Source organism: Salvelinus fontinalis, chromosome 39 (assembly GCF_029448725.1).
Source record: "Salvelinus fontinalis isolate EN_2023a chromosome 39, ASM2944872v1, whole genome shotgun sequence".
NCBI lineage: Eukaryota > Metazoa > Chordata > Actinopteri > Salmoniformes > Salmonidae > Salvelinus > Salvelinus fontinalis.
This window is the reverse complement of record NC_074703.1, coordinates 16,354,441-16,497,280: the sequence shown is the minus strand read 5'-3', so window position 1 is coordinate 16,497,280 and position 142,840 is coordinate 16,354,441. Positions and strand designations below refer to the sequence as shown.

Here is a 142,840-nt window from a genome sequence, read left to right as displayed (position 1 = left end):
ACGGGTTGATGAATGCTCCATCAGTTTTCCAAGCCTTTATAGACGAGATTTTCAGGGACCTGCACGGGCATGGTGTAGTGGTGTATATTGATGACATTCTGATATACTCCGCTACACGCGCCGAGCATGTGTCCCTGGTGTGCAGGGTGCTTGGTCTACTGCTGGAGCATGACCTGTACGTTAAGGCTGAGAAATGCCTGTCCTTCCAGCAGTCTGTCTCCTTCCTAGGGTACCGCATTTCCACCTCGGGGGTGGAGATGGAGAGTGACCGCATTTCAGCTGTGCGTAATTGGCCGAACTCCCACCACGGTAAAGGAGGTGCAGCGGTTTCTAGGGTTTGCCAATTACTACTGGAGTTTTATCTGGGGATTTGGTCAGGTAACGGCTCCCATTACCTCATTGCTGAAGGAGGGACCGGTACGTTTGCAGTGGTCGGCTGAGGTGTACAGGGCTTTTGGTCACCTGAGTGCTCTGTTTACCTCGGCTCCCGTGCTGGCCCATCCGGATCCCTCTTTGGCGTTCATAGTGGAGGTGGACGCGTCCGAGGCTGGGATAAGAGCCGTGCTCTGTCAGCGCTCGGGTACGCCACCGAAGCTCCGCCCCTGTGCCTTCTTCTCAAGGAAGCTCAGCTCGGCGGAGCGAAACTATGACGTGGGGGACCGGGAGCTGTGGGCTGTCGTCAAGGCTCTGAAGGAATGGAGACATTGGCTTGAGGGGGCTAAACACCCTTTTCTCATCTGGACTGACCACCGCAATCTGGAGTACATCCGGGCAGCGAGGAGACTGAACCCTCGCCAGGCAAGGTGGGCCATGTTTTTCACCCATTTTGTTTTCACCCTTTTGTACAGACCAGGTTCCCAGAACATGAAGGCAGACGCACTGTCCCGGCTGGATGACACAGAGGAGCGGCCCATGGATTCCACCCCCATTCTCCCAGCCTCCTGCCTGGTGGCACCGGTAGTGTGGGAGCTGGACGCGGACATTGAGCAGGCGTTACGTGCAGAGCCCGCTCCCCTCCAGTGTCCCGCTGGGCGTCTTTACGTTCCGTCTGCTGTCCGTGACCGGCTGATCTATTGGGCCCACACGTCACCTTCCTCTGGTCATCCAGGCATCGGTCGGACGGTGCGCTGTCTGAGTTATAAGTACTGGTGGCCCACTTTGGCTAAGGACGTGAGGGTTTATGTTTCCTCTTGCTCAGTGTGCACGCAGTGTAAGGCTCCTAGGCACCTGCCCAGAGGTAAGTTACACCCCTTACCCGTTCCACAAAGGCCATGGTCGCACCTGTCGATTGATTTCCTGACCGATCTCACCCCATCTCAGGGAAACACCACGATCCTGGTTGTTATGGATCGTTTCTCTAAGTCCTGCCGTCTCCTTCCTCTGCCCAGTCTCCCTACGGCCCTACAGACTGCAGAGGCCTTGTTTACGCACGTCTTCCGGCACTACGGGGTGCCTGAGGATATAGTATCTGATCGGGGTCCCCAGTTCACTTCGAGGGTCTGGAGGGCGTTCATGGAACGTCTGTGGGTCTCGATGAGCCTTGCCTCAGGTTTTCACCCCGAGAGTAACGGGCAGGTGGTAAGAGTTAACCAGGATGTGGCTAGGTTTCTGCGGTCTTATTGCCAGGACCGGCCAGGGGAGTGGGCGAGGTTCGTGCCCTGGGCAGAGATGGCCCAGAACTCACTTCGCCACTCCTCCACTAACCTTTCCCCCTTCCAGTGCGTACTGGGGTACCAGCTGGTTCTGGCTCCTTGGCATCAGAGTCAGACCGAAGCTCCTGCGGTGGACGACTGGTTCCGGCGAGCGGAGGAGACATGGGACGCCGCCCATGTTCACCTTCAGCGCGCCGTGCTGCTCCAGAAAGCCAGCGCAGACCGTCACCGCAGTGAGGCCGGGGGACCGGGTCTGGCTCTCGACCCGAAACCTGCCCCTCCGCCTGCCCTGCCGGAAGCTGGGTCCGCGGTTTGTGGTGCCGTTCAAAGTCCTGAGGAGACTGAACGAGGTGTGTTACAGGTTACAGCTCCCCCCGATTACCGTATTAACCCCTCGTTACATGTGTCTCTCCTCAGGCCGGTGGTGGCTCGTCCAGGTAGAGGCAGTCCCAGGTAAAGAAGACAAACCGTACAGACCTGCTCCATGTGAAGCAGATGTAACAATGGGGCCTGTATGTGATGTTCTTCACCAGCCAATCAACACTCACCAGGGATAAGCTGTGGATGTGGAGGGTTGCCCCTGTGACCCAGCATAGAGAATGTACTAACCGTAGTTAAATCGATGGTAAACATTTGTAGGGAGGTGGGACTGTATTACTGTGTTACCTTTGGGCATCATTTGCAGCAGGCTAAAGATGGGACTCCTATAGATGTGGCGCCGTGCCTTGAAGAAGTGAATGGCAGGAGGGAACTGGGCTACGGCCATCTCTTGTTCTTTTAGCTTGTGAAAATGTGTGTTGAGCTGCTGCTCTGCCCCTGTCAACTTTACACGGCCTCCTGTCTGCCTCGGGTCCTCTTGGTGCAACATCGTCTCCCTCTGACTGGGGTCAGGGGTCCCGCCGCATACTGTCACACAGCACATCACAGCTGCCAACTGGAGGGTGATGGTATAGCTCCCTCTAGAGGGCAAAACCACCTTGTCCTGCAGTGTCATTGGAGGTTGGAAGAAGCGGCTGTGGAAATCCTTCTTGAGGAAGCCACTCATTCAACTAAATACTAGATTTAATTCAACAATGAATAAAGACTTTTTCAGATATTGTAATTTAGAACACAAGGTACTACTGTAAACCTATACGCTGATGCTACAAGAGAAAATAGCACCAACAGATAGGGCTGCCGTGCTTCATGCTCTTAGGAAACTTTGCATTATCTAGTTTTTTAAACGTATTATTTCTTACATTATTAGCACAGGAATTTTTGTGTTATTACATAAAGCCGGGAAGAACTTTTGGAAATCAGAGCGGCGGTAACTCACCAGCATTCCGACAAGGAATACAACAGTCACTTAAGAAATGCAGAAAATGTTTTTTTTTTTTATTATCTCATATATACAGTTGAAGCCGGAAGTTTACATACACTTAGTTTGGAATCATTAAAACTCATTTTTCAACCACGACACAAATTTCTTGTTAACAAACTATAGTTTTGGCAAGTCGGTTAGGACATCTACTTTGTGCATGGCACAAGTCATTTTTCCAACAATTGTTTAAAGACAGATTATTTCACTTATAATTCACTGTATCACAATTCCAGTGGGTCAGAAGTTTACATACACTAAATTGACTGTGCCTTTAAACAGCTTGGAAAATTCCAGAAAATTATGTCATGGCTTTAGAAGCTTCTGATAGGCTAATTGACATCATTTGAGTCAATTGGAGGTGTACCTGTGGATGTATTTCAAGGCCTACCTTCAAACTCAGTGCCTCTTTGCCTGATATCATGGGAAAATCAAAAGAAATCAGTCAAGACCTCAGAAACATTTTTTTAGAATTGCAAAATTCTGTCTCCTAGAGATGAATGTACTTTGGTGCGAAAAGTGCAAATCATTCCCAGAACAACAGCAAAGGACCTTGTGAAGATGCTGGAGGAAACAGGCACAAAACTATCTATATCCACAGTAAAATTAGTCCTATATCGACATAACCTGAAAGGCCGCTCAGCAAGGAAAATGTCACTGCTCCAAAACTGCCATAAAAAAGCCAGACTACGGTTTGCAACTGCACATGGGGACAAAGATGAAACAAAAATGGAACTGTTTGGCCCTGTTTGGGGGGGGGGGGGGGGGGGGGCTTAAAAGCCAAAGAACACCATCCCAACTGTGATGCACGGGGGTGGCAGCATCATGTTGTGGGGGTGCTTTGCTGCAGGAGGTTCTGGTAACTTCACAAAATAGATGGCATCATGAGGATTGAAAATTATGTGGATATATACATCTCAAGACATCAGTCAGGAAGTTAAAGCTTGGTCGCAAATAGGTCTTCCAAATGGACAATGACCCCAAGCATACTTCCAAAGTTGTGGCAAAATGGCTTAAGGACAACAAAGTCAAGGTATTGGAGTGGCCATTCCAAAGCCCTGACCTCAATCCCATAGAACATTTGTGGGCAGAACTGAAAAAGCGTGTGCGAGCAAGGAGGTCTACAAACCTGACTCAGTTACACCAGCTCTGTCAGGAGCAATGGGCCAAAATCCACCCAACTTATTTTGGTAAGCTTGTTGAAGGCTACCCGAAACGTTTGACCCAAGTTAAACAATTTAAAGGCAATGCTACCAAATACTAATTGAGTGTATGTAAACTTCTGACCCACTGGGCATGTGATGAATGAAATAAAAGCTGAAATAAATCACTCTCCATTATTGACATTTCACATTCTTAAAATAAAGTGGCGATCCTAACTGACCTAAGACAGGGAATGTTTACTAAGATTAAATGTCAGGAATTGTGAAAAACTGAGTTGAAATGTATCTGACTAAGGCGTATGTAAACTTCCGACTTCAACTGTATACACTGTATTCTATCCTATTCCACTATCTTAATCTATGCTGCTCCAACATTGCTCGTCAAAATATTTATATATTCTTAATTCCAGTCCTTTAATTTAGATTGTGTGTATTGTTAGATGTTACTGCATTGTTGGAGCTAGAAACATAAGCATTTCGCTACACTCGCAATAACATCTGCTAAACACATGTATGTGACAAAGAAAAATTTGATTTCTAAGAACAATGAAACACAGCCCTGAACAGGAATGTTAGATAATCATACAATTTGAATCAAAACAATTGAATGCAACCAACATTTACATTAATAAAATAAAGCATACTTACAAATGAAAAGCAACAAAGCAAAGTATTGTACACTTCCCTTATTCACTTTTTCCTTCTCAAGTGTGTAACCTCTCTCAATAAACTACACCAGTACTATGCTATTTAGTCTGAGTTGACGGGCTCACAATACCATTGTGGTATACCCACTTCTTTAATGGTTGTTGCTAGTCAGCAGAATGCGGACCACAAATGTAGCATGTCATGAGATTCTCTGGAGGGGCCATGGATGATTAAATTTAATAAATAACAAGAGACTATAGTGCAACTCCTTTGTCACCAAAAAATGTGTGGTATTACAGCACGATAGAGAAATTTGTGTAAGTCAAAAAAGAGCCGGCAACTCATACTATCGATTTAATCTTTATAACATTTTCACAATAACCTCTTTTAAATTTAGACCCTTCCTTGTTTCATGATACAACAGCAAAGACATATCAATAACTTAATTGGATTCAACAAGGACATAGTTGGTCTTCAATGTTTTTCCAGCATCACTTCATTTCAATTGTGATACATGGGAGCAAATAGCTATGGGTGAGTCAATGCTCTACGCAATGTTTAATTATATTTTTTCATGAGAGGAAGATGTCATTAGATGAAATAAGGAACCGATACAAGATGCATTGGCTACAATAGAGCCCCACAGTGGAGCTGTCATAATACCCATAAAACCTAGCGGTCAAACAATGAAATGGTTGAAATAATTTCCCCACCATGTTTTCCCCTTATTACCAACAATAAGGCCTGTATTTCGTGTAGGCTTACCATGGGTTGACGTTTTGTTAACCATGTACATTTCTGGGACAAGGTGATTTATCAATATATTCAGCTCTATTTACTCTCAAATCCGAGATTCTTACCTTTGCCTCGATTCGGAAGTCTCGTCCCGATCATCATGGCATTTGTCGGTCTTTATTATAGCCACATTAGAATGTACTTTTTTTTAGGTTAATACATTGATAAAAGTCGCCTTGTCCTAGAGAGATTTACACAGTACTCAAAACGTCACGCCAAGGTAAGCCTACATGAAACACAGCCCTTACTTTGAATGTTTCTAAAATCCCCTATTGGAAAAATGTATGGTGAAAAAACAATTGGAACCATTTCCTTGTTTGACCACTAGGTTTTATAGGAATTATGACTCATAGTGTGGTACTCTATTTCTCTCATGCAGCCTGATCCAATCAGACTGAAATGATTACTGTCCAGCCAATCATAATAAAGATGACTGCGGTGTGTAAACCAAGATCCCCAGGGGGAGCAGCAGAACCATTACCACTGTGCAAAAGTTGCTCCTCCTACTCACATCTGCAATGAAGTTACATTTTTATACTGTCCCAAGATGCACAGAAATACAATAATACATGACAAAACAACAAAACGGTGTCTTTTCCATTTCTAACTGCGTTTTTGGAATTCTTCTCACAGACACAGGAATGGTAACTTTCACACAACAAAAATAAATAACTCCTCTTCAAGACGATGGATGGAGACACTCAGTCCAAAAACTTGCGGTTCTGGTTCTGACCAAAGAGAGCCACTCGAATCTCAGGCATCATCTGAGCAAAAAGACAGACACTGGATTAGTGCCAAGCTGAACCTCATGAAAAACAGGGCCAAACTATATCTGAGAATTTGCAGTACAATCATGTGCAAAACTTCACACAGCATATACATCTAAAGAATCTTGGTAAGCCGATAGCTTTATGCAAGGATATTAACACTGTTGGTTGTTTATATAGGAAAACTGTCAATTAACTAGATGTGCTAGCTGTTCATAGTACCACTATAGTTCCTGTGAGACTGTCCCTGTGCCCTTACCTGCTGAGCCATGAGGTCCAGTCTGCTCTCTAGGGTGTTGGACACCTTGATCTTCCCATCAGCGTTGTAGATTTCAATACCTCCAGAACTGAAGGAGACACACAAACATCTTTGAATTAACTCATGAACCCTTGACTGACACCTTAGAAAGCCCACAGAAGAAGAAAAAAAATGTCAATGACGTGTTAATCAATCAATACTAATTCAAAGTAAAACCTATTTGAAATGAATGGTTTCACATTGAGACAAGGGACTGTCCTCTTACATGTCTGGGGACAGGAAGTTGTCCTGGTCGATGCGAACCTCAATATTGTTCTTCACTGCTGCTTTATAGCTGGGAATGGTCTTCTGGATAGCCGCCTGAATAGGAATACAACTGCATCAACCCGGTATACAAGGAAATACACTTGGAACAACATTGAACTGTTACCAAGTGAAAAGGATCATTCTAACCTGAAGCACCTGCAGGTCCTGTTTACGACAGCGGATGGTCACTTTGGTCTCAAGAAGCTGATAGAAACCCTAATATTAAACAGAGCGACAGACAAATTCAAAACATTTGCTTCAAATAAAGTGAAAAACTCACCGCACAATGCCTTTGACCTAAACAACGTGCAGGCCTATGTAAATGCATACTGACATGTTTGCATGAGTGTAACTGATAGACGCTACTGAATGTAATTGTAACATATGAATGTAGCCCTAGAGTAATAGTTCTTTCTGTTTCTCTCAGCGTTGTGTTCTATTGGTCTTATTTTACATGCATGTCGTTCTCCTTGAGCTGTTCCTGTCAATTTATGTTCTGTATTATGTCATGTTTTATGTTCTGTGTGGACCCTAGGAAGAGTAGTTGCTGCTTTAGCAATAGCTAATGGGAATCCTAATAAAAACACTAAAACTGTGTCAGTGACAAGTATTGCATTATTTCAAAAAAGGCCTCGCCTGCAGAACCAGCCCGTCCATCAGTGCTGGGTACCTGGCTGGGTCCTTGGCTACGTTGGCCAGCCGTTGACGCGCCTCGCTCAACATTTCCTGAGTACACACATTGAGAGGGTTAGCCTATTATTTACATAGAATGCAGTGCTGTAGCAGAACATCATGCCTCTGGCTGTGTTTGAACAAAACAATATTCCAGCCAAGACAAATTAAACTTACTGAAATCATGTCGTCGCGAGCCTTTAATACCTTCAGACGAGCCTGGTTCATCAGGTTAGACATTTGACTACAGAGGAAAAGAGGTAAGTAAACCTGTGGCACAGGACCACATCACAAGTCCAAGCAGGTGTAAGTTATAGCTACTGTAACATATACTGTGCTTGTTACAATGCATGAGCTGTTGAATGTGACTTCAAATTTAGAATATAAAAGACTTAAAAGGAAGTTGTCTGTCAGAGAAATTCCTCTTTAGAGAAAGAAGAGATTGAGGAAGTCTCTGAGGGAGCTGAGAGACCAGCAGCAACACTGCCTGGGCTGTAAAGAGAAAGAGTGACTAACATTTTCTTCTGCTGCTCGATCTGCTTCTCTTTCTTCTCATAATACTCCATGATCTTCAACCTCTGGGTCTGCACCAGACGGCCCTTCTCGATGTTGAACTCCTCTTCTGCCTGTACGGGGAGATACTTGTCACTCAGAGTATGCAATTAGGAGGCCCTGTCTTTATGAGGATACATTCTAAGAAGCATTGAACCAGTAGAACTGTTAAAAGGTACTAAAATGATTGATTTAATTCAGTAAATTCTCATGTCTTAGGGGAGTGATCATGCTTTCTTATTTCAGTTGAACGTGCCTATGCAAATCTTTTGAGTTTGTGTTTGCTGAAAACACACAATGTGTATGTGCTGAACTATGCCAGTCTCTTGTGAATAAGCACTGTACCTTGGCATCAATTTCTTCTGCCTTCTCATTGGCCTCCTGCTCAATGAAGGCCATCATGTGTTTGATCTATATAGGGGGATAGAACAATGTGAATTCGAGATGATTTGACAGTATAAGACTCACCACATTAGGCATGCTTTCCAAGTCATGTTTCATACTGAAGAGAGTCAAGAGGCAGACTTAGAAAGCTTCATTGCTCTGTACATTAATTAACTTCTCTTTTGGTTCCACCATGTAGTGTGGAATGTGTATAACTTACATTTCTGTTTCATCATCATTTTCATCTAAAAAAAAAACATGTTTCTAAACCATAAACTACAGAGGGAAATGTAATTACGAAGTCTCCTAATATATTCTACTTTATATACAGTGCATGAGAAGGGTTGGTGAGACAAGACACCCAGACATAGGATCACTCAAGTTCCTCCGCTGGCCATGGGTTTTACCGTCATGTGACCATATATTGCATCTCTACCTCACAAATACAGCACTGAGTAAATGTATTGTGCAATTATATGTCTAAATTAAATGTATTAACAATTAAACGTCCTAATTATACTAGACATTGTGATTGTATTTTAGTGGAAGTATTTCTGATTTCTTTTCAAGGACAACCTTGGCATGATACAATCACAATTATGCTCCTTACAAATATACAGTTGCAAACATTTATAATTGGAAAGGGAAAAGGCCTTAATAGAGCAGAAGTTGGAAAGACGGGTGAAGGTTAAAAGGCTGTAATTGCAATGTACCTGCTTCTGAACGTCGGCATCGCTGAGCGCCATGGTTGCAGCAGTCTAGTATCTTGTTTCCTTGAATAAAATATAAACAGCGTGATTTAAATACAATAAATGCAACATGGTTTTCAATATTGTAAATCCCTTAGTGCGATGTATCAATCAATTCATCAAATACCAGTGAAATACAGCCAGGAATGTATGGATTAATCGTTGTAGTCGTGACTAAAGACGTCTACACTGGATCAGCTGATTTTCAACGTCACATGATGTTTACTTCCGGTCTCACCCACCAGTAAGATGTGTGATGAGCAGACACTACCGGTACTGTATATCATGCCTGCTACGTTAGGTTAGGGCTATATATGAACAAAAACGAGTGAGTGCAGTGGATACATTTGTAAAATATCTAATAAACAGTGGTGGAAAAAGTATCCAATTGTCATACTTGAGTAAAAGTAAAGATACCTAAATGACTCAAGTAAAAGTGAAAGTCACCCAGTAAAATAATACCTGAGTAGTATCTGGTTTTAAAGTATCAAAACTAAATGTAATTGCTAAAATGTACTTAAGTATCAAAAGTAAAAGTATAACTAATTTCAAATTCCTTATATTAGACGCCACCATTTTCTTTTACACTCCAACACTCAAACATCATTTACAAATTAAGCATTTGTGTTTGTTTAGTGAGTACGCCAGATCAGAGGCAGTAGGGATGACCAAGGATGTTCTCTTGATAAGTGCCTGAATTGACCATTTCCCTGTCCTGCTAAGCACTCAAAACGTAATGAGTACTTTTGGGTCTTAGGGAAAATGTAAACTTTTCCATCTCCTTCCGGGAACCACTCCTCCTCGGGGTAGACTATACTCTCTGTCGGCTCCCGAACGTAAGGCTCTCGAGGATTATCTGTCTGTTTCTCTCGACGCCGGTACCGTGGTGCCTTCTTCCTCTCCCGCCGGAGCGGGGTTTTTTTTTGTTAAGAAGGACGGTACTCTGCGTCCCTGCGTGGATTATTGAGGGCTGAATGACATAACGGTTAAGAATCGTTATCCGCTTCCCCTTATGTCGTCAGCCTTCGAGATTCTGCAGGGAGCCAGGTTCTTTACTAAGTTGGACCTTCGTAACGCTTACCATCTCGTGCGCATCAGAGAGGGGGACGAGTGGAAAACGGCGTTTAACACTCCGTTAGGGCATTTTGAATACCGGGTTCTGCCGTTCGGTCTCGCTAATGCTCCAGCTGTCTTTCAGGCATTAGTTAATGATGTACTGAGAGACATGCTGAACATCTTTGTTTTCGTTTACCTTGACGATATCCTGATTTTTTTCACCGTCACTCGAGATTCATGTTCAGCACGTTCGACGTGTACTCCAGCGCCTTTTAGAGAATTGTCTCTACGTGAAGGCTGAGAAGTGCGCCTTTCATGTCTCCTCTGTCACATTTCTCGGTTCTGTTATTTCCGCTGAAGGCATTCAGATGGATCCCGCTAAGGTCCAGGCTGTCAGCGATTGGCCCGTTCCTAAGTCACATGTCGAGCTGCAGCGCTTTCTCGGTTTCGCTAATTTCTATCGGCGTTTCATTCGTAATTTCGGTCAAGTGGCTGCTCCTCTCACAGCTCTGACTTCTGTCAAGACGTGCTTTAAGTGGTCCGGTTCCGCCCAGGGAGCTTTTGATCTCCTCAAGAAGCGTTTTACATCCGCTCCTATCCTTGTTACTCCTGACGTCACTAAACAATTTATTGTCGAGGTTGACGCTTCAGAGGTGGGCGTGGGAGCCATTCTGTCCCAGCGCTTCCACTCTGACGACAAGGTCCATCCTTGCGCTTATTTTTCTCATCGCCTGTCGCCATCGGAACGCAACTATGATGTGGGTAACCGCGAACTGCTCGCCATCCGCTTAGCCCTAGGCGAATGGCGACAGTGGTTGGAGGGGGCGACCGTCCCTTTTGTCGTTTGGACTGACCATAAGAACCTTGAGCCAAACGACTTAATGCACGTCAAGCTCGTTGGGCGTTGTTTTTCGCTCGTTTCGAGTTCGTGATTTCTTATCGCCCGGGAGATAAGAACACCAAGCCTGATGCCTTATCCCGTCTCTTTGGTTCTTCTGTGGCTTCTACCGACCCCGAGGGGATTCTCCCTGAGGGGCGTGTTGTCGGGTTGACTGTCTGGGGAATTGAGAGACAGGTAAAGCAAGCACTCACTCACACTGCGTCGCCGCGCGCTTGTCCTAGTAACCTTCTGTTCGTTCCTGTCTCTACTCGTCTGGCTGTTCTTCAGTGGGCTCACTCTGCCAAGTTAGCTGGCCACCCCGGCGTTCGGGGTACGCTTGCTTCTATTCGCCAGCGGTTTTGGTGGCCTACTCAGGAGCGTGACACGCGCTGTTTCGTGGCTGCTTGTTCGGACTGCGCGCAGACTAAGTCAGGTAACTCTCCTCCTGCCGGTCGTCTCAGACCGCTTCCCATTCCTTCTCGACCATGGTCTCACATCGCCTTAGACTTTATTACCGGTCTGCCTTCGTCTGCGGGGAAGACTGTGATTCTTACGGTTGTCGATAGGTTCTCTAAGGCGGCACATTTCATTCCCCTCGCTAAGCTTCCTTCCGCTAAGGAGACGGCACAAATCATCATTGAGAATGTGTTCAGAATTCATGGCCTCCCGTTAGACGCCGTTTCAGACAGAGGTCCGCAATTCACGTCACAGTTTTGGAGGGAGTTCTGTCGTTTGATTGGTGCTTCCGTCAGTCTCTCTTCCGGGTTTCATCCCCAGTCTAATGGTCAAGCAGAAAGGGCCAATCAGACGATTGGTCGCATATTACGCAGCCTTTCTTTTCGTAACCCTGCGTCTTGGGCAGAACAGCTCCCCTGGGCAGAATACGCTCACAACTCGCTTCCTTCGTCTGCTACCGGGCTATCTCCGTTTCAGAGTAGTCTTGGGTACCAGCCTCCTCTGTTCTCGTCCCAGCTCGCCGAGTCCAGCGTTCCCTCCGCTCAGGTTTTTGTCCAACGTTGTGAGCGCACCTGGAGGAGGGTCAGGTCTGCACTTTGCCGTTACAGGGCGCAGACTGTGAGAGCCGCCAATAAACGTAGGATTAAGAGTCCTAGGTATTGTCGCGGTCAGAGAGTGTGGCTTTCCACTCGTAACCTTCCCCTTACGACAGCTTCTCGCAAGTTGACTCCGCGGTTCATTGGTCCGTTCCGTGTCTCTCAGGTCGTCAATCCTGTCGCTGTGCGACTGCTTCTTCCGCGACATCTTCGTCGCGTCCACCCTGTCTTCCATGTCTCCTGTGTCAAGCCTTTTCTTCGCACCCCCGTTCGTCTTCCATCCCCCCCCCCCCGTCCTTGTCGAGGGCGCACCTATTTACAGGGTACGGAAGATCATGGACATGCGTTCTCGGGGACGTGGTCACCAGTACTTAGTGGATTGGGAGGGTTACGGTCCTGAGGAGAGGAGTTGGGTTCCATCTCGGGACGTGCTGGACCGTTCGTTGATTGATGATTTCCTCCGTTGCCGCCAGGGTTCCTCCTCGAGTGCGCCAGGAGGCGCTCGGTGAGTGGGGGGGTACTGTCATGTTTTGTCATTGATTATAATGTCTTGTCCCTGTGCTTCCCTTCTATTCGTTTCCCTCTGCTGGTCTTATTTGGTTCTTTCCCTCTTTCTATCCCTCTCTCTCCCCCTCCCTCTCTCCCTCTCTCGCTCTCTCTCTATCGTTCCGTTCCTGCTCCCAGCTGTTCCTCATTCTCCTAACTACCTCATTTACTCTTTCACACCTGTCCCCTATTTTGCCCTCTGATTAGAGTCCCTATTTCTCCCTCTGTTTTCCGCTTCTGTCCTTGTCGGATCCTTGTTTGATGTTTGCTGTTCTGTGTCCTTGTTCCGCCCTGTCGTGTTTTTTGCCTTCTTCAGATGCTGCGTGTTACCTAAGATATATCCAGGAGTATCGTTTTTGTTTAAGACTGGAATAAAGACTCTGTTTCTATTAAGTCGCTTTTGGGTCCTCATTCACCAGCATAACATATACACTGGAGTTGCTTACCAAGATGACATGTAATGTTCCTGAATGGCCTAGTTAAAGTTCTGACTTAAATCAGCTTGAAAAATCTATGGCAAGACTTGAAAATGGCTGTCTAGCAATGATCAACAACCAACTTGACAGAGCATAAAGAATGTTAAAAATAATATTTCGCAAATATTGACAATCCAGGTGTGCAAAGCTCTTAGAGACTTACCCAGAAAGACTCACAGCTGTAATCATTGCCAAAGGCAGACATTTTCAGATGGCAGACAGTCATTCACTGTGCTGTAGAAGGAAAGAATCCAGACTGAGTCAGACCCAGAATGGAAACTGTGCTATTTTTAACATGTATTGACTCAGGGTTATGAATACTTATGTAAATTAGATATTTCTGTATTTAATTTTCAATACATTTGCAAACATTTCTAAAAACATGTTTTTACTTTGTCTTTATGGGGTATTGTGCGTAGATGAGAACCATATATTTAATCCCTTTTGAATTCAGGCTATAACACAACATAATGTGGAATGAGTCAAGGGGTATGAATACTTTCTGAATGCTTGTATTAAATTAAATAAAGCTGTCAAGCATGGACTTCTCACTGAAAATGTTTCTCAAATGTTAATATTTTAAATGATTTGATACATGATTGTAGCTAATACCATAAAAATTAGAAGGAAATCAATTGTGGATAAAGTCAACATCAGTGGAGGCTGGTGAGAGGAGACATAGGAGGATGGGCTAATTGTAATGGCTGGAATGGAATGAAAGGAACGGTATCAAACACATCAAACATATAGAAACCACATGTTTGACTCTGTCCCATTTATTCCATTACATCCATTACAATGAACCCAGCCTCCTGTAGCCCCTCCCACCAACATTTATTTAAAGGATTTTCGTAATAATCCTCAGGAATAAATTAGCACGCTGCAGACTGACTATGTAGTCAATGGTGCAGACCATGGCGCTGCAGACCATGTAGGGCCTTGCCAGTAGATGATGCTAGAGGGTTAGAGTAATTCCATAAAAATAGCACAGTTTCCATTCTTGTTCTGACTCAGTCTGCATTCTTTCCTTCTACAGAACAGTGAATGACTGTCTGCCATCTGGAAGTGTGTCAGACAACTTTGGCCAACTGCCTGTGACAGCACTACCCTCTCTGCCTCCTCTGTACTGTTAATTATTATGTCACTCAGAGGTTTTTCACTGACTTACAACTAGTTAGGTCTACCCAGTGCAAGACAATAGGCATAATAGAAGGCAGAGCTATTTTACCAAGCTGGCACAATGATGAAGTATTCAATCACTTTGCATGCTGCAATTCTATAGCAGCCTCTTACAAATGGAATGTATTTATTTTCCCCTCCATAAAACATGCATGGCCACATTGTAGCCAAATGTTACGTCATAGTCTGGATACTGGACAGGGGATGGAGAAAGAGAGAGAGTTGAAGAGAGAGAGAGAGAGAGAGAGGGAGGGGGCTGCTGTGTCCTGTGGAGCAGCCGGTAGTCCATTGCTAACTACAGCGTGTATGTCACCCTCTTGTCGCTGTGTCCTCAGCCCTGACTTTCTGTCCGAGTGCACATCTCTTACTCTATTTCAACATCTGTCTCTCGCCTACGACTTCCAACACTTTATAGAGAGGAGCCAGGTAAGAAAGACACTTATTTTATTCTGCTCTTAATTAATGGAATGCAAGGCCGCATCACAGGATATCTTGTTGTTGTTTTAGGGCAGGGCTCTCCAACCCTGTTCTTGGAAAGCTACCATCCGGTAGGTTTTTATTCCAACCCTAATCGAGCGCACCTGCCTCTAATAATTCGCTGGTTGATACGATGAATCAAGTTAGTTACAACTTGGGTTGGAGCGAAAAATCTACAGGAAGGTATCTCTCTAGGAACAGGGTTGGTGCCCTGTTTTAGGGGAATTGTGGTGTGTGAGTGTATAGTACTGTAGAAGTATTAGTAGGACATAATAGTACACACAAGTAGTAGTAATATATGTAGTTGAGGGGAGAGGGCCTTGTAAAAGCTTGCTTTGTTAAACCAATATAGAAGGCATCTATATCAGCCATCATGGAGCTCTTTGATGTTATGAAGGACACAACTCCAAGAGCTTTTAACCGTGTGTATCACCTGTCAACATAAACAGGTCTGTTTCTCTGGGTGTTGTTTGGTGGGTGTCATTAGTAACTAATTAAATCAACAGGGACAGGATTATGTCCGAAGTCTTGTGTCCAGCTAACTTGTCATTGACATCAGAAAATACTAGCCTTATGTGCGGCCTTTCCTCGAGTGTGTGTGTCTGTGTCCGTACGTTCCTGTGTATATGTTTGTGTGTGCACATGCGTGTATGTGTCTGTTGTCGTGTGTCTGTTTCTAGAAATCCAATCGGATAAGATCATCAGATGGTTCACGAGGGGCTGAGAATGTGTCGTTTCCTCTGTCTGACATTCAGGCTGACCTTTTATCTCTGGGGCTCTGATATCATGACCATGAGTCTCTGACATCAGTACCATGGGTATCTGATACTATGGGGAAGAGAACAAACCTGGGTTCAAATACTATTTGAAATCATTGCAAATACTTTATCTGGGTTTGATTGAACTTTCCTGGCGCAATGGAACCAATAGAATAGTCGCAAACGTGCAAACCCCGTCCATCTGGCACTCCAGACAGACTTGACCAAACACTAAATGTATCTGAAAGATGTCAAATAGTAATTGAACCCAGGTCTGGAAAGGAGTGGGACTAATTAAACTCTGTGGGGGTTAAAAGCCATTGTCAGGGGGTGGATCATTGGGAAACCTATAATTCAAAGAGTGAATGAGTCTTATTGGACAGATTAAGCAATTAATATGCTTTAGAACAGGTACTGTACAGTAATTTTCCACATAAACACGTTTGTGGATATCTGTCTATAAGCCTGCTCTGTGCCTTGCAGGGAGAGCGTGATCACCATGTCACTGGTTCCCCTTGTGCCAAAATGCCAAGTAACATACACCTAGCAGGCCTCGATGTTAGAGAGAGGGCAGCTTTCTCGGCATGCTTACAGCTTACACTCAGCTTTAGCCAACAGATATTTAATCCACGGTCTCTGCTGATGTGCCTCTCAGAGACAGTCCATCTCAGGACAAGCACACAATGCATTCTGTAACTGTGCAGAGGAACACAAGTTGTACGGCACAAGTGCATGAGCTGTTTGATCATTCAATGTTGATCAAATCAGGAAATATTTATCGTAAACATGGATAAAGGTGACCGATATAAATGTCCTCTGCCACTGTGGTTCTATGCTTTTTCATTATGTAATAAACAGCTCTGACTTGATCTCAGTGTTTTGACTCTGTGCCTGGGATGAGATTACATGCATGCATAATGATTAATCAGGGTCACTCAATGAAGGACAGATGTATTCCATCTCAATATACAAGGAATGAACAATTACATACAGGTGGCATTTAAATGGAAAGGATGGACTGAAAGACAAGGGGACAATGAGAGGGTGAAGAGTGGGTGTTGGGTGAATACAGTGCCTTCGAAAAGTATTCAGACCCCTTGACTTTTTCCACATTTTGTTACGTTACAGACTTTTTCTAAAATGGATTTTAAAAACATTCTACACACAATACCCCATAATGACAAATACCTTATTTACATAAGTATTCAGACCCTTCGATATGAGACTTGAATTTTCAGTTTAGGTGCATCCTATTTCCATTGATCATCCTTGATATGTTTCTACAGCTTGTTTGGAGTCCACCTGTGGTAAATTCAATTGATTGGACATGATTTGGAAATACACACATCTGTCTATATAATGTCCCACGGTTGACAGTGCATGTCAGAGCAAAAACCTAGCAATGAGGTCGAAGGAATTGTCCGTAGAGCTCCGAGACAGGATTGTGTCGAGGCACAGATCTGGGGAAGGGTACCAAAAGAAATCTGCAGCATTGAAGGTCCCCAAAAACACAGTGGCCTCCATCATTCTTAAATGGAAGAATTTTGGAATCACCAAGACTCTAGAGCTAGCCGCCCGGCCAAACTGAGCAATCGGGGGAGAAGGGCCTTGGTCAGGAAGGTGACCAAGAATGTCACGGCCGTCAAAAGGTGGAGACCAAGGTGCAGCATGGTATGCGTACATTCTTCTTAATTATAAGAATGAACACTGAACAAAACTAACAAAATAACAAAACAAACCGTGAAGCTATACAAAATGAGTGCTGAACAGGCAACTACACATAGACAAGAACCCACGAACACAAAAGGGAAAATGGCTACCTAAATATGATCCCCAATCAGAGACAACGATAAACAGCTGCCTCTGATTGGGAACCATATCAGGCCACCATAGACATATAAAATCACCTAGACCTACAACAACCCTTGACATACAAAAACCCTAGACAATACAAAACTAACGTACCCACCCTAGTCACACCCTGACCTAACCAAAATATAAAGAAAACAGAGATAGGTCAGGGCGTGAGAAAGAATCCGATGGTCACTCTGAGAGAGCTCTGGAGTTCCTCTGTGGAGATGGGAGAATCTTCCAGAAGGATAACCATCTCTGCAGCACTCCATCAATCAGGCCTTTATGGTAGAGTGGCCAGACAGAAGTCACTCCTCAGTAAAAGGCACATGACAGCCCACTTGGAGTTTGCCAAAAGGCACCTAAACACTCTCAGACCACGAGAAACAAGATTCTCTGGTCTGATGAAACCAAGATTGAACTCTTTGGCCTGAATGCCAAGGGTCACGTCTGGAGGAAACCTGGTACCGTCCCTACAGTGAAGCATGGTGGTGGCAGAATCATGCTGTGGGGATGTTTTTCAGCAGCAGGGACTGGGAGACTAGTCAGGATCGAGAAAAAGATGAACGGAGCAAAGTACCGCAAGATCCTTGATGAAAACCTGCTCCAGAGTGCTCAGGACCTCAGACTGGGGCGAAGGTTCACCTTCCAACAGGACAAGACCATAAGCACACAGCCAAGACAACGCAGGAGTGGCTTTGGGACAAGTCTCTGAATGTGCTTAAGTGGCCAAGCCAGAGCCTGGACTTGAACCTGATCGAATATCTCTGGAGAGACCTGAAAATAGCTGTGCAGTGACGCTCCCCATCCAACCTGACAGAGCTTGAGAGGATCTGCAGAGAAGAATGGGAGAAACTCCCCAAATACAGGTGTGTCAACCTTGTAGCGTCATACCCAAGAAGACTTGAGGCTGTAATTGCTGCCAAAGATGCTTCAACAAAGTACTGAGTAAAGGGTCTGAATACTTATGTAAATGTGATATTTCAGTTTTATTTTTTTATAAATTAGCAAACATTTCTAAAAATCTGTTTTTGCTTATTATGGAGTATTGTGTGTAGATTGATGAGGGGAAAAAACAATTGAATCCATTTTAGAATAAGATTGTAACATTACAAAATGTGGAAAAAGTCAAGGGGTCTGAATACTTTCTGAAATGCACTGTATTTTTCAACCTCTAACGTTGTGTGCAATTGCAATGCGTTGTGTCCTCTGTTTTACTGTGTGAGACGTTTTCAACTACACAACTGCAGTATTCCATTCGTCCTGGGTTTGTAACATCCCTTCTCCTCTATATCCCCACTCTCGACTACACGTCACGTCATGTGAAATCTCTGGAATAGCTTCCGCTCCTGGCTGAAATGGAAATACATATATAGGGCCTATACATAGTCAGACATGTGAGCGCCAGGCTATACATAGAAAAGAATGCTGCAACACGGAACAGAGGGTGCTACTTTTTCCACACAGAACTTGATCAGTCGACGTCACTGAAGGACATCTTCTAATATATTGGTTAACCTTTTCCAGGGACCCCAGCTATGAGATAGCCTAGTCCCAGATCGGTTTGTGCTCTTGCCAACTCTATTGCTGCCATTTTCAAGCCAAACAATTCCATAAGTAGTTAGCAAGAGAGCAGAAACAGACCCTATGAGATTCTGTGTCATAAAAACACACAATCATTCTAGCAACTATTAAGTAGTTATATAGGTTTTATATTCAACTCACTACAGTTGATTCATTTACTGTTGATTTTAGGAATTTACTTGATGTTTTGAACAGTATTATCCAATATGTTTTCATGTTAATGGTTGGTTGTCTGTTGTGTCTCTCTAGTGGCCGGTTTTCAGTCTGGAGGGCAAGGTCCCAGCAGTGTCCAGAGGGGATGACAGTGGTGAGGTCAGTTCCCTGTCTGGAGAGCAGAAGCCTGATTGGCTGGGCCTTGCCACGCTGCAGCTGAGCCAGGGAGACAGTGGCGGGTCTGGCACCTGGCAGACAGAGAGCAGCCTGGTAGAGTCCTGGTCCACCGTGGGAAACATGATGGACCCCGAGGACACCAAGAGCCTGGACAGCAGCGACGGTGTGGTTCACCTAGCTGAGGAGCGCAGCGAGAACCACTCCTCCATCTCCGACATGGTCCACCTAGAGCGGGAGGAGGAGGAGATGCTGGCAGAGGAGGAGGAGGAGGACGGGAGCCTGGGGGAAGAGGAGGAGCTGCAGGCCAGTGTGATGAGTGTGCTGGGGGGAGAAGGAGAACTGGCTGAGCTCAGGGAAGAGTATCTGGACACCCAGGAATTATTACCTTCATCTGAGGTGTCAGCTGACCAGCAAGAGACTATGGATTTAATGATGTCTGTGGCTGAGGAGCTATTTGTCCAAGAGGAGCCTTCTGAAGTATCCCACGCCACCACCGTCTCTATGCCCATGCCAGTTTGGAAGCTAGAGCCCCCTTCTGCCTCCTCTACTCCTGTCCCCTCAATACCTACGTTAGCTGAGTTACATTCAGAGCTCCAATACTCTATGCAGGAGCAGCTCCACCCTCCCCCGGTCCTAGGACCAGGAGCACCACAGCCACCAGATGAGAGACAAACTAACAGCCAACCAGAGTCCTCGGTCTCGCTCCCCGCTGCCCAGGAGACACAGGAAATCCCACCAGTGACGCAGGAGGTTCCGCCAGAGAAGATAGAGGCTGAGCCTGCTACATCGCTCCCTGCCACTGAGCTACCTGTGCTGATGTGTGGGGGCGCTGCAATGGTGGCTATTGTGGGAGTGTTAGCTTATGGGGCTGTGGCCTACTGCAGAAAGTAGCAAACCCCTAACCTGTGAGCCCCAGCAGCCAAAACCCAGGTCTTTTCAAATCTACTCTAAACTATTCCACCAAGTACATACTGGATTTTACACAATGCGTTTCTTTGCATATATGTAGTATTATGAAGGTGCGGTTGCATTTTTTATCTATTTCCTGTGCTAACTCAGTTCACGGAAGAGCTCAGGAGATTTGGAAGAGCAAGAATTTTGGTTTCTCTGTAAATTCACAGGAAATTACGCTTAAAATATCTTAAAAAACATATCTTTGTTTGTTGTTTATTTTTTGTCCCTGTCAATGCATTATAAAATAAAACCACACGCACATGCACACACACACACACACACACACACACACACACACACACACACACACACACAGACACACACAAACACACACACACTAATTATGACTATAGTTGAGCCACTTCAAGGGCTATTGTATAATTGCTTGTTTTGTGTCACTGTGGGCAAACTCAGTGACTATGTTAGTTTTTGATCAAATGTATTAGTAGATATTAATCTGTATAGTGACTCAGCTGCAAATCAGCAAAGGGCCAAAACTTATGTAGCAGGTGTGGATATCTGGGCTTACAGTAACGACTCTGCACTGCCCCCTGTTGCTCAGTTTGCTGTAATACAGAATAACAGCTGCCATTTGTCTAAACACCATAGAGATGGATTTCCTGTTCAACATGGCAGATCAATAAAGGTCTTCTGCAAGCCCTAGAGAATTGAATGCACTCAGATTATGCTCTGTGCTCCAATATTTTTCTACATTGGCCGGTGTGGGGGAAATAGATTTGATAAGAAAATGTCCCTTTGCCATTTTTATTCATTGTGAAACACACTATGGTTACTCAGCAAACATTCCCAACCTTAATTCTCGCTCTGTTAAAAAATAATAAATGTTAACACTTTCTATGAAGTACATACATATACCGTTTTTTCTTTGAACTGAAGGATTGACTAAATTAGATGTATTATTATAATTTTCTGACATGGTGTGATGTGTCTTTACTACCTCCTAGTGGCCATGTGTGGAACAGTTTTTCCTGTTGTGGATATAATTATAAGTGACTCATATTCACATTTCCATGTCCATGGATTCACTGGCTAAAATTTCAAATGGAAAGAGTAGAAATTAAGTTATTAATTCTGTATTATTTAATTTGAAATTATATATAAAACAATCTCAGAGATATACATCATATTATTTTCTATATAGTACACGTGATTAAATTTTCTCTATGCATATTTGACCACAAGCCAAAGGTTATCTACACTGTTGACATTGACTGTCTCAAATTCATTCCTTCTCCGTTAATAGGAACCAGTGGCATCTACAGTTATAGTGAGAAGAAAATACATTCTTTCAGAACAAAAAATTATACAAAATAACAAAAGAAACTCAACATCCATAATCTAAATATATGCCCCGACCATAACATGATCTCACTGATATAGTATTACAACCCTGTTGCCTCACAAACTTTATTCCACTGATCTAATCTGTGTCAGTGGCTTTAGTACTTCTTGATTTTCATTGAGTGCCAGTAAATAAAGAAGTTGAATAGGTGTCGACCATGTTGCGGTTACACTGCCCTTCCCTCATTGGTGTTGATATAAATAGACTTTTTCAATAGAGCCTGCAGAGAAGGGGAAGAAAAATGCTTCTTTGTTTGAAGAGATAAAGCGCCCTCATGGCTGCTTTATGCTTAAATGTAAACACCTTGGCACAGACACGCACTCATACACACCCACGCACGCACAGACCGCTCTCAGGTAAATATTTCAACCTCATTCTTCCTGCTATGGGTTAATTGTTAGAACTATAGCTGTGATGTTATAATCAAAACATGTACCTGATCACAATCTATACAAATACATTTAGTAAATAGAGGGAGTCAAGAGAGCCTGCATTATTGGTTGCATGGGTGTTGTTTTTGATTTATAGTTTACTTTTGATAGAAGTTTGTCCATGTTAATGTGTACAATGGAAAGAAAACTAGAGGCGGAGAACATTTAGGTTTCTAGCGTTCGCGCAATCCTAGTCACAGAGAGAAAACCCCACACAATACACACGCACACACATGCACCCAAAAACTGGCCAGTTATATAAATGTATGGTCTAGTTCAGTGAGTGTAGACAGCGGTTTTACAGTATATGCCATTGGGTAGGCTAGGGATACGGATAGATATAATCTGTGCATCTTTATTGCATTGTGTCCATAATCTTTTAATCTACCCATCCAGGCAAGATCCCCGCTGTATTCACACTCAGCGAACCTGAAAGGGGAACTTCAGGAGTCAGTCCGTTGATATTTAAAACGTATGTTGGCAGCATCTAAGAAATTAACTTCTCAAAAATCCCTTGTTTATTTGGAGAGGGAGGAGTTGGGATTTGCGGACAAGACAAATACTTATACTTGAATCATTAACGATAGCTTTTATGACTCAGGTCAGAAGTCTGACCCATAATGCATAGATCAGTTCCACAGTTCCAGTCAAGCAACACATATCTATTTATAAAAAGGTGTGATAGCTGTACAACATATGGTTGCCACAGTGACCATATGGTGTGGCCCACATTGATTTACTGAAATATTTAATAATTACGTTAATCGTCTCAAAAAGGTTCAATCAATGTAATCGACTCACAGCAAGTTATAGTTACAGTACTTATGTATTGTATTTTTATTATTTTTATCATCACCTAGTTTGTTTAATGCTTTGAAGTATCAAGGGTGAAAATCAAATCAACAAATGCTGTTAAAAATATATAAACTGTGATATGTACATTAGCAATCCCTAATGGTTCAGAGGGTGCAATCACGTTACACAAGGTTTTAACAGGTGCAGATGATTCCATCATTAGAATTAAGGAAGTATGGTTTTTAATCATATACTTTTCAGTCTCCTGCTGAAAGCAACACTCATTGTTTTAGGCATACATAATTATTTTAGGCATACAGTAATATCCATTATAAGTCAGGATAAATCAGCAACATTGTATCAATTCTAAAACCAACAGATTGCTAATCTACTGAAATACAGATCAACTATTTACCAGACATGATGCAACACGTTTCACTACTTTTGATAGATCAGGAGCCATCCCCAGTGTGTCCATAATAATTTACTATGAAAAAAGGCTAAATGGGCTAAAGGCTATATGGAGCTTATACTCAGGCTTTAGAATGGAAAACTAATAGGGTTTTTATCACTTGATGTCAATGACTGCAGTTCGGTTACAGATACAGTACCTATAGAAAATCTACACCTCCTTAGATTTTCTTCACATTTTATTATGTTACAAAGTGGGATAAAAAATTATTTAATTGTACTTTTTTTGTCAACGATCTACAAATATTCTGTAATGTCAAAGTGGAAGAAAAATGTAATTTCAAAAAAAGATGAATGAAAAATAAAACACTAATATACCTTGATTAGATAAGTATTCACCCCCCTAAGTCAAAGCATGTTAGAACCACCTCTGGCAGTGATTACAGCTGTGACTCTTTCTGGGTAAGTCTCATAAAAGCGTTGCACACCTGGATTGTGCAATATTCCCACATTATTCTTTTCAAAATTCCTCAAGCTTTGTCAAGGTATTGGGGATCATGGCTAGACAGCGATGTTGAAGTCTTGCCATAGGTTTTCAAGCAAATTTAAGTCAAAACATTCACTGTATTCTTGGTAAGCAACTCCAGTGTAGATTTGGTTATTGTCCTGCTGAAAGGTGAATTCCTCTCCCAGTGTCCTTTAGGATTTTGCCTGTGCTTAGCTCCATGCTGTTCATTTTCATCCTGAGAAACATCCCAGTCTTTGCCAATGTCAAGCATACCCATACCATCATGCAACCACCACCATGCTTGAAAATAAGGAGGCAATTACCCAGTGATGTGTTGGATTTTCTACAAACATAAGGTTTTGCATTTAGGCCAAAAGTGTATTCCTTTGCTGTGTTTTTTCCCCTCAGTATTACTTTAGTGCCTTGTTGAACACAGGATGCATATTCTGTATATTTTATTCTTCTTTTCACTCTGTCATTTAAGTAATTATTGTGGAGTCAACTACAACGTTGATCCTGTTGTCTCCCATCACAGCCATTGAACTCTGTAGCTGTTTTAAAAATCATCAATGGCCTCGTGGTGACATCACTAAGCAGTTTCCTTCCTGTCCTGCAGCTCAGTTCAGAAGGACGACTGCCTCTTTGATGTGTCTGGGTGGTTTAATACATCATCCACAGCATTACTATTAACTTGACCATGCTTAAAGATATATTCAATGTCTGATTTGTTATTGTTGCCCATCTACCAAGCACTGACCTTCTTTATTAGGCTTTCGAAAATCTCACTAGTCTTTGTAGTTGAATATGTGCTTGAAATGCAACAACTATATTTTAGTTATTCAATTTTATTAATTTGTAAAAATGTATTTTGCATAGATCAATGACAAAGAATTACAATTAAATCTATTTCAACCCCACTTTGTAGCGCATCATATTGTGAAAAAAAAGTGAAAGGGAGTGTAGACTTTCTATAGGCTCTGTAAGTGTTAGCCATGTCATACAATACACTTAAAACACTGAAGATATAATGGAAATTATATAGACATTTCACCCAGCAGTTCAAGGTTCTCAGATTTCAATTTACAGTAAAGTCTATATTTACTGAAGAGCATTTATGATAAGATAATATGTATGTTAATAAATATCTACCCAGAAATGGTAATTAGAATGCTATTGGAAGATATTCCTGGATAATTGAAGTCATAAGAGAGGTTATTGTTATTCATGTGATCTGATCTAGTCACAGTGTGAAAGAGTGATTGTGGGAGGTGTATCTGATCTGCTCTTCCAAAAAGAGAAGTGTTGCCAACCACGAATTGACGTTGACACATTTAAATCGACCAATCTCTTTATCTGACACTTTGTTTTAGCCGAAAGGTGAATATTGGGGCTAACACCACTATATATACACTTGCACAAGTACATCCATCTCACACAGACAGTGGTCAGACACTGCTTGCCTTGTCTGAAGTTTACACTCAAATATCCAAAATGGTGAGTCATGACGGATTGAAGATCAATTTAGTTTCATTTTGAATACATTCCATGTTGTTTTAGAATAAGGCATTTATTCCTATTCATTCTGTAGCTTAACTTTTCTCCTAATTACGACATTGTAGTTGATTGCATGTTATCGATGTTTTCCTAGAGCTCCCTGGATAATGACATCAACCAGCACTTCCAGGATGCAATTGATGTGATTCAACGACACTCTGACGATCCGTATTGTGATACAGGTAAACTTACACTTCAAAACTCATTCCAGAAAACCAGTTTTAAATCTGAATGCTAACAATCACCATCATTATATTAGGTACGGACATTATTGTTAATATTTTCTTTGTATTGAGCATGTCAGAAAAATTATTCAATACATTTTAGTCTCATTGGTTCTGGCAGTGAAGACTCTATTCAATGACTATATTTTTCTCTCTCTACTTAGAGTATAAGTACTTTGAGCCTCCAACGCGATCGAGCATAATGTGCTGCTACCCCATCACCCACCCTTTTGATGTGCCAGGTCCATATGACTGGAATGAGCAAACGGTGAGTGTACAGAACAAGTGATTGTATTTGACCAATATAGTACTATTGACTGACTTCTCCAAGTTTGCACAACTGTGATGTATGGTTACAGTACATGCATGTGTCGTGTCTCATGTGGATGTGACTCACCTGACCAGTTTTTCTCTCCTCGTCCTGCCAGTCATGGCCTCATGTTGTTCCTTACGACTCACTGGGTCCATCTGTAACCATGGACTACCACCAGTTCTACTCCATCGCACCGCAACCGAGGAACGGCAAAGGTGAGCAGTGTTTGGCCATCAGCGATGAGTGTTGACAATGTCTGTAAGAGATGTCAGAGAGTACAACCACACATGCTGGAATTGAACATGTTTCGCAGATATTTGATTGCCAAGTATCAAATTGACATGGTTACAACTGAATCTCTGCCTGTTTATGATTTTATTATAACTAAAGTCAACCTTTTCATCTCATCAGGTCGCAAGAAGCTGCGTCTTTATGAGTACCTGCATGAGGCTCTGGGCGATCCCAACACAGCTGACTCCATCCAGTGGACGGACCGTGGCAGCGGCACCTTCCACTTCATCTCCAAGAACAAAGAGAAGTTGGCCGAGTGCTGGGGCAAGCGCAAGGGCAACCGCAAGACCATGACCTATCAGAAGATGGCACGGGCGCTGCGCAACTACAGCCGAACGGGCGAGATCGTAAAGGTGCGCCGCAAACTCACCTACCAGTTCAACCCGTCGATCATCCAGAGGCTTGGGGGCATCAGTCACGTCACTCCCCCCGCCGGGCATCCCGGGGCTGGCCACCCTGGGCGGGAGGTGCTCCTCCACCAGCAGCATGCCCCAGCTGAACAGGCTTACTATGGCTCTGCTGCTGCACCTGACTGGCACAGCTGGTATGGACATTACTCCCTCCAGGGAGACTGTGATCTTGCCACAACCTTCACTTCATCCACAGTCACCAAGGCGTGAACTCAGGTAATATCACTGTGGAAAATAACAGAGGTTAAAAGCTGCTTTAGCTAGCTGTCAATTCATACGGCTACTCCTGCATACTTTTGTGGGGGCCAACAACTGGGGCTTGTTATGCAGCCATTGTGTTATGGGTGTCAGGAAACGTAACAGTCACGGTAAAGAAAATTTAAAAATGTTTACTCTCCATTAGTTATGCCATTTAAAATAAAATGTAATGACCATTGATCAGGTATTGTGGATCATTGAATATGTAAATATTGAAAATATATATTTTTTAAATTCCTATGAGAACTGTCAACCAGTTATAAGCATTCGGTGTGGGTACTGTACATGTAAAGGGAAATAACTAAAATGTTGGTTTGAAATATGAACATGTATTACTGCATGTCATTTTGTAAATAATGAATTTAAATCCTTTGTATCTCACACACATTGATGTATTTTAATAAATAATGTTTGTATAATTTGTGTTTGTACTGTGTATACGCTTTCATTTTTGGCAATGAATTCCTCATCACTGCGTCAACACTAACTTCAACATTGACTTCATAACTGTGCTATTCTTGCTTACCTAACAATGGTGAAAATGTCATGAGTTCCAACAAGTGTCCCATCCTTGTTGTGTCCTAGGAAAAAAAGAGGCAAAAAAAGAGAAAATCATGAACTTTGTTGAATGAGCCAAATATGTCTGCTTGTGCAACGGCAATAACAACACTGTCTACCCCTCACTCACAATTCCCCATCAATCCACACTCTGTAAGACATGAACACAAGGTGTATCTCTATCCCATAAGGCAAACCATTGTGATAAGTGCTGTTTTCCTGTCAAGAGAACCCATGGCTGCTCTTATCTTGCCCAGCGGTGAGGATGTGGTCAGTCCTGGGAGACAGTGCTTCTCTGGTGGTGGGCTTTGTGGGGTGGTGGTCATTGTTCCTGTGGGGAAAGTTTATTATGGTAGCCTAGTTGTGGTGAGTAGTGCAGGCCAGGCGATAAGCAAGGCAGCCCCAACTGGCTGTCATGTTGCAGAGGCATAATAAAAGCCTGGGTGTCACACAGTTCCTTCATGCATTTCATCTAACACACAACTCTGTGAAAAACCTGGGATCAGGACCTGTAACTGCAGCAATCTATGTGCATCCGACAACGATGGTAAATATGAGACCGTTATAAGCTTAAGGATAACTGCACAGTGATGTATTTTGACATCACACTTTCAAACTGAACTGTATGTGTGAGTGCTGTGCAATTTGAATCGGTTATATTTGTCAGAATTCTTTCGAAGACAACCAGACAGATCTGGAGGTGATTTTGGACTTTTTGGAGGAACACTACAGACATGGCACTAGAGATGGCGGAGAAAAAGGTTCTTCTCTATTAGTGTTATGAATCACACAAATAAATCGATTATTGTATATTTTTAATGCCACATCTTGTTCTACACTATTGCAGTGGGAGGTGTCTGTGCTTTGCCTACACCAGTGACAATGGAAGGAAACTCTGGTGAAACTTGTTGTGATCACTGGTGCCATGAGGAAAAGGTACGCATTCAATGATATAAGCCTCCCCATGATGCTTAGGTCAGCCTGTCATAGACAGCACTTTGATCTGTGAAAGATACACCGTATATGGCTATAGCTAATTGGGTAATGTTCTGCTTGTCTCAGTCATACAACTCAGTTGGTTAAAAAAAAACTTGTTTTACAGGCTATGCAATCACATGGTGGCTACCCAACAACACTACTGGACCAAAACAACACTACACCGCCTGAGAAAGGGACAGACCACACATTGCCACATACTATGCCAGCAAGACCAGCACCCACACACCACACTGGACCTGGTGAGAGAGGCAACTTCCCTTTTTGTGGTTAGCAGATACTGCCACTGGAGCTCATGCTGCCCTGAGGGACCAATGCCTAAAGAGACCTGCCTTTAACTGTAAAGGACAATGGTACCATACACCGCTTATCTCTGTACGTTTTACATACATATAAAATGAGCTAAATGTTTACAACTTTACCACTGAACACCATCACAGCTGGTCATCTCACAAAGGGAGAATTATTATCAATTATGACGGGATATTGTTAACCGCTCCACTCTATCTTATCATTGTTACTGTGGTTACAGGTAGAAAGGTGCGTCTGTTTCACTTCTTGTTTGAGATGCTGGAAAACCTTGGCATGACCCACTGCATTTCCTGGGTGCCAGCGGCAGCAGACGGAGTGTTCCGCTTCTCTTCCCGGAACAAGGAACAGGTAGCAGCACTCTGGGGGCAGAGGAAAGGCAACAGGAGGCCCATGACCTACCAGAAGATGTCCAGGGCGCTGAGGAACTACGCCCGGTCTGGAGAGATCTTCAAGGTGAAGAAAACTGACCTATCAGTTCAGCAGACCGACCTTGAGTGCCTTACGGAAGTGCCATCAGGGAAAACTGTAAAGGACACATTTCCACATGAAAAACTGTAATCTATTGTAAATATCAAGCATCAATTCGATCATCATCAATTCAATCATCAATCATTTGAAGACTGACTTGATTTAGTCTGTAGATTTTTATCAGTAGCTAGGCCTGCTGTGTGAGATTTTACACAGACAGAGGTATGTGACTGGCATATAGTGTAGGCTTTTGCTATAGGATACTAAACTGACTGTACAAAGCATTAAGGACACCTACTCTATCCATGACAGACTGACCAGCTGAATCCATGTGAAAGCTATGATCCCTTATTGATGTCACTTGTTAAATTCACTTCAATCCGTGTAGATGAAGTGGAGGAGACAGGTTAAAGAAGGATTTTTAAGCCTTGAGACAATTAAGACATGGATTGTGTATGTGTGCCATTCAAGGGGTGAATGGGCAAGACAAAATAACTGCTTTTGAACAGGGTATGCAACTCAATATTAGGAAGGTGTTTCTAATGTTTGGTATACTCAGTGTATATGTAATAAACATTTTAATACTACATGTGTCACACATATGAGCATATAAGTATTATACATACTTATACATTTACATATATCATGCACATATACACTGACTATACAGGAACACCTTCCTCCTAATATTGAGTTGCAGCCTACAAGGTGTTGAAAGCGTTCCACAGGGATGTTGGCCCATGTTGACTCCAATGCTTCCCACAGTTGTGTCAAGTTGGCTGGATGTCCTTTGGGTGGTGGACCATTCTTGATATACATGGGAAACTGTTGAGCGTGAAACACCCAGCAGTGTCGAAGTTCTTAACACAAACCGGTGCGCCTGGCAACTACTATCATACCCTGTTCAAAGTCACTTAAATATTTTGTCTTGCTCATTCACCCTCTGAATGGCACACATACACAATTCTTGTCTCAATTGTCTCAAGGCATAAAAAGTATTCTTTAACCTGTCTCCTCCCCTTCATCTACACTGATTGAAGTGAATTTAACAAGTGACATCAATGAGGGATCAAAGCTTCCACCTGAATTCAACAGGTCAGTCTGTCATGGATAGAGCAGGTGTCCTTAATGTTTTGTACACTCAGTGTAGTATCCTATAGCAAAAGCCAGTCAGAACAGTTGAAGTCGGAAGTTTACATACACCTTAGCCAAATACATTTCAACTCAGTTTTTCACAATTCCTGACATTTAATCAGAGTAAAAATTCCTTGTCTTAGGTCAGTTAGGATCACCACTTTATTTAAAGAATGTAAAATGTCAGAATAATAGTAGAGAGAATGATTTATTTCAGCTTTGATTTCTTTCATCACATTCCCAGTGGGTCAGAAGTTTACATACACTCAATTAGTATTTGGTAGCATTGCCTTTAAATTGTTTAACTTGGGTCAAACGTTTCGGGTAGCCTTCCACAAGCTTCCCACAATAAGTTGGGGGAATTTTGGCCCATTCCTCCGGACAGAGCTGGTGTAACTGAGTCAGGTTTGTAGGTCTCCTTGCTCGCATACGCCTTTTCAGTTCTGCTCACAAATTTTCTATGGGATTGAGGTCAGGGCTTTGTGATGGCCACTGCAATACCTTGACTTTGTTGTCCTTAAGCCATTTTGCCACAACTTTGGAAGTATGCTTGGGGTCATTGTCCATTTGGAAGACCCATTTGTGACCAAGCTTTAACTTCCTGACTGATGTCTTGAGATGTTGCTTTAATATATCCACATAATTTTCTTCTCTCATGATGCCATCTATTTTGTGAAGTGCACCAGTCCCTCCTACAGCAAAGCACCCCCACAACATGATGCTGCCACCCCTGTGCATCACGGTTGGGATGGTGTAATTCGGCATGCAAGCCTCCCCTTCTTCCTCCAAACATAACGATAGTCATTATGGCCAAACAGTTCCATTTTTGTTTCATCAGACCAGAGGACATTTCTCCAAAAAGTACGATTTTTGTCCCCATGTGCAGTTGCAAACCGTAGTCTGGCTTTTTTATGGCGGTTTTGGAGCAGTGGCTTCTTCCTTGCTGAGCAGCCTTTGAGTTATGTCGATATAGGACTCATTTTACTGTGGATATAGATACTTTTGTACCTGTTTCCTCCAGCATCTTCACAAGGTCCTTTGCTGTTGTTCTGGGATTGATTTGCACTTTTTGCACCAAAGTACGTTCATCTCTAGGAGACAGAACGCGTCTCCTTCCTGAGCGGTGTGATGGCTGCGTGGTCCCATGGTGTTTATACTTGCGTACTATTGTTTGTACAGATGAACGTGGTACCTTCAGGCATTTGAAAATTGCTCCCAAGGATGAACCAGACTTGTGGAGGTCTACAATTTATTTTCTGATGTCTTGGCTGATTTCTTTAGATTTGTCCATGATTACAAGCAAAGAGGCACTCAGTTTGAATGTAGGCCTTGAAATACATCCACAGGTACACCTCCAATTGACTCAAATTATGTCAATTAGCCTATCAAAAGCTTCTAAAGCCATGACATCATTTTCTGGCATTTTCCAAGCTGTTTAAAGGCACAGTCAATTTAGTATGTAAACTTCTGACTCATTGGAATTGTGATACAGTGAATTATAAGTGAAATAATCTGTCTGTAAACAATTGTTGGAAAAATGACTTGTCTCATACACAAAGTAGATGTCCTAACCGACTTGCCAAAACTATAGTTGTTAACAAGAAATTTGTGGAGTGGTTGAAAAACGACGTAAGTGTATGTAAACTTCCGACTTCAACTGTACCTGTAAAATCTCACACAGCAGGCCTAGCTTCTGATACAAATCTATAGCCTAAATCAATTAATGCTTTATATACAGTGTATATTTAGGTAATAAGACTCGAGGGGGTGTGGTATATGGCTAATATACCACGGCTAAGTGCTGTTCTTAGGCAAGACGCAACCCTGGATACAGCCCTTAGCCATTGTAAATTGGCCATAAACCAACGTAATTAGAAGAGCAAAAATAAATGTTTTGTCAAAACCTTGGTATAAGGTCTGTTATAAACTGGATGGTTCGAGCCCTGGATGATGATTGGCTGACAGCCGTGGTATATCAGATCGTATACCACGGGTATGACAAAACAAATATTTGAACTGCTCTAACTACGTTGGTAACCAGTTTATAATTGCAATAAGGCACCTCTGGGGTTTGTAGTATATGGCCAATTACCACGGCTAAGGGCTGTATCCAGGCCCACCGTGTTGCGCTGTGCAAAAGAACATGTCTTAGCCGTGAAATACTGGCCAAATCTTAGCCGTGAAATACTGGCCAAATACCACACCCCTGTGCCTTATTGCTTAAATATACCACGGATTTCAGCCAATCAGCATTCAGGGATCGAACCACCCCAGTTTATAATATATATTTTATAATATTTATGTTTCATAATGTTTACTTATGTTTCTTTCTTGTTAAATGTTAATAAAGTCTAATAAATCTCATGAAAAATCATGTAATTGAAACACATACCCAAACCACATGAGTCGTGACCATGTCGGGGGACTAGTTTGGTATTTATGCATTTTCAATTCATGAAATTACATAATCCATTCCGTTTTCAACTAACTGTAATAATGTTTCTCGAGTCAAGTCTCGACATTTGCATGATTGGAACTAAATTCACGCGGGGAAAATCTGTGGCCACCGTGGAGCGCGTGCATAATTATTAATCTCACCTGCCCAGCTGTTGACACCACTGAGGTATAATAACTGTTGACACGATGGAGAGATGCCATGTTTTCACCTGATAAACGTTTCTTTGAAAAAGTATGTAGGCCTATTGCTTATACGTAAAAACCAGTTGAGACAACGCTGCAGAGTGCGAGGTGAGTTCGGGCTACTGCATTTTCTTTCATAGGCCTAGTTTTTTTTGTATTTCGCCTATCGGATAGGATTAAATGCATAAAAATAGAATGGATTAATCATTGTCTTGAATGGAGACCCCCCTTCTATTCATTCTATTTTTTTGCATTTAATCCTATCCGATAGCCAAAAATCCAGATAGATAACCTTTAAAAAAGTTTGCCCTTAAATCAGAGAGACATTTGATCAGAGCATGGGGAGTTCCATCACCATACGGAGGAAGAAGTGAGTCTATTTATAGTCTACTTTCCATCCTACCCTCAACGTTTAAAATGGGCCATTCTCCTCTGGGAACAGAATTATGCGGTAATGAGCATCACTGTAATAGCAGTCTCTTGGCTGAGTGTGATCCTTTGCCTGGTCTGTATGATTGTCATCTCTCCTTTTGTGTGAGGTTAACAATTTGATGTAATCATTGACTAGAGTATGTCTACATACTATTGGTCTGCATGTGTACATGCCTGGGAGCATGTCATGTGTATGTGTTGGTGTTAGTTTCATCATGTGTTTAATGGGTAGAATGGTAAGAGCTGTTATGCCCTTGTGTGACCAGCAAGGGTCAGTGTAGTTCCACTGAGGGGCGCTGTTTACCCCTGGTTGTTCCTATCAGTTCGCAAGGGTGACCTCATGGCTAAATCTCCCCTGTGATGCCAACTCCTGCCCAGACCAAGCAATTCCAAATGGTTTTGTGTGCTCTTTGTAGCAGACCCACATGATACTGCCCTAAGCCTTGCATTTACCACTAGAGCCCACTCTGAGTTATAAATGGGGTACAGAGCTTGTGTGTGTCTGTTACCAAGAAAGGCCACATACTTGTTAGGTGAAGGCAGTCACCTAACACTAGGCCTAAGTAAGGACACTTTTTCTTCATGAAATCTGTCTGGTGTGAATCATTCAAGTCTTTCACGTTATTAGGAGACAATGTGCGTAGTAGGTGTGCAGGACATATGCAGAGATTCGACAAATTAGTTGCAGGGTTTCTTTATGAAGGGATTTACTGTCCCATTTCAATAGGATAGCCTGAAAGGCTGCAGGCAGAGATGTTGTTTCAGATACAGTCAACAGTCTTCTGTGGTCTTTTGTGTTCAATGGACAAGGGCAGCACTGCGCTGATATTGGCCACACCTTGGTATGTTGTTGATACACTGAGTGAATGATAGCACAAGATGCAGTGGAACAGTTTTCAGGAACAAATGAAGTGTTGGGGAAATGGGATCCTGGTGTTGAGTGGTTATGCAGGAGCCTGAGACTGCCCACAATAAGAAGCCCTCATTGTGTGTTTTATAAAAGCACCAAGATGACCTCTCCTTTTAAGTCCCAACAGCTTTAAGCCTTGTTGACTGAATCGTCACAGCCTCTCTAGAGACCACTGCCTGATTTATCACTCACCCGACGTGCTAAAAGTTTAATTAGCCTCCTAGCAACCGCACCAATCTCAAAATTCTCTATCAAACCCTCTTTCCATGTCGAATATGTCAAATGTCAAGGTTCATGACAGCTTTCTAACTATAGGCCATATAACCACCGCCCAGGCAGCTCTCCAGTATGTATTGGCCCCGTAGGCAGGCCTACTTACTTGGACAGCATCCCTCGAGGATTACACAGATCTCTGACACTTGGCATAAAGTCTATATAAGCTTGTCTTCTCAATCTTTTTATGTGCAGCGAACCCACAAAGTCACTCAAATAGCTCTTGGTATAGGCCTAACGAATGTGACTGAATCATCAGGAACTATCAGATTAATCTCATGCCCGAAATGTCTCACTGGCTTTTATGCCCTATTTACCACGGTTCCTAACTGACCAGTCTCCTCCCTCATTGCCTTATTTTGTTCGCTACTGTTTGCATTCCGGAACCCAGACTGATGCGTAGGGTTGCAAAATTCCTAGAACGTTCAATAAATTCCCTGGTTTTCCAGAAATCCTGGTTGAAGGGTTCCAGATGTCCTGCTTATTATCGCCTGTCTCTGGGAATCCTCCAACCTGGATTCTGGGAAAACCAGGGAATTTATTGAAAGTTCCAGGATTTTGGCAACCCTACAGATTTTTTTTTTTGCCCCACACACACAATGTCCACCTCCATTCAGGGTTGATAGCCTGGGCAATGGTGGCATCCAGTTCACGGAACACTAAATAAATCAACAAAATGTTGTATTCCCAATGTGCTGTTTATTTTGATACTGTATAGGCAACGGATGGTCCAAGAGCCTCTGTCTGTCTTCTATATATTACAATAATGAATTAAGCCACAGTTGAAATGTTCTGTCCCAATTCTGTTTTTTGAACTTGCATACATGTATTACTCCTAAAAGTGCATCTATTTCACAAACAGTGTGTTATCTGTACCGGTTTTGACATGATATTTTAGAGTTCCGGGATAGTAGCGTATGTACCCCTATCAGATTACATCACACCTGTACAGCAAGACATTTGATGACACAGCCCTGAGGGGCCAGTGTGAAATTCAAAGTATACTGGCGGCTGGCCAGTTATGTACGTCATAGTGCTAACCTCAGCATCCTTTCATCTGACAATCTTCAGGAAATCATTAGAAACCAATCATTTGGATCCACCACTGTTTGGATGAGGAATTAGAGCCTTTAGAATAAGAACCACACCTCTGCCAGAGTCTCCCCACCCAGCACCACAACGAATCCTTGGGAGAGTAGCCTATAGAGCTGGCATAGAGGCCAGTGAGGACAGTGATGCTGGGGGCAGGATGGAGCTGTACTGTCAGCTAGAGAGAGGAGGGGCCTGCTGCCCTGCTATATAAAGACAGGAAGCCCGACTCCTCTAGATGTGTCACTGTGCCGCCTCTCCCCAATTGAGATTCCCATACTGTCCCACACTGTGCCCTCCTCATCTCTTCCCATCACTCTGGTCTGTGGGTCCCAGAGAATTTCCCTGGTGGTCGCCCATCTTTATCTCTCTCCCTCTGGACTGAGGGCTCCCACGTCCCACCTGGCCTCCCGTACAATCACGCTGATCTGAAGGCACCTACCTACCTGCAGCTTTTCATTCGTTGACGCTTTTCTTGGGACCCGGCTCAAGATGCCAGAGCCCACAAAGAAAGGTAGGAGCGCCCCTGTTCTCATCACTGAGTGTACAGAAAGGATTTCAGCAAACTGTACTGTACAACCTGTCCTGAATCAACGCTTTGTTAGAATTTCAGGCTGCATCTAGGATCCTGCTTGTTTAGTGTATTAACAACGGCTGATAACTGGGACTGATAATTGTAATGCACTTGTTCTTTTACATTCATGTTGTAGTTACTGGTTGATTTTCTCTACTGGCATATACTATGAGGAAAAGTTTCATTAACCCTTAATTCTTTTTTCCTGTGTAAATAAGGGCAACATTGATTTTGCATGGTTTCTTTTGGTGTTTGTTTTATTCGTTTGTTGGCCTTATTGAGTAGCTATTTAGCACTAGACAAAAGTTCTGGTCTAAGTTCTCCAAACCCTACTTTGAGAGTTACCAGGAGTTTGCTCACGGTAATTGAGAAAGTGTCTTTGGCGACAACAGTACTGTATTTCTGCTCGGATGTTTCTACCTCATCTGGGATGGAGGTTTATAAAAATAAAAATAAACTGTTGTTGCTGCTGTTGGCATGATGGACAGTGGTCTCATGGTGATTAGGAGCCCACTGGAGGGAGACGTGATGAGCCCTGGTGGAAGAATGTTGATGATCCCTGGTGTGTGGCGCTGGGCTGAGCTGGACACCAGCGAAGAAGACCCATGAAGGGTGATACAATCTGGATGGACTCTTGGGATCGTGTTGGGATGAAGATGCCTTCCGGATAATGGATACATTCTGTCCTCGATCTTGCTGATGAATCGATGGCAGGGTGGATGACATGTTATTGTGCAGCAGAAGCCAAACAAGATCCCAAACCCATCCCCCATATTCAACTCCATATTCATCTCACTCCTCCTTTCTATGGCAGAGCCCTCAATAGCATATCGCTGCTTGTCTGCATAGACCTAATCACTCTGTGTCCGTCTTGTCTGTAATTCTGCTATGCTAGTACTTCTTTTCCATTAGTTCAGGTCTTTGGGAACTTTGCTCAATAGTAAGATATGCCCATGTACAGGAACAGAACAGTATATTCATCGCTTGGACACCACCACAACGGAGTGAATAAAATGTTTTATTATAAACCGTTTAGCTTCTGGTGGACCGTAGCTTTATCTGCAGCAGTATTCGCACATCAGAAATGGTACACACTCTCTTCTCTCCATACATACATCCAAGCCACTCTGCCTGTGTTTTCTCTCCCCTGCAGGACAATGGGGCTTATAGGCTGGAATGAGAGGGCTTTGCAAGATTGTGTTCATGGAAGTTATTCAATAAATATGGTGGCAATAAATTTGAGGACTAGACCAGTTATGCAGCAACCGGTCCGATCCACCTTTTGGCATCTTTAAACAGTCAGCTGTGAGCACAAAAACATACCATTCACTTTACAGGCCTCAATCAGATTTCAGTACCAGTTTATTGTTTGCCCGTGTTGCTTTGATAGGGCTCTCAATAAATGTCAACATCTCAATGTGGTGTAGCAAAGGCTGGGTGAGCTAGGAGAAGTTTAACATCTACGACATCTCTTTGGGGTGAGGTACCATGAGACTGTTGGACAGCTTAGCTTCCTGTTGTACATGTATAACACACAGCACTACAATAAAGTGGGTTTTATTAGTACAGGAGAGATGCCTGCAGAAAGTGTATCCACCATAATAAACATTCATCATCCCGTCTGAGACAAACACACAGGGGAAGGGGAGGCAGTTGCATTCCAGTCCACCGCAACCGCCTTCCATAAATAGCTGCTCTGTTGCAGAAGACTAGATAAATGACTGTGAAAAAAGTATTGTTGTTATAAATGACTCTGAACAGCTGAATAGGAGGAGGCTGCTGGATGTGGTGTTGGTTTAGACTGCAGACCCAAGTCTTTAAAAAGCAGGATGAGAGATGACGGACTGACTGGCTGGCTGGCTTGCTGAGTGACCCATGGAGCTATTCGGACCTAGATTCCTTGGTCCCTGAAATAGTTCATAATGAGCGGACTTTTAATCCTCTCTCGCTTGCTGTCTCTCGCTCTCTCTATTGCACTCTCACTCCCTCACTTTCTCCCTCACCACCCACCATTGTCACACCATCATTTTAGATGATGATTCACTCAGGCCACTCCCACCCAGAGTCAAAAGACCAGCATCATCCACTACACTGCCTGCTCTCAGCAAAAGTTTTGGGTTTCAGTGGGAAGAAAGCCCACATCCTCACCTCGGTATATTTACAATCGCTCAGCCCCCATCACTCTCCCGGCTCCGTTACCTCAGACAGCATGGTCGTCGCTTTCCGAATTCCACTCCACATAAATCAAGCCTTTAGGTAAACAACACAGGGAGACCCTGTCGGCTGTTAATCTTCAAACCACAGCCCCACATCCACACTGAGGTCATCAGGAGTTCCTTTCTGTGGCCTCTTCACTTCTAGCAGCACTCATTCTCAGCGCTCCTAGGAATCAAGAGTTTGTCATTCTGCAACGAACAGACACTATCCCTTATGTGAACCGCCGGGCCGACTGACACACAATAGTCACAAAGAAGGGGTGTTGATAAAAGGTGCGCATTCAAAAGTTCTCGGGGTCTATATTAAGAAGAGACGGCAGCTTGGCACTCGTTGGGGTCACCATGAGCCCATCTGTCTGCACAGCAGCAGGGGTGACAGCTGAAGATACCTGCAGCGTGGTCAGCTGCACTGGGGAGTTCACTGAGGTGAAACAAAACCTTTCTCTGCGGTCATGATCTCCACGAGGAGACAAAGAATGCCTCCCTGTAGTGTACATTGATGCATGTGTTTGTGAGACCCTATAGGATTCTGATGTGATGAGCCAAAGTCAAGTTTTTGGTGAGCTGTGACAATGTCTAAATTTGAACTGGAGTGTCTGATGGGAATCACGAAAGATTGGCTGGACATTATGGTTCTAATAGTGTATGGACTTTGGATTACAGTATGTACAGTATTGCTGTAATTAGGCACACAGGGATTTAGGAATGAGAGATGGATGGCAGTTACTGTATATTAAAAAGAGAGAGGAAATTGGCAAAGGCAATAGATGTGAAGAGAGAGGGGAGAGGACAGAGAAGTCACAATGGGGCATGGCAGACTGTCTTACAGAGAGAGAAAGAGATGCTTCATATGTCTTCCTAGGACTCTGGGACTTTGGACAGGAATGGCACAGTAATGCACAGTATTCCTCCGGATCATTAACAAAGGACCCGTCGTGCCTGGCACAGGGCAGGGTGGCAAGGCTGGCATCCCTGCGGCATTCACAGGCTGTTGTGCCAGGCCCAGTGCTCATCGCTGAGTGCCACTCTATGTGGAAATGGACAGGCTAGCAACAGAGCTGTGGTAGTACACTGTCATCACCTTCCAAAATCACCCTATCCCTACCTCTTTTTCCTCTCCTTCCCTTAGTCAGTCGGTGGCCATGTCCGAAATCTGGCTTGCCTACTACTTGTTTAAACTGCATACTGTGTACGAATTGTACCACATACTCTTTAGCACGCACTGTTTGGTAAAAGGTATGCAGTATGCCATGGTCGAAATGTACTACTTTTGGTCCGTTCAAGACAACTGGGAATACGGAAACTAAATAAGCTCTGACTGGGAAAAATCGGAACATCGGTGATCTTCAGATCAAAGAAGTCGGAGCTCAAAGTTGATGCCAGATTTTCTGACTTGTAATTCCGAGTTGCACCACTGTTCAAAAATACTTTTCCCAATCATAGCATCATTTCCCAATTTTCCCCCACGTTCCCCGCTGTCTTGAACGCACCGTCAGTTACGTCTTCACATGAACTGGAAAGGATCGTCTGTAGACCCACCAGTGACCTTTCCGTGTTGTTGTTTTGTGCTTACGTTAGCTAAGAAGTTAGCATTTGGAACAATGTATTTGGAGTAAACTTGAGTGTACCGTAGGCCTATGCATGTATTTAATGGAAGAGTCACCTGAAGCTTGAAAGTAATGAGAGATGTAGTAGAGGAATGCAGTGCTGAGGCTCGTAATAAGGACGACTGGCTACTACTCGGGAACTGTGTGTGGTGAGATTTCTGGCACACAGAGCTGCTGAGGCATCACCCAAGTGGGTGCTATACATTGGGAAGGAGAATTCCAGTAGCTACCCGACTCCCAGAACAGCCCACAACAAGATCGTTACCAGACTATCTTCATCAACCATGTCCCTGACCTCCTTCCTCTGATCAAGCCATGAACTTTCCCTCCATCTTTGAAGGATGCATGCACTCAGACTTGGCCTCTATTGGTTGACCTACCTAACTATAGCTAGCTTCTTCTCAATAGGGGGTGCTGTTTGCACTTTGTAATAATTTTGTTCCCAAATTAAACTGCCTCGTACTCAATTCTTGCTCGTACAATATGCATATTATTATTACTATTGGATAGAAAACACTCTCTAGTTTCTAAAACCGTTTGAATTATATCTGTGAGTAAAACAAAACTGGACTTAGAGCAATTTTCCTATGAGGATGTGAGAATGCTGAAATCTGCTGGCTGTTCTGAGATCTGTTTATAAATCTGCCTGTCTTCTATTGGTTGAGATGCACTGCATACGTCTTCCCCTGGGTGTCAGCGAATAGTGAGAATTGAAATGGAGTTGTGATTTTCGGATATTTATTTGTGCTGGGTTTTAGTGATTCGGACACGTCTTTGCCACATGGCTAATGTTTACTGCTAATTCGAACGTTGAAGAGGACAATCTACAACCAAGCAACGATTCTTTTGGACAAAGGACACCTTGCCCAAGATTCTGATGGAAGCTCATCAAATAGTAAGAATTATATATGATGTTAATTCGTTCAGTTGAAAAATGTAGAACTCATATTCTGCCATTAATCTAGGTGCGGTCTCGCTTTAACGCACGCTGTATGTTGTAGTAACGTTAATTTTAAAAATCTAACACAGCGATTGCATTAAGAACTAATGTATCTTTCATTTGCTGTCCAACCTGTATTTTTTTAGTCAAGTTTATGATTAGTTATCGTTTAGATTAGGTGCCTCTCCCAAGATTTCTCCCGACAGATTGTTGGCAGCCTGGCTACTTTTCTCATTGTATAACCAGGATTTGTGCCGCTAAATATGCACATTTTCGAACAAACTCTATATGTATTGTGTAATATGATGTTATAGGACTGTCATCTGATTAAGTTTTGAGAAGGTTAGTCAAAAATGTAATATCTTTTGCTGGTTAATTCGCTATTGCTAACGTGCATGAATCAATGCTGCTGTGTGGTTGGCTATTGTAGTAAGCTAATATAATGCTATATTGTGTTTTCGCTGTAAAACACTTAAAAAATCTGAAATATTGGCTGGATTCACAAGATCTTTGTCTTTCATTTGCTGTACGCTGTGTATTTTTCAGAAATGTTTTATGATGAGTATTTAGGTAATACACGATGGTCTCTGTAGTTATTCTAGTTGCTTTGGTGAGAGTTGTGATGGTGGCTGCAATGGTAAACTATGATTTATACCTGAAATATGCACATTTTTCTAACAAAACATATGCTATACAATAAATATGTTATCAGACTGTCATCTGAAGTTGTTTCTTGGTTAGTGGCTATTTATATCTTTATTTGGTCGAAATTGTGATAGCTACCTATGCAGGAAAAAAATGGTGGAGAAAAAAAAGTTGTGTCTTTTGCTATCGTGGTTAGCTAATAGATTTACATATTGTCTTTTCCCTGTAAAACATTTAAAAAATCAGAAATGATGGCTGGATTCACAAGATGTGTATCTTTCATCTGGTGTCTTGGACTTGTGATTTAATGATATTTAGATGCTAGTATTTACTTGTGACGCTATGCTAGGCTATGCTAGTCAGCTTTTTTACTGATGGGGGTGCTCCCGGATCCGGGTTTGTGAGGAAGTAGAGGCTAGTAGGCTACTCATGATGATGTATTGGTTGACCTAGCCAACTATAGCTAGGCTACTCATGATGATGTATTGGTTGCCGTAGCCAACTATTGCTAGGCTACTCATGGTGATGTATTGGTTGACCTAGCCAACTATAGCTTTGATAGATCCAAATCAGTCAGGTTTCAAGACTAGTCATTCAACTGAGACTGCTCTTCTCTGTGTCACGGAGGCGCTCCGCACTGCTAAAGCTAACTCTCTCTCCTCTGCTCTCATCCTTCTAGACCTATCGGCTGCCTTTGATACTGTGAACCATCAGATCCTCCTCTCCACCCTCTCCGAGCTGGGCATCTCCGGCGCGGCCCACGCTTGGATTGCGTCCTACCTGACAGGTCGCTCCTACCAGGTGGCGTGGCGAGAATCTGTCTCCGCACCACGTGCTCTCACCACTGGTGTCCCCCAGGGCTCTGTTCTAGGCCCTCTCCTATTCTCGCTATACACCAAGTCACTTGGCTCTGTCATATCCTCACATGGTCTCTCCTATCATTGCTATGCAGACGACACACAATTAATCTTCTCCTTTCCCCCCTCTGATAACCAGGTGGTGAATCGCATCTCTGCATGTCTGGCAGACATATCAGTGTGGATGACGGATCACCACCTCAAGCTGAACCTCGGCAAGACGGAGCTGCTCTTCCTCCCGGGGAAGGACTGCCCGTTCCATGATCTCGCCATCACGGTTGACAACTCCATTGTGTCCTCCTCCCAGAGTGCTAAGAACCTTGGCGTGATCCTGGACAACACCCTGTCGTTCTCAACTAACATCAAGGCGGTGACCCGTTCCTGTAGGTTCATGCTCTACAACATTCGCAGAGTACGACCCTGCCTCACGCAGGAAGCGGCGCAGGTCCTAATCCAGGCACTTGTCATCTCCCGTCTGGATTACTGCAACTCGCTGTTGGCTGGGCTCCCTGCCTGTGCCATTAAACCCCTACAACTCATCCAGAACGCCGCAGCCCGTCTGGTGTTCAACTTTCCCAAGTTCTCTCACGTCACCCCGCTCCTCCGCTCTCTCCACTGGCTTCCAGTTGAAGCTCGCATCTGTTACAAGACCATGGTGCTTGCCTACGGAGCTGTGAGGGGAACGGCACCTCCCTACCTTCAGGCTCTGATCAGGCCCTACACCCAAACAAGGGCACTGCGTTCATCCACCTCTGGCCTGCTCGCCTCCCTACCTCTGAGGAAGTACAGTTCCCGCTCAGCCCAGTCAAAACTGTTCGCTGCTCTGGCACCCCAATGGTGGAACAAACTCCCTCACGACGCCAGGTCAGCGGAGTCAATCACCACCTTCCGGAGACACCTGAAACCCCACCTCTTTAAGGAATACCTAGGATAGGATAAAGTAATCCTTCTAACCCCCCCCCCCCCTTAAAAGAGTTAGATGCACTATTGTAAAGTGGTTGTTCCACTGGATATCATAAGGTGAATGCACCAATTTCTGGATAAGAGCGTCTGCTAAATGACTTAAATGTAAATGTAATAGCTAGGCTACTCATGATGATGTATTGGTTGCCGTAGCCAACTATTGCTAGGCTACTCATGATTATGTATTGGTTGCCGTAGCCAACTATTGCTAGGCTACTTATGATGTATTGCTTCTTTGTTTTTTACTTTTGACGCACTTTGAGATTATGAAAGCGCTATTGAAATGTAATCAATTATTATACCAAAGATGGTTTATTTAGTTTAGTAGAGCAAAAACCTCTTAACGAAGGCCGAGAGGCCGACACGTAAGCTTCAATAAAAAAAAGTGCTATTAGCGAGAGCAGTGAGAGCATTGTGCCGGTTTCTTTTTTCTTTCAACTTATCGAATTGTTACCATGCACCTGGAACTTTTAACTCCTGAAAAATATGGAAAAGGATAGCTTTCATCATTTAACATATTACATGTAAAGGCCTGTAAAATGTATTATGCCAATTGCAGTATATTTCTCTGGAATACTTGCACTTTTCTAAAATGTATATCATCACATTTACAGTACATGAATGTGCCAGTGAAGCATAGGAAATAGATGGGAACGTGTTGTTGCGGACACGGCATTCGGGTATTCAGACTCAGCCACTCTAATTTTTCCTTTTGTCAATGACTAAGACTCCACCATTTTAACCATCCTATCTACTTTATGTGTGATGCAAGTACCCCCCCCCCCCCCACACACAAAAAAAGCCTGTGTTTTCTTGTACTGTATGCAGATGTGAGTGGTATAAGTGTGGTTATCAGGCTCAAAATAGAAATCTGTTATTTTTGATGCCAAAGTGTCTGTGGGTTGATATCACTCTTGGTGAAAGTGCTCTTCTTGTAGCCACTATCTGTCACTGTCTGCTGGAGTCTCCATGTCTGTGTTTGCCTGTTACTATGTAATCCATCCTCAGTCTACCAGGCTAATGTGACGATTGGGTGGAATTCCCTTTCCTCCAGTCTGCATATTGACACACGACATCAGAATGGGACTTTGTGAAACTTGCATTAACTTTCAATAGGAAGAGGAAAGAGGAAGAACCACTGTGTTGTGTAAGAGTGGAGATTTTCGATCTAACCTTCTGGTAAGAACCAGACGGGAACACACGTGACTCTGTTTCACTAGCCCATTAATAACACACACGGTAAATGTTTAAACCTGATAGGCTAGGGCGTACCAAGGGATGTATAGAGACTTTGATTTACTGAGGCCGAGCTTTAGGTCCATTAATAGGTTAAGATTGTAGTGTTCAAATAGGTGCCATGACCCGCTATGCAGGTTTGATCAGTCCAGGCAGTGCAGAGTTCAAACAACATGTGTCAATTGGTACCTTTTATAATCAGTTACTACTATATAGTGTCCAGACACAAGGTGCTGTGCACCACAGGGATGATGTGGCCCACTGGGGACAATAGACATAGGCTTATAGCAGTAGCATCCTAGTCATGATACTATACATTAAACTGTGTAGCAGGTATATATCGGACCTTCTCAATACTTTCAGCAAAACGGTCACATGCTACTTTGTGTCCACTTACAGTATCAACATTTTGATAGTTGCTTTGGCGCGCAACAAATTGACTAGATCAAAAATGCCCCCTTTTGAATTGTTCTCTTTTGTCTCTGTTTTGCAGATGAGATGTCCAATGGTGAAAAAGGTCAGTAAAGGGTGATGCCCAACAGTGTTCTTTCACCTCACACAGCACTGGATTTGAGCAGAGAAGTTGGTATGAGAGAATTATTATGGGATACTTTGGTTATGTCAGGCAGGAGAGAATGTATCCCATATTAGGTTGACAGTTTTGGTCTATTGGATGGTGGAAACCATGTTTGTGCAACATGTGAAGGCACATTAAGGTACTACTGAGGCTGCATGTAATGTGACCATTCCACCTTCGACTTCAGTGTGAATGTGGAAACACGGTCGCTGGTTTAAACACTGTAAAAGTGTAAATGTGGAGGGTCTGCATGTCCTTGGCAATATAACTGTTGTAATACTGTGGCTCAGTGGTCAGTGGTGACGACCGAGTGGTCATAATCTACACATTCCCCCTGGCATACCGGCTGATCCAGGCCTGTTGATTCAGCTGACGCTCCTGCCCCCCATGTGACCAGGTCGCTGGCATGTTATTGGCCGCCTGCCGACACCAGGCTTTGACCTTGGGAGCAGCGGCAGAGTCTTGGGCCTGTGGCTTCGTACAGTGGGGGGAATAGCTCTGCTAACAGACAGGTTTAGGCTAAATGTATCCCTGGCCGGGCACTGATTTTGATTTTATGTACTTCTCTGAAAGTATTCAATCGTAGTGCCATAAATATCGCAATTTACATAAAGATGAATTCTGAATAAACCTGTCATACTTCTGTAAGTGAAGGACACATTTGAACCCTGTAATATATTTCATCCATCAACTTTGGGGCAGCAGGTAGCCTAGTGCTTAGAGTGTTGGGCCAGTAACCCAAGGGTTGCTGGATTGAATCCCCGAGCTGACAAGGTAAAAATCTGTCGTTTTGCCCCTGAACAAGGCAGTTAACCCACTGTTTCCCGGTATGCCGTTATTGTAAATAAGAATTTGTTCTTAACTGACTTGCCTAGTTAAATAAAGGTTAAATTTGAAATTAAATAAATTCCCTCATGGTCAAGCACCAAAACAATGAATCTGATTCAGGCAAATGGCTGTAAAAATAAATCTTGAAGGAAAAATGTGTTTATCTACATTCAGAAAATATCCCACTTGATATTGTGCATGCGTATGTACAAACGAATACAGTAGATTTACTGTATGTGTCCCATTCTGTGTGTGACTGAATGGAAAATGGCGAGTGAGGTTGAGCATACAGTGAGTAAGTCTGCCCATTGGTGGGAGAGTGAGTATGTTAAATGCTTGATGTGGAGGCCCATTGGTGTGAGTGAGTATGTTGGAGGCTTTGCGCTATTAAATGCAGCTCTTCCATCCCTGCTATATTTGTCACATACTCAGAGAGTGTTGCCCCAGACAGTAGTGAGGCGCCAATGCCCACACCTGAGATATCCCTCGAGGTCTCACCTCCACCCCCAGGTGGGTAACCATGCACTGGTGTCATGCCCCTCTTTTCTCCCCTTCCAACACACGTGTTTGTTGTTGTGTGTCCACCGTTCTTGTTTTTCTTCTTTCACAATGGGATTTCTCAACTGTTCCTCGACGACACACACGTTCACACGCAAACATAACGCATTTAAGTCAAAATAGTCTACGTGCGATCCAAATAAGTCAACTTCCTGATAAACAGCACATATGATGCACATCATTCCGTAGTTGCACTGTTGCACTGCTGCTACTGTAACACACTCCCGTGCTCGGCGTGGCTGTGATGCTCTGTCCCCAATACTGGCTTGTGCTTTCTCTACCAAGTATGTCACCGTTGTGTGTGTCTGTATGAGGTACTGAAGTATTGTATTGGAATATGGAGTCATCCACAGGAAGTACATTCAGTGTGAATGAGGAAGTATAGGTTTAATTGTTACATTCAGCAGGTAGCCGTCATTAGACTTATAATAGATTCCGATGACATTGTCACGTTCAAATTTCTGGGAACTGTTATGATTGGCTATGTGAAATAATGAAAATCTTTTTTTTAGCTTGTGGTACATTGTAATTAAGTATTGTACAAACTTGTGGAATAAGTAAAACTATACTTCCTTGAAGCCTCCAGGACTAGCTATAGATATGCAATGGCCAGATTGGTAACATCCCTCAATTTTACTTGGTAGTTGCTAACGATAACTTTTTATAATTTCTATCAATTTTGATTGCCTGTCATGCATTCAGACATGACTGTCAATGGAACGTCCCACTCTGGTTGCTGGCTATCTATGCTCTTCCATGTCCAGCCAGCACCTCATATGTGTTTTGAGAGACTGCTAGTGCTTTTGCTCAAGGCTTGCTGCTCCAGCCTGGCACTGTTATCTGCTGTACAGAACAACCGGTAGAGACTGAGGGGAAGGATCCACAGCCCATAGAGGTGCTTAAGCCTGTACAGCCAGAACCAGTAGAGAATGGGTCTAAAGAACCAGAACCAGAGGCGGTTGTGGTCGGGGCTAAAGAGCAAGTCGAGTCTGTGAACTCTGAAGTAAAGGAGGAGGCCCCGTCCCCTTGCTCACCCCCACCGCCTGGTAAGTCAAATTCACTCAGTCTCAAGCCATTCACAGTAAAAGCGCATGCTGTTTACTATAACTGAAGGCCCAGAGTTTTTCCTTATCAGATCATGTGGTTAGGAAAAACTCCTGGCCCTACTCATAAATAGTAACAAGCGCTTCCGTTCAATTGTCCCACTATCAACCATTGATTGAAGCAGTTTGACTCTAGTCTTTAATAGAGTCAGATCCATAGTTCTGGTCTTTGCTAAGGCCCTTTATCTTCTGCCAATAGATCATATGGGCCAAAGTTCCATTCAAATCAGGCAATGGACTGATATAATCTGTATTAATCAGGGTTTTATTTGGATTGAAGTGCTGTTTGTAATGACAGACAGAGACACCTTTTGCCTCTATGACCCAATGCTCCTATGACCCAATGTGATGAATTTCATTGGCATTTACATTACAACAGCCATACATTGGTTCATGCTTTGCTTTCTGCAGATTGTCGACTAGTGCATTTTTATTTACAGTAAGTTCTAATTCTTCTAAGGCGAAAGTGCCCCCAAAGTCGTGTCTGATAGCTTTGTCATGGTCAAACAGCACATATAGGCTACATGTAAATGCAGCATGTCTGCTGTGTGCACAGTTCAGTACGACAACTTTACGGCACATACAGTTGGAGTTAGCAGTTTGTTTGTATTAGAAATTGGTGAGTGGAGGAAATGGACGGTAACTTTAATCTGTGAGAGCCTTGTCCCAATTCAGCAAGCGTGAAGGAGGAAGCAGAGCCAGCTGTTACGGAGGTTACCCAACCGTCAGAGCCTGTTGTTACAGTGATTACCCCACCACCACCATCACCACCCCCACCTCCACAACCAGTTGTTACGGTGCAGGTTACCCCACCCCCACCAGGTCTGGAAGATTGTTTGTCTGTGCAAATGCACGAACACGTGTATGTACATATGCAAGAACGTGTGTGTATATAGGTAGACTACGTTTATGTGCGTATGCACAAACATGTGTTGGTGTGTGTGTGTGTGTTTTCTGTGTCTCTTCTTCTCAGTACAGTTTACAGACTGTTTATCAGGGTCAGGGTCTAGAATTCATAGTGAGGCTATACTGTAGCAACAAGCACAGGGTTGTTGACGGTCGCAGCAGCTGATCTAGATGTATGGAAGGTTATAGCTCTCCGATAGTTGTCACTCATCACTCAGCATTGCTCCAGAGCCTTTTTACCAAAACAAAGGTCCAGTTTCATATGTCGCTTCTGTTTTACTCAATCCTCACCCCCCCTTGAACGCTCTCTCTATAACACCCTTATTTTTAAGAAATAGCACCCCTTGTGTGGACATCCGGTAATACCGTTTACTCTGGTATTCTACAAAAACGGTATGAAAATCTGGATACTGCCCAATGCTACTCTCTATAACGTCTCTGGAGGTGGAGCTGAGCTCAGTTACTCTTTTGATCGACGACAAGCAGAGGGTTTCTCAAGTAACAGGGCTTTTCTTGGATAGTTAGGTCTTTAATCTTTCATAACCCTTGTGGACATTCTTGTGTTCTTCTGGCCGCTGCTTGTCAACTTCAATCTCTCTCTTCCTCTCACAGTGCTTCTTACTTGTGCTTCCAGCTTTCCTAAACCAAGCATGTGGTGTTACGCATAATTCCTTTATCTTACGTTCACGTGTGATCTCTCACATCACCGTCCACTCCCATCTCATAGACACTGGTGTGATCTCTCACAGGACACGCTTCGATCTCACCATCAGCACATTTATGGTCTCGTAAACTTCATCTATCCATTTCAAAGACATGCATATGTGGTGGTGTTGTGTCGTGTCGGTCCCATGTTCTGTCTTGTCTTGCATGCTTTGTCTTGTGGCTTGTCTTGTTGGCCTGCCTTACCAGTGATGGACTTGGAGCTTTTGATAGGTGGGTCTGTGTCAATCACACCTTTATTGCAGATAAAGATGATGACGCTACAACCAACACCCCATCACCACCGCCCCCACCAGGTTGGTAACCATGACAAACCATCCTCATTTCCCCCCCTTTCCCATCTTGTCAAGTCGGTTACCATGGAGACTCCACTATAGGACAGTGCTCCCATCAACACCCCAAAAGTACATTTTGCAGGAGACAGTTACTGTGAGGAAGAGTCTAACTATAGAGAACACTATGAATAGATGGTGGATGGGTCTCTTACCTGTCTTTTAAACACCAGGTTTTTCTCAGACCTTTGGAATATATTCCTGATATGCATTTAATACTTGCACATGGCATTTTGCTGGTTAGAATATTCAGGATCAGCTCCTAAACTATTGCAATATATGTGTGTGCATATCACATACGCATGTTGTTTACATGCATGCCAATTCAAAAATGCCAAAGCATAATTCCTACAATCACACAAACCTTTATTTATTATAATTTTCAAATAAAGGTATAGATGTGAAGATCACATCTGATATGCACACCTTGACTTTTTCTATATTTTGTTGTCTTACCGCCTGAATTTAAAATGCATAAAATTGAGATTTTGTGTCAGTGGCATATGATGTCAAAGTGGAGTTGTTTTTTGAAATGTTTACAAATTACTTAAAAATGAAAAGCTGAAATGTCTTGAGTCAATAAGTATTCAACCCCTTTGTTATGGCAAGCCCAAATGAGTTCAGGAGTAAAAATGTGCTTAACAAGTCACATAATAAGTTGCAGGGAGTCACTCTGTGTGTAATGATAGTGTTTTGCAAGATTTTTGAATGACTACTTCATCTCTGTACTCCACATACAATTATCTGTAAGGTCCCTCAGTCGAGCAGTGAATTTCAAACACAGATTCAACCGCAAAGACCAGGGAGGTTTTCCAATGCCTCGCAAAGAAGGGCACCTATTGGTAGATGGGTAAAAAAAAAAAAAAGCTTTTGAGCATGGTGAAGTTACTAATTACACTTTGGATGTCTATCAATAGTACAACCCGTCACTACAAAGATACAGGCGTCCTTCCTAACACAGTTGCCGGAGAGGAAGGAAACCACTCAGGGATTTCACCATGAGGCCAAAGGTGACTTTAAAGCAGTTACAGAGTTGAATGGCTGTGGTAGGAAAAAACAGAGGATGGATCAACAACATTGTAGTTACTCCACAATACTAACATAAATGACAGAGTGAAAAGAAGGAAGCCTGTACGTAATAAAAAATATTCCAAAACATGCATCCTGTTTGCAGTAAGGGAATACAGTAAAACTGCTAAAAATGTGGCAAATAAATTAACTTAATGTTCTGAATACAAAGCATTATGTTTGGGGAAAATCCAACAGAACACATCACTGAAAACCACTCTTCATATTTTCAAGCATGGTTGTGGCTGCATCATTTTATGTGTATGCTTGTCATCGACAAGGACTAGGGAGTTATTTTAGGATAAAAAGAAACGGAATAGAGCTAAGCACAGGCAAAATCCTAGATGGAAAACCTGGTTCAGTCGGCTTTCCAACAGATACTGGGATACAGATGCACCTTTCAGCAGGACAACAACCTAAAACACAATGACAAACATACACTGGAGTTGCAAGACGGCATTGAATGTTTTAACTTTATCCTTATGAGGTATTGTGTGTAAATGGGTGAAAAAACTATTTAATCCATTTTGAATTCAGGCTGTAAACCAACAAAATGTGGAATAAGTCAAGGGTTGTGAATACTTTCTGAAGGCTTGGAATATACACACATAAGATCCATTCATGCCACTCATGCTCATCATGTATATTATATGTTATGTATATATGATGATATTATACATGTTTTGGTTTGTTCTAGACCTCAACTATGTTGATACCATACCGCTTCTCGTCTTGAATTGTCTTATATGTATTCATATTTAATTCATTGGAAATTGTTGGTAAGAGTAATTGGAAGTTTCATTTCATACTTTTTTCCAATTACAAGGCCATAAGGTCAATTTGTCATACTTTTTTTTGTCAATCATCACAAAGGGTCAATAGCAATATTCTTCACCAGAGTCAAATAAATTGACTAGATAAAAAACACAAATTAATTTCAGTAATAATATGCTTTCTTTCACAGAGGATGCCAATACAGTCAAGAAACTCTCTATTGAGCTGCCTAGTAAGATCTCTCTGTAAATCCTACAACTATAGCTTTTCCAACCTTAAGAGATCAGATTGTCAACGGTGAAACATATTGCATGAACATCATAATTGATTTTTATGAAAAAGGAATGATAAGAATTTAAGGATTTTAAGGGTCTCTTTTTCTGCAATTTTCTGTCTGGCACATGAATGTTATACATATTTTATGTGAACACATTTGGAATTCTGATCGTAATAAAATAATACAGTTTGTATACAACTTTATTTTAAGAAATACAAAGGCATGAAAGAAGATTCAAAACTGATTCTCCTCACTGGTGAAACCTAACAATGTACATAGTTACAGCTTTTGATTGGCAGCTTGCATCATTATGTCAGAATTCGTCAGGGCTCAGCTTGCTTATTACTGTTAGATGTCTTGTATTGCTTGCTGGTCCTGAATGTTTGTGTGTGCTTGCTTCTGTGGATTTTACAGTACTATTTCTTATAATATACTGTAAATTTCTCTGTCTTTGTTCAGATGATAGTGTCCATGTGTCAGCCATGGGGAGAAAAGACTCAGGTAATACTATGTAACAAAAGCCGTAATAACCATCCTATTAGAAGGGACGTTTTCAATAGCAGAGCTCCAGAATAGCAGTATTCTCTCTGGAGCAAGCCCACTCACAAACAGTGTTAGTCTCTTAGCTAGCTCTTTTCATTTTCCCCGCTTAGCTGGCCCAATGGAACCTGGCTTGGCATACTTTAAAAGCTCAGGTTCATTTGGACCATGTTATGCTCCATGAAAAATACTGGCTTCCTAAAACGTCATAGTTCAACTACCACATTCCCCTCCAATGCTTGTAGGAAGCTATGGGGCTTTTGGATGTCAACATTTTTCAAACATGGGAAAATGAATGACATTTCACATAAGTAAGAAGTCAATTCAATGAATTAAGTGACCTAGTTGAGTGTGGGGGAGTGTAGCTGGGTCTTTGCAGTAGGTAGCGAGGGGTGGGCTGAAGGGACTCCCTAAGTAGGTCTGTCTATGTCACGATCGTCTTGAGGATAATGAGTGGACCAAGGCGCAGCGTGTGAAAAATACATCTCTTTTATTAGAGACGAGTGAAACACAAAACGAACACTTATAACCAAACTAAACAACCGTGAAGCTACAAACATAAGTACAAATACAAACGCTATAAACGTTCTACATAGACAATTACCCACAAAACCCAATGCCTATGACTGCCTTAAATATGGCTCTCAATCAGAGACAATGAACCACAGCTGCCTCTAATTGAGAACCAATCTAGGCAGCCATAGACATACAAACACCTAGACAAGACACTGACCCATTTAACATATAAACCCCTAGACAATCCAAAAACACATACATTCTGAAAGAGATTTGCGTCAGTTCAAATCTGGCATCAGGACAAAATGTGATTCATAGTCACCAAATATATTTTAAGTATTTTAATTAAACTCAAAAGATAAATGGTAAATGCAATTTTTGTATATACGGGTTCACTGTATCTCCGAGCAAGGTAGATCAGAGAACTGTGGAATGTACTCAAATAGTAGTTTTTATACTATGACAATTGTATTCTCAACTTGTCCAGTTGGCCTATCATAGTAGAGGTTTAGCATGGTTAATACTCTTGCTCCTCCTTTGTGGGCCCCCGAACTTGTCCAAGCCCCTTGGCGTTTTCCTTCTCCACATCTGGTTGTTGGGTAGAGCAGCTCCATCCTGTGTCCCCCTCGATTCTTCACTCAAACAATTCCTAATATGGTACTGAACAGTCTCTTCACCATCCTGGTTGGCCCAGAGTGATGCACCCCTCCCCTCTCCAGACTGTCCACAGCTTTTATGGCCTGTGGTGGTCAGTCCTTACACACCTACACACACCCCCCTCTGTATTGTGTGTGTAACAAAGCAATATTCATTTTCAACCTATATGCTACCCGGCTATAGTGCATAAACATAAATCCTAACAATTTCCCATGTCACACCCTGACCTAACTAAAATAATAAAGAAAACAAAGAATACTAAGGCCAGGGCGTGACAGTCTATATAGCATCACATGTTGAGCATGGCGACTGCTGACATGAGTCCTAGTCCACTTAGTCTTCTGAGATCTCAAAGAAGACCGGAGCATCTAGAAATTGAAGAATGTTTTAATCGATACACTTTTGCACACGGCAAAGGAGTCTCTTCCGATATGGTATTCATTCAAAACCCGTAACGCTTTTCCCAGTACAGGTATTTGTTCTATGTTCCATGTTCTTATGCTTTCCATGTTGCAAAATGTTATGCTTTCCATGTTGCAGCTGCAATGAACAGCTGAGGAACCGTGTGGATGTATTTCTGTCTGTCTATCTACCTTGGGAAGTATATCACTTTCAGATGAATACAGAAAAGTGTGCTGACGGATTGTTGAAGCCATTGAGTACAGTATACGAGGAGTGTGTTGGTCTGTTGGTGTTGAGTCTTTGTGTGATGGTGTGTGTCCGTCTCTCCTGATCGACCAGTGTGGTCTCTGGGAGAGGGACAGGCTCCAGAGGACCTTGACAAGCCCGTAGACACCCCACCGCTGTCCAGCCTGCTCATAGAAAGACCCCAGGGCGGATCCATCACTGTGGGTGAGTGCCTGCTGAGTGAGCTCTCCTCTCACAGCTGCTGTAGACCAGAGATGATATACTCGTAGAGACATTTTAAAACCATTACATGTATTATATTTGCACTGGTCAAGGTCTTTTAGATTTGGCTGTCTCCCTTGTTAAGATAGCCTCTTCTCTCTGCCTATCTCTCTCACTGCCTCTCTCTCGGCCTCTGCCTCTGCCTCTCTCTCTCTCTGCCTCTCTCTCTCTCTCTCTCTCTCTCTCTCTCTCTCTCTCTCTCTCTGCCTCTCTCTCTCTGCCTCTCTCTCTCTCTGCCTCTCTCTCTCTGCCTCTCTCTCTCTGCCTCTCTCTCTCTGCCTCTCTCTCTCTGCCTCTCTCTCTCTCTCTCTCTGCCTCTCTCTCTCTCTCTCTCTGCCTCTCTCTCTCTGCATCTCTCTCTCTGCCTCTCTCTCTCTGCCTCTCTCTCTCTGCCTCTCTCTCTCTGCCTCTCTCTCTCTGCCTCTCTCTCTCTGCCTCTCTCTCTCTCTCTCTCTGCCTCTCTCTCTCTCTCTCTCTGCCTCTCTCTCTCTGCCTCTCTCTCTCTGCCTCTCTCTCTCTCTCTCTCTCTCTCTCTCTCTCTGCCTCTCTCTCTCTGCCTCTCTCTCTCTGCCTCTCTCTCTCTCTCTCTCTGCCTCTCTCTCTCTCTCTCTCTGCCTCTCTCTCTCTGCCTCTCTCTCTCTGCCTCTCTCTCTCTGCCTCTCTCTCTCTGCCTCTCTCTCTCTGCCTCTGCCTCTGCCTCTCTCTCTCTCTCTGCCTCTCTCTCTCTCTCTGCCTCTGCCTCTCTCTCTCTGCCTCTCTCTCTCTCTGCCTCTCTCTTTCTCGCTCTTGCAATTGTATTTATTCTCTCCAAGAGAAGGGACCTCTGATAACCATGTGTAGGACATCTTTCCACCTCAAAGGCTATTCCCACCATGGACATGCTGTGTTTTACATGTTCACAAGGTGGAGACATCTCCTTTGTTGCCAAGGTGGAGGCCCAAGACCTGCTCCGTAAACCCACCATCAAGTGGTTCAAAGGGAAATGGATGGACCTGGCCAGCAAGACCGGAAAGCACTTACAACTGAAAGAAACCTTTGACCGACGCACCAAGGTAGGCACCCTCCCATGTATAGCTCTATGTACTGTATGTTAACACACACACACACATTGGTCCCCTAGCTGTCCTTCCAATACCTATGTATCGCCCCGCAGATTCACACATTTGAGATGCATATCATCAAGGCCAAAGACAACTATGCTGGAAACTACAGGTGTGAGGTCACCTACAAGGACAAATTTGACAGCTGTTCCTTTGACCTGGAAGTGAAAGGTATGTTGCACTGTTCGAGTCTCAGTCATACAGCAAAGAACACACACTGAAACACGAGCAATAATATACTGTGTTATTGTTTTGCATTATTGTCTTTCAGAACTGGAACAGTCACAGAGTGTTGATATTCGATCAGCCTTCAAAAGAAGGTAATGAGAGCAACACAATCTGACCACGTTATTTCGATTTCTGAAAACAGACTGTTAGTAGACTAGTTTTCAGAGTCTACAACAGAGTGATATTTTACAGTTAGTGGTTAGATTGAGCATTTGACTAATGAGTATCCTTTTTTCTCATAATGATAAATATGACAATAGTAACATTAAACACAAACTTCACTGGTTTCGAGCAAGATTCATTACACATGGCAAATGAACCTGAAAATGTACATTTGAGCATCAGATACGTGGGACATTGTGGCTCGGTAGGAAAACCATGGCTCTTATCACAAACCAACATGAGAGCATAGTGTCTGAAACATAATGACCATGAAATCTGATGTAATTAACCTTTATTAAGGTAATTACCAATCAACGTGTTGAACAGCACAAAGGCCAATGCTTGCATTTGAAACTCCCTCCCAACAATGTGTCAGAAAGCAACGCAAAACATCCCAGCCCCATAGCATTATCCCAACGTAGCTGCTCAGTGATGCTCCTGCAACACAGCAGAAACATTGTGGAAATGTTGTTAAATGCTGGCTGGGATCGCTATCGATACTCCTTACACAAACCAGTTCGTTAGAAGCATTTCATTGGAAATGAATCGAAAGGGTTTTTGTATAAGCCACCAATCATGTGTTAGTCTGGACCTAATGCATTTGATTGAAGTCAGTAGCTGCTGCTTTGCGTTGTTCTTTTAGCATTGTTTATCTAGTTGCCTGTCACTGTTTCTACTCTGATTAAATCTCCATTAATCTCTTCTTGTTAACAACAGCAGTGAAGGACACGAGGATGCAGGGGATCTTGACTTTAGTGGTCTTCTTAAACATAGGTGAGAGTCACTGTCCGTCGTCAAGGGGACAGTCTTATTTTTTATATTTTTTTTACTATGCCCTTGTTTTGGGTGTTTACCTCTTTTCTTTTGCCCCAGCAACCACCATTGAATCTTTTACTCTTCCAAATTGCTTTCTTATTTTGTTACATGTTATATATGTGCATTACAATATAGTATAATATATTAAAGTGTATTAAAAATAATATATTAAATATATTATAGTGCAGTATATTAGTTAGTACATAGGTGAAGTAACATGTACTGTAAGAGTACATCATTTAATTAATATCAGGAGTTACAGTGAATCACTTACAAAGTTACTATCTAGTACACTATCTACTCTCACATATTGATAACTGTATTTTTGAGTTTTTTTTTTCATTTGTAAATACAATCTACATTTTTTCTTGGTTCAAACATCAAGACAACAGCATGTTTTTTCAATGTACTGCCAGTACAATAGACCTAGACAGACCGTGACACTTCACTGAGGTAAAATTACACATTTATTTGGGCTTGTCTCTTCTTCTTCCCTACACATTCAGAAACCAAAGGTTAGTAGAGAGAATAACCTAGGTAATTAAACGATTAGACCTTACTGCGGGGTAAGTACTGTAATCCTGTAGCGTCCCCAGCATGGAATGTATCTCTAGGATCTGGAACAAGCAAGAGTGTTGGCCTACTGTAGTACGGTAACACTTCATTTACAGCCGACATTCTCAAATGCTCCATTAACAATCAGTAAGGATGGAAATGAACTTTGCGTCATAACATCTCTCTGCTGTTTGGGATGACCACTTTTTTGATCAACAGTAGAATTCAATAATACTGTGTTTGAGGCAAAAGGACTCCCATTTCGGATCATTAATGATCTGCTAGTGGACCATTTATAAATGATGCTGTGAAATAGTGTTATCGCTACATTGTCATTTTATTTCAACTTAGAAATACAAGGCACATATCACAATGTTTATTTCAGTCTACAGATTAATTGCCTGAAAATAAACAAGAAGAGAGATGCATAAGAATGAAATAATAATTCCATGCTTTTTTACCTCCAAAGCTTTCCGACATTTGGGAAAATGTCCATGAAAGAACGGACTGATTGAATGATCTTTATTTCGCTGCCTAATGGATCTACTCACGCCCAGGGCAACATGCTTATTAACCTGGATCTCACAGATCGAACATCCTCTATGGACGCCTAGCCTTCCATCTCTAACACGGTCAGAGCGTCTCTGAAGTGGTGATGAGTGAACATACTGAGACACAAGGCAAAGGGATGGGCAATGTGAATAGAAAGAGAAGGAATGTAGACTTTATCAGCAGCACATCTTGGAGTAAGATCTCCCTATATTCCTGCATGCAGCACCTAGATCAGTAGTTTTTTCCCAAATTGTTTCATTCTGTTGAGGTGTCATGTTTACCCCCCCTCCCCAAGGAACAAAAGTAGCCTAATAGCATTTATCCATTTATGACATTTTTTGTTATTCATTAATACAGCACTGGTTAAAATGTAGTTTCTCCTGCAAAATCTCACCCTAAAGGCAAGTAACAATGCCCAGACTAAAAGAACTCGACCCTGGTCAAAACCCCTACATGAAACATATTCAACTCCCTTGTAATAATCTGATCCCTCTACTTGCCTCAGCAGTAAAACCCTTCCTATAGGATATAATACATATAATAGACTAGCCACCCCCTCTCCCCCGTAACACCTCATCCTCTCCCCCTGTAACGCCTCATCCAGAGAGGATGTCAGAGGACAGGTACAGGGCTTCAGACCACGCCCATCCCTTTGTGTGACATGTTCTGAGGAACTCTAGGGAGAGACAGAAGTGAGGGAGAGAACGTGTGCCTGATATAAGGAGGGAGAGAGAGAGAGAGAAGAAGAGAGATGACTATAGAAACACAGCAGATCAGTAGAACAACGGAGGGAAAACACTCTTAAACTAATTTAGTAGGAAGTCCCTATCTATAGTAGATACAACAGAGAGTAGTCTTCAGTGCATTCACTGCCACTTTTTTAGTACCCTCTCCAGAACCTCCTTCCCCACCCATAGGGAGCAGTTCCTCAGGACACGTCGCAATAGCCCAGAGCGTGGCCCCAGCCCTCACACCCTCCCCTCGTGTCCTGCCCCAGGGAGCCCAAGCAGGATGAGACGCCCGAAGTGGACGTGTGGGAGATCCTGAAGTTGGCCAGGCCAGACCAGTATGAGAAGATCGCCTTTGAGTACGGCATAACAGACCTGCGGGGTCTGCTCAAGAGGCTGAAGAAGACCAAGAAAGAGGAGAAGAAGAGTGAAGGTGCTGAATTGAGTGATTGTCCATGCGACTGTGTATCACTGTTAGGATTATGCTGCACTATGGATTTAGATTGTTTAGCTCATAATCAGCTAATCTGTGATTATTCAGGGGAAACGTTTCACACGTTTCACTGGTTTTCTATAGGATGCATAACCATTGTCATGGGATATTATCTTTTTTGTAAAGCTTTTGCCAAGAAGTTGGATCCAGCGTACCAGGTGGACAAAGGAGGGAAGATCCGCTTAGTGGTGGATCTTGCAGACCCCACAGTAGAGCTGAAATGGTACAAGAACGGCCAGGAGATCCGTCCAACTCCAAAGTACGTCAAGCTTTTTCTTCTTTCTTCATGTGTTAGTATTCTATATCTTTTTCTCTTTCGTCTTTTCACAAATGAAAGGCATTTTTGGGAGTTCCTCATAAAATGTGTTTCATTCGTGGTTTGATCCTCATTGCCGGTCCCCTGGTACTTGTAGTTTTTATCTGTTCCTTGTCACATCTCTCAGAATTGAAAAGCAATGGTTCACATGCTAGTGTTTCTGATGGTCTCGCGGTGTAAACAAGCAAGTAAGGACGCATACACCCACACGTGCGCATGAAAACACACATTGTTTTACACCAATAATTGCTTTCACATAATGACACACATACAGCCCTGTGTGACCCTGTTATGAACAGGGGTTTTCCTCTACTGCCTCAGCCCTTGTCAAGCAGGGACAAGTCTGACCCTACATGCCCTTCACACCCATACAGAGCTCCCATTGTGCCCAGACACACACAGCTACAGGACCAGCCCAGATCTCTGCACTGTAAACCATTGTCAGCTGATGCCCAGTGAACAAATAACGTTCTCTCAACACTAATGTGGTGTTGATAAGATGCCACATGCATCTCACCAACACATCAGGAACGTTATTTGTTTTCTGGGCAGTGCGTGGCACTGAGCTACATTTGAGTGGAAATGCACTGTTTGATGTTTTGAATAATGGTCCTTTGCTATTAACTACGGGTCCTTCTCTGTACAGGGAAATGGCGGTACCTTCTCCACAGGTCTTTAACACTTGGCTTTGTAACAATCAATGGATGATCTATTGTTTTGATAGATGTGTACCCCACCAATGTTAGTGTACCATAAATATAATTTTGCGTAGTTTAAGTGTATTGATCTTACCACATTGTTTTATCAACCTATCAATAATGGGAATATATAACGAAAAGTGACTTGTGTTATTTTCTAAGCTCTCTCTGGAAATCATTTGTATAATTAAGTGATAATGCCCAAGAAGCCAGTGTTTCGAGGATATATTGTCACGGGTGTTGTGCAAACTGGCTTTGAGGGCATTGTCATTTTTATACAACGGATTACCAACATATTCAAATAATGATTGAAATATTTTCATTTTCAACGTTATTTTGATGAATTTATTCATAATATTTCATCCTTCCACTAGATATAGTCCCAACACAAATCTAGGGTTGCTACCCAAGCCGGCTGGTCGTTTGTTCTATTGGTTTGGTTGCCAGAGACTCGACCCAGTTGTTCAGTCTTTTTGCTCTGTATCTATGGATGTGACCCAGTTGTTCGTTCTAAATGTTCCAATGCCATACTGGCTGACAATGCTCTTATCCCTTGCTTGCTAGCTAGCCAACTACGGCTAACTTACAGTCACGTCAAACAGTGCAGCCAGAATAACAACAGTAGCTGCATTTGCATTTGTTTAAGCTGTTTTCTAGTGACATTTATTCGGACACAACACTGAGCTAATGAGGCGCAATAGAAAATGTGCTCTCTCGTCAGGACACTGTTGTTCAGAGACTGCAAACTAGCTGCACTTCGTTGACATTTTTTTGTATATATCCATAAAAATGATGCCAGCTGATTTCATGATTTCGCCTGGCTAAGGAACACTGCCTGCCTGTCTCTCGTCACGACTCCCGACACGTTCATTACTATGTAACAGCTGGAGATCGTTTCAATATTCAAATTCAATGTTGCAAATGTCAGAGAGACAGACAGCAAGGTTTATACAAATCTCTGCTGTTAAAAACTAAATGTTAGTCTGAAATAAATGTGAGATAATGTCCAGATGCTTTTTATAGTGGAGATCAAGTTTATAAAGTCAGATGGAACAGAGTAAATAGGCATTATAACATCATATATTTAGCCATTGGTAATTTGTGGAACAGACACAGGCTGGAATTAGACCCACCCGTTGTATAACTACTGTTAATACACATACTTTTGAAAGTTAATCTCATCACTCAATCTAACATCTGTATTACTCGATGTTACAAGACCTCTATGTACCCTCAAGTGTGGCAAGTGTGTACTTGGGTCAATCTCAGGCTACTCTCAGTAGAGGTTGTTCAAAGCCAAGCCAAGTTAAAGCCATCTGGGAGGTTATTGCAGTTTTCTGTTCCCTGGTCTTCAGTGTATTTCCCAGGATTCCCTGTTATGAAGATCTCTCTCTCATTTTGTTGTAACACAATTGGCTGTTACAGTCCCCTCCTCTATCCTTCTGTCCTATCTGTCTGTTTGTCATGCCATGGTGCTCATCCTTTTTCTTTGCTATAACCACTTCCTCCTCTGGCTCCATTCCGGGCTCCACTGCTGACCTTAAGTCAAAGGAAGTAAGTCCACCCGTCCTACATCCCTGACCTCTGGTGTGACCCCAACCCTCTGTCTACTCTATTCCTCTGGGTGTGCACTGACAACCCACGCTGATGCATGTTGGGATGTGTTTGTTTGTGAATGGGGCGGGTCTCTGCATATGAATTTGGCTGTATATCTTCACATTACTATGACTTCAATGACAAAGGTTTTTGATTAATAAACTAGCACCACATTTTATTCTTAAAATAATCTAATATAAAATAATAAAATAATACATCTATTTCTGCTTTTGGAAGACACAAGTAAGCAAAGGCAACTGTCTGTAGCTCAGTGGATGATATGAAGTCTTGGAATAATTGCCATTCACAAGCATATATGGTATAATATAACTTTCTCTCCAAGCACATATAGTCACAGTATGTGGATATCCCGTGATTTGATTGATTGATGCACTTGCTGCATAGGTTTATCTTTGAGCAAAAAGGCACACAGCGGATCATGGTCATCAACAACTGTGGCCTGAATGATGACGCGGCCTATTCCGTAGCCGCGGGAGAAGAGAAGTGTACCACCGAGCTCTTTGTCAAAGGTACCCCTCTCCATTCCATCATCCTTCTCTCTTAATTTTAATGTCTCTTTGAGGAATTCATGGGACCAGAATGTGGTCTCTCCACAATTTCACACTCCACTGTTTCTAATTATATTGATGCCTTTTATGATTTGTATCTTACCTTTCTGCAGAGTTACCAGTGAAGATTACTAAAGAGATTGAGGCTGTGAAAACAACAGTGAATGAGAGAATTGAGTTGGAGTGTGAAGTGTCTGAAGAAGGAGCTCAAGTAAAATGGTAGGGCCATGTCCAACTTAGTGTGTGTGTATGTGTTTTTTTTCCCTTGTGTCCCTGTGTGTGTGTGTGTGTGTGTTTTCCCTTGTGTCCGTGTGTGTGTGTTTTTTCCCCTGTGTGTGTGTGTGTGTGTGTGTGTGTGTTTTCCCCTTGTGGCCCTGTGTGTGTGTGTGTGTGTGTGTGTGTACCTCTGAGCCTCTAACCTTTCATCTTCCCCCTCAGGTGTAAGAACGGTGTGGAGGTCCCGACCGGTCCCCGGTCACGCTACCGTGTCAAGTCTGAGGGGCTGAAACACTGGCTAATCATTGACGATGCCTCAAAGGAGGACAGCGGAACCTTCTCCCTCATGGCCTCTGGGGGAACCTCTGAAGCCAAAGTCCAGGTTGAATGTGTGTATTTCACTTCCCTCTCCTTTCCTCACACTTTCTCTCTTACTGAGTAACTGTAGATCAACTAAATTGATGACTATTTTGAATTTTTTCTATCTTATTTCTTTCCATTCTTCCCTTCATCAGTGAAGCCACTGAAGATTATTCAGGATTTGCAGGACATGACAGTGCTTTTGGGCCAGCCACTGAAGATGCACTGTGAGATCTTCCCTGGGAATGTTGCAGGTCGTTGGTACAGGAACGGACAGCTGATCCAGTCCAACGACCGCATCAACATCCTGCAAAGAGCCAAGTACGTCACTTCCCTCCCACTCTCCCATCTCCTCAGCCCCATATCTGTGTTCATGGGGGTTTCATACCTGGTCAAGTCACAGAGGCAAAAATTCTGGGCACAAATCAGGATTCACCATTAGGCCCATGTAACCTGAGCAAGAAAAACTCTGGGCCTTAGCCCTTCCCTCTGTCCTCTTCATATTGGTTAAGCTGTCTTCTCACTTGTTTTCTTGTTTTGACAGGAACCACCGATTAGAAATTGTGAACAGTACCATTCACGATGCCGGGGATTATACCTTTGTGCCAGAGGGATACTCTCAGAGCCTCTGTGCCAAAGTTCATATCGTTGGTACAGTCATTTTAATGATACAAAACCATCCGTGGGTTGATAGGAATATTATAGAGCACTTACTTGTTTTCTTCCTTGTCCCGTTCCTACAGATCCTCCCAGGGTGCACCTGGATAGCTTGAACTTCCCTGACAACACGGTGACCATTGTGGCAGGAAATAAACTCCGCGTGGAGATCCCCATCAGTGGAGAACCAGCACCCAGAGTGGTGTGGATGAAGGGAGAGAGGGTGAGTGCTGACCTGGGTCAAAATAGGCTTCATTGTGCTTAATTGTTGTCGGAAGTACAGTATACATACTGAATGTATGGGTACAGTACAATATACTATTTGCCATCGTAGGTAATCCTTGACTCGGGCCAACGTATGCGAGCTGAAACCTTCTCGGACCACACCAGCCTCACCATCGACATCGCAGAGAAGGAAGACACAGGAAACTACAAGATAGTCCTGCAGAACGAGGCTGGTGAAGCAGGGGCTAGCATCAAAGTCAAGGTGGTGGATATCCCAGACCCTCCTGAAGTTCCCCTAGTCACGGAGGTGGGAGGAGACTGGTGCTCTATGACATGGGAACCCCCGATCTATGACGGAGGCTCACCCATCTTAGGTAGGTGTGTGTGGGTGGTTTTATGCTAACAAGTTGGATATTCTGGTGTGTGTGTGTGATATAGAACTATGCTTTTCTCCAAAGGCTACTTCATCGAAAGGAAGAAGAAGCAGAGTTCCAGATGGATGAGGCTGAACTTTGACCTGAACAAAGAGACCACATTTGAGCCTAAAAAGATGATTGAGGGTGTTCCGTACGAGGTGCGCGTCTTTGCTGTGAATGCCATCGGCGTGTCCAAACCCAGCGACCCATCCAAAGCCTTTGTGCCTCTGGGTGAGCTCTGAGTATGCGATGTTTGCTTGGCAATGTAATCTTTGTGACAAAGCCAGTGAGGTGACACTTACAGTACAAAGGCGTTATCCTCTAATGTAAGCCGATACAGTTTCTCCTGTGGTTATATCATATCACAATAATGGGAAAAAAATGAAAGAGCCGGTGCTGTGATACTGTGTGATAGTGCAGGCCGTTGCGTGGGCTGCCCTTCCCCTTTGCAGCTGTTTCTCTGATACCCCACTATTCCAAGCATTCCGCATTCTGACTGTGACCTCCATTGGACGTGGCCGGGGCTTTAGGAGATATTAAATATGTCTTTATAATGGCTGCCAAATCATCTAGGGCTTATAGGTTTAGGAGATCAGCCTCCCACAGGGTTCAATATGAGTTAAACGTGAGACAGAATATAAGAATAGACGTTAAGAGCCGCCCCTAATGAGATCTGGTGAACAGAATGATGGCATACCAGCGCCAACTAGAGGGGTGTCCCACACACATGGGCATGGAGGTGTTTCTTACATTGTATGCGTTATACTGTTCTTATGGCAATTGTAGATCCACTTTTGACAAGGCATGAAACATACTATACATGCAAGGAAATGTTAGTGTGAAGTCCAATCGTTGTAACACTCTCACACTGATTGCTCTCAGCTGTGACCAGCGAGCCCACCATGCTGGTGGTGGATGATGTCACAGACACCACGGTGACCATGAAGTGGCGTCCCCCAGACACCATCGGAGCTGCAGGCTTAGACGGCTACCTGGTGGAGTATTGCATCGAAGGAAGTAAGAAGCATTCGATTGACATGCCTCCATGATGAATAGACTTTGTCTTTTATAACTAGAACCCACTTGACTTTTCATGATCAGGAGAAACTCCTGGCCTGTTAATAAGTATTACCCGCTGTGTTAAGTCTATGGACGTGTTCTCCACAGCTGATGACTGGAGAGTAACCAATAAGGAGCTGACAGAGAAGACTAAGTACACCATCACTGGCCTCCCTCCAGAGGCTAAGATCCTGGTAAGGGTAAGGGCCATCAATGCTGCCGGCGCCAGCACTCCCAGAACACTTCAGCACTCTATCCTGGTCAAAGAGGTCATCGGTGAGTTCTAGCCACTCTCCACTTCTCTTTTTTATGTCTGTATGTATTATTTATTAGCAAGGCTTAAGCAACAGGGCTAGGAACATGACATTTGATACACAAGTCCAAAGCACAAGTGTTCATCAAATATTTACAGTGCCTTCGGAAAGTATACTGACCCCTTGACGTTTTCCACATTTTGTTACGTTACAGCCTTATTCTAAAATGGATTTAAAATTAAAATAAATCAGCAATCTATACAGATTACCCCATAATGACAAAGCGAAAATAGGTTGTTAGAAAAATGTGTGAATGTATTAATATTAAAAAAAACAAAAATACCTTATTTGCATAAGTATTCAGACCCTTTGCTATGAGACTCGAATTGAGCTCAGGTGCATCCGGTTTCCATTGATCAAGTTCTACAACGTGATTGGAGTCCACCTGTGGTAAATTCAATTGATTGGACATGATTTGGAAAGGCACACACCTGCCTATATAAGGTCCCACAGTTGACACTGCATGTCAGAGCAAAAGTCAAGCCATGAGGTCAAATGAATTGTCCGTAGAGCTCCGAGACAGGATTGTGTCAAGGCACAGATCTGGGGAAGGGTACCAAAACATTTCTGCAGCATGGAAGGTCCCCAAGAACACAGTGGCCTCCATCATTCTTAAATGGAAGAGCTTTTCCTAGAGCTGGCCGACCGGCCAAACTGAGCAATCGGGGGAGAAGGGCCTTGGTCAGGGAGGTTACCAGGAACCCGATGGTCACTCTGACAGAGCTCTAGAGTTCCTCTGTGGAGATGGGAGAACCTTCCAGAAGGACAACCATCTCTGCAGCACTCCACAAATCAGGACTTTATGGTAAAGTGTCCAGACGGAAGCCACTACTCAGTGAAAAGCACATAACAGCCCGCTCGGAGTTTGCCAAAAGGTACCTAAAGACTCTCAGGCCATGAGAAACAAGATTCTCTGGTCTGATGAAACCAAGATGGAACTCTTTGGCCTGAATGCCAAGCGTCACATCTCGAGGAAACCTGGCACCATCCCTACGGTGAAGCATGGTGGCAGCAGCATCATGCTGTGGGGATGTTTTTCAGCAGCAGGCTGGGAGACCAGTCAGGATCGAGGGAAAGATGAATGGAGCAAAGTACAGAGAGATCCTTGATGAAAACCTGCTCCAGAGCGCTCAGGACCTCAGACTGGGGCGAAATTTCACCTTCCAACAGGACAACAACCTGAAAATAGCTGTGCAGCAAAGTTTCCCATCCAAACTGACAGAGCTTGAGATGATTTGCAGAGAAGAATGGGCGAAACTCCCCAAATACAGATGTTCCAAGCTTGTAGTGTCATTCTGAAGAAGACTCAATGCTGTAATCGCTGCAAAAGATGCTTCAACAAAGTACTGAGTAAAGGGTCTGAATACTTATGTAAATGTGATGTTTCAGTTTTAATTTTTTTTATAAATTATCCCAAAATTCTAAAATCCGTTTTTTCTTTGTCATTATGGGGTATTGTGTGTAGATTAATGAGGATTATTTTATTTTTTAAATACATTTTAGAATAAGGCTGTAACGTAACAAAATATGGAAAGTCAATGGGTCTGAAGGCACAGTATATAAAAATTAAAAATACGTAAGTATTAAATTGTTTTTTACGGAAATCACATTACATCCACTTATCTGACCTGTCCTGTCCTCTTCCCAGAACCACCTAAGATCCGCATCCCCCGTCACTTGAAGCAGACATACACTCGTAAAGTCGGAGAAGCCGTCAATCTCGTTATTCCATTCATGGTAAGGCAATAACAGAAAATGGCTCAACTACCTTCAGTGAAAGCCCTTTAGTAAATCATATTTAGTTAGATTCATGCTCCTATGCAATATGTGACATGTAGGGCAAACCCAGGCCAAAGGTAAGCTGGCTGAAGGAGGGCCAGACGGTGGACCCCACACAGGTCACTATCCGCAACACAGACTGTGACAGCATCATCTTCATCCGCAAAGCAGAGAGGAAGCACTCTGGGAAGTACGATATGAAGGTGGAGGTGGAGAACCACGTGGACACGGCCATCGTAGACATCCAGATAGTAGGTGGGTCAAGTGACACTGACAGGAAGGATATCCTGATCTCACAGTTAAAGTTGTTTAGGCATAGATCCATTAAGTATTTGTATCGGTCATTTTTACAGATTGAATCAAACAGGAAGTAGAAGAAAAACCTACTATAAGAGGGAAAGATCTTATAGTAAAGAGTTGATCGAGTTGAATGATTTTAGCTTTGTTCTGCCCTTTATTCCCTACCAAATCTTTCACAGCAGCTAATGTCTAGCACATGCAAATAAGACCCATACTGATGTTAATGGATTAATCTTTCCACTCAGACCTCCCAGGGCCTCCACAGTGTGTGAAGATAGATGAGGTCTGGGGGGGAAACGTGGCTCTGGACTGGACCCCTCCAAAGGACAATGGCAATGCCGCCATTACAGGCTACACCATCCAGAAAGCAGACAAGAAGACCATGGTATGAGTCTGCTGAATGCATCACTTGGTACTGTACTATATGGAATCAGTATGAGGGAGAGATTTTTACAGGAAAAGTACCTCTGTATGTACTATGCATATTGAATTCAAGTGTATGTGCTACTCAATGTGATCCCCAGCATGTTTAAACTAATCTGCTCTCTGTGGGACAGGAGTGGTACACGTGTATTGAGCACTACCACCGCACCTGCATCACCATCACCGAGCTGGTGGTGGGGAACGAGTACTTCTTCAGAATTTACTCTGAGAACATGGTGGGTCTGAGCGAGGGTGCCACCCAGACCAAGGACAGTGCCCTCATCGTTAAAGAAGGTATGTGTGAGCTCCTCTGTGTGTGGGGAGATACCATATGGAGAGCAATGAAAAATATGTCCAGTATGTCATCCCCCTCTACTTTCTAATATTATGGACCAACTCATTCAAAAAGCAGATGGACATGAACCACAGTCACTTCTTTTTTCGTTTTCTTCTTTGTCTTTTGTCACAAGGTAATGATACAATAGCGATAAAATATAAATTTTTACAGAATTGGACCAGTGGCTTTTATTCAGAGATGGCTTATACACTACATTGTACTGCTAATGTGGATGTTGCTGTCTCTGACCGCAGATGATGAATTAAAATACTCTCTCTCCTTCAATCATGATCACAAGGGAAATTCCCCCATGATACAGCTCAGCGCCTGTATCATGTACAACCCCATTCTTCCTCCCTTCCTTCCTCTGCAGGCATGCAACTGAAGAACCCCGAGTACATCGACCACGACTTCAACGAGCCTCCCAAGTTCACCCAGCCCCTCATCAACACCTTCGCCATCGCTGGCTACAACGCCACCCTCAACTGCAGCGTCCGCGCCAACCCACGGGTAGGTGTAGCCCGGGTCCCAGATCTGTTTGTGCTGTCTTGCCAACTCCATTTCAGCAATTGGCAAGACGACACAAACAGATCTGGGACTCAGGCTAGGGTAGGTGTGTAGGACTGTACTTAGACAGTGCCTACACCAACCCTCTGGGAATGTTCTGTCCAACTAAACTCCTGGACATGGTTGTGGTATCATTACTGCTGATGTTCAGTCCTGCCTATTAATTAGTAATTGATTTAGACATGGGAAACCAAGTATGTCTTCTCTATTGACTCTGTCCAATCAATGGCATGAATTGATGAATTAGGAGTCAAACCTAAAGACTGTGCAGCCCTGAAGCCCTGAGGCTGGGACATCCAATGCCCTGGCCTAGTGGGTCATCTTAGGCCTTTAGTCAACCTGTTTCCCATACCCCTCCAGCCTGTTTCCCATACCCGTCCAGCCTGTTTCCCATACCCGTCCAGGATGGACCAGGTCCAAATGGTCCTGGCCCACAGCTGTATGCTGAAAGCTTTACACCTGCAGCCTGTTATTTCTGACTGCCTCTCAATCACAGCAGCCTTTACACCTGACAGCTATCCTCTCTCTAATAACACATCTCTAGTCAGCTGCCTGAAGTTTTTTGTTGAGAGGTTTAAAAAAATGTATTAAATGAACAGACCATGGGCACTATGTAAACATAAGGGTTTATCTGATTAATGCACTCTTGGTTATAAGATATGACTGTTCATAACCTAATCAGAACAGTGTATCTCTAACTTGAACAATATATTGGCACTCTCACTGAGAAAATAGTACAAATCCAGACCAGTAAAACATTGCAATGTATTGAATGCTTCTGAAATAATGTACTACAACATATTGAGTTGACAAATGTTTTAATGATACAGTGGCGATGCCTTTTATACTACTTGATAAACATTATGGGGAGTAACTTGCGAAACATCCTTTACTCAGAGTATTGATATTTTAGAGGCTTCTCTAAAAAACGGGCTAACCTTCTCTGTTTTTGACTTCAGCCCAAAGTGATTTGGATGAAGAATAAGATGGCCATCATTGACGATCCGCGCTACCGCATGTTTAGCAACCAGGGGGTCTGCACCCTGGAGATCCGGAAACCCAGCCCCTACGACGGGGGCATGTACTCCTGCAAGGCCATTAATGACCTGGGTGATGCACTAGTGGAGTGTAAGCTGGAGGTTAAAGGTCAGTTTGGGCTGTAGGGGTACCTGGTAACCTGCGGTGTATGTTATCCACACGTGTCTAGACTCTTTGGTGACGTAGATCAGTACATAGTTTGTTTCAGTGACTACACCACCAAAGGCCCGTCCGTATCAGCTGTGGTCCTGTAAGTATCCGTCGTACATATATCGTAGATGATATATGCTTATATTGTCATATACAATATCCAGGGGGTTGTCATTACATCAGCCCTGCTACTCCAATGAGGAACAACGTATTACATCACGTGGCTGAACTCAATCTATGCATTTCCTTCTCATTTTAGACCATTTTAAACATGTTCATCTAGTCACAGGTGCTCATACAAGACTTCAGTAATGTCACTTGTGTTCATCCGAATCCTGTTCATCCGACTACCACTGTTGAATGTACTACCACAACTTCAAAGTCACATCGTCAAATGTAGCATGCTTCACCAATAAAGCATGGTCCAGGTCTTCTTAAGGCGTCATCACACATCAACACCTCATAACTCAAACACACGCAAATACGTAGTGTTCTAGATGTAGTTCCCTTGTTAGATGAATACTATCTTGTGGCTCCATGTTTTAATGTTTCCCCTCAACAGATGATGATGTTCCTTCAATTATGTGTTTAACTCCTCATATAAAATGAGTTCAATAACTGACCAGTATTCCCTGGAGAACACATAACTCCCCCATGTAAACATTTGGATAACCCCTCTTCTCTTCTCTCCCCCCAGTCCCCACTCAGGAATAGTGAATGTATGTTCTCATCCAAGGTAAGCTTTCATATGGTTTTGGCATATGAAGCTTATGTCATTCATTCTGCAGCTGTCAAATGCCAATAATACAGCTTTTCTCAGCAGTACTAGGTAGTCTATTTAAGTTCACACCCACCCGTCTGAAAGAGTACCAAGGGAAGGAATGTAAGAGTTCAGGGCTTGCCTGCTTTAGTCAAAATGGATGTGTGATATGTACAGTAACATAATAGATTGTGTATGTGGCTCTAGACACTTTATGGGCAGTGTTCATTGGAGCCAGTTACTTTCCAGAAACACTCTAGGGTTGCTGTCTAGGGTGGCTGTCTAAAGTCAAGCGTACCCCTAACATTTCAGAAGTCTATTTTAACGGTTAGTGTGACGTGCCTGCTTGTATGACCTGTGTTTCCCTGTGCCTGTTCCTCATCTAACATATGCCACACACAAAAGGTAAGTAACCTTCAAAGTAGTGCAAATGGTCTGATCTTGACATCAGAGTAAATACCAACATCTGCAGAGCATGGCTCTTTGTTAAAGATTAAAGGTTGACATTATGCTTACATTATTTTCCAAAAGTCGTTACTCCAGGATCCTGTATATACGTGTTATATTTACTGGGGTGATAAGATACAATTCATCCATAGATCACTTTCTGCTGATTTAATACATAGATGATATATCTATAGTAGGCCTATATTTGACACAATAGGGTTATTATCATTTGTGTCAATGCCCCATCTATTATGTACTAGAGAAGGCAAAATCCAGTAAATGTTCCTGAGCTTCTTGGCGCATTTTGGGCCTACTTAGTGAATGGTCATGTCATGGCTCCTATACCTCTGCCACTGTAAGCCTAGGCAGATATAGATTTACTCACAGACTCAAAAGTGACGTATTGCACCTGTCCTTTACTGACACTGTCTCTGTTTTCTCTCCTCTCACTGCTGTCCACTTTGGTATCTCTTCTTTTTTGTACTGTATGGTGTCTCTTCTGTTTCTTTGTTGCAGACTCACCCTCTTTTCGCTGTTTCAGTGTCTGTTTCAATGTTGCACAGCCCATATTTGGACTCTTACGATCTTCTCTCTGTTAAAGATTGATAGTCTTCGCTCTCTCTTTCACTTTCTCTCTATAGCTCCTAACAACAAACTGAGTGTCTCTCCTTTCTCCCCCAGGGGGCTTTACCTTCTCTGAGCTCATGCAGCGGGGAGTGCCTTTACACCTGATTGATAAGTACATGAGCGAGACCAAGGCCGTGGAGCAGCCAGAGAAGTAGTCGGACTGAGCAACCTCTGATATGCCTAGGCTGCCCGGAAACCTGTCGTCACACCACTAGTGATCTGCCTCTCACCAGCAGTCGAGGGAGGGGCTGGAGGGGAAGGGAGGGATGTACTGAACTTTGGCATGGCATGCTGTGTGCGGGTATGGAGCTAGTTACCATAGAAGAAGCCAATTCATCACCAGCTTTGAGTCATCTCCTAGTATTCAGAAGGCTCTGTTTAAGCTCAGTTGCATGTTGGCAGTGTTTTGGCTGTAGCTTTTTATTTTAGATGAGTAGTGCGGGAAATGTACAGTAGGATGAACTGTAATTTCCATTTATCTGGACATGTTTTGTCTCTGTTGGGATTGGGATTGGGAACTGTGTTTGGGGGAGGGAGCTAATGTTGAAATGTATAAACAATATGGCTGTTATGCAATGTCTTGTGATTAAAGATTGAACTTCAAAAGATACAAATATTAAAACATTTCTGATCTGGTGATTTGCAATGAGAATTGACAGTATTTCATCAGTCCCTTTCTGATTTCATTTTCTGTTCTTGGAGTATGAAAAGTATAGTTGTCTGACTACATTGATGATGGCGCCGACAGAGATGGTCGCCTCGCTTCGCGTTCTAACAAGCATTTCGCTACACTCGCTTTAACATCTGCTAACCATGTGTATGTTACCAATAACATTTGATTTGGGCTTTCAAACAGACAGTTATCCAACCTTTTGTTTAAGCCTTACACTGCATGACACTGTGCTTTCTGTGCCCATACTGTACTTCAGGCTTGAGTATATTCGTAGCTGTCAGGCTATCTGCGCATGCTTTCATCTTCAATTGTTTGTTTATGACTCCTGGAATAAAATAAAAACATGTAACATAGCATCCTTTATGTGTAAATAAAACATTTAAATAAATGTTTTTCAGTACATAATAGGAACAAATTACAGTATTAAGATGCGTAAAGAACACGCCATATTAACTAGAAATGTTGGACTCTTATGATCTTTTTCTGTTAAAGATTGATAGTCTTCGCTCTCTCTTTCACTTTCTCTCTATAGCTCCTAACAACAAATTGAGTCTCTCCTTTCTCCCCCAGGGGGCTTTGCCTTCTCTGAGCTCATGCAGCGTGAAATTACAGTATTAAAATGCTTAAAGAACACGCCAAATTAACTTCAGAGTGCACTCAGAAATGTTGCAACTACAGAATAAAATTGTACAATGTTACGTTCAATGGAGCTATGAAGCTGCAGTAACCTACTGCAGTTGTAGTTCACTGCTCCTAGCGGTCAAATGACTACATTTCATTTGAAATTCCCGGCCTCATTCCCTTCCGGAGACTTGCTTCCTGCTGAAACGCAATTCTCAATCACAAACGGAAAAAATATCGACATTCATGGTTCCGCTCTGGAAAAATGACTATTCACACGTAACTGCCAAATGAGCAAGTATTTTCTGGGCGATCGCGAGAAGACATCAGTGCCTGAAACCGACAGGAACGTCAAGACTATCGCTGGGTGATTGGCTACTTTTCGTAGCGCCGAAGCTGAAAACAATGCCACATTTCTTGTGGCCGGAGCCGCTGTCAGCCGCACAACTCAAGCGGCTGGAGGAGCACAAATATAGCGCTTCGGGTCGATCCCTTTTCGAACCTCCTTGTCAGATATATTGGAATTGGCTGGTCCAACAAATTCCAACTTGGGTAGCGCCTAATACTCTGACTATAATTGGACTGGTAATAAATATAGTCACAACTGTAGTGTTGGTGTTTTACTGCCCAACGGCAACAGAGGAGGTAAGTGCTTTGCGACCTTGGGGGGGAAACTTTCGAGTAGCCATGTAGCAACACCCCATGACAGCATTGTAACTCTCTGAGATCATGTGTAACATTGTTGCAACTCGAATCCATTTACAGCACTATTGTTACTTTACAACTGCTCAAAACATCAGAATAGTTGGTGGACAATGTGCACAGTCAACTATCTAATGTTTTGTTCCTCGAAAGTTTGTCTAATAGCCTATTGTTGTTGACTTAATGCATTTGCTTGATTAAAATGCAAAATAAGAGTTAGTGTCAAAGTTGCCACCATGTTTGCTCATCCACTCACAAATCAAGCGAATAGTAATTTTAATGTAACTGGGAGAAAGTCTGGCTGAATGTTTGTTCAAGGAAAACTAAAGTAATTAACTTTACCTATTGCAAGTTTGAACTTTGATTGGATCATGTAAAATAAGCAAATCGATAACAATAGGTATACAACTTCAACCATAGTCAGCAAACCAATAACAGGGCGAATACGTAGGGTTTAACAATGTCACGTGTTCATACTATGACCTGTCATCCACTTAGGTCGATTCTCTGACGAAAGAGAGAGGGTGTGTGTGAACCTACCCTTTGCCTGTTTGGCTTCTTTTCTGTCCTTTGTATAGTGTGCGTTCAGGCGTGTGTCTGTCAGGTATTCAGAGACTAGTTACAATATGTGTATTAGTTCTATACCTTTGTCCACCTATCCCACAGTACAGATTGGAATCTCACCACTGACACAAAGTCCAGATTCCATCAAGCTCCAGGCAGGGTTGTGCAGCAGACAATTCAACAAGGGCATTTTATATGCAGCATAAGTTGTCAATGCAGCCATGGACTTACATGTAACCTGTCTCCATTTGCATTCTGTATATACAGTACAGCTTTGAATAACTAAATGAGCTGGACATGAGCTGCAGCATACACCACTGTCACTGGCCAACTGAAAATATGTCAAGGGTGATCCTGTACACCTATACTCAATACCGAACTTGCCTGAGAGCCATGTAACTAAGATGACTACCTGTATACAGAAAGGGCTTTTTGGGGGGGCAGGGGTTACTGAAGAGCAGTTTGTTGTTGTTGGCAGAGGAAGGGACTGGAGAACAGCAGGATATCTAGAAAGAGAAAAAAGAACTACTGTCAAAATAGTTGTGGTGGACAAACCAATGGGACAAACACACAGGCCAAAACAGTAGTGTTGTGTTGAGAGAACACAGGCAAGTACAGTGCAGAGAGAAGAGTACAGTACAGCACAGGACATTGCAACCGCTTGAGCCCGGGCCCACCTACTGGAAAGACAGACCCATCGAATCAGATTGGGCAACAAAAAGAGCTAAGTTCTCTTTGCCCCATGGTAACATTTTGTAGAATGTCAGAAAGTTAGCCGTTTTCCTAAATAAATAAAAATAAAGTTGTATTTATTTAAAGAAAAAAATTGTCCCACCCAAATGTCTTGAGGCCCACCCACCAACAAATGTCTGGCTCCACTACTCGTACATTGTTGTATCGAGATGATAAACACTGATTGTTGGCTCACCCCTAATGTCCAGATGGCTGGGGATACTTCAAGTCCCAGTGGTAGGAACTCACCCAGTCAGGTCATCTACTTACCTTTACCATACTTTCACTTTTTTTTTCTTACACACTCACACGTGTGTGTCTGTGTGTGGTGGGGGTTGGGAGGGTCATTCAAATGAATAAGTTATTGAAATATTTCTTTATTGAGGTATCAGGGAAAGCTGTGTGCAAAGAGAGCATCGCTGTCTTGAAAGACTACAACTTGTCCCGACACTTCCAGACGAAGCATGCAGAGAAATATAGGAATATGTCTTCTGAGCAGAGGGCACTGTCCCACAAAATTGCTAAATATAGCAAGCCATTCACTGAGGGCAAATGTTTTAAAGAATGTTTCATTGACTCTGGAGCAATACTTTCCCCCGACAAGAAAGAGCTGTTTGAAAATGTTTCCCTGTCAAGACGAACAGTGACACAGCTAGGGTTGCACATTTTGGGGAATATTCAGAGGTGGAAACTTTCTATGGGAATTAACGGGAATATATGGGAATTATTGGAAATATATGCAAATTAATATTAATACCATTTAAATGTAATGTTTATTGCATTGGATATATTTAGCATACCATATGGAGACATAAACATTTTATCTTATCATAAGTAGACATAATTGCAAATGATTAAATCCTTCCAATATAAATATAAATAATTTACTTACAAATGTAACTTTAATTGAGTTGACTCTTCACATGCGATGATTTCACTGAACAACAAAAGGGAATATTAAATGATTCCCAATGATCCATCGCATCTCCCAAAAATGTTTTCAACACATCTGTAAAATGATAGTCTAGAAACGAAAGCTTTGGTTGTCATCCTCTCAGGCTTCCATGTCTTCTCCATGGACCTCCTCAATGTCCACCTCTTGAACATCAGACTCTGAGGCCTCATCTTCACTTTCCAACCTTGTTGAGGGTGGCTCGTCAGGCTCAAAAAGCCTCAAATTTGCCCGGATGGCCACCAATTTTTCAACCCTTGTATTGGTCAGTCTGTTGCATGCTTTGGTGTGTGTGTGTGTGTGTTCCCAAACAAGGACCACTTGTGCTCTGAGGCAGCTGATGTTGGTGGGATTTGGAGGATGATGGAGGCAACAGGGGAAAGAGCCTCAGATCCACAAAGTCCCTTCCACCAGGTGGCTGATGCAATATGGCAGTCGTGCCAACATATCTCATCTCCATTCCAAAGCCCTTCCTTGGAAGTGTACTTCGCCAGACTGCCAAGAACCTTGCCCTCATTCAGGCCAAGGTGGCGAGATACGGTAGTGATGACACCATAGGCCTTGTTGATCTATGCACCAGACAGGATGCTCTTGCCAGCATACTTTGGGTCCAACATGCACGCTGCGGATGTCTTCACGCTTTTTGATGTATTTCAGAACTGCAGTTTCCTCTGCTTGGAGCAACAGTGAAGTGGGCAGGGCAGTACGGATGTTTTCTCTTACATCTGCAAGTAGACTCTGAACATCAGACAGGATGGCATTGTCTCCCTCAATCCGTGCAATGGCTACTGCTATAGGTTTCAGGAGTTTCAGGCTGCTTGCCACTATCTCCTGAAATACATCATCCATGAGGATCCTCTTGATGGGGCTGTCCATATCGTCAGACTGTGATATGGCCATTTCTTGGAGACTCCTTCCCCTCTAGGAGACTGTCAAACATGATGACAACATCACCCCAACGGGTGTTGCTAGGCAGCTCCAATGTGGTGCTCTTATTCTTCTCACTTTGCTTGGTGAGGTAGATTGCTGCTATAACTTGATGACCCTTCACATACCTAACCATTTCCTTGGCTCCCTTGTAGTGTATCCATTTTCAGTGCCATGATGTCCTTGAGGAGCAGATTCAATGCATGAGCAGCACAGCCAATGGGTGTAATGTGAGGATAGGACTCCTCCACTTTAGACCAAGCAGCCTTCATGTTTGCAGCATTGTCTGTCACCAGTGCAAATACCTTCTGTGGTCCAAGGTCATTGATGACTGCCTTCAGCTCATCTGCAATGTAGATACCGGTGTGTCTGTTGTCCCTTGTGTCTGTGCTCTTCTAGAATACTGATTGAGGGGTGGAGATGATGTAGTTAATTATTCCTTGCCCACGAACATTTGACCACCCATCAGAGATGATTGCAAAACAATCTGCTTTCTCTATGATTTGCTTGACCTTCACTTGAACTCTGAACTCTGCATCCAGCAAATGAGTAGATAAAACATGTCTGGTTGAAGAGGTGTATGCTGGGCGAAGAACATTCAGAAATCTCTTCCAATACACATTGCCTGTGAGCATCAGAGGTGAACCAGTTGCATACACAGCTCGAGCAAGACATTCATCAGCATTTCTGACTACGTTCCTCCATTGAGTCAAAAGTTATGATTCCAGGAGGACCATTAGCTGTTGCTATCGATAAGATGTCTGATTCATCATTTTCACCTCGAATAGAGGTAGAGGGACTTTTGTCAGAGGTTGCTTGTGAGCGCTGAGGGAACTTTATGCACTTGGCCAGATGCTTCTGTATCTTTGTTGCATTCTTCACGTATGATTTGGCACAGTATTTGCAAATGTACACAGCTTTTCCTTCTATATTAGCTGCAGTGAAAGATAGTTCCCGTGGCATTTTCCTGTAAAGATTAGAATTTTTTTTTTTTTTATCCAAATACAATTCCATGTACAGATAAATAGTTAAGCAGTTAGATTAAACAACTCCTTTGTAAGATAAATGTTTTAAAATGAAACATGTATGGAAACAGGTGAATTAACACTTCTTAGTTAGCAGGCTCAAGCAAGCTAAAACCCACATGGTAGCAAAAACTAACTAGCAGAAATTGTTAGCAATGATTTAAACACACTTTGATGTAGGCTACTATTTACTAGTTAACAAAAAATCATGTATGTCATATAAAATATATTCACCCCACCTAGTATTGTAATCAAAACTTACCAGAAAGCATGTTGTCCTTGGCTCAGACAGTGTAGTAGTGTGGGCTCAAAGCATCTCATTAGTGTGTAAGATCTTGAGAATCAGCTGTTCATGTGATGGAAGAGTGCACTGTGCATGTAGAGGGTTGCAATTCCATTGAATTGGGGATAGTTTAACCAAAATATGCCACAAGACCTAAAATTGCCTAATGTGTATCCCACAAAAAAGGTTCACTGTTATAAGCTAACTTTGTTTTAAATTAATTTAATTAAAATACCCCAAATTCAAACCCTTTGCAACCCTAGACATAGTGTGTTGAGAATATGGAACAACAGTTGAAAGACAAGGTAAAGGATTTCACCTATTTCTCCTTGGCCCTGGATAAGAGCATTGATGAACGCGACACGGCGCAGTTGTTGATATTCTTACCAGGCATAACCCCAGACTTTGAAATTAGAGGAGCTTGCTTCAGCGCTGTCAATGAAGAGCACAACCACAGGGAAAGATTTATTGGAGGAGGTTAATAAGTGTGTGGCAAAGCTGGGACTAAGTTTTGAAAAGGTATCCAGTGTCACCACTGATGGGTGCTCAAACGTGACAATAAAAAATGTTGGCCTTTTGGAAAGGATACAAGATCAAGTAGCTGAGCTGAACCCAGATCAGAAAATGATTTTCCTGCATTGCGAATATTCATCAGGAGGTGTTCTGAAAATGAGCCATGTTGTGGATACAGTCACTAAAGTGGTAAACTTCATAAGAGCAAAATCTTTAAACCACATGCAGTTTGTCTCCCTGTTGGAAGAGACAGTCGGGTCATGCAGATCTCCACTACCACACAAACGTGAGATGGCTGAGTTTTGGGAAGGTGCTTAAAAGGGTGTGGGACCTGAAGTAGAGATTGAGTTTTTGCAATTGAAAGGAAAATATTATGTGGATTTCCCTCAACTGCAAGATAAAGAATGGTTGGCTGACTTTGCCTTCACCGTGGACATCATGGCCCTCATGAATGAACTGAATTCCAAACTACAAGGGAATGGCCTTTTTGCACATCAGATCTACAGCCTTGTCAAAGCCTTTAAGGGAAAATTACTCCTCCTGACCCACCAAGTAGAAGCCAACAATCTCACCCACTTTCCCACACTACTAGTCTGTTCCCTATCAGATGACCAGCGGGAGAAGTATACATCACTGCTGCATGCTTTGAACGGTGAGTTTTCAAAGTGTTGGAAAATGACATGCTGTTGGTTTCCTCACCTTCAATGTGGATAACGCTCCCACTGACCTGCAACTTGAGCTTATCAATCTTCAGTCTGATGCAGTGATTGGAGAAATATTCAAAACGATGTCACTGACGAGGTTCTATGCATCTTTGATGAACAACACTTTCCAAAGGTTAGGAGTCATGCTGAGAATATGTTTGTACTGTTTGGGTCAACCTATGTATGTGAACAGACATTTTCAGTGATGAAATATAACAAGTCAAGGCACAGATCATCTCTTACTGACTCTCACCTCTCAGCAATCCTGCACATGGCGACGTCAGAAACTATACCTGACTTCACTGCTCTAGTCAATGCCCATCAGACTTCACTCCTCAGACTGAGTAGTTTTTAAATGTAATTTTGAGCTCGCTCTCTTGTGTTTTTGTGCATACCTGTTAACAAGAGTTCTGTCCGTGGTGCTGAATGCACAGTGTACTTCTCCCTCCATGTAGTTCATTGCATGGTTAATAATGAAAATACCTACCGAAATGAGAACATGGATGTGGTTTATTTCTGTGCATGTTAAAAAAAAAGTAAAATAAGTGGCACATGTGATTTACAGTAGATATATTTGTCAAAATAATTGCCCAGGCCTGCATTATGCTGTTTTGCCTTTCAAATGATTTTCTAGAAAACAGCTGTAGTAAGCATACGTTTTAGAAAATGTTAGAACATGTCTGTTAGAGAAAGCAAACCCGTGTTGAAGGAAACTTGTCAAACACAAGCAACTCTCTGTTTTGCAAGAAGTGACTCAAAATAAGATAAACAACTTTCCCCAATGTGTGTCGTGGCTTTCTTCAATCTTCACTGATTTGATTTGGAAATACACCCTGCATCTCATGTAAACAAGTCTGTTTGTCTTATGACTGGGAGTAAACAAAGAACCGAGACCTTTCACTTCAACGGGGGATGGTGGAGGAAAAGTTTGTCCTAGTTGAAATAGAAACCAGGTCATTCCATCGTCTTGTTTAATCAACCCCTCTCGCTCTCCCTCCTTCCCTCCCTCTGTCTCCCTACCTCTTTCCAGGCTCCAGCATGGGCCTTCATCCTGAGTGCGTTGGGCCTGTTCATCTATCAGTCGCTGGATGCCATCGATGGGAAGCAGGCCCGGAGGACAAACAGCAGCTCTGCGCTGGGGGAGCTCTTTGACCACGGCTGTGATGCTGTCTCCACAGGTGCGGGCCAAATAATATTTTTGTTGCCTGTTTGAATTTGTGGTGCTTTACAGTACCTGACCAAGTGTGTTTCAAGCCGTGGGGCTCCCCTGTACTTTTGTCTAGAGTCTGGACTAGATCAAATTTAGTGTTTAGCTTCATAGCAACCAGTGTATCATATTGAATGACAACAAACATTGTTCTATGCATCAGAAGTACAGTGCCTTGCAAAAGTATTCATCCCCCTTTTTTATTGCATTTTGACCTGTAATTTAAATGGATATTTATTTGTATTTCAGGTAATGGACATACACAAAATATTCCAAATTGATGATGTGAAATGGAAAAAATAACTTGTTTAAAAAAAAAAAAATGCAGATGAAAAGTGGTGCGTGCATATGTATTCACCCCCTTTGCTATGAAGCCCCTAAATAAGATCTGGTGCAAACACTTACCTTCAGAAGTAACATAATTACTTAACACTCGACAAATGTATTGTTAACAAACTATAGTTTTGGCAAGTTGGTTAGGATATCTACTTTGTGCATGACACAAGTAATTTTTCCAACAGTTGTTTACAGATAAATTATTTCACTTAGAATTCACTGTATCACAATTCCAGTGGGTCAGAAGTTTACATACACTAAGTTGACTGAGCCTTTAAACAGCTTGGAAAATGGCATTGCTTTAGAAGCCTCTGATAGGTAATTTACATAATTTGAGTCAATTGGAGTTGTACCTGTGAATGTATTTCAAGGCCTAACTTCAAACTCAGTGCCTCGTTGCTTGTCATCATGGGAAAATCAAAAGAAATCAGCCAAGGCCTCAGGAAACAAATTGTAGACCTACACAAGTCTGGTTCATCCTTGGGAGGGATTTCCAAACGCCTGAAGGTACCACGTTCATCTGTACAAACAATAGTACGCAAGTATAAACACCATGGGACCACGCAGCCAGCATACCACTCAGGAAGGAGTTCTGTTTCCTAGAGATGAACGTACTTTGGTGCGAAAAGTGCAAATCAATCCCAGAACAACAGCAAAACACCTTGTGAAGATGCTGGAGGAAACACGTACAGAAGTATCTATATCCACAGTAAAACGGGTCCTATATGGACATAACCTGAAAGGCCGTACAGCAATGAACCGCCAGAACTCTGGACCATTGTTATACTAACTTCCGCGACGCATATAAGGCCCTCCCCCGCCCTCCTTTCGGAAAAGCTGACCACAACTCCATTTTGTTGATTCCAGCCTACAAACAGAAATGAAAACTACAAGCTCCCGCGCTCAGGTCTGTTCAACGCTGGTCCGACCAATCTGAATCCACGCTTCAAGACTGCTTCGATCACGCGGATTGGAATATGTTCCGCACGGCGTCCAACAACAACATTGAAGAATATGCTGATTCGGTGAGCGAGTTCATTAGGAAGTGCATTGACGATGTCGTACCCAGAGCAACGATTAAAACATTCCCAAACCAGAAACCGTGGATTAACGGCAGCATTCGCGTGAAACTGAAAGCGCGAACCACTGCTTTTAACCAGGGCAAGGTGACCGGAAACATGACCGAATACACACAGTGTAGCTATTCTCTCCGCAAGGCTATCAAACAGGCTAAGTCCCTGTACAGAGACAAAATTGAATCGCAATTCAACAGCTCAGACACAAGGGGTATGTGGCAGGGTCTACAGTCTATCACGGATTACAAAAAGAAAACCAGTCGCGGACCAGGATGTCTTGCTCCCAGACAGGCTAAATACCTTTTTTGCCCGCTTTGAGGATAATACAGTGCCACTGACACGGCCCACTACCAAAACCTGCGGGCTCTCCTTCACTGCAGCCGAGGTGAGTAAAACATTTAAACGTGTTAACCCTCGCAAGGCTGCAGGCCCAGACGGCATTCCCAGCCGCGTCCTCAGAGCATGCGCAGACCAGCTGGCTGGTGTGTTTACGGACATATTCAATCAATCCTTAGCCCAGTCTGCTGTTCCCACATGCTTCAAGAGGGCCGCCATTGTTCCTGTTCCCAAGAAAGCTAAGGTAACTGAGCTAAACGACTACCGCCCCGTAGCACTCACTTCCGTCATCATGAAGTGCTTTGAGAGACTAGTCAAGGACCATATCACCTCCACCCTACCGGACACCCTAGACCCACTCCAATTTGCTTACCGACCCAATCGGTCCACAGACGACGCAATCGCAACCACACTGCACACTGCCCTAACCCATCTGGACAAGAGGAATACCTATGTGAGAATGCTGTTCATCGACTACAGCTCAGCATTTAACACCATAGTACCCTCCAAACTCGTCATCAAGCTCGAGACCCTGGGCCTTGACCCCGCCCTGTGCAACTGGGTCCTGGACTTCCTGACGGGCCGCCCCCAGGTGGTGAGGGTAGGTAACAACATCTCCACCCCGCTGATCCTCAACACTGGGGCCCCACAAGGGTGCGTTCTGAGCCCTCTCCTGTACTCCCTGTTCACCCACGACTGCGTGGCCATGCACGCCTCCAACTCAATCATCAAGTTTGCGGACGACACTACAGTGGTAGGCTTGATTACCAACAACGACGAGACGGCCTACAGGGAGGAGGTGAGGGCCCTCGGAGTGTGGTGTCAGGAAAATAACCTCACACTCAACGTCAACAAAACAAAGGAGATGATTGTGGACTTCAGGAAACAGCAGAGGGAGCACCCCCCTATCCACATCGACGGGTCAGTAGTGGAGAAGGTGGAAAGTTTTAAGTTCCTCGGTGTACACATCACGGACAAACTGAATTGGTCCACCCACACAGACAGCGTTGTGAAGAAGGCGCAGCAGCGCCTCTTCAACCTCAGGAGGCTGAAGAAATTCGGCTTGTCACCAAAAGCACTCACAAACTTCTACAGATGCACAATCGAGAGCATCCTGTCGGGCTGTATCACCGCCTGGTACGGCAACTGCTCCGCACACAACCGTAAGGCTCTCCAGAGGGTAGTGAGGTCGGCAGAACGCATCACCCGGGGCATACTACCTGCCCTCCAGGACACCTACACCACCCGATGTCACAGGAAGGCCATAAAGATCATCAAGGACAACAACCACCCGAGCCACTGCCTGTTCACCCCGCTATCATCCAGAAGGCGAGGTCAGTACAGGTGCATCCAAGCAGGGACCGAGAGACTGAAAAACAGCTTCTATCTCAAGGCCATCAGACTGTTAAACAGCCACCACTAACATTTAGCGGCCGCTGCCAACAAACTGACTCAGCTCCAGCCACCTTAAAAATGGGAATTGATGGAAATTATGTAAAAATGTACCACCAGCCACTTTAAACAATGCCACCTAATATAATGTTTACATACCCTACATTACACATCTCTTATGTATATACTGTACTCTATATCATCTACTGCATCTTGCCATCTTATGTAATACATGGACCACTAGCCACTTTAAACTATGCCACTTTATGTTTACATACCCTACAGTACTCATCTCATAGGTATATACCGTACTCTATACCATCTACTGCACCTTGCCTATGCCGTCTGTACCAACACTCATTCATTTATCTTTATGTACATATTCTTTATCCCTTTACACTTGCGTGTATAAGGTAGTAGTTGCGGAATTGTTAGGTTAGATTACTTGTTGTTATTACTGCATTGTCGGAACTAGAAGCACAAGCATTTCGCTACACTCGCATTAACATCTGCTAACCATGTGTATGTGACTAATAAAATTTGATTTGATTTAAAAAAAAGCCAGACTACGGTTTGCAACTGCACATGGGGACAAAGATTGTACTTTTTGGGGAAATGTCCTCTGGTCTGATGAATCAAAATATAACTGTTTGGCCATAATGACCATTGTTATGTTTGGAGGAAAAAGGGGGGAGGTTTGCAAGCTGAAGAACACCATCCCAACCGTGAAGCATGGGGGTGGCAGCATCATATTGTGGGGGTGCTTTTCTGCAGGAGGGACTGGTGCACTTCGCAAAATAGATGGCATCATGAGGGAGGAAATTTATGTGGATATATTGAAGCAACATCTCAAAGCATCAGTCTTGAAGTTAAAGCTTGGTTGTAAAAGGGTCTTCCAAATGGACAATGACCCCAAGCATACTTCCAAAGTTGTGGCAAAATGGCTTAAGGACAACAAAGTCAAGGTATTGCAGTGGCCATCACAAAGCCCTGACCTCAATCCCATAGAAAATTTGTGAGCAGAACTGAAAAGGCGTATGCGAGCAAGGAGACCTACAAACCTGACTCAGTTACACCAGCTCTGTCAGGAGGAATGGGCCAAAATTCACCCATCTTATTGTGGGAAGCTTGTGGAGGCTACCCGAAACGTTTGACCCAAGTTAAACAATTTAAAGGCAATGCTACTAAATACTAATTGAGTGTATGTAAACTTCTGACCCACTGGGAATGTGATGAAAGAAATAAAATATTAAATAAATCATTCTCTCTACTGTTATTCTGATATTTCACTTTCTTAAAATAAAGTGGTGATCCTAAGACAGGGAATTTTTACTCGGATTAAAAGTCAGGAATTGTGAAACTGAGTTGAAATGTATTTGGTTAAGATGTATGTAAACTTCTGACTTCAACTGTATACACCTGTTCTGAAAGACCCCAGATTCTGCAAAACCAGTAAGCAAGGGGCACCACCAAGCAAGCGGCACCATGAAGACCTAGGAGCTCCAAACAGGTCAGGGACAAAGTTGTGGAGAAGTACAGATCAGAGTTGTAATAAAAAAATATCTGAAACTTTGAACATCCCACGGAGCACCATTTAAATCCATTATTTATTTATTTTTAAATAGAAAGAATATGGCACCACAACAAACCTGCCAAGAGAGGGCCGCCCACCAAAACTCACAGACCAGGCAATGAGGGCATTAATCAGAGGGGCAACAAAGAGACCAAAGATAACCCTAAAGGCGCTGCAAAGCTCCACAGCGGAGATTGGAGTATCTGTCCATAGGACCACTTTAAGCGATGTTTTCATCGGCAGGGACTGGGAAACAGATCAGAATTGAAGGAATGATGGATGGCGCTAAATACAGGGAAATTCTTGAGGGTAACCTGTTTCAGTCTTCCAGAGATTTGAGACTGGAACGGAGATTCACCTTCCAGGAGGACAATGACCCAAAGAATATTGCTAAAGCAACACTCAAGGGGTTTAAGGAGAAACATTTAAATGTCTTGGAATGGCCTAGTCAAAGCCCAGACCTCAATTCAATTGAGAATCTGTGGTATGACTTAAAGATTACTGTACACCTGCAGAACCCATCCAACTTGAAGGTGCTGGAGCAGTTTTGCCTTGAAGAATGGGCAAAAAATCCCAGTGGCTAGATGTGCCAAGGTTATAGAGACATACCCCAAGAGACTTGCAGCTGTAATTGCTGCAAAAGGTGGCTCTACAAAGAATTGACTTTGAGGGGGTGAATAGTTATGCATGCTCAAGTTTTTAGGTTTTTTTTTGTTTGTTTTTTTTGTCATATTTCTGGTTTGTTTCACAAAAATGTATTTGCATCTTCAAAGTAGGCATGTGGTGTCAATCGAATGATACAAACCCCTCAAATCTATTTTAATTTCAGGTTGTAAGGCAACAAAATAGGAAAAATGCCAAGGGGGTGTATACTTTCGCAAGCCACTGTATGACACATTGTTGCTCATTTAGTTCTCTGTCTCTCTCTCTCCTCTCTCTCCAGTGTTTGTTTCTGTGGGAACATGTATATCCTGTGGGATAGGAAGCTACCCTGATTGGATGTTCTTCTGTGGCTTTGTGGGGATGTTCATGTTCTTCTGTGCACACTGGCAAACCTATGTTTCCGGAACACTGCGCTTTGGCCTGTAAGTAGGAATGATGCCCAATTATATTATTTGTTTAGCTGTTGCTGGGCAGATAATGACTTTTTTGTTTTTGACATGGTACTTAAGTCTAGTCCATCGTGCTTCATAAAATATACAGTCTTGTTCTGAACTATGAGTTCCTCTCCACCCAGGGTTGATGTGACAGAGGTCCAGATTGCCATCGTTGTCATGTATGTGATGTCAGCTTTTGGTGGAGTGGCCCTTTGGGACTACAGGGTATGGCTTCAATACATTTTTCTATCCATGCACACAAACCTAACACACTCCCATACCCACTCATACACTCTCTCTCTTTCCTTTTCTGTCAACTAAGCCGTAGGATTTGGAGACTTGGACATTTTACCCCAACATTTGGCACTATAAGGCAACATAACCAATCCTTAACATGTACTGTATAACCACTCAACCAACCCCACAACAATCTGACTACTAGTTATTAAATAGTCCTTTTGTTTCACTTTCACTCTGTGCAGCCTGTGGAGGCTTAACGACTAAAGTCACAATCAGAAGTAAGAAGGTAATTATGGGTAGCTAATCCACCGTGGCGTAGACATGATCACATGATCTGGCTAGCAAACAGCTGATGTCACCACGCAATATTATTGGCTTCTCCTCCCATCTTGGCCTCAGCAGCATGCCCCGCCCACCCACAGCTTACTGGTGTTAACAACGCTAGCTGCTGTGACAGAAGTTGATAAGTTCTGTTAACTGAAACTCTTGGTTGTTTTACCCTCTTGTAGTTGCCCGTCCTTGGGGTGAAGCTGTACGCCTTCCCCATCTTGGGCATCATTGGGGGAGCCGTGTTCTCCTGCTATAACTACTTCCACGTCATCCTCAATGGGGGCGTCGGCAAGAACGGCTCCACCGTGGCTGTAAGTATTATTATGTAATGACGTGTTTAGCTAAATATTTGGGTTGATCAGTGTTTTTTATTACACCGACGTGGTAGTAAAATGTTGCATGTACAGTACTTCAGAAAGTATTCATACCCCTTGACTTATTCCACATTTTGTGTTACAATGAATTTAAAAAAAAATATGTATTCAATTTTTTTTGCTAATGTATTGAAAATGAAATGCAGAAATATCTAATTTACATAAGTATTCACGCCCCTGAGTCAATACTTTGTAGAAGCACCTTTGGCAGCGATTACAGCTGCGAGTCTCTTAAAAGAGCTTTCCTCACCTGGATTGTGCAACATTTGTGCATTTTTTTTATTATTTTCAAAATTCTTCAAGCTCTACCAAATTGGTTTTTCATTGCTAGACAACCATTTTCAGGTGTTGCTATAGATTTTCATGTAGATATAAGTCAAAACTGTACCTCGGCCACTCAGGAACATTAACGGTCTTCTTGGTAAGCACCTCCAGTGTATTCTGTTCTTCTGAAATAGACTACATTTTCTTCATATCAAGTTTCTTTAGACCTGTCTAAAATAAATAATGGATTTATTGTGAAGGTGTAGGCTATATTACATGGATTTATTAGAATATTTCAAATGTAGATGTTCCCAAGGTCTGCATTAGTGGCTTGTTTGGAAGCCAGGAGATGCTAAATGTGTTTGTTAATTAACAGTCAATTACCGTGAGACCTGCAGTTATTTGCTTGACAATCACCGGCTGCTGAGATTTCATAGCGACTAAATGTGGAAAAATACAAGCGGTGTCAATTTTTTCTGAGTGCTTTTAAGTTATGTACCCAGTAGGTCCCTCAGGTCCTCTGGTACTGGCCTTTTAACTATCCCAAAGCCTAGGACCAAGAGGCATGGAGAGGCAGCCTTTAGTTATTATGCCCTCAGCCTCTGGAATAGCCTGCCAGAGAACCTGAGGGGGGCTGAAACTGTGGACATATTTAAGAGGTCTTAAAACATATTTTTAGCTTTGCTTTTCCTTATCGTGCTTTTTAGTTGTTCAGTTTCTGTTTGTTATGTGGTAAATATTTAAGCTTTAATTTTCGTTGTTTTTTTCTGTAAAACACATTGCATTGCATTCCATGTCTGAAATGTGCTGTATAAATAAAGCTGGATTTCATGTGAAGGCACTGTACATTTTAGGACAATACACAATTTTTTAAACTTATATTCTAGGTTAACAATTCAAAGTTATTCACTATTTTGCTGTGTGTTCCTTAGGACACCAGTGTGCTGGCACCAGGTATGCACATCGGCCTCATCCTCACACTGGCCTTCATCATCTTCAAGAAGTCATCCAACCAACTTTTTGTGCTGCACCCCTGCCTCTACATCCTGACTTTCGGCATGGTCGTCGCCAAGATCGCCAACAAGCTAGTTGTGAGCGCTCCATTTAATATTATAGTCTCCACTTTCTTACTTTGCTGTCATCTCTCAATCTATTAATATCTCTAGTCTACTGCCTGAAGGGAAATTCATAAAAAAATATATATTTCTGTCTTTCTGGAGTGTCTTATCAAGCAAGCAATGAATACTTTTCCTCTCATAAATGGGACCTCCATATGTAACAGTGAAAGCCATACCAGTATTTACCTTAGCTCATTCATTAGTTCTGCTTCTCCTCTAATATCTGTATGTTCCTTTTGTGTTCCTCTGTCCTTGTGTCAGGTGGCCCACATGACCAAGAGTGAGCTTTATCTCCCAGACACGGCGTTCATTGGGCCTGGTCTCCTCTTCCTCAACCAGTACTTCAACAGCTTCATCGACGAACACATAGTCCTCTGGATCGCAATGGTGAGTTCTCACGTCTTCACTATTTCGTAGTTCTGTCATCAAACTGTTTTCGTACAGGTCTGGTGTCATTTTCAACCCACTTCAGTTGATGTCTTCCACATAGATAGGACCAGAAGTTTCCCCTAACCACAAACTACCAAGGAACAACTTCCCTATGTGCATCAAGTCCATTTCTCATGCCGGTCCTTGTATTTCCTCCCCAGGTCCTGTCGTTGATTGACTTGACGCGCTACTGCACAGGCGTGTGCATCCAGATCGCCTCTCACCTGCGCATTCACGTGTTCAGCATCACGGCGCAAGCTGCCCTCAAACGCAACTGACGTTTTGCCCGGCGGAAGGAGGCGGGGGAGGACGCCACCCCGCTCTTGAAAGCAGACGATGATGAAGAGGTCCCCTCCACCCCAAACCTCAGCAGCCTTGACACAGTGACCACCTCTGACTAAAGGTTGCCTGTAATAACACTAGAGTAATGAGAGGAATGACGTAACCACCCCTGATTAGATCCATCGCCAAGGGAAACACACACTGGTCTGTATCTCACTGGATGAGTGCAGAGTAGCTGGCATGGAAATAAATTGGTTGGTTTTTCTTTGTCTCCATATAGGAAGTAATCACTACCTGAGGTAATCTGAGATTCAGATTTGATAAATATCATCAGACAGGTTTTAACATCCAAATCGCAACATTTTCTATTATTTTCAGCTCATTTAATTTAGACTAAATCATACACTATGGGTAAAAGCTACAATACATTTTTTGGCAAAGATCAAATGTTTCTCAGTGATCAGAAAAAGGAGTTGCTTTGTGTTTTTCCCCCTTGAATTTCATTTCTCTCAATTATTGTTTTAACTTACAATTGATACATATTCCTATCTAATTGAACTACATTCAATGCTGTAAAGTTAGAGGCTACATCTGTTTTTACTTAACAGCCTCTTGTTAAACAATGTGATATCATTGTTCAAATTGATATTGTAGCTCTTAATCATTCATTAGTCATGTTTATTTAATGAATGAGACCCAATCTGACATGAAATTAACTCGATCAGGGCTAGGAAATACAAAATAAATCAACCTTTCAACCTCGGAAAACTTCCAAAATGAAGTTTGTAAAGTAGAATGAGACATTCCTAATGAGGTATGGTACGCTAATTGTCAAGGACTCCAGGTGAAGGGGCAAGGGTCTGGGTTAACACTGAAAACAGTGACATTTCTTCTACAATAGCTTCCATCTGACTGTGAATCCCCCTCCAGTCTACAGTGTATCCAGCACCACTTTTACTCACTTACCCTCTGTATCCTCAACTCTACTCCAGTTGAAGTCCTTGTAGTCATGTTGATGTGTTAACACCAGAGTCCCGTCTGCTTTCAACGTTCTTCTCCGTAAAGGGCTAATTCTTTGATTGTACAGAATTCTGTTTGGCGCCTTAAATGTTTTTGAATCCTTTGTTTTAATTTAAAAAATGTGAAGCAGTTTAGGATCAAGTACTAAATGTTTGTCTTTTCTGCATCACTATGAAACCAGTATTTATGGTTGAGGTATCAGACAATATACGTAACACTGAGAACGTTGTACTGGAACTTATTTTACTGTTTACTATAATTCTGTACTGGAAGCCATCTTTTTCCATCACATTTAGAATATGTATTTGGTACATTGTGATTTATTGTTGAACGGTATGATTCTGAACTGTTTCATAGCTGAATGCATTGTTTGGTCATTGCTCGACAACTTGAGGATAGACAGACAAAGGGATGCAACGGTGCGGATGTTAATGTAACAAAGATAAGTAAATCAAGAACCCCTACTCTAGGAATATGCCCACTGTACCATAGAGAAAATGTCCCTAAAAAGGACATTTTGACTTGCAGATATTTCTGGGTAGAATTCCAATGAGAGCCTTCAGATTACGTGACATTTCAATAACTTTGTCTGGAAATAACAGCCAACCTTAAGTTAGCCACCTGTTTTTGTTCAATCAGGGTTTGAACTCCAGGTGAACTTAAACTATGCATTGAAAAGGCCACATGCTCAATTTTAACATGGTATTGCACTATTCAATACAAGTAAAACATCTTTATACTGAAGTTCAAAATGATTGTAATAAAGAAATATTTTCCATTCAAGAAATTCAGTTTCATGATTTAAAGCATAACCAAGCGATTCAGGTTTATTTGATTTTGGGATGAGCTAAAGTACATTTACATTTACATTTAGGTCATTTAACAGACGCTCTTATCCAGAGCGACTTACAAATTGGAAAGTTCATACATATTCATCCTGGTCCCCCCGTGGGGAATGAACCCACAACCCTGGCGTTGCAAGCGCCATGCTCTACCAACTGAGCCACACGACCGTGATGAGTAAACTAAAATTGTGAATTTGACAATCCCAAGAGACTCACTTCAAATGTACATTAGCTCAATATCCATGCATACCACCCATTGTTGTAATTCAACCTGGTCTCAGAGCATTTTGTGTTATTCTGTACATAAATCCGTGGCACGCCATTTAGTACATGTTACAAATTCCAATTTGTTGTGTGGCTAACACGAACATTTGCAAAGTATTTAAAAATGAGTTAGACAACTTTAGCAACATAAACACGCAACCTTTGGGTTACTAATGTTCGCATTATATGCCCACCCAACTAATGTTTTCCTTAGTTACCTTGCTACATATCCTAATTTGAGTGTCCCAGATTTATCTTACTATGTTACGTCTAGTCTGAGACCAGGCTGTGTAATCTGGCACACTGCATACCACAGTTCAGCAATAGTAAGGCAGCAAAACATGGTTCTGCTGCTGCTGGCAATCATTCACATTTTATCATAATTAACATCAATGCACCGCGAAGGCTCAACAGAGAGACCATAGAATCAGAAAAGAATTGAGGGTCAGTAGTAGAACACTTGTGGAGCTTAATTAACAGTCCGTGGCATTCATTAGGAACGCATTCACAGAACAATACAATCAGATGTTACAGAGCATGCTGCAGAGATCTGAATTTCAGACACTAGCAGAGCTTTACGTACAGTTTCCCACAGGGACACATTCTGTGCGGATGGCTGATCGCTGTGTGGTCTCCTGTGTGAAACATTCATGATTTTTTTAAAACAACCTGCGTGGCATTTTTCCCCCATGCCTTTGAAAGAAATCACTTGTGACATGTAAATACCAAATCCAACCAAGACATTTAAAAAGGCAAGCAGGGACAATGGGTGAACAAGGTCATACAGTCTGATACTTCAGGTAACACTCTTTAAAATAAGGCACTTGTGTTGAATGTAGACAGTGACATGGTGAAACAGGTCAAATGGCATAATTCCTGTTATTCTGATCAACCCCTTCCCAATCCCTTTTTTCCTTCTGTGGAATATAGGTTAAATTAAAAGTGTCCAACCTAACCTCGAACGCTTCGGAAGGTTACAGCGCTCATGGTTAAGGTGCTGTAAACCCACACCAGAGATGGTGTCTCCAGTCAATCGCTTCCAGATCATGCTTTTAACAGTACATCAATCACACTGACTGGACTAAAGCAGTTTAGCACATAGTTGGCTCAGTCAGTGTCCTTCTCCACAGCCTGGTGTGTGGGCGATAAGTCCCTCCGGCGCCCCTGGTGGAAGGGAAGAGAAGTTTCTGGCTTTACAGGCTTTGTCCGCTGGCACAGCATCACTCCAGCATCTCCCAGCCAGGTGATGCCTGTCAATCATCTTACCCACCACACATGATTGACGTTGTTTACAAGAGTCCCCCTCTCCTTGAGCCATGCTGACGCAATCCCAGGTGAGGACGTTTCGAGATTTAGGGATAGCCCCTCGCTCTCCACCTACCCCTGCATGGCCCTCACTTTGAACTCAAGGAGAGAGGTGGAGGGAGGATGCAGAGAGGAGGATAAGGACGTTTTCCCTCGTTCTTCACACGCGCTCTGGGTTGACATCGTTGCTGACCCTGCGTCTGGGAAACAGCTTGCGCTTCAGTAGAATCAGCTGAGGGAAGAAGAAAATACCACAAAAGAACTGTCACAAAAACACACAGGCAAGAGTGAAAAAGGAGGAAGTGACTTTACTCTGTCAGCGTGTGGCTAGCTCTGAGCGGAAGCCTTTTGCTGTATTTTTCTTGACTTTGAACAGATCAGAGCAACAGCAAAGCACCTGATGCCTATGAAAAGAAAGGAGGAGCGGAGCCTTAGGCCTGAGGAGAGGGATGATTCTTAGGACAAAGACAAGACGGCGCCATCAGATTCCTCCATGTCCCAATAGCCCAGTGCACAGTGTGGATTGCCCATTCCTCCACAGTCGCTCTGGCGATTAACCTTTATTAGGAGAAACTTTACCCCGACCCCCTCAGATCTGACAGGTGCCATGATCAACAAAGAAACCATGTAACCACCATCCACTGCTCCCGGTCCAAGAGGGACAGGTTTCAGTCTCATTTCAGTGACGCCATTTCAGTCATTCCAAAGCTCCACCGATAGTGAGGGATACGTGAACCTGTAGAGCTCTCTCTATGGAGCCCTGGGGCTAACTAAGTGCTAAGTCGCACATCATCAAGCTACAAGTGTGCCGTTTATATTAGCGAGGCGGAAATATACACGACAGTGTAAAGTCCTACTGACCTGCTCGGCAAAGAAGGAGACGACAGTAAAGATCACCAGAGTCACCAATACACAGTGGGTCCAGAACTTCAGCTTGTCCCGATATACTCGCCTGTAAGACAGAGACAGTAAGACAGCAAAAATAAACAAACTATTTTTGGGCCATCAATGAATTCATGACAACGCAGATAACTCTCTGAAAGTCATCACTCTCATATTCTGATCCCAGTCTCCAACATGACATTTAATGGACAGGGTGAAATGTTTTTGGGAAGTATCAATGAATACAAAACAGAAACTCAACAAGTCACTACTATCATATTCAGAGTCCAGTCTCAATTATGAAATATTTTAGGCTTGGGTGACAGGGTTAAAGGTCATGATGAAATGCCTGTGGTTCTAGGGGAGAGGACAACAGGGTAAAGGGGTGACAATGTGACCAGACACCAGGGGACCTCTGCTACCACCCACCTGTCACTTCACTAACACCCATGTGACTCTTGGAATGTCGTGTGTGTGGATCATACGAGTCTAATTTTAAAGGCTGGGTATCTGGATAGATTCCTCCAGCTCAGGCCTGGCGCTATAAGAACAGGATCCCACTCAAACACCCTGGGATTCCCAGCGATCATTCATGGCAGTGCTGAACACTCGGAGGTGCTGACAGATAGGATCCTTCATTCTTCTCTTGGAGAAATGGGGAGAGACCTCTGTCTCACATAGCCCTGATACATTATCTTACTGTATCTGTCCATCTATCATTTAGGACAGATACTACAATTGACAAAGTATCTGTACAGGCATCTTGTATTGTGTGCACATTGTGCTTCTGCACTGCCACAAATTAATGGTATAATGAAAAAAATGATGTACTAAATGCAGATCACAAATTCAACTGATACACTCCAATATATCATACCATTCCCCTCTAGTATAAACCACCACAGTCCTACCATTCCCCTCTAATATAAACCACCACAGTCCTACCCTTCCCCTCTAGTATAAACCACCACAGTCCTACCCTTCCCCTCTAGTATAAACCACCACAGTCCTACCATTCCCCTCTCTAGTATAAACCACCCCAGTCCTACCATTCCCCTCTAGTATAAACCACCACAGTCCTACCATTCCCCTCTCTAGTATAAACCACCCCAGTCCTACCATTCCCCCCTCTAGTATAAACCACCACAGTCCTACCATTCCCCTCTAGTATAAACCACCACAGTCCTACCATTCCCCTCTCTAGTATAAACCACCCCAGTCCTACCATTCCCCCCTCTAGTATAAACCACCACAGTCCTACCATTCCCCTCTCTAGTATAAACCACCCCAGTCCTACCATTCCCCTCTCTAGTATAAACCACCGCAGTCCTACCATTCCCCTCTCTAGTATAAACCACCCCAGTCCTACCATTTCCCTCTCTAGTATAAACCACCCCAGTCCTACCATTTCCCTCTCTAGTATAAACCACCCCAGTCCTACCATTCCCCTCTCTAGTATAAACCACCCCAGTCCTACCATTCCCCTCTCTAGTATAAACCACCGCAGTCCTACCATTCCCCTCTCTAGTATAAACCACCGCAGTCCTACCATTTCCCTCTCTAGTATAAACCACCCCAGTCCTACCATTTCCCTCTCTAGTATAATCCACCCCAGTCCTACCATTTCCCTCTCTAGTATAAACCACCCCAGTCCTACCATTTCCCTCTCTAGTATAAACCACCCCAGTCCTACCATTCCCCTCTCTAGTATAAACCACCGCAGTCCTACCATTCCCCTCTCTAGTATAAACCACCCCAGTCCTACCATTCCCCTCTCTAGTATAAACCACCCCAGTCCTACCATTCCACTCTCTAGTATAAACCACCCCAGTCCTACCATTCCCCTCTCTAGTATAAACCACCCCAGTCCTACCATTCCACTCTCTAGTATAAACCACCCCAGTCCTACCATTCCCCTCTCTAGTATAAACCACCACAGTCCTACCATTCCCCCCTCTAGTATAAACCACCACAGTCCTACCATTCCCCCCTCTAGTATAAACCACCACAGTCCTACCCTTCCCCTCTAGTATAAACCACCACAGTCCTACCCTTCCCCTCTAGTATAAACCACCACAGTCCTACCCTTCCCCTCTAGTATAAACCACCACAGTCCTACCCTTCCCCTCTAGTATAAACCACCACAGTCCTACCATTCCCCTCTAGTATAAACCACCACAGTCCTACCCTTCCCCTCTAGTATAAACCACCCCAGTCCTACCATTCCCCTCTCTAGTATAAACCACCACAGTCCTACCCTTCCCCTCTCTAGTATAAACCACCACAGTCCTACCATTCCCCTCTAGTATAAACCACCACAGTCCTACCATTCTCCTCTAGTATAAACCACCACAGTCCTACCCTTCCCCTCTAGTATAAACCACCCCAGTCCTACCATTCCCCTCTAGTATAAACCACCACAGTCCTACCATTCTCCTCTAGTATAAACCACCACAGTCCTACCCTTCCCCTCTAGTATAAACCACCACAGTCCTACCATTCTCCTCTAGTATAAACCACCACAGTCCTACCCTTCCCCTCTAGTATAAACCACCCCAGTCCTACCATTCCTGGAGCTCTCCCATGTGGAGGAAGCGGTTGCGGTATTCTCTGGGCAACTCGAACTGGGAGGTCAGGGGAAACATGGACTCATAGAAGTCCCTCAGTACCGCCTTAACAGTCCCTGCGTCCTTATGGCTGTGGTCAATGTTGTCGTTTAGACATATGAACTTCCTGTGAGGAAACACAGTGATGTGGTCAAATCATAAATCAACATCATGGTCAAATGGTCATATGAAGAGGTAGTATAACAATAAAACCGGAATAAGTAGTACATATTAATTAGGCAGGCACTAGGCTGGACACCTACAGAAAGCACAGAGAAAATGATAATTATTTGGGGGGTACTTATCTTTGTCCTGTTACACACAGGTGTGTAATGGAAAGGTGTCTTCATATCCCAACTCCCAGAGACACCGGCAGGGAGTGGGGTCACAGCTAGGGTCACTAAGTACCTTGCTCAAGGTCACAACGACACATCTTTTACCTTGTCCGCTCCAGTATTTGAACCAGTGACCTTTCGGTTACTGGCCCAACGCTCTAACCTCACCTGGGGCTCTTCCTGATGTCATCCAGCTGGCCCACCACATGGGACACGTTGGTCCGCACCATCTTAAAGGCTATCTCCTCCTCGCCCATTATCTCAAACCTGTCAAAGGAGAGGTTTCCATGTTTACTATGATCTTAAAATAGGATCAGGATATTCAGAGAAAATGTAGGATGGGTGATATATATATAGATTAAGGACAGTGTATGATGGTAGAGAACAGGACTTTTATCTATTTATTGTATTTTTATAGACCCAAATTCCCCCTCTTCAAAGGACAAAAATAAACGTTTTACAGCATTTTATTTTGTTCTTACACATTTGACATACATGGATTTTTTTTATAACAGGACTTACTTGTACTTGTTCTGGTCTTTGAAGGCCTTGTGGATGCGCTCTGTGACGGCTTTACAGTGGACCACCAGACCTTTAGTGACGGGAGGCTGTGGATTCAAATACACAAATCAGTCTCTGCACCTCAAGTCTACCACAGCTTATAAATGTTGTTGGAACACAGGACAGAGGCCGTGTAGAGTAGTCACCATGCTGGCTTCGTAGTATGCCTCCTGTGTAGGGCTAACAATATGTAGCTGGGTCAGGTTGGTGGGCAGCGTCTTAGAACAGTTGATCAGCAGCTGCTCCAGACCTGTCAGATCCTGCAACACGCCACACGCTAACACATTAACCTCACGGTACCACTGGTTTGAGATCAGCTTTTAAAAACAGGAGTAACCAGGGTCGGTATTCATAAAGTGTCTCAGAGTAGACGTGCCGATCTATGATCCCTTTGGCCTTAGATGATAGACAACATGGAGACACGGGGACCTGATCTTCTACACCCAGACTTCTCTACTGACCTGTAGGTTGAGGGGGAGCTCATGGATGCGAGTGGCCAGCGTTCGGATCTCGCGGTCAGACAGAACGCCGGAGTGGTCCGTGTCGATCTCGTCGAACACCTGCGAGACGTTGAGCGGCTGCAGGGCCGACATCAGGAAGTAGAAGTAGGAGAATGAAAACTGCATGTCCTCCGGGTGACGCACGCGGTGGGACGACGTCAGGTCAAACGCCTGTGGGAATCTGAAAGATGGAGACATTCACATATCAGTTTGTTCCGGTTGTTAGACAAGCACTCACAACAGCTACTTCGGTCTTCTATATTACTAAACCAGTATTTCCCATATGACGACATTTCCTGCTACTCACATGTCCTGGAGCTCCTGCATGATGAGCCTGTCGATCATGTGGGGCATGTGGGCGGGGACCTTGCGGGAGGTGAAGCCAAATTGGCCGTTGAGCAGCTTGTTGACGTAGCGGAGGGAGTCGGCGAAGGTGTCCTGCAGCCTCCGGCCAGCGGCGGCGCTGTCTGCCTGGTACGCCAGCTCTCCCTCCAGACGCTCCTCCTCCTATAGGACCCATAGAAAGAGCCAGAAAGCAACAAGAGGATACACAATTAACATTCTGATCAAATTCAGATAACATTTAGATTCCCATTTACATTTGGAACACTAAACGTTTACCAAACAGTTTCTGAGTAAAGTGTTTGCGATTCAATCCAATGCATGGTTGTTCTCGATTCTATGTTCTTCATCTCAAGAGCCAGGATTCTTCCTGACTGACCTTGTGACATTATTACAACCCAACCCCAGCTCACCTCCAGCAGGTCCTGGAAGTACTTCCGTCTCTCCCAGGGCAGGAAGCCTCTATCTGAGGAGGTGTAGTGCTGCAGCTTCCTGCCCAAAGGAACCCCCCGGGCTCCCTTCTCATTCCCTGCCCGCTGCTGCTGTGATTGGTCCTCTGATCCCTTGGCTTTGGACATGCTGCCCACCAAGGTGCTCAGCAGCTTGGAGGACAGTGGAGGTTTCTCTGTGGGGGTGGTGTCCTGGGCTTTAGCGGCTTTCGGAAACTCACCATCCACTAGAACTGGGATGGGGGTTGCTGGAGTCTTTTGTGCTTTCTGTTTCCCTTTCTCACCAACAATGCTCGACTTGGGCACCTCCTCTGGTGCCTCGGTTCCCTCTGGCTCTTTGGTCTTTTCCGCTCTGTTTCTTTCTGGACTGTGTTGTGCTACTGGGTTAGCCTCGACTAGCTGTGGTGCGTCTGCCTCTCTCCTCACCACATGTCCTATTGGGTCTTTAAAAGGCTTGTCCTGGGGTTTGATCTGGTCAGCTGGTGTTAACCTGGGGTCCTGATTGGCCAGAGCCTTGTACGGCCCCAGCAGTATAGCCTTGGTGAGGTTATAACCCTTCATAGTGATGTCACCCACCAGGAGCTTTCCTTGCAGCCTCTGAAGCTCACTCTGCAAGGCCGCCGGTAGCAGGGACACGTTCAGCGCAGGCACCTCCACGATCACCTCATTTTCCCCAGGTGGCCTCTTCAGGACTCGGGGACCTTGTTTCTCCAGAGGGACATCCTCAAAAGGGACCTCTGGCTCTGCGGTGGTGGGCTTGGCCTCTTTTGATCCATCTTTGTGGAGTGGGTCGGACACGGACACGTTGGGCTGGGGGAGCTGGCGGGTGTCCACAGCCACGCTGAAGGTCAGCGAGGACTCCTTGTCGTCATCCCCTCGGACAGTGAGGTTGTAGTGGACCAGCGAGGCATTGTGGCCCGAGTGGAGGAGCAGGTGGACCGTCTTCCACTTGTTGGCCACCGAAGTATGGCGCACGGCCGGGTTGTCGCTGACCTGGGCCTCGGTCACCCGGCGAGCCACGCCTGCAAAGCTGAAGTATGGTCTGGTCTCACCCACCGGCAGGGTGTACAGGGTCCTGTTCTTCAGCAGGGTGACGCTGTAGAGCTGGTTAAAGTGATCTACAACACACACAATGCATAATTATCACTGCTCTTCCACCTCACTGGATGAGCTAATGTGACCAGACCAGGAAAAACACTTGGCCAACATTCTGCACATTTTCTCATCAATGAAACATTCGATCTCAGAGTCTTCTCTTCACAAAAGTAGAATCTGTTACGAACAAATTGCAGTAAGTTTTGGAGACTTGACACTGTGCAAAAGTTTCAAAAATAATTACGTTGTTTAAAAGGAGCTCAAGGGCGAATGTAGTTATTGTACATGCGTACTTCACAGAGTAGGCGTTCCCTCGTGGAAAATATGTAAATACATGTTAAAAGTCGCAAATAGGATCTGGCTAGCTCGTGCTTGGCACTTCCCACCTCTTTGCTTGTTCTGCCCACTGTGGTCATTTGCTCCCATTGTAAACAGCACATCAGATATCTTGGGTTAGTTATCAATATCTTAGCTATAAATAAAGCTTTTCCAGGTCAGGTAATTAAGAAAAACTCCTGGCCCTACTTCAGATCACACTCACCTTGTCCACAGTCGCCCACGTCGAAGCCACAGGAGAGCACGTTGCAGGCCTGGTCGCAGAACTTGTCTGCCAGCCAGGAGTTGGCACAGCCTTGGTTACAGCTGGACACGCCCCCGATGCCACCTAGACCTCCTGCAAACTGCCAGGGCTGATTACCCACTCCACCCACACCGGTCCCAAACCGGCTGCCCCCAGCTCCTGTGTGGTGAGATGGAGAAGAGGAAGAATATCAAGCTCAGTGAACGACGTGTTGTGACGGAGGAGAGAAGGGAAGAAGGAGATGAGGCAGACTGGTACAGGGAGGGATAAGAAGTGATTGTCACCCAGGCAGTCGCCACCATCCCAGTCACAGGCGGAGTTGTTGCAGGCCTTGTCACAGTAGCCATCTTTGATCCAGGAGCCTGGACAACCTTCAGCACAGTTAGGGACCGGCCAGGTGAGGTACACCTGTAGGGAGAGAGGACAAGTGAGGTACAGTAGGGATGTTAAGACAATATTACAATATACAAAATAACAGAACTATTCCTCAAAACATAACCCAATCTCATGCTAGCGAGATCCAGTTGAAGTCGTAAGTTTACATACACTAAGGTTGGAGTCATTAAAACTCATTTTTCAACCACTCCACACATTTCTTGTTAAACTATAGTTTTGGCAAGTCGGTTAGGACATTTACTTTGTGCATGACAAGTCATTTTTTCAACAATTGTTTACAGACAGATTATTTCACTTAGAATTCACTGTATCACAATTCCAGTGGGTCAGAAGTTTACATACACTAAATTGACTGTGCCTTTAAACAGCTTGGAAAATTCCAGAAAATTATGTCATGGCTTTAGAAGCTTCTGATAGGCTAATTGACATCATTTCAATCAATTAGAGGTGTACCTTTGGAGACGCCTTCTGTCTCTTAGAGACAAACGTACTTTGGTGCGAAAAGTGCAAATCAATCCCAGAACAACAGCAAAGGACCTTGTGAAGATGCTGGATGCTTTTGTTACATCTGGTCTGATGTAACAAAAATGAAACTGTTTGGCCATAATGACCATCGTTATGTTTGGAGGAAAAAGGGGGAGGCTTACAAGCCGAAGAACACCATCCCAACTGTGAAGCACAGGGGTGTCAGCATCATGTTGTGGGGGTGCTTTGCTACAGGAGGGACAGGTGCACTTCACAAAATAGATGACATCATGAGGTAGGAAAATTATGTGGATATATTGAAGCAACATCTCAAGACATCAGTCAGGAAGTTAAAGCTTGGTCGCAAATGGGTCTTCCAAATGGACAATGACCAAGCATACTTCCAAAGTTGTGGCAAAATGGCTTAAGGACAACAAAGTCAAGGTATTAGAATGGCCATCCCAAAGCCCCGACCTCAATCCTTTAGAAAATTTGTGGGCAGAACTGAAAAAGCGTGTGCGAGCAAGGAGGCACACAAACTTGACTCAGTTACACCAGCTCTGCCAGGAGGAATGGGCCAAAATTCACCCAACCTATTGTGGGAAGCTTGTGGAAGGCTACCCGAAACGTTTGACCCAAGTTAAACAATTTAAAGGCAATGCTACCAAGTACTAATTGAGTGTATGTAAACTTCTGACCCACTGGGAATGTGATGAAAGAAATAAAAGCTGAAACAAATCATTCTCTATTATTATTCTGACATTTCACATTCTTAAAATAAAGTGGTGATCCTAACTGACCTAAGACAGGGAATTTTTACTAGCATTAAATGTCAGGAATTGTGAAAAACTGATTATAAATGTATTTGGCTAAGGTGTAAACTTCCGACTTCAACTGTTCGTCATATTCATATGTAATGATAAAGAGTCTACATTAGCACAAACTTGAGCTAGTGAGCTAAATTCAAGACCATGAATCTAGTAACACTTGAATTTAAGTCTAGACTCGGACCTTCTGTCCTTTGGAGTGACTGAAGAAGTCGTCAGGCCACACGTCCTTCCCGAACATGACGTCGTCGTTGAGGTAGATGAACTTCTGAGACAGGCCTGGGATTCGGTGGATGTGGGTCTCAATGGCAGGGGAACTGAACGTGGGCAGGTGGGTGTGGTTCTGGAAGACATCCTACACAGGAGAGACAATCATATGGCAACTTGGATTTTCTTTCCTAACTAAAGGCCCAGAATTCTTCTTGGTCCGGTCACAACATCCCTTATTTTCTGTTATTGTCAACAATCATGTGAGAGTAGTACTGTAGGTCTCAGGTGTACCTGGTGTGTTACCACGGTGATGCGGGGGTTGTCCAGGTTCAGCCAGGAGGGGATCTGCCCATTGGTCACGATGAAGATGTGCCGCACCCAGGGGGCGTGTCTCTCTACCGAGCGCAGCGAATAACGCAGCTCCTCGTTGTCCTCGAAGCGACTGGCCGAGACGTCCTCGTCCTGCTTGGACTAGTGGGGTCAGAGAGCAGAGCAGAGGGGTCTGAGACATGCTTTCGCCGTGCTCTGAAGAGACCAATCCAAAATGTTTGCACTACATGTCATTGTATTTTATCCTCACGGTCGAAAACAATGGAAGTTCTCCGTCCAGCAGTTTAGTTCCACTCAGTGATACCTACTACACCATGAATGGACAGTGGAACTGCATTAGGAGCGCTAACTTTCGTCTCTTTACCTAGACATACACTGTTGATCTTCCCTGATAGATAGTGAGTGACGGGACAGAGGCAGAGCGAGGTCCTACCTGTGTGATGGCAGTCAGGTCCCAGAAAAGATAAGCAGCGCTGATGGTCAGCTCTTTCCCATCCAGGGTCAGGTTCTTTTTGGCCTGCTGGGTCAGGTCAGTAAAGTCCTGAGGGCTGTTCAGATGGAGCAGGGCGATACTGGCCTCCGTATACAGCTGGAACTATGGGAGAGAGAGAGAAACACAAACATGGCAGTGTGGCACCAGAGACAGCAGATGCTACTCAGCACAGCCATGAGAAAACAACTCAAATATCACAGCCTTTACTTGTAGCCAAGGACACAACCTCCACAACAAAACAGATATATTTTTATGAACCACTTTAGCTGTAGTGGCCATGTCAAAGGTTATATGGCGCTGGGCCTAAAATCCATTATTGTGACTTTGGTTACCGCTCCTGTTCCAGGGAAGAATTCCGTGTGACAGAGACGACAGACAGAGCCCCCACATGACGGGTGCATACACAGACTACTAGGCTGAACATGAGCTGGGTTCAAAGCAATTTGATTTGGATGACCTATAACCTCTGACCCGTGGCCAGTTTAAAGGATGGACCACATCAAAGCAGAGGACTCGTCACCACCAACCACGACTACTGTACCTTTCAAGAGAGAATACCCCACATTCATGTCACTGGGGATATGGGAATGAGAGTGAGTGAGTGAGTGAGTGAGTGAGGCAGGGTTCGAAGGAAGGAAAGAGTGGGGCGGGCTCTTGGGAAATTCTGTGATGTAATTTCTGTGTGGGGGAGCTGGTATTGATCTCAGGGTTGGAATGGAAGGCATGGCTCGGTATCCTTGCATGGGTCATCTCAGTCGTTGTGTGCGTCTCATCTCAGTCGTTGCCTCTCATAACCATCTGTCCCTACTCCCTCATCTCCTTAGTCCCTCGCCTTCCAGACAACCCACAAACCACTGAGCCAGAACCCAAACACCTTACTCTCGCATGTCTCCCTCTCACCCTTCACATGTTTTTCTCTGCTCCCGTTGTTATATAAATCCCGAAGATGAGGCAGGGACAGCCAACTGGAGATCCCACTTCCATTGTTATTAGCCCCTTTAATAGGAGCTGATAACACACAGCTCCATGTGCCTGTACAAGTGCACGCACACACCTCCATGTCACGGTAACACAAAGACAATAGTAAACATGGCTTTATATAGCTTTACTAGGAGAGGCATTGGCAGTAACGTCGACATTCTCGTCCACATCTGCCTGTCAGCAGCCCGTCCAGAAGACGCAGGCGTTTAGTTGAAGTATTTAAGGTCACGTCATACCCGTTATCATGAGCCAATGTCAATAGTGACCAGAGGATCCAAACATCAGCTGTTCTTCCTACTTCTGACATTTTAAACTATTAGTCAGTTGACACAAAGATGTGTATACATACAAACCACAAATACAGTAAAACCTTGAAGCAAAAAACTGAAGCCTAAATATACCTAACCTGGGTAGCCCAAACCAAATCTTACGTGTATCACGAGAGTCTAACGTACATCACAGCCCAGTAAATATTTTAGCACAACTAAAATGAGTCAGAGCAAAATGTCACAGTAGTGTTGAGCGAAAGGGAGGCTTCATAACGTCATCCGATCGTTGATCCATCATCCCCCCACGTCTCAAACTTTACAGCAGGGATCATCAACTAGATTCAGCTGATTTTGTTCTAGAGGATGGCTGGCGGCCCGGAACAGAGTTACAAATCATTTGTAGACTGCAAGTTGATCGCAAGAAGCCCAAACAGATGTAATATTTGACTAAATCATCATTATACACCTTTCTTACGTTTGTATACGATCACGTGTCTCTATTAAGAGTAGGACTGCTTGGGAACAGGTTTCCCCAAATTAAAATCACAAGTAGTTAATTTCCTGGTGTTATAACAGTATTTTCTGTCCAACAACAAATTCAAAAAAATATATTCTATTTTGCGGGCCGCCAGTTGGGAAACGCTGGTCTACAGTATAACCAGGGGTCATTCCAGTCATATGATGAAGGCAAGTGAGGTGAACGGGGAAATGATGCGTCTTGGTGGAAACTATGGATTCCCCGTAGTCTGGCTCATCCAGCGATAATGCTGCAGCTTCTGGCACACATCTTCAATATCAGCATGGGTTTGAATCCAGCTACTTCCCTTTGATACAATCTCTCCCCACGGTCATTATCTCGCACTATCTGTTCAATACATTACATTTACATTACATTTAAGTCATTTAGCAGACGCTCTTATCCAGAGCGACTTACAAATTGGAAAGGTCATACATATTCCTCCTGGTCCCCCCGTGGGAATTGAACCCTGGTCCCCCCGTGGGAAATGAACCCACAACCCTGGCGTTGCAAGCGCCATGCTCTACCAACTGAGCCACACGGGACCGGGGTTACAAATCTGAAATACCCCAAAATGATATACATAAACACCAAAATAGTACTACTGTGTGACTATCATGGCTTTAAATGTAGTTATACTTTACTGCTTCTATTAATTTACTATTTTAGTCTATTATCTACATACACACTAGCTGCACATTCTAACCTCGAGAACATAAACAATAGGCTATCCTATACAAGTTAGCTATACATTAATAACAACATGCCAGTTAGAGGAACCCCCCGTGTGTTCCTCTCTCTCCACTCCCCTCCGTGTCTCTAAACCCCCTCCGTGTCTCCCTCTCTGCATTCTCTCCGTCTCGCTCCCTCCCCATCCGTGTCTCTGCATTCTCTCGCCCTCTGTGTCTCTCTCCCCCCCTCCGCGTCTCTGCATTCTCTCAGTCTCTCTCCCTCTGCGTCTCTCTCCCCCCCTCCGCGTCTCTGCATTCTCTCATTCTCTCTCCCTCTGCGTCTCTCTCCCCCCCTCCGCGTCTCTGCATTCTCTCAGTCCCCCCCCCCCCTCCGCGTCTCTGCATTCTCTCCGTCTCTCTCTCTCCCCCCATCCGTGTCTCTATTCTCTCAGTCTCTCGCCCTCTGTGTCTCTCCCCCTCCTCCGCATTATCTCCGTCTCTCTCACTCCCCCTCCGTGTCTCTCGCTCTCCCTCCGCGTGTCTCTGCATTATCTCCGTCTCTCTCACTCCCCCTCCGTGTCTCTCGCTCTCCCTCCGCGTGTCTCTGCATTATCTCCGTCTCTCTCCCTCCCCCTCCGTGTCTCTGCATTCTGTCTCTCGCCCTCTCCCCCTCCGTGTCTCTGCATTCTCTCCGTCTCTCTCCCTCTGCGTCCCTCTCCCCCATCTGTGTCTCTGTATTCTCTCAGTCTCTCTCCCTCTGCGTCTCTCTCCCCCATCCGTGTCTCTGTATTCTCTCGCCCTCTGTGTCTCACTCCCCCTCCGTGTCTCTAAATTCTTTCAGTCTCTCTCCCTCTGCGTCTCTCTCCCCCATCCATGTCTCTGTATTCTCTCGCCCTCTGTCTCTCACTCCCCCTCCGCATCCCTGCATTCTTTCCATCTCTCTCCCTCCCCCGACGTGTCTCTGCATTCTCTCTCCCCCTCTCCGTGTCTCTGCATTCTCTCTCCCCTTCTCTGTGTCTCTGCATTCTCTCTCTCCTCCCCCCCTCCGTGTCTCTACATTCTCCCCCCCCCCCCCCCCGTGTCTCTTTCGATTCTCTCCCCTCCTCCCCGTCTCTGCATTCTCCCTCTCCCGACGTGTCTCTCTGGATTCTCTCCCCCCCTCCGTGTCTCTTTCGATTCTCTCCCCTCCTCCCCGTCTCTCTGGATTCTCTCCCCCCCTCCGTGTCTCTCTCGATTCTCTCCCCCCCTCCCCGTCTCTCTGGATTCTCTCCCCCCCTCCCAGTCTCCCTCTCCCCGTCTCTCTGCTCCCCCCACTCCCACCATCTCTCCCCCTCCGCCGTCTCTCTCCCTCAGCCCCCCCCCTCCCGCCGTCTCTATCCCCCCCCCTCCCGCCGTCTGTCTCTCTCTCTCTCTCTCTCCTCCGTGTCTCCTCATTCTCTCCCCTCCCCCTCCGTGTCTCTGCATTCTCTCCCTCTCCGTGTCTCTGCATTCTCTCTCTCTCTCTCTCCATTCTCCCTCTCTCCCCCTCTCTCTGCATTCTCCCTCTCCCCGTCTCTCTGCTCCCCCACCCCACCCCGCCGTCTCTCTCCACCCCTCCCGCCAGTCGTCTCTCTCCACCCCTCCCGCCAGTCGTCTCTCTCCACCCCTCCCGCCGTCTCTCTACATTCTCCCAGTCTCTCTGCTCCCCCACCCCGCCGTCTCCCCCCCCCCCCCCCGCCGTCTCTCTCCATCTCCCCCCTCCAGTCGTCTCTCTGCATCTCCCCTCTCCCCGTCTCTCTGCATCTCCCCTCTCCCCGTCTCTCTGCATTCTCCCTCTCCCCGTCTCTCTGCATTCTCCCTCTCCCCGTCTCTCTGCATTCTCCCTCTCCCCGTCTCTCTGCATTCTCCCTCTCCCCGTCTCTCTGCATTCTCCCTCTCCCCGTCTCTCTGCATTCTCCCTCTCCCCGTCTCTCTGCATTCTCCCTCTCCCCGTCTCTCTGCATTCTCCCTCTCCCCGTCTCTCTGCATTCTCCCTCTCCCCGTCTCTCTGCATTCTCCCTCTCCCCGTCTCTCTGCATTCTCCCTCACCCCGTCTCTCTGCATTCTCCCTCACCCCGTCTCTCTGCATTCTCCCTCACCCCGTCTCTCTGCATTCTCCCTCACCCCGTCTCTCTGCATTCTCCCTCACCCCGTCTCTCTGCATCCTCCCTCACCCCGTCTCTCTGCATCCTCCCTCACCCCGTCTCTCTGCATCCTCCCTCACCCCGTCTCTCTGCATCCTCCCTCACCCCGTCTCTCTGCATCCTCCCTCACCCCGTCTCTCTGCATTCTCCCTCACCCCGTCTCTCTGCATTCTCCCTCACCCCGTCTCTCTGCATTCTCCCTCACCCCGTCTCTCTGCATTCTCCCTCACCCCGTCTCTCTGCATTCTCCCTCACCCCGTCTCTCTGCATTCTCCCTCACCCCGTCTCTCTGCATTCTCCCTCACCCCGTCTCTCTGCATTCTCCCTCACCCCGTCTCTCTGCATTCTCCCTCACCCCGTCTCTCTGCATTCTCCCTCACCCCGTCTCTCTGCATTCTCCCTCACCCCGTCTCTCTGCATTCTCCCTCACCCCGTCTCTCTGCATTCTCCCTCACCCCGTCTCTCTGCATTCTCCCTCACCCCGTCTCTCTGCATTCTCCCTCACCCCGTCTCTCTGCATCCTCCCTCACCCCGTCTCTCTGCATTCTCCCTCACCCCGTCTCTCTGCATTCTCCCTCACCCCGTCTCTCTGCATTCTCCCTCACCCCGTCTCTCTGCATTCTCCCTCACCCCGTCTCTCTGCATTCTCCCTCACCCCGTCTCTCTGCATTCTCCCTCACCCCGTCTCTCTGCATTCTCCCTCACCCCGTCTCTCTGCATTCTCCCTCACCCCGTCTCTCTGCATTCTCCCTCACCCCGTCTCTCTGCATTCTCCCTCACCCCGTCTCTCTGCATTCTCCCTCACCCCGTCTCTCTGCATTCTCCCTCACCCCGTCTCTCTGCATTCTCCCTCACCCCGTCTCTCTGCATTCTCCCTCACCCCGTCTCTCTGCATTCTCCCTCACCCCGTCTCTCTGCATTCTCCCTCACCCCGTCTCTCTGCATTCTCCCTCACCCCGTCTCTCTGCATTCTCCCTCACCCCGTCTCTCTGCATTCTCCCTCACCCCGTCTCTCTGCATTCTCCCTCACCCCGTCTCTCTGCATTCTCCCTCACCCCGTCTCTCTGCATTCTCCCTCACCCCGTCTCTCTGCATTCTCCCTCACCCCGTCTCTCTGCATTCTCCCTCACCCCGTCTCTCTGCATTCTCCCTCACCCCGTCTCTCTGCATTCTCCCTCACCCCGTCTCTCTGCATTCTCCCTCACCCCGTCTCTCTGCATTCTCCCTCACCCCGTCTCTCTGCATTCTCCCTCACCCCGTCTCTCTGCATTCTCCCTCACCCCGTCTCTCTGCATTCTCCCTCACCCCGTCTCTCTGCATTCTCCCTCACCCCGTCTCTCTGCATTCTCCCTCACCCCGTCTCTCTGCATTCTCCCTCACCCCGTCTCTCTGCATTCTCCCTCACCCCGTCTCTCTGCATTCTCCCTCACCCCGTCTCTCTGCATTCTCCCTCACCCCGTCTCTCTGCATTCTCCCCCACCCCACCCCGCCGTCTCTCTCCCCCCCTCCCGCCGTCTCTCTCCCCCCCTCCCGCCGTCTCTCCCCCCCTCCCGCCGTCTCTCCATCCCTCCCGCCGTCTCTCTCCATCCCTCCCGCCGTCTCTCCATCCCTCCCGCCGTCTCTCTCCATCCCTCCCGCCGTCTCTCTCCATCCCTCCCGCCGTCTCTCTCCATCCCTCCCGCCGTCTCTCTCCCCCCCTCCCGCCGCCTCTCTCCCCCCCTCCCGCCGCCTCTCTCCCCCCCTCCCGCCGTCTCTCTCCCCCCCTCCCGCCGTCTCTCTCCCCCCCTCCCGCCGTCTCTCTCCCCCCCTCCCGCCGTCTCTCCGGCCATCTCCCTCTCCCTCCGTCTCTCCCTCTCGTCTCGCTCACCCTCTCTCTTCCCCACCTCCCCGTCTCACGCCCCAGGAGTTTTTAAAGCCTTGAGACAATTGAGACATTGTATAACCAAGACAAAATATTGAAGTTCCATTGAACATGGTATGGTAGTAGGTGCCAGGCACACCGGTTTGAGTGTGTCAAGAACTGCAACGCTGCTGCGTGTTTCCCGCTCAACAGTTTCCCGTTTGTATCAGCAATAGTCCTCCACCCAAAGGACATCCAGCCAACTTGAGTCCATGTCGAGTCCATGCCATGCCTAATAGGCTGTTCTGAGGGCAAAGGGAGGTGCAACTCAATATTTGGAAGGTGTTCCTAATGTTTTGTACACTCCGTGTAGCTTTGTAATAGCCTGTATCAATGCCTGCGGTGAGACAGAACTACAGTACAGTTATTTATTTTTTTACAGTACAGTAAACTATCACTGGATTATTTTCTTTGATTATCTCAGAGTAATCTGGCTTGTTACTGGCATTCGCCCTCCCGAAATATTTCAGTTCTGATTAGAGAAAATGATTAGATAGACAACCCGTGGCCAAACTAAACCAGGGCTCTTTACTACCATAATAACTTAAAATAGATGGAGACCTATTCTGCTTAAGTGTTATTACTTATTTAATTCGGTATAATTATATTGTTTAAGGTCTGTGGTTATGGCAGACAGACAGTGTCCATGTTCAGTTTGAACACAATAGATTCTGTTTTGATCCTGTCTGATATACAAACGGTTGGAGCACGGCAATGACTAGCCCATCTTTCACGTCATGATTCTGAGGTACAACAAGGGTGACATCTTGTGGCTATATGAATATAGTTACATATTATATTCATTTGTCCTGGAATTGTATATTATTTTTTCCTAAAATCTGTGTTTCTCATTAAATGTAAATAAAATACGTTATGGCATATCTGTGCCTGGTTAAGAAAACAAAGAACGTGTTCATATGATAAAATGGCATACTTCATTATGTCAAACACTGCCCTCTAGTGAAATAACAGATAACTCTCCCTGTCTAAAATAAATACTCTATTTGATTTAGTATTGTGTTTTCCTGCTAGATTATGCCATTTGTTTTCCTTTTTCCATCCAGGTTAGTCTTACCTGTTTGATCTTGCCAGTGACAACAGATGGCAGTTTGACTCTGAGCTGCTCTGTCTCCTTGAAGGATGCTGGGAAGCCACTGAGGTAGGCCAGGCTCTGCATGCGGACCAGACCTGGTGCTTCCTTATCTGTGGTCTACAGGAGGAACAACAGCACAATAGCTTATTGTTACCACATGACATTTGCTTATTCAGTCTTAAGTAAGGACCAGTGTATCCAAGTGGGGTAAATGCTCAATCATCAGAAAGATCTTAGAAGTGTTGATTGCGTCTGGTGCAATAGAACTTCTAATAGCAGACTACAGAGTCAGGTAACTCACCAGGTAACATCTAGAGACAGAGCGCTTCAGAGCCTCACGGGGTGCGTCTGTGTAGGCCTTGTCCGCTATGGGAAGGAGGGGGGGGGGGGGGGGGGGGGGGGGGGGAGACAGAGAGACCGTGAGAGATTTTGCTGTGATGACATGATTGGTGTTCCCGTACTGAGTGGGTAGCAGAACTGTGAACTGAAATAGCATGTGTGTCGAGTGCCAGTTAGGAGTGTTAGTTACCATCAGCCTGGGAGTGAAAGACGACCACAGACACTGTGGTGGAGGGGTGGAGGGGCTTGGCCACTTGCAACAGCAGCTTGGCGGTGGAGAAGGAGGGCGAGAGCGATGGCAGCTCCTTCAGAGTGACGTTGGCTGGCAGAGCCGGGTCCAGGGCTAGCATGGGCGCAATAATACAATGGGACAGCAGACATTCTGGTTTCACGCTGCAAACAGAAACACAGACATATAAGGAGAAAGAGAGAGATAAAATGGTCACAAAACATCAAGATGGTGTCCACAACTCCAATCCAACATCACTACTTCTATCAAACCACTATGGCTTGTGAAAACCCCCGCTCTGTCTTGCTGCAGTTTGCACCCTTTGCACAAGGCTTCCTTTGTGCTGTGGTTGCATCTCACGCCTTAATGTCTGTGGTCACAAGCCAACTGTTGTTGCAGATTGGTCAACTACACTGAGACCCTCTCTCCCAAACACTCAGTTGAGCGAGAAACAGGAAATGATGTCAAAACCCTTGATCTAAGACAACCGTAGTTTGTGTCTCAATAAGATGGTGCATCATCAACTCCCTGCCCTTAGAGTTTGGAAGCATCCATATTGAGCTAGATATGTAAAGAACCTGTGTGAAAACCACAGTAAATCTACAGTAATGTACAGGTGTTTCTATCTTATCACTCACCGGTCCTTCGGCAATTCAGTCGGATCACTTGCATTCTTCCCCAGCCGTTCCCTATGGTGAGAAACAGTCCAGAAAGTCAATGGACTGATCCGTTAATGGATGGAATGTGTTGTTGGGGGGGAATGTTCTAGTATTGTGATTGACAATCTACCTTTGAGCTAACAGAATCTCCCACTGGCAATATTAGTTAACTACTTATTTGCTGTCCCCTAGTCTTCACAACAGGATGAATGGGAATGATTCAATCACAGTAATCATGTAATGTGGTTAAGTACCCGCTTCCTTTACGTACTAATGACCGCCTCTCAGAACATTCAGCCGACCACAGTAACCCTCTCTCCGTCCAAAACCAAAACAAATATGTTCAGTTTGCATTCACGTAATACTATTTGTGTAGCCTAATGTGTGTGACGTGTAACCGAAGTCTCGGTGACCCATGTGCAGTACCGCAGTGTTCTCTGCTCTTCCTTCAGCTGCTCTCTCACACCACGTAGCTGCTTCATCAGGTCGGTGTCCGTGCCATTCACCCAGGTGTACACCACATCTATGGGCATGGGCTGGCACAGCCTACAGCGGCACAACACCATAGAGAAGATACACATCCATTTAAAATTAGTAGACATACAAAAGCACCATTTAGAATAGTGAATTGAGACAGTGAAACAGTGGTTATCCCTGTAGTGGATAGCACATGGGCAGGGAGGGTTTCTCACCGAGTCTGGAATGATTTCCCAGCTACATTGTCTCTATACGAGTCAAACAGTACATGGTACTGATCCCTACTCCACTCTACCACCACCTACACACAGAGAGAGAGAGGGATAAGTTGCTGCATCATTGCTTTTGACAAGGGTTAGCTTGTTAGCTAACTAAGCTACTTACTTCTCCAAACTGGAAGGCAGAGACGATCATGAGGACTATCCCTCCAAAGCAGAGGTACAGTCCATAGCGGTGGGACAGACAGGTGTAGGTCTGTCTCTGCAAGAGTTTCAGTACTGAATTGATTATCACCATGGTTCTCCTTTGCAATCCATATCGCTTCAGTCATTCACCGAAGACGCGGGAGCATATCGGAGTTAATATAAAATAAACACTACAAAACGACGTCTTCTTTGTCACATGACAACTAGCAAAAACTGTCAAAACGATTGACCAACCATTGCACTTCCTTTATGGTGATGTCGACTTGTCTCAAATGTTCCGGGTGCTGCTTTAAAAAACAACTCAGTACCGCCCTCTGTTGACTAGGAGGAGTTGTGCTCTACATTTAGCGTCGTGTGTCCTATACATAGAAATACACGGAATATACCAAACATTAGGAACACCTTCCTAATATTGAGTTTCGTACCCTTTTGCCCTCAGAACAACCTCAATTCATCAGGGCATGGACTCTTTTATTTATTGTTATTTATTTTACCAGGTAAGTTAAGAACACATTCTCATTTACAGCAGCAACCTGGGGTATATTAACAGGGGAGAGGAGGGGGGATGAATGAGCCAATTGAAAGCTGAGATGATTAGGTGGCCATGATGGTATGATGGCTAGAGAGGAGAATTTAGCGACCACAGAGAGCCAGGACACCTGTTTAACGTCCCACCCGAAAGACGGCACCCTACACAGGGCAATGTCCCCAATCACTGCCATGGGTCATTGTAATATTTTTTTAGACAAAGGAAAGAGTGCATCCTACTGGCCCTCCAACACCACTTCAAGCAGCATCTGGTCTCCCATTCAGGACCAACCCTGCTTAGCTTCAGAGGCAAGCCAGCTGTGGGATGCAGGATGGTATGCTGCTGACTCTATGTCAACAACACAAAGGAGCTGATCGTGGACTTCAGGAGACAGCAGAAGGAGCATGACCCCATCCACATCGATAGGACCGCATTGGAGAAGGTGAAAAGCTTCAAGTTCCCCTGCGCACACATCACTGACAATCTGCACCGCCCGCAACTGCAGGGCTCTCCAGAGGGTGGTGCGGTCAGCCCAACGCATCACCGGGAGCACACTGCCTGCCCTTCAGGACATCTACAGCACCCAGGTTCACAGCAAGGCCAAGAAGATCATTAAGGACCTCAGCCACCCGGGCCACGGCCTGTTCACCCCGCTATCATCCAGCGAGTTCAGTACAGGTGCATCAAAGCTGGGACCGAGAGAATGAAAAACAGCTTCTATCTCAAGGCCATCAGACTGTTAAATAGCCATCACAAGCCGGCCTCCACTCAATACCCTGACCTGAACTTAGTCACTGTTACTAGCCGGCTACCACCCAGTTACTCAACCCTGCACCTTAGAGGTTGCTGCCCTATGTACATAGACATTGAACACTGGTCATTTTAATAATGGAATACTGTTCACTTTAATAATGTTTACATACTGTTCTACCCATTTCATATGTACTGTATATACTGTATTCTAGTCAAGGCCATCCTATTAAACTAGTGCTGTACAGATACTATTCTATCCACATATTCTTCAGATATACTACATATTCTCTCCACATACTGTCCATAATGTCTATACTCCGGACTCCGACATTGCTCGTCCTAATATTTCAAAATGTCTTAATTCCATTATTTTACTTGTAGATTTGTGTGTATTGTTGTGTATAGTTAGATATTAGTGCACTGTTGGCGCAAGGAACACAAGCATTTTGCTACACCCATAATAACATCTGCTAAATATGTATATGTGACCAATACAATTTGATTTGATTTGACAAGGTGATGAAAGCATTCTGCAGGAATGTTGGCACATTTTGACTCCATTGCTTCCCACAGTTGTGTCAAGTTGGCTGGATGTCCTTTGGGTGGTGGACCATTCTTGATACACACGGGAAACTGTTGAGCGTGAAACACCCAGCAGCGTTGCAGTTCTTGACTCAAAGTGGTGCGCCTGGCACCTACTACCATCTCCCGTTTAAAGGCACAATCTTTTGTCTTGCCCATTCACCCTCTGAATGACACCCAAACACAATTAAATCCTCAATCGTCTAAATGCTAAAACATCCATCTTTAACCTGTCTCCTCCCCATCATCTACACTGATTGAAGTGGATTTAACAACTGACATCAATAAGGGATCAAGGCTTTCACCTGGATTCACCTGGTCAGTCTATGTCATGGAAACAGGTGTCCTTAATGTTTTGTATACTCAGTGTAGAATGGATGCATCCCTCTGCAGGCCTACCCACTCAGATTAGAATGAATAATAAACAATAATAAACAATGAAGTTAGAAAGAAAGATTAATTTAGAAAGAAAGAAATACATTTTGGTTCAGAACAGGATGCGTAGACATTTTATGTAAAGCTTTGCGTCTGAGTTTCTGTTACATGCGGAAATGATCGGTCGAGGTACCGAAGTCAGCCCACACTCAACATGACTGAAATTCAATACTGTCTAGACCACGTGACTGCAAAATAACAGTTTACGGTATAGTTTTCAGTAAGAGATGTCACTTTTTAGGTGGCCGATTAGCCAAATTATAATCCTACTTCAAATCTCAACTCTGAGGAATATTGACAGAGGGATTTTACCTGTCAGTATTCTGCATCGTATTTATTCTTTGTTAATTGCACCAAGGACGGTCTGTCTGCGTGGTAACTTTTCCTTATTGCTGACAAAATGCTTTGGTTCATGGAGGGAATATGCTTTTTACCATTTTTTTTGGTAATCTGGTCATCTAGCACGTTTATTGTTTCCTACCTAATTGCATTGTTCGAGCATGATGTGGATGTTATCTTCCCGTATATAAGGTAAGATTATGATTATTTATCAGCAGCCTGAGCATTTTTATTTTCCACGAACTTGCCGTTCTTCATTAAACCGTGATAATAGCATTTAATTCTTATTGTTTAAATCAGTGTGGGTATTGGAAATAATCTTTCTTTATCTCCACTCATCGAAACCGGCGATATTAACGGAAATCATATCGCATTCTTGCAACAAAAATAAATCAGTTTCGTTTTCCCCACCACGCTGTACTTGGCTGGTACCCAGTTCCCAGCTGTGTCGTCTACAGTGTAGGGGCCTGTGAACTACTTAATGTCCGGTGTGTGTCCTCACATAACATTTAAACAGCTTGTTTATTGAGCAGATAGATATTTAACACATATGCAAACTCAACATTAATAGGCATAGATAATTAATAAGGGTTTAAGTAATTAGCGCTCTATTCAAACAATTAAAGCCCTCTATTGAGTAATATGTTCCGTAGATGTACCTTAATTATTTGTTTGTCATCAACTGGTATGGTTTTACATTTGAAATGCAATTATCTATTTGGTTAATAGATTATGCCAATGGTATGATTTTGCTTTGATTACATTTTTTGATTTCATGAAATAACAAATTGTATCACTTTCTGTTCTGTTATTATTTAATGTGTATAATGATTTTTAATATAATGTATTCTTAAAATTAAATCCAGATGATTTAAAATTTCTTCCAGACATGGCATTAATACACACATTAACCCTGAACTATTCTTTCTTTAGTGACACTGGGGCTAAACCCCCAGAGAGCTGTATCTTTGGCTTGATGACGGTCATCACTGCATTTGCAAGTGAGCACAGAAAGACACTAAAACCATGAAAGAGCTTTTTGTCTTAGTGTAAAGGGATAGTTCACACAAATTATATATTTGGTTTCCTTACCCTGTAAGCAGCCTATGAACCATATATGACAGCAATCCATGCTTTGGTTTAGTTTCCCTGGCAATGTTTCTACATGCTAATGTCATGGGACGATGTTAGCATTTTTTCATGCATCATGTTCAAATCCTCTATGTGACTTTGTTGAGCTTCACACTTCATTTTAGAAACTTTTGGATGATTTGGACAAAAAAAATACTGATATTGGTCCCATGATTTAAATGGTATTTGTGCTACAAATGCTAAAACGTTAGCATGTGGAAACCGTGCTAGGGAAACTAAACCAAAGCATAATTTGCTGTCATACCTTCTCCATAGACTGCTTACAGGGTTATTTTGTTATTTTGTAATTTGGGTGAACAATCCCTGTGAGAAACTCCATGGGGTTTTCCGGGTCAGAGACAATGCCAAGAGCTTTATTCACACTTCCCATTTTTTAGAGAATGAAAGCAGAAATGCATGGTTAGACAGGGCTGGGATAAATGATATGATATTGCATTTGACTGAGTATTACATTTCACTTCACTATATTTGTCTTTCTTTTTTACCTCTGTTTTAAGGTGCAAATAAATAAATATTGCAGCAGGTTTCACATAGGCCTACAATAGTCTACTGTGAGCGAATACTGTCTAAATGTGAAAAGTGCTAATAAAAACATTCACTCCATGTGCCATACCAAATCCTCTACAGGTATGGCCACCATGTATGCCAGATACAAGTATGTGGAGAAGCTCAATGAGAAGGCAGGTGGTGTGCCCCTAGTGCTGAACCAGGCTGCTTTATGGATTGGAACGCTTTCTTGTTTGGGGATGTGTTTTGTCGCTACTTTCCAGGTAGGTTGCCACGAAGGCACAAGCGTCAGTTCAACAACTAGTTTTGATTCACATTTGGCTGAGTTGTCAATTAACGTCAATTCAACAAAGAATGTCACGGCACAGACGTCAATTCAATTAGCCTATTAAACGTTGATTCAACCAGTGTGTGCCCAGTAGGATGTAATTGGATTTAAGATAAAAGTTGGGTGAAATCCAATCAGTTTTCCTTGTTTATTCAATATCATCACGTTGAATCTCTTTGTTAAAATGATATGGAAACAACATTGATTCAACCAGTTTTTTGCCCAGTGGGTTGTCACCCCTTTAGTGTGAAGATGGAGGGGTTTTGTACCATTAAGTGACATTGTGATATTCCATACATGATCTCTCTGGCGTGTTCTTTTTCCCCAGGAGACAACGATTACGGCAGTTCATGATGCAGGTGCATTACTCTTCTTCGTTTCTGGTGTGTTGTACACCATCCTCCAGTCCATTATATCCTATAAGGCCTTCCCCTATGGGTGTTCCATGGCCTTGTGCCATGTGCGCACAGGAATTGCAACTATCGCCTTCCTGGCAGTTTTCCCCAGTATCCTTGAAAACAATAGTAACCCCTGGTGTCTAAATGATTTTAATCATGAATGATCATTGTTTTATAAAAGAAAATATCTCCTTCATTTACCATCCAGCTGTTGTCTGTGCTGTCTTTGTGACACAAACCACACTGCATAGAAAAACAGAAGACGAGGTACAGTATGAGCACATGTTTACCAAGAACACCACTCACGTAACAACCAAGATGGACGATATTCTGGATCCATATAGGCTTGATAGGCCAGAGAAGCTATACGTGTCAATATCAGTCTCTATCCGACTCTCCCTGTCATTACAGGACAATGTGTTCCATCTGGTGAGTGCTGTGAGTGAGTGGATCGTGGCCTTCAGCTTCATCTTCTTCTTCTTCACCTACATCCACGACTTTAAAGTGAGTTTTCAGTCACTGCTCTGTCATTGTGGTGGGAATGATTCTCCTTTTCTTCTCCTTTATTTGAGTTATTTCTCTTTGTCTTGTTTCTTACAGAAGTTTACTCTGCAGCTGAGAACACAGTTTGTGGACTATTCCTGATGAAGCATTTATTTGAACCTTTTAATCTGAATATTTACAAAATCAAGTGTATTTTTTCTACTTTTATAAAGCAAATGTATATGAGATTATCTGAATGGTATGATGTATTTCTTCATACGGTATCCATTGCAACATAACCCCAGTCTTAACGGTTAACCACAAAACAAACATATCCTGTGACCAGCAATTAGAGAAGTTGTTGGGTTAATGAAAGAGTTAACACATTGTTCATCATCTGGTGGGACAAAGGTCAGTATTGCGCAAACAAGATCAAGTTAATATAGAAACTTAATTCCACCCATCACCAGTAAATGGATAGAGGCTGTATGTACTCTTACCTACTCCAAGGTTAATCGTTTGATACTACTATATAAATATTTTTCTAGTTTTTTTGGCTCAAGAAAAACTCTTGTTTCTCAGGGTATTGAGGAGGCATATCTATGGTATACCATTGTAATAAAGTAACTCAAAATACATACAGGGCTATGTGTGACGTATTTCTGTTCCAAACACAAAACCCAAACAGTGTTTGAATAAAATGACGGCCACATATCTTTAAGCAAAATGTGTTATTTATTTTTCAGGCTAAACTGCATAAACACTACAGGCCATACTTGTGAACATTAGAAAAAGTTTAAGTTCAAGGTTAAGTTTAAGCATCAGCCAATTAAAATCCCTGACATAGTGGCAAGTGATCAAAGGCTACATATTAGCTGTTCCCATTACATACAGTAAGTTTGCACATTTTGCACTATGCTGACCTCACCAGGTGGCTGTGATAATTACCTGTAGGACATTCCCTATCAGCCAATTCAAATCGTTGATGTAGTTGGACGTGTTCCAACACTTGTTCATGGAAGCGTACTTAACTGTAGTACAACAGCGCTTACTGATAATCAAAGAAACTACATCACGAGTGTTTGACTGACTGGTCAAATTGCTCTCTGTGTAGATTTCTGGCATGGGTTCAAATCTCACTCGAGTTTTTGTCCACAGTTGAAATGTAGCTTTACATTTACTGTGTTAGTGTGTTGAAAACGGACGTAGCCTACAGCTTGAAAAGAAAGATTATTAATTAATTTAATAAGGAGATACCTCTTTCTTCAGCCTTGCAGACAAACATACTGCTATGGCCTAATGATCATATTACATAAGCTATATTACATGGACTATATTACGTGGACTATATTACATGGACGTGTACACATATGTAGGCCTACAATATTTTATATGTATTTTTATAATCATCTACTTTGTCACATATGCGTTATTTGATTGGAGGAGGGAGAACATAACAAAGTGTACAGTATGATTGTAGTTTGCACTCTCGTTATCATCCTACAGACGGCAGTATTGCAGTTATTTTAAATAAGTTTATCATGAGTCCAGACTTGAGCCCACGCTACAGTCTTAAATTAATGTAGGAAGACACTTGACTGTATCAGTATCAGATTGTGAATTATTTATATTTGAAAAAGTCATCTAACTCTCTGGTTAGCATTTTATGTCCTATAGGAACTCAATAATATAGCTATAGCCTACATTCATTCACATCAGATAGTGTTCTCCTTATGCTATATAACCTATTAATGCATATGTAACTTTGTATGGTATACTTCAATCCGACAATGTTTGCGGTAGGCTATTTGTGAAAACTAGGATTTCAATGTAAAAATGCAGACCGACACATAGGCTACTGGCACTGCTACATACATAATCATCACTAATTTAGTATAGGCCAGTGGAGTGAATTTCACTGGGGACGGGGGGACGGGGGGGGGCATGTCTCCCCCACATTCTGAAATTGCATTTTTGTCCCTCACAGTTTTGTAATTGGAATGTGATACAAAATGAGGCAACGGTGTGCTTTAGGACCATGCGGACGCCTCCGTGCGGGCGGCTAAGGTGTTTGGAGTGTTTATCCAACTGGATAAGAAACAATATATAATTATGTCCCCCTCCACTTCTAAAACCAAAGTTGCACCCCTGGTATAGGCTATATTAGATACATATGTAGCAGTGGAGGCTCCTCAGAGGAGGACATTTGAAAAATGTATAATTTTTAGATAAAACTATACTAAATATAATCACGTCACCAAATCATTAAATAAAACACTATTTTGCAAAGAAGGTCTACAGTATCCTCAACAGCACTCTGTAGGGTAGCACCATGGTGTAACCAGAGGACAGCTATCTTCCGTCCTCCTCTGGGTATATTGACTTCAATACAAAACCTAGGGGGTTCATGGTTCTCCCTCCATTCCATAGACTTACACATGAATTATGACAACTTCCGGGGGACGTCCTCCAACCTATCAGAGCTCTTGCAGCATGAACTGACATGTTGTCCACCCAATCAAAGGATCACATAATAAATCTAGTACTGAAAGCATAAGCTACAGCTAGCTAGCACTGCAATGCATAAAATGTAGTGAGTACTTGACTCAAAGAGAGAGAAAGACAATAGTTGAACAGATTTTAACAAATTAATTTCTTCCAAAATGAAGGAGAAGCAAGAGAGAAATAGAGAAAGCGATTTCATACTTTTTTTTCAGTTTAAGTTCCCCTTACTTAGCTGGCAAATGCAGCTAGATAGTTTAACCTACTGAAACACCCTGCTCAAACAGCTAGCTGGCTATAACACTGGAACTCTTCCAAGTCAAGTTAAGCTTTTGGTTTTCACAAATTTATTGACACCAGGGCCCGCCGGTGTAACTGCTTACTGACTGTACAATGTAACGTTACTGCATGATTGTAGCGGGTTTACTAAGGCATTAGTTATATTAGCTATGCTTACTATGGCGTTACTTAAACTAATATGACAATGATGTAGGCTGTGTGTCACGGTTTGGCTTGGAAAGTTATTTTGCCCGGTCACATACAGCTGATGTGTTGTGCATTGAAGTCCACAAGCGAAGGGAAGAGGTGAGAGGAGGAGCGCGCATAGATGCCAGAAGGAATACAACGTGGCTGCTATGAAAATTAACTGTGTTTATGCGTGATCAGGGGTGTGATCATTCCACCGATTCTGTTGAAAAACGTTTCTTAAACGGAAACAAATGGAACAAAACAGGGATTAACATAACTGAATTTGTCCAATAGAAACTCTCGTTCGCAACTATTGGACTAATGATTACACCTTATATCAGCTAGATGCAGGCAAGAGTGTGCAAGGCAGTATTGAATGTTACTGTATGTCCATGTGTCATCTACGTTGTAAACTGCCATTCATAGGCTAGGTTGTAGCAACCTCATGATGGGTATAGGGAAATTTTGAGTATCATGAAGTAGCCTGACCGCCACTGATCTGTAGGTCTACACTTGCAACGTTTTATATGCATTATGATCATCCACTTTGTCACATATTCGTGGACCAGCAGTGAGGGGGGTCGAACCTGCGGTTAATCAACTGCTTTAGCAGTGGTTGCCACCAGGAGAGTAATAATGGTTACGGTACATGACAGCTATTTGACAAGTCCATAAGACTCTTCAACTCTTTTTTTTTTTTATTACGATGTACGATAAACTTAAATGTTGTATAGACCTCTATCTACCTAAATAAACGAAACACTTGAGTAAATGACGAATACAATGTAGGTGCTTCCACACAGGTGTGGTTCCTGAGTTAATTAAAGGTGCAATGCAATAATTTCTGGGTAACAATGAAGTACCTTGCTATGGTAGTCAAAAATAAATAAATAAATAGCTTCTTATAAAAGAGCAATTTCTTAATTTCTCTTTGCTAGGACTGTCTGGGAGTGGTTTATGTGGGGAGGGAAAACTGAAAATGTGTTAAACATGTGCTCTTTATGACAGAATGTTAAAATGAGGTAAAATCAAAGTTTTTTTTCGGCCAAGCTACACTTCACAAAAGGCACCCAGTTGGTGGAACAGCCCAAATAGTGATGACCCTCAGCCTCACCACTCAGATTAGACAAACCTATGAAATGAATAAAGCAAAATTAATTTAGAATAGAAAGAAAGAACGTGTTTTGGTTCAGGCGTTGGTGCTAAGGCTTTTCCCCCCCCTTTTTCTCCCCAATTTCGTGGTATCCAATTGATATCTACAGTCTTGTCTCATTGCTGCAACTCCCATACGGACTCGGGAGAGGTGAAGGTCGAGAGCTGTGCGTCCTCCGAAACACAACTCAACCAAGCCGCACTGCTTCTTGATAAAATGCCCACTTAACCCGGAAACCAGCCACACCAACATGTCGGAGGAAACACCATGCACTTGGCGACTGTGTCAGCGTGCACTGCACCCGGCCCGCCACAGGAGTCGCTAGTGCGCAATGGGACAAGGACATCCCTGCCGGCCAAACCCTCCCCTAATCCGGACAACAGTGGGCCACCCCATGGGCATATGCCGGTGTTTTGTGTGTGTTATGGAATTAATGGCTGTGTCTGTGTATTTGTGTGTGTGTGTGTACTCTTAGAAAAAAAAGTGCTATCTAGAAACTAAAAGGGTTCTTCGGCTGTCCCCATAGCAGAATCCTTGGTTCCAGGTAGAACCTTTTTGGTTCTAGGTAGAACTCTTTGGATTCCATATAGAACCCTTTCCACAAAGGGTTCTACATGGAACCCAAAAGGGTTTTACCTTGAACCAACAAGTTTTCTACCTGGAATGAAAAATGGTTCTCCTATGGGGACAGCTGAAGAACCATGATGGAACCCTTTTTTCTAAGAGTGTGTGTATGGCCATGGTATGTACGGCTATGTGTGTCTTATTTTCTGCCACGTGGTAATTACATGAAGAGGTCCCGCCCAACCCATATAGGCCCAACTGCTGCCTACACACACACTCAACATGACTGAAATTCCATCTTGTCTAGACCATGTGACTGCAAGATTACAGTTTAGTTTAGCCTACAGAAAGAGAAGTCACTTTTAGGTGGCCCATAAATGACATTCCTCCTTCAAATCTCAACTCTGAGGAATACTGGCATGAGGGATTTTACCTGTCAGTTTTCTGCATCTTATTTTTTCTTCCTAAATTGCACTCAAGGTCGGTCTTAGCCCAAAGGCCAGCAGATGGCAACCTTGAGTCGTTTCATCTTACCCATTTTACCTTAGTCTTATTTAATATGAAACAACTCAATATCGCCATCTGCCAGCCTTTGGGCTAGATCAGTCTGTCTGCGTGGTAACTTTTCCATATTGTTAACAAGATGTTTCGGTTCATGGAGGGAATATGCTTTTTTACCAACTTTTGTTGTCATATGGTTCTCCAGTACTTTCATTGTTTCCTATCTAATTGCATTGTTCAAGCATGATGTGGATGTTATCTTCCCTTATATGATTATTAACAGTTGCCTAATAGTTTGTATTTTATTTAAATCAGTGTGGGTAATGGAAATTATGTTTCTATATTTGCACTCACCAAAAGCTGCAATTATTAACATAAATCTTACGCATTGTAGGGACGAAAATACATCCGTTTCGTTTTCCCCAGTTGAGCGCTGTATATTGTTGCATAATGTTTCTTTAAATAGGCTACTGACATCATACAACATTCAAAAGGGTTTTCGATTTTATGACCAAATTTGTAAGGACCGACGCCGGAGATGAGAAGCAGGTATGGGGGACTGGAGCAGGCGTGACAAAATTACATGGTTTTGCCCATCCATTAAATAACATACATCTATGTACTTTCACTGAAAAAAAGTAGGATTATATAACATGTAACTTTGTATTCAGATGTCGTAAAAGTCAAAGTTTGTCTCTCATGATGTTGTCAAATAGTAGTAATTTACCAACTAGCCTACTGCTAGCCCGGAGAGGTTGCAGGGATCCACTAAAGTGGTCTACCCCATGGTGTTAGAGGTGGGCTAGATTCGAATCTCATTCAGGGCTAGATCCTTTCTTATCTTTGAGCTACTCCACTGATGGTCCTCGAGTGAAATAGCTTAATGTGACGAGGTAGATGATTATAAAATATTGTGCAATTGAGTACATTGAACAAAGATATAAACTCAACGTGTAACAATTTCAATGATTTTACTGAGTCACAGTTCATATAAGGAAATCATTCAATGGAAATAAATTCATTAGGCCCTAATCTATGGATTTGACATGACTGGGCAGGGGCAAAGCCATGGGTGGACCTGGGAGGGCATAGGCCCACCCACTGGGGAGTCAGGCCCAGCCAATCAGAATAGTTTTTCCCCACATAAGGGCCTTATTAGAGACAGAAATACTCCTCAGTTTCATCAGATGTCCGTGTGGCTGGTCTCAGATGATCCCACAGGTGAAGAAGCCGGATGTGGAGGGCTGGTGTGGTTACTCGTGGTCTGCGGTTGTGAGGCCAAATGCTCTAAAACTGTGTTAGAGGCTGCTTATGGTAGAGAAATTAACATTCAATTATCTGGCAACAGATCTGGTGGACATTCCTGCAGTCAGCATGCCAATTGCACGCTCCCTCAAAACTTGAGACATCTGTGTCATTGTGTTGTGTGACAAAACTGCACATTTTAGAATTACCTTTTATTGTCCCCAGCACAAGGTGCACCTGTGTAATGACCATGCTGTTTAATCAGCTTCTTGATATGCCACACCTGTCAGGTGGATGGATTATCTTGGCAAAGGACAAAGTGCTCACTAACAGGGATGTAAACAAATTTGTGCCAAAAATTTGAGAGAAATAAGCTGTTCGTGTGTATGGAAAATTACAGGGATCTTTCATTTCAGCTCATGAAACATGGGACCGACACTTTACATGTTGCGTTTATATTTTTGTTCAGTATAGTTTTGCCTATATTCATTGTAGTGACTAATATGTCTGTATAGAGCTCGCCAGTTTGTAGTCCTAAAAACCGCAAATTAATTACCTCTGTTTCGTTCAGCGAAAATGAATGGGGAAAGAATAGGGTTCTGGGATAAACGCCCCAAAATAAACAAATAAATGTTCTATGAGATAATATCAGTCAGTTAACATAACATTTTAGATAAATGCCTAGCAATTCACAAAAGTGGTGTTAGTTGAAGAAAATGATCTCATAGAATAAAATATATCCTTTTACCACAGACCTTATTTCCTGTGTTTATCCAAAAACCCTAGAAAACCATGATTCATTTTCACATAGACTTTGTCCAACGAACCATGGTGGAGTTAGTGCTTACAAAAAGACACCATTACTATTGCTCTATATTAGGCCTATGTCAGGACCCGGTGTGAGAAAGTCACTAATAATCAGCAGACCCCAGAAGATGAGGCAGACACAGCAGTACTAGAGACGGTGGTTTAATCAAAGGAAAGATCTTCCGGCAAAAATATAAATCCACAACGTCCAAAACAAAAGCCAAGAGACAAAAATAGATATCTTCCAAAATACAAAGAAAATCCACAAAGTGGTAAGAACAGCAAGGGAAAAAAACAAACCTCAAAAGACTAATCCAAAATAAACAAGAACAATACCAGAGAACCTCTAGAAACTCCAACAAGAGAAAAAGTTAACAGCAGGGCTGGGTGCTAACGTACAAACACTGAGCAAAGAACTGAGGAACACACAGGGTTTAAATACTAACAAGGGAACGACATACAGGTGCAAACAATAAGAGAGCAAGGAAAAAACAAAAGGTACAAAAAAGGTGCAATGGGGACATCTAGTGATAAAAACCAGAACAGTCCTGGCCAAAACCTGACAGCCTATCCTAATAGTCTGTGTTTAGGTCTGACTAACTCCAAGAAGCTCCTTTCATATTATTAATTTACTACATGTTGCCTTCTCTTCGATTTACAACAAAACCACAAAATCACAAAATAAATATTTGAAGTGTATGCTACACTAAAGTAGCTAAAAAGTAGTAAGTGGTTGAAAAGTAGCTAAAGTTGTTAGCGCAACAGCAAAGACTGTTGCGTTATACGCCTGACCCTACTTTCAGTATTGCCTTAAGTAACCATCTGTGGGGCCTCCCGGGTGGCGCAGTGGTCTAGGGCACTGCATCGCAGTGCTAACTCCTCCACCAGAGTCTCTGGGTTCGCGCCCAGGCTCTGTCGCAGCCGGCCGCGACCGGGAGGTCCGTGGGGCGACGCAGCGTCGTCCGGGGTAGGGAGTGTTTGGCCGGTAGGGATATCCTTGTCTCATCTCGCTCCAGCGACTCCTGTGGCGGGCCGGGCGCAGTGCGCGCCAACCAAGGGGGCCAGGTACACGGTGTTTCCTCCGACACATTGGTGCGGCTGGCTTCCGGGTTGGAGGCGCGCTGTGTTAAGAAGCAGTACGGCTGGTTGGGTTGTGCTTCGGAGGACGCATGGCTTTCGACCTTCGTCTCTCCCGAGCCCGTACGGGAGTTGTAGCGATGAGACAAGGTAGTAATTACTAGCGATTGGATACCACGAAAATGGGATAAAAAAATAAAAAAATAAAACAACAAATAAAAAAAAAAGTAACCACGAAACCTATCATATCATACTAAAAGGAGTGTCTCAGAGTCTAGGAAATGCTCTGAGACCAGGTTGAAAATGGTGTTGATATAAGCTAGCCCAGTTTATAACATGACAATGAAAATATCTCTATTGTTGACCTGAATGTCTATAAAGGCTAGGCCTAGCATGGGAAGATAGCATGTGTTACAAAATTGACAGGAAAGCAAGATCAGATTAAGGGCTTTAGTCAATCAGGTCCGCTTTAGCCGACATCCACATTTAGGCTGTTTTGGTGGTGTCGGAGGTAGAAGTGCATTAGAGCTGTCAAATCCACAAGTGGCTACCAGCATTATACCTACAGTGCCATTGGCTGCACAGAGTCACGTTAACAGAAATCCCATGCAGTCTTGTTTTGGCTACAAATTCGAACACTGGAATGTGAGATGTAATTTACACCTATATTAAGATAATGGAAATCCTCATTATTTAGTTGAATGTTTATACAATTTAAGCCTAATTATTTCTATATAGCCTACACTTTCTCGCTCTAAACTTTTAATGCCAGTTTACATCGCAACATATTTCATTAAGCAATAGGTCATCCTCACAGTCTGCAACAAAATGTCAAATCCACCTCAGTGGATTCCTGGAATAGCGGCGCCCTCTACTGGACACTTGGTGAACCTAGCCAGACTAGTCAATTACACTTGTTACAAGGTAGGCTAGACAATGATTATAGAAAATGCATATAAAACGTTTCAGTGATTACCTACACTACCAGTCAAAAGTTTGGACACACCTACTCATTCAAGGGTTTGTCTTTATTTTTTACTATTTTCTACATTGTAGAATAATAGTGAAGACATCAGAACTATGAAATAACACATATGGAATCATGTAGTAACCAAAAAAGTATTAAACTAATCAAAATATATATTTTATATTTGAAATTCTTCAAAGTAGCCACCCTTTGCCTTGATGACAGCTTTGCACACTCTTGGCATTCCCTCAACCAGCTTCATGAGGTATTACCTGGAATGCATTTCAATTAACATGTGTGCCTTGTGGAATTTATCTCCTTCTTAATGCGTTTGAGCCAATCAATTGTATTGTGACAAGGTAGGGGTGGTATACAGAAGATGGCCCTATTTGGTAAAAGACCAAGTCCATATTATGCTCAAATAAGCAAAGAGAAATGACAGTGCATCACTACTTTAAGACATGAAGGTCAGTCTATCCGGATAATTTCAAGAACATTGAAAGTTTCTTCAAGTGCAGTCGCAAAAAACATCAAGCGCTATGATGAAACTGGCTCTCATGAGGACTGCCACAGGAAGGAAGACCCACAGTTACCTCTGCTGCAGAGGATAAGTTCATTAGAGTTAACTGCACCTCAGATTGCAGCCCAAATACTTGCTTCACAGAGTTCAAGTAACAGACACATCTCAACATCAACTGTTCAGAGGAGACTGCATGAATCTGGTCTTCATGGTCAAATTTCTGCAAAGAAACCACTACTAAAGGACACCAATAAGAGGAAGAGACTTGCTTGGGCCAAGAAACACGAGCAATGGACATTAAACCGGTAGAAATCTGTCCTTTGGCCTAATGAGTCCAAATTTGAGATTTTTGGTTCCAACCGCCATGTCTTTGTGAGACACTGTCTGTGATTTATTTAGAATTCTGGGCACACTTAACCAGCATGACTACCACAGCATTATGCAGCGATACACTATCATTTACGTGTTTTGTTTTGTCTTGTCCCATCCCGTGTAACTATCGTTTTTTTCCCCCTCGTTTTTTACATGTATATTTTAATCTCACTTTCCATCTACGGACTGAATATACTCTCCTGCAACCCGCCGCACCCAATGTGGTACGGATCGGTAGGAATCTCCGGATTCCTACCGCAAGCTCTGAACCTTTACACCGGATCAACGCAGCTAGCTAGCTGCAATCCGAGTGGCTACTCCTGACTAACATCTCTGTCCTGAAGTAAGAACAAGTTAGCCTTGAGCTAGTCTCGAGCTAGGCCCATCTCCCGGCTAGACGAAGAGGTCCACCAGCCAATTCTTGGGATACAATACCTCTTTTGCCAATTGGCCTGGACCGTTTACTGCCGACACGGAGCTCCGCGGATCCATCGCGACTGGTCTGCCGACGTAATCGTCCGAGGTGGTTTCAACAGGCTCGTCCATTGCGACGTCGCCGGAGGCCCATCTGCTATCCCCGGCCCGCTAGCTGTCTGAATCGCAGTGTCTCCAGCTCGCCTAGCGTAGTAACGACTGCTGAATCGGCTCTCTGACTCATCTATTGCTACTCATTGGACCCTAAGATCACTCGGCTACACATGCCTCTCCCTAATGTCAATATGCTTTGTCTACTGCTGTTTTGGTTAGTGATTATTGTCTTATTTCACGTGCATGTGTCAGCATATGGTCTCACAAGGGGTCTGAGGATCTCATCTCGGTACCTAATGGCAGTCAGGCTACCTCTGGCGAGCGCATGGAGGGCTGTGCGGCCCCACAAAGAAATGCCACCCCACACCATAACTGACCCACCGCCAAACCGGTCATGCTGGAGGATGTTGCAGGCAGCAGAACGTTCTCCACGGCGTCTCCAGAGTCTGTCACGTCTGTCACACTGCCAGAGCCCTGCAAAATGACCTCCAGCAGGCCTGTAAGCACAACCCCCACCTGTGGACGTCGGGCCCTCATTCCACCCTCATGGAGTCTGTTTCTGACCGTTTGAGCAGACACATGCACATTTGTGGCCTGATGGAGGTCATTTTGCAGGGCTCTGGCAGTGCACCTCCTGGCACAAAGGCGGAGGTAGCGGTCCTGCTGCTGGGTTGTTGCCCTCCTACGGCCTCCTCCACGTCTCCTGATGTACTGGCCTGTCTCCTGGTAGCGCCTCCATGCTCTGGACACTACGCTGACAGACACAGCAAACCTTTTTGCCACAGCTCGCATTGATGTGCCATCCTGGATGAACTGCACTACCTGAGCCACTTGTGTGGGTTGTAGACTTCGTCTCATGCTACCACTAGAGTGAGAGCACCGCCAGCATTCAAAAGTGACCAAAACATCAGCCAGGAAGCATATGTACTGGGAAGTTGTCTGTGGTCACCACCTGCAGAATCACTCCTTTTTTGGGGGTGTCTTGCTAATTGCCTATAATTTCCACCTTTTGTCTATTCCATTTGCACAACAGCATGTGAAATGTATTGTCAATCAGTGTTGCTTCCTAATTGTACAGTTTGATTTCACAGAAGTGTGATTGACTTGGAGTTACATCGTGTTGTTTAAGTGTTCCCTTTATTTTTTTGAGCAGTGTACATTTAATGAAACAAAACCTGAAGATGTTAACATCATTCAGCTACTGCAGCTGCCTACCTAACATCAACAGACAGCACCAGTAGCGTAACAATTAAAAATAGACACCAAAAGTAAAGTTCCTGGCGATCATAGCGATCTGACTCCCCCCTTCTGTCTGAACTTGGAATATTCCTGTTCGCGGGCTTTGGCCACTGACCCTAAACCTGGTTGTTCTGTTCTGCGTTGTTGTCACGATCGTCTTTGGGTGAGAGAGAGGACCAAGGCGCAGCGTGTGCAAAAGACATCTTCTTTTATTATAGAAGAGAGAAAAAACAAGAAACGAACAACTATACACAAACTAACAAAATAACAAACTGACGACCGTGAAGCTATACATATAAATAGTGCTGACACAAACACTACACATAGACATAGACAATTACCCACAACAGCTAAAGCCTATGGCTGCCTTAAATATGGCTCCCAATCAGAGACAACAATAACCAGCTGTCTCTAATTGAGAACCAATTCAGGCAACCATAGACTTTCCTAGACACCTACACTGAACACTAAACCATCTACTCTACTTAACCCCCTAAACCATACAACACCCTAGACAATACAAAAACCACACAAAGACAACCCACCCCAACTCACGCCCTGACCAACTAAATAAATAAAAGAAAAAGGAACAATAGGTCAGGAACGTGACAGTTGTGTACTATTCTAATAATTTGAAGTTTGATGGAATAACCATTTTAACTCTACTACACTCGTCTACATTTGCACACACTGTACATAGATTTTTTATTTCGTGTTATTGACTGTACGTTTGTTTATGTGTAACTCTGTGTTGTTGTTTTTGTCGCACTGCTTTGCTTTATCTTGGCCAGGTTGCAGTTGTAAAGGAGAACTTCTTCTCAACTGGCCTACCTGGTTAAATAAAGGTGAAATTTAAAAATGTTTTAAAAAAAATCAACAGGACAATGACCCCAAACACACCTCTAGGCTGTAAAAGGGCTATTTCCCTGAGAAGGAGAGTGATGGAGTGCTGCATCAGATGACCTGGCCTCCACAATCACCCGACCTCAACCCAATTGAGATGGTTTGGTATTTGGACTGCAGAGTGAAGGAAAAGCAGCCAACAAGTGCTCAGCATATGTGGGAACTCTGTCAAGACTGTTGGGAAATCATTCCTCATGAAGCTGGTTGAGAGAATGCCAAGAGTGTTCAAAGCTGTCATCAAGGCAAAGGGTGGCTACTTTGAAGAATCTAAAATATATTTAGATTTGTTTAACACTTTTTTGGTTACTACATGATTCCATATGTGGTATTGCATAGTTTTAATGTCTTCACTTGTCACGGCTGTTGAAGGATGAGGACCAAGGTGCAGCGTGGTGAGCGTACATTTGACTTAATTTAAGAATGACGCCGACAAAAAACAATGAACCATACAAAAACAAACCATGAAGCTAAAGGCTATAGTGCCAACAAACAAAGACAACTTCCCACAAAGAACGGTGGGGGAAAAAGATACCTAAGTATGGTTCCCAATCAGAGAGAACGATAGATAGCTGTCCCTGATTGAGAACCATACCCGGCCAAAACATAGAAATAGAAAATCATAGAAACACAAAACATAGAATGCCGACCCCAACTCACGCCCTGACCAAACCTAAATAGAGACATAAAAAGGATCTCTAAGGTCAATGCGTGACATCACTACTATTCTACAATGTAGAAAATAGTAAAAAATAAAGTGAGTAGGTGTGTCCAAACTTTTGACTGGCACTGTCCATGTAGCCTCATATAGTATTAGGCCCAACAGTGTGTTTGTGAAGAAGGCTGAAAAAAGTTGTAGCCCTAGCTCCTTTTGAAATTCATTCTTACTCTTAATTTTTAAGGTGATGACTGCACTTTACTTCTCAACACCATACCACAATGAATGTAAGTACACATGTCAAAGGAAAATGATGACCTCATGGGGGATTGGAATACATCACTAGTGGTTAGAAGTAACAGTGTTGGTTATGTTTCCAACTGCCTCTAAAGAAATATGTATTTAATGTTCAAGCACTCTTACTGGGTGGTTCAATTCCGATGACAATAAGGCGTGTTGTTATTGGCCCCACTTGCAGATAGGGGCGATCACGAACGTCACGTCTCCCCAGTATAAAAATTTGACGCAAGGCTAGGTCACGTTCTGAATACTGTATTCTATTTTTATATTGTACAATGTGTACAAGTTTGCTGCACATTCCTGATTTATACATTTGTGGATATTTGGTACCTGTTAGGGATTGAGGGGCTTTCTGGGATGTGCTTTGGTATATGATTGCTGTGTATAAGTTGCACCCCTTCTGAAAAAACCTACACTCGATCCCTCCGATGTCAACAACTACAGACCAGTATCCCTTCTTTCTTTTCTCTCCAAAACTCTTGAACGTGCCGTCCTTGGCCAGCTCTCCTGCTATCTCTCTCAGAATGACCTTCTTGATCCAAATCAGTCAGGTTTCAAGACTAGTCACTCAACTGAGACTGCTCTTCTCTGTATCACGGAGGCGCTCCGCACTGCTAAAGCTAACTCTCTCTCCTCTGCTCTCATCCTTCTAGACCTATCGGCTGCCTTCGATACTGTGAACCATCAGGTCCTCCTCTCCACCCTCTCCGAGTTGGGCATCTCCGGCGCGGCCCACGCTTGGATTGCGTCCTACCTGACAGGTCGCTCCTACCAGGTGGCGTGGCGAGAATCTGTCTCCTCACCACGCGCTCTCACCACTGGTGTCCCCCAGGGCTCTGTTCTAGGCCCTCTCCTATTCTCGCTATACACCAAGTCACTTGGCTCTGTCATAACCTCACATGGTCTCTCCTATCATTGCTATGCAGACGACACACAATTAATCTTCTCCTTTCCCCCTTCTGATGACCAGGTGGCGAATCGCATCTCTGCATGTCTGGCAGACATATCAGTGTGGATGACGGATCACCACCTCAAGCTGAACCTCGGCAAGACGGAGCTGCTCTTCCTCCCGGGGAAGGACTGTCCGTTCCATGATCTCGCCATCACGGTTGACAACTCCATTGTGTCCTCCTCCCAGAGCGCTAAGAACCTTGGCGTGATCCTGGACAACACCCTGTCGTTCTCCACCAACATCAAGGCGGTGGCCCGTTCCTGTAGGTTCATGCTCTACAACATCCGCAGAGTACGACCCTGCCTCACACAGGAAGCGGCGCAGGTCCTAATCCAGGCACTTGTCATCTCCCGTCTGGATTACTGCAACTCGCTGCTGGCTGGGCTCCCTGCCTGTGCCATTAAACCCCTACAACTCATCCAGAACGCCGCAGCCCGTCTGGTGTTCAACCTTCCCAAGTTCTCTCACGTCACCCCGCTCCTCCGCTCTCTCCACTGGCTTCCAGTTGAAGCTCGCATCCGCTACAAGACCATGGTGCTTGCCTACGGAGCTGTGAGGGGAACGGCACCTCAGTACCTTCAGGCTCTGATCAGGCCCTACACCCAAACAAGGGCACTGCGTTCATCCACCTCTGGCCTGCTCGCCTCCCTACCACTGAGGAAGTACAGTTCCCGCTCAGCCCAGTCAAAACTGTTCGCTGCTCTGGCACCCCAATGGTGGAACAAACTCCCTCACGACGCCAGGACAGCGGAGTCAATCACCACCTTCCGGAGACACCTGAAACCCCACCTCTTCAAGGAATACCTAGGATAAAGCAATCCTTCTGCCCCCCCCCCCCCTTAAAAGATCTGATGCACTATTGTAAAGTGGCTGTTCCACTGGATGTCATAAGGTGAATGCACCAATTTGTAAGTCGCTCTGGATAAGAGCGTCTGCTAAATGACTTAAATGTAAATGTAAGTGTGTTAGCTAGCATGCACCGATGTAATGGTCACATAAATTCACTGCTAAGTGGTTTACATGCTACAGATTTTACCATCGACAGCCATCAACATCATTAAGCCCTGCACAACTAACGTGCTATTTCCTATTTAATCACATATAATTAGTAACGTTCAATTGGGACCACTGGATGGGGAGATTTCTTTGAATTTAACACAACGCAAGGAGAGTATGATTAATCTCTGTTACACAAGTGCTAGGCATTTTATCATTGTGAGCTAATTGTCCAGACACATTTTTAATGTGGTGCAGTTAATTTGAGTATCAAAATGTGCTGGTGGACTTCTGGTAAGGATGTTTTAGTGAAAAAGTGTTGTAGCCGTCCAACATCGTGGACAATTTTAATTGGGCGAGACTGAATTTGTTATCGGATATAATTATCTGCCCAGCTGGCTGTCATCAGCATCGACCGAAGTGAAGACAGTTTCAAATTGGATATTCAACGAATATTCACGCTTTCAAACCTCAATAGCTTTCAAACCACTTGAGTCACAGACTCCAAATAAGTGTCATTATGTTGGAAAATGTCGTAACACCTTATATATAATATCAAATATCAATACAGTATGACGAATTAGCCATCCATTGTGTTGTATGATAAATTGTCTTACATACCATCACTGTTGTCAAAAGATTATAAACATGTTAAATAAAGTTACTAACCCAGTCAGTCTTTGGGTCACATCCAGGTTCTATATCAGTGGCACACATGAAGCAGTTGTTGGCTTTGTTGAACTCTGAAATCATAGGCATGAACTGAACATACGGCTGTCCCACACAACTAGATAAAAATAAAGAATTTACATTAACTTTGAATTAAATATCATTACATACCAGACATTTTTAGTATATCCTCAGCCATTTCTTTTTGCAGTTGCTCCATGTGTTATTGTCAAGGTTCTATATCAATTTGGGAGGGGATGTTGGGGAAGTTCTGTGCAACTTCCTTGGCCATCTACACCCCAATTCTTTTTGACCTAATTGTCACATAACAGCTAACCATTCATTATTGAAAATATAACTATCAAGCCTGCATTACAAAGACCCCACAGCTGAAGGTGTCCTGCTGCATGGTGTGAGTTATTTCCCCTCCTTTCCACTTTATATCCACCTAGTCGTCTTTTCCATGGCAGGATCTTCTCATTTTGAAGTATTCTCTTTATGTAAACACAATGGAATTCTGATGAGTTATCGGCAAATTAATACACAGGCCAAAACTGTATGCTGATTTCCTTATCACTATAATCTGGTAGAGGTAATTTCCTTTATGCCCCATTCTACACACAGCCTAAATTATAGGCACTGAACCATTTACATGAGAATAATAAAAGTAGCATATAGGATCCAACCCTATCACAGAGTGAATAAATGTAGTGTTTGTAGACTTTAAGAAAAAAATATTAAGTGACAGTTTCATCAGTACGTGCTTAAAGAAAGTCATATCACAAAGATCACAGATGACAGTGCCCATCAAGTCTATGACAATAGAGAATTAATTGTAAGCACCAAAGTGTGTTTGTCAAAATAATATCTGAAAATGTCAGTGGTTGAACATAATACTTCTATTTGCAATAGCAATTTATGATATATGCAGTTGAGGAATATTCCATGTATCAACACTACTTGTAGGACGGACATAAAACATTCCCACATACAGTAAACACATACAGTTGAAGTCGGAGGTTTACATACAGCTTAGCCAAATACATTTAAACTCAGTTTTTTACAATTCCTGACATTTAATCCTAGTAAAAATCAGTCAGTTAGGATCACCACTTTATTTTAAGAATGTGAAATGTCAGAATAATAGTAGAGAGAATTATTTATTTAAGCTTTAATTGCTTTCATCACATTCCCAGTGGGTCAGAAGTTTACATACACTCAATTAGTATTTGGTAGCATTGCCTTTAAACTGTTTAACTTGGGTCAAACGTTTCAGGTAGCCTTCCACAAGCTTCCCACAATAAGTTGGGTGAATTTTGGCCCATTCCTCCTGACAGAGCTGGCGTAACCGAGTCAGGTTTGTAGGTCTCCTCTCTCGCTCACGCTTTTTCAGTTCTGCCCACATATTTTCTATAGGATTGAGGTCAGGGCTTTGTGATGGCCACTCCAATACCTTGACTTTGTTGTCCTTAAGCCATTTTGCCACAACTTTGGAAGTATGCTTGGGGTCATTGTCCATTTGGAAGACCCGTTTGCAGGGGTGGAAAGAGTACTGTAAAATCCTACTCAAGTAGTAGTACTGTTACTTTAATGAAATTGTAATCAAGTAGAAGTAAAAGTACTGGTGTAAAAAACTACTAAAGTAAAAGTAAAAAGTACCACATTTAAAAAGTACTCAGAGTAAAAGTTAATTCTAAATAATTTGCTATTTAAATTTTGATAGTTATTATTATTCTCCTTTTACAAGAATGGAAGTTCATGTGAAAAGGGTGTGGCAAATGTTCCAGAAATTAACCAACAAGATAAGATCCAGCACAGCTGATTTTAATATTAAATCTTCAACTTCACATACACAAATATTCAAAGGAATGTTCAAAAGGCCAATTTTTTTGTGGAACTACCTATCGAACACTTAACTCACTTCACTTCTCTCTGAATTTGCCATTCAGTTTCAGTATGAGCTGATTTTCTAAGTTAATGTCACGGATCCCTCCGGAACTTTCATCACGCACACCTGTCCCCTATTCCCACTGATAAGTATTTGTATATATGTGCCCTTTGATATCCATGGTCTTGTCGAACTATTGTTCCCATGTCCGATGGTGGTGTTTATTTTTTTATTTTACCTTTATTTAACTAGGCAAGTCAGTTAAGAACAAATTCTTATTTTCAATGACGGCCTAGGGACAGTGGGTTAACTGCCTGTGTGTTAGTGCAGCTGTTATGCAGCGTGCTATATATATTGTGCATTGCAGGTATCGTCCCGTGTCGGTCAACGAGGTTTACCCTCGCTCTTTTTGTTTGGGTACAGCCCAGTGCTTTTGTATATGTGTTTGTTTTGGGTGTATTAAAAACCCCTATTGTGTATTCCTGCGCCTGTCTCCAAAATCCTTTATACCAGCGTGACAGTTAATTGAGTCTATCCTGGCTCGCTTTGCAGTGAAGAGTAGTCCAGCACAGATAAAAAGACGCTCACAGGCGACAGATGCAGCTAGGCCTGTGTTGAGTTTGAGGGACATCTTCTTTATGTACAGAAACAAATGAAGTAAATCCATTTTGTCCGATGGACTAGTAAGATACCCATCCAGCTCCCCTGAACCTTCTAATCCTCTTCATCAGATGAATGCTGCCTTAGATGCTCAGTCTCGTTCTGTGTGATTGTGTCAAGATGATTCTTCAGGTACGCCATACCTGTACATTGGAAACAATTACATTCACGTATTCAGTGTTTCAGCAAACTCTGTTATATGTGGCTGGCAACACAATCATATTATTGACATTGCAATAGCTCTAACACAGACTTGCGCACTTGTTATTCTCAGATACTGAGATTGATTTGAGTTGTTCAAATACATTCAGACCTAACAAATTCTCTAATGTTGAGGTGAGTCCATGTCTGGCTGTACCCAAACATAGTTATATGCAAAGGTTGCTGTCCAGCACCTGTAATGCAACTTAAGTAATGAAAAAAATAAAAACAAACAATTAAAGAAAAGACTCAAAGACCAAAAGATATCATCATATGGACAATGAGGTTAAAACCTTTTGGAGTAAAGAAATCATACCGGCTATGATGACATCAGCTTTGTCAGTCCAAAACATCTTGAACTTTGGCAGAAGCAATAAGCTGTGGCTACTCCATCATTTCTCCAAAGCGCTTTTGGAGACCGTTCTGAATGGCTCTGATAAGTGGTAGGCACATTTGGAAAGATGCTTCCAACCTTTGAAGTTTTGTTTTTAGTAAGAAGATCACTAGCAGCAGCCACCCCATATGCGTTTTGGTCTCAGACTCTAGACGACTGTAGATGAAAATGAACAAACTAAAGGGTGTGAAATGTGTAGGTCCACTGAGTGGACATTCTGAACCTTGTGTGAAGTCATTAGGTCACATGACCAAGCTTTTAAAGTTTGAAAAATGACTGTACAATATTGTGAGATGAAAATGGACAAACTAAAGGGTGTGCAATATAGAAGGGTAGTCAGGGGACATTCTGAACCTTCTTTGAGTCCAGTAGGTGACATGACCAAGGAGCTATTGAAATTAGAATGTTTGAAAAATGCATGTAAAAATGTGTGAGATGAAAATGGATAAACTAAAGGGTGTGGAATGTGTAGGCCCACCCAGTGGACATTCTAAACCTTGTTTGAAGTCAGTAGGTCATATGACCAAATTCAAAAATGTAAATAAATCATTTAAAATAGTGCGAGATGTAAATCGACCAAAAAGTGTGTGCAATGTATGTCTATGCCATCAGGTTAGCTACAACCAGTTTTGAAAGTTTTAGGAGTAATGGTTAAAGAGCTATTGAAATTTGAAAAATGTGATTTGTCACTATGTTGACAGTCCATAACTGCTGTTGGTGGACGTAAGGAAAACTACAGGCGAATATCCAACCTGAAACTGTCTTTACCTCGGTTCAGCATCGTGGCTAACTTGGCCAGGTTGGCCTATGAGAAAAGCTTGTAGCTAGCCATTTTATACCAATGTTTTTAAAACCATAGTCTCTAAGCAAAAGTTCACAAGTATGGCCCCCATGGGTTTTACAAGGTTTGAGACTGCGCCACAAGCTTTAGTTACACTTCCCATGTTGAGAAAATGAAAGCAGAAATGCATGGTTAGACAGGCTGGGAGGTCACATCCTGTGACCAGCAATTAGAGAAATTGTTGGGTTAATGAAAGTGTTAACACATTGTTCATCATCTGGTGGGACAAAGGTCAGTATTGTGCAAGAAAATCACAAAATCAAGTGGATATAGAAAATGAATTTGAATGAAAATTAACCACCAGTTTATAGGTCTACACACAAATTCTACAAATGTTAAATTAATAAAATGTAATAACTAAAATATAGTGGTGTCACGTTCTGACCTTTATTTCCTTTGTTTTGTCTTTATTTAGCATGGTCAGGGCTTGAGTTGGGGTGGGCAGTCTATGTTTGTATTTCTATGTTTTCCTATTTCTGTGTTTGGCCTGATATGGTTCTCAATCAGAGGCAGGTGTTTTGTGTTGTCTCTGATTGGGAACCATATTTAGGTAGCCTGTTTTGTGTTGGGTTTTGTGGGTGGTTGTCTTCAGTCTTCGTTTGTCTGCACCAGACAGAACGGTTTTTCACATTTGTTGTTTTTGTATTTTGAGTGTTCCCTTTTATTAAACAAGATGAACAATTACCACGCTGCACATTGGTCCTCCGATCGTTCTAACTTCTCCTCCTCAGACGAGGAGGGAGACGAACGCCGTTACAAAAGTATTCACCCCTTTTGTTTAGGCAATACTACATTAGTTCAGGAGTAAAATGCTGCATGACAAATGACATAAGTTACATGGACTCCTCTATGTGAAATAATAGGGGTTGACATGATTTTTGAATGACTACCCCTTCCTCTGTCCCCCATACATACATCTGTAATGTCCCTCAATCAAGTATTGCATTTCAAGCACAGATTTAACTACAAAGACCAGGGAGCTTTTCAAAAGCTTTATAGGGAAACACAAAGATTGGTGAATTGGGTAACAATAACAAATCAGACATTGAATATCTCTTTAAGCATAGTCATGTTAATAATAATAATAATGCTGTGGATGATGTAGCATACTAAACCACCCAGACACAACAAAGATATAGTTATCTTTCTGAACTGAGCTGCAGGACAGAAAGGAAGCTGCTCAGGGATGTCACCATGAAGCCATTGGTGATTCGCCACCATGGCCTTTTTTAAATATTTTTATTTATATATATATTTTATTTGCCTTCACCTCCTTTATCTCACCTCACTTGCTCACATTGTATATAGACTTATTTTTCACTGTATTATTGACTGTATGTTTGTTTTACTCCATGTGTAACTATGTATTGTGTGTCGAACTGCTTTGCTTTATCTTGGCCAGGTCGCAATTGTAAATGAGAACGTGTTCTCAATTTGCCTACCTGGTTAAATAAAGGTGAAATATTATTATTTATTTTTATTTTTTTTTAAACCGCTACAGTTCATTGGCTCTGAAGGGAGAAAACGGGATGGATCAACAACATTGTAGTGACTCCACAATAAATACCTAAACGACAGAGGGAAAAGAAGAACATAAATATACAGAATATGCATCCTGTATGCAACAAGGCACTAAAGTAATACTGCAAAAAAATATATACACTTTTAGGCCTTAATGCAAAGCCTTATCAGAAATGTCCAACATGTTAACTGGTTGTAGTTACACACGTCGAAATGTCACAGTTGCTAGTTCCGACTAGGAGGTGAACATGGCATAAGCAAAGGCAGAAATCCTACAGAAAAAACCTGCTTCAGTCTTTACACCAGACACTGGGCAAGGAATTCACCTTTCAGCAGGACAATAACCTACAACACAAGGCCAAATCTACACGAGTTGCTTACCAGGAAGACAGTGAATGTTCCGGAGTGGCCAAATTACGGGTTTGACTTTAATCTGCTTGAAAATCTATGGCAAGATTTAAACTGCTGTCTAGTCATGATCCTCAACACCTTGACAGAGCTTGAAGAATTTTGAAAAGAACGGGCAAAAATGTCACAATGCAGGTTTGCAAAGCTCTTTAGAGACTTACCCAATAAGACACAGCTGTAATCGCTACCAAATGTATATCTAACATGTATTGACTCGGGAGGTGAATAGTTATCGAATTAAGATATATTATGAGTGTTTTAATTTTCATTAATTACGTTTATTTTTTGAAAAATGTCTTCCACTTTAACATTACAGAGTATTTTGTGTAGATCAATGAGAGAGAAAAAACTAACAATTCAATTAATTTCAATCCCACTTTGTAACGCAACAAAATGTGGAAAAAATCCAAGCGGGGTGAATATTTATGATACCCACTCTGGTATGCACGGCTGAGTGTTATTTTCTGTCACATGCGGAAATGATCGGAAGAGAAACCCAAACACAACCTACACACACACTCAACACGACTGAAATACAATACTACCTAGACCACGTGACTTCAAAATTACGGTTTACAGAAAGCCTATGATATTCCTTCTTCAAATCTCAACTCTTGAGCATTATTGGCAGATGGATTTTACTTGTCAGTATTCTGCATCGAATACGTCTTTATAAATTGCACTCAAGATCGGTCTGTCTGTGTTGTAACTTGTCCTTATTGTTGACAATATGTTTTGGTTCATGGACATGAAGGGAATATGCGTTTTACCAGTTTTCTTGGTCATCTGGTCATCCAGCACGTTTATTGTTTCCTACGTAATTGCATTGTTCGAGCATGATGTGGGTTTTATTTTACCCTATATAAGGTAAGTAAGAATTTAGAACAAGACGATTGTAGGCTATTAATATTTATCAGTTGCCTAATAGTTTTTATTTTCCACGAACTGCCTTTCTTTATCAAACCGTTAATAAGATTACACATGTAGTGGAGGGATAGGCCTGCGCCTTATCAATTACGTAGTACAATATAAAAAATCATGCACAAAGTAGCCTATACAAACGCAAAGCATGTGAAATATATTCACAGCCTAGTTTCAACAGAATCTCATCTGTCAGGCAGCAAGAGCGTTCAGCTCTCAACTGGGTACCAGCACATGCAGCAATGGGTATGCAACCCAAGTCGACTTCGAAGTCTTGGTTGAATATTGACGATGCGCAATCATCATGCGTTGTTTGAATAAACATGTCTAAAGGCTTTCCCAAAACACCTTCCCAGTTAAACGTTGACCGCAAGGATTGCATCATAATGATTTGTCTCAATCGGGACGGTATTTGTTAAGCAAACTCTGCCATCACATGTCGGTCATTGTACAGTAGCCTACAGAAACACTGCTAGTTTATGAAGTTTCTTGCAATGAATTAGAGGAACCCAGACCTCAAAAAGTCTCCTGATGTGGTTTAACATTGTTGTGGACTTAGAACATCACATTTGTTCTGTTTTTCTGTTAAATGGTTTGCTTTTGAGTGTGAATCTGAAAATCTATAGAAAACTGAATTATTCCTTTCCTTCGCTGGAAGGGCCGTTTGGGAAATTTGGGGCAACATTAGAGTATACGCACTTTTCCAGGCACCATTACACCACTGGCTACTTACAATGTGATACAATTTCCCTTAATAATTACAGCTTTTGATGAGTGCTAATAAAAACATATTTCCATTACTCACACTGATTTAAATAATAAAGAAGTCAAATTAAATGTTATTTGTCACATGCTTCGTAAACAACAGGTGTAGATTAACCGTGAAATGCTAACTGTATAAGTGAACAATGTATCACATTGTAGCCAGTGGTGTAGTGATGCCCAGAAAAGTGGGTATACGGTGTATAGCCTCCACTACACCACCGACTGTAGC

At 43.5% G+C, this 142,840-nt stretch overlaps 8 protein-coding genes and 1 pseudogene across 12 annotated transcripts in view; 6 read left to right on the top strand and 3 right to left on the bottom strand.

Moving 5' to 3' along the window:
- LOC129838392 (adenosine deaminase 2-A-like) overlaps positions 1-2,697 on the bottom strand; it is a 5,694-nt gene extending 2,997 nt beyond the window's left edge. The window contains exons 1-2 of the mRNA XM_055905320.1: positions 2,319-2,697; positions 2,072-2,232 (exon numbers count right to left, since the gene is read on the bottom strand). Of these exons, the coding sequence (XP_055761295.1) occupies positions 2,072-2,232; positions 2,319-2,697 (540 nt within the window). The remainder of the gene's footprint in view (positions 1-2,071; positions 2,233-2,318) is intronic.
- Positions 2,698-5,161: 2,464 nt separating this feature from the next.
- On the bottom strand, positions 5,162-9,540 carry LOC129838438 (V-type proton ATPase subunit E 1-like). The gene is made up of 10 exons (XM_055905385.1): positions 9,432-9,540; positions 9,269-9,328; positions 8,517-8,582; positions 8,136-8,245; positions 7,797-7,863; positions 7,584-7,673; positions 7,095-7,163; positions 6,907-7,001; positions 6,642-6,729; positions 5,162-6,379 (listed from the first exon to the last, which is right to left on the bottom strand). Exons 2-10 carry the CDS (start codon positions 9,299-9,301, stop codon positions 6,317-6,319), a joined length of 681 nt encoding a protein of 226 aa, XP_055761360.1. The 5' UTR covers positions 9,302-9,328; positions 9,432-9,540; the 3' UTR covers positions 5,162-6,316.
- A 5,215-nt stretch (positions 9,541-14,755) lies between these two features.
- Positions 14,756-20,644, top strand: LOC129838682 (bcl-2-like protein 13). The gene is made up of 2 exons (XM_055905810.1): positions 14,756-14,919; positions 19,413-20,644. The coding sequence occupies exons 1-2, from the start codon at positions 14,800-14,802 to the stop codon at positions 20,382-20,384; spliced, it is 1,092 nt and encodes a 363-aa protein (XP_055761785.1). The 5' UTR covers positions 14,756-14,799; the 3' UTR covers positions 20,385-20,644.
- Positions 20,645-25,405: 4,761 nt separating this feature from the next.
- Positions 25,406-27,372, top strand: LOC129838846 (transcription factor Spi-C-like). The gene is made up of 5 exons (XM_055906069.1): positions 25,406-25,449; positions 25,604-25,691; positions 25,898-26,001; positions 26,162-26,261; positions 26,458-27,372. Exons 1-5 carry the CDS (start codon positions 25,447-25,449, stop codon positions 26,955-26,957), a joined length of 795 nt encoding a protein of 264 aa, XP_055762044.1. The 5' UTR covers positions 25,406-25,446; the 3' UTR covers positions 26,958-27,372.
- Positions 27,373-33,047: 5,675 nt separating this feature from the next.
- On the top strand, positions 33,048-72,733 carry LOC129838427 (myosin-binding protein C, slow-type-like). Of its 3 annotated transcripts, XM_055905367.1 has the most exons (32): positions 33,048-33,221; positions 45,349-45,372; positions 47,670-47,864; positions 48,597-48,743; positions 49,796-49,846; positions 51,915-51,956; positions 52,461-52,502; positions 54,456-54,566; positions 55,527-55,675; positions 55,777-55,894; positions 55,995-56,043; positions 56,831-56,887; positions 59,034-59,197; positions 59,384-59,516; positions 62,273-62,397; positions 62,550-62,655; positions 62,875-63,041; positions 63,168-63,333; positions 63,557-63,663; positions 63,756-63,892; positions 64,004-64,268; positions 64,353-64,541; positions 65,193-65,327; positions 65,478-65,645; positions 67,332-67,420; positions 67,522-67,717; positions 68,008-68,147; positions 68,320-68,479; positions 68,896-69,032; positions 70,049-70,235; positions 70,975-71,013; positions 72,166-72,254. In XM_055905367.1, the coding sequence occupies exons 1-31, from the start codon at positions 33,125-33,127 to the stop codon at positions 70,989-70,991; spliced, it is 3,870 nt and encodes a 1,289-aa protein (XP_055761342.1). In that variant the 5' UTR covers positions 33,048-33,124; the 3' UTR covers positions 70,992-71,013; positions 72,166-72,254. The 3 variants fall into 3 exon arrangements, with proteins under 3 accessions (XP_055761342.1, XP_055761341.1, XP_055761343.1); XM_055905366.1 differs by lacking the exons at positions 33,048-33,221; positions 70,975-71,013 and adding an exon at positions 36,070-36,331 and having other exon boundaries at positions 72,166-72,733; XM_055905368.1 differs by lacking the exons at positions 33,048-33,221; positions 47,670-47,864; positions 48,597-48,743; ... (2 more) ...; positions 52,461-52,502; positions 70,975-71,013 and adding an exon at positions 36,070-36,331 and having other exon boundaries at positions 72,166-72,733.
- An 843-nt stretch (positions 72,734-73,576) lies between these two features.
- On the top strand, positions 73,577-91,693 carry LOC129838790 (cholinephosphotransferase 1-like). Its single transcript, XM_055905964.1, has 8 exons — positions 73,577-74,050; positions 80,838-80,985; positions 86,671-86,812; positions 86,965-87,049; positions 87,574-87,705; positions 88,965-89,123; positions 89,412-89,537; positions 89,741-91,693. The coding sequence occupies exons 1-8, from the start codon at positions 73,811-73,813 to the stop codon at positions 89,855-89,857; spliced, it is 1,149 nt and encodes a 382-aa protein (XP_055761939.1). The 5' UTR covers positions 73,577-73,810; the 3' UTR covers positions 89,858-91,693.
- LOC129838789 (N-acetylglucosamine-1-phosphotransferase subunits alpha/beta-like) lies at positions 91,674-113,371 on the bottom strand. The gene is made up of 21 exons (XM_055905963.1): positions 113,048-113,371; positions 112,879-112,964; positions 112,613-112,732; positions 112,166-112,216; positions 111,489-111,691; positions 111,261-111,325; positions 110,942-111,076; positions 103,307-103,468; positions 102,835-103,014; positions 102,518-102,688; positions 100,930-101,053; positions 100,607-100,804; positions 98,935-100,088; positions 98,487-98,686; positions 98,141-98,360; positions 97,826-97,939; positions 97,641-97,726; positions 97,287-97,385; positions 96,743-96,910; positions 94,157-94,247; positions 91,674-93,527 (listed from the first exon to the last, which is right to left on the bottom strand). The coding sequence occupies exons 1-21, from the start codon at positions 113,177-113,179 to the stop codon at positions 93,456-93,458; spliced, it is 3,831 nt and encodes a 1,276-aa protein (XP_055761938.1). The 5' UTR covers positions 113,180-113,371; the 3' UTR covers positions 91,674-93,455.
- A 2,149-nt stretch (positions 113,372-115,520) lies between these two features.
- Positions 115,521-119,232, top strand: LOC129838280 (DNA damage-regulated autophagy modulator protein 1-like). Of its 3 annotated transcripts, XM_055905135.1 has the most exons (7): positions 115,523-115,918; positions 116,660-116,727; positions 117,506-117,648; positions 118,042-118,219; positions 118,320-118,378; positions 118,523-118,615; positions 118,712-119,232. In XM_055905135.1, exons 1-7 carry the CDS (start codon positions 115,788-115,790, stop codon positions 118,754-118,756), a joined length of 717 nt encoding a protein of 238 aa, XP_055761110.1. In that variant the 5' UTR covers positions 115,523-115,787; the 3' UTR covers positions 118,757-119,232. The 3 variants fall into 3 exon arrangements, with proteins under 3 accessions (XP_055761109.1, XP_055761110.1, XP_055761111.1); XM_055905134.1 differs by having other exon boundaries at positions 115,521-115,918; positions 118,320-118,615; XM_055905136.1 differs by lacking the exon at positions 116,660-116,727 and having other exon boundaries at positions 115,839-115,918; positions 118,320-118,615.
- Positions 119,233-141,322: 22,090 nt separating this feature from the next.
- Positions 141,323-142,840, top strand: part of LOC129838278 (DNA damage-regulated autophagy modulator protein 1-like) — a 7,430-nt pseudogene continuing 5,912 nt past the window's right edge.

Bases quoted from the DNA above. Each gene is read 5' to 3' on its own strand.
- LOC129838438 (XM_055905385.1), bottom strand. From the start codon at position 9,301: ATGGCGCTCAGCGATGCCGACGTTCAGAAGCAG. The intron at 7,674-7,796 runs GTAAGTTTAATT...GTGTGTACTCAG, and splicing joins CTCGCGACGACATGATTTCA to GAAATGTTGAGCGAGGCGCG. The intron at 6,380-6,641 runs GTAAGGGCACAG...CTTTTTGCTCAG, and splicing joins TGGACCTCATGGCTCAGCAG to ATGATGCCTGAGATTCGAGT.
- LOC129838682 (XM_055905810.1), top strand. From the start codon at position 14,800: ATGTCACCCTCTTGTCGCTGTGTCCTCAGCCCTGACTTTCTGTCCGAG. The intron at 14,920-19,412 runs GTAAGAAAGACA...GTGTCTCTCTAG, and splicing joins ACTTTATAGAGAGGAGCCAG to TGGCCGGTTTTCAGTCTGGA.
- LOC129838846 (XM_055906069.1), top strand. The intron at 26,002-26,161 runs GTGAGTGTACAG...TCGTCCTGCCAG, and splicing joins ATGACTGGAATGAGCAAACG to TCATGGCCTCATGTTGTTCC. The intron at 26,262-26,457 runs GTGAGCAGTGTT...TCATCTCATCAG, and splicing joins GCAACCGAGGAACGGCAAAG to GTCGCAAGAAGCTGCGTCTT.
- LOC129838427 (XM_055905366.1), top strand. From the start codon at position 36,310: ATGCCAGAGCCCACAAAGAAAG. The intron at 49,847-51,914 runs GTTGGTAACCAT...TTTCTTTCACAG, and splicing joins ATCACCACCGCCCCCACCAG to AGGATGCCAATACAGTCAAG. The intron at 55,895-55,994 runs GTATGTTGCACT...ATTGTCTTTCAG, and splicing joins CTTTGACCTGGAAGTGAAAG to AACTGGAACAGTCACAGAGT.
- LOC129838790 (XM_055905964.1), top strand. From the start codon at position 73,811: ATGCCACATTTCTTGTGGCCGGAGCCGCTGTCAGCCGCACAACTCAAG. The intron at 80,986-86,670 runs GTGCGGGCCAAA...CTCTCTCTCCAG, and splicing joins CTGTGATGCTGTCTCCACAG to TGTTTGTTTCTGTGGGAACA. The intron at 89,124-89,411 runs GTGAGCGCTCCA...TCCTTGTGTCAG, and splicing joins AGATCGCCAACAAGCTAGTT to GTGGCCCACATGACCAAGAG.
- LOC129838789 (XM_055905963.1), bottom strand. From the start codon at position 113,179: ATGGTGATAATCAATTCAGTACTGAAACTCTTGCAGAGACAGACCTAC. The intron at 111,326-111,488 runs GTAACTAACACT...TCCTTCCCATAG, and splicing joins CTTTCACTCCCAGGCTGATG to CGGACAAGGCCTACACAGAC. The intron at 97,386-97,640 runs GTAAGTCCTGTT...CTCCTTTGACAG, and splicing joins AAAGACCAGAACAAGTACAA to GTTTGAGATAATGGGCGAGG.
- LOC129838280 (XM_055905134.1), top strand. From the start codon at position 115,788: ATGCTTTGGTTCATGGAGGGAATATGCTTTTTACCATTTTTTTTGGTA. The intron at 115,919-116,659 runs GTAAGATTATGA...TTCTTTCTTTAG, and splicing joins GTTATCTTCCCGTATATAAG to TGACACTGGGGCTAAACCCC. The intron at 118,616-118,711 runs GTGAGTTTTCAG...TGTTTCTTACAG, and splicing joins CCTACATCCACGACTTTAAA to AAGTTTACTCTGCAGCTGAG.